The 121,757-nt window shown below is 42.8% G+C and overlaps 1 protein-coding gene across 1 annotated transcript; it reads right to left on the minus strand.

The window, feature by feature from the left end:
- Positions 1–1,057: 1,057 nt before the first annotated feature.
- EHF (ETS homologous factor) lies at positions 1,058–101,795 on the minus strand. Its single transcript, XM_060262662.1, has 9 exons — positions 101,543–101,795; positions 48,595–48,694; positions 33,226–33,471; positions 31,832–31,891; positions 23,900–23,968; positions 23,735–23,803; positions 8,979–9,041; positions 5,708–5,903; positions 1,058–4,467 (listed from the first exon to the last, which is right to left on the minus strand). The coding sequence occupies exons 2-9, from the start codon at positions 48,689–48,691 to the stop codon at positions 4,368–4,370; spliced, it is 900 nt and encodes a 299-aa protein (XP_060118645.1). The 5' UTR covers positions 48,692–48,694; positions 101,543–101,795; the 3' UTR covers positions 1,058–4,367.
- Positions 101,796–121,757: the final 19,962 nt, after the last annotated feature.

Genomic DNA, 121,757 nt, shown 5'->3' on the forward strand with positions numbered 1-121,757 from the left:
GTGTTGGTATTGACCTTTAAAGCCCTTTATGGTCAGGGACCTGCATATCTATGGGACCGCCTTTCTCCGCATATTCCCCAGAGAGCACTGCGTTCAGGGGCAAAAAACCTACTCTCGGTCCCTGGACCAAAAGAAGCCAGGCTATGTGTGACAAGATCTAGGGCTTTCTCGGTGGCAGCACCAGAGCTTTGGAATGCTCTTCCAGAAGCCATACGAGCCCTGCGGGATCTGTCTGCATTCCGCAGGGCCTGTAAGACCGAGTTGTTCAAGCAGGCCTTCGAGGCTTGACGAAGATAGCTGCCACCGGACATCACACAGAACGCCGGTGTTCACAGCTTGGAATTCTAATGCCGCTATAATGTATTCAGCACTATATAATGGTTTTAATAATCTTGAATTGTAATACGTTTTTAAACTGAAAATGTAAATTATGGTTTTATATATTTTATTTGTTTAATTGTCTAGATACTGTGAGCCACCCTGAGTCTGCTTGCGGAGAGGGCGGGATATAAATCAAATGTAATAAATAATAAATAAATAATAGAAAGATCCACTGCTACACTGCAGCTTCCAACCTAAAACTGTATTCCTTTTGGACTTTTACTTTGGATGATGATACTGAGATAGTTTGGTCCATGAGTTATGCCTACTATTTTGGGCTACAAGCATGGAGATTGAAAGTGAGTACACAGGGCATGCTACTCCCTTCCAAATGTTAAATCTGTATGCTTCCTAGCTATTGTCTTTTTCATAATAAGTAAAAGGCATGTGAGGTCAGAAAGGAACACAAACTAGTTCAGCATGTGTTAGGTTGCTCAAACAGGACCCTATGTCTAAAATATAGCCAGATTTCTACTGAGCCTTTCAAAATGTCCTATATGTAGAATTTCCTCAACATACCATATCTCTTGTTTCTTACCCATTATGCTTTGTGGTGTCTATATCACTTCATTCTTGAGCAATTGTTGGGGAGGAGATTCAGATGATTTAAAAAGCACACAAAAACAAACAATTGTTTTAACTGACATTTATAGAACAGAAATACACAGAACCAGTATTTAGAATTCAGTGGCACCTCCACGGTGGTCATTGATTTCAAATATTTATTTATTTAGTGCAGTAGAAAATATCCCACATCATTTTGTATTGTGAAAAAATTAAAACACTAGAGATGAAGGAAGAAGCTGACATTATTCATTCCCCAACAACAAAAAAGCTGACATATAAGCAGCCAGCTCCAAGGAAAAACTCATTAAGGCTGCAATCCTATGTATACTTACCAGGGAGGGAGTTAATTGAAATCAATGTGACTTACTTCTGAGTAAACATGCATAGGCTTGGGTTGTACTGCACATGTTAAAAAAACTGCTGAGTATATTGACATATTTTTGACACCATGATTTTGCTTGCAATTGTATAACTATTTAAATACAGAAAAGTCTTTTATATAGAGAGCTATACATATGAAAAAGTATACTACAATAAAAATCTATACAATCCTACCAGTATATTAAAAAAGACCATTCCATTTTTCAAGCATATTAAAAGAACAATCTCAAAAATGCCTTTACATTTAAACAGTGATCTGATACAAACATTCATGTCTTCATTATAACCTGTTGGTTAGAACTGGTAAGAGATTCACCTTTGGCTGGGACTCTAATGTGCTTGGCAAGACTTGCAGCAGTTAATAAATCTACTGTCTCTGTTTAAGGCAAAGTAAATGTTACTTGTACTTTGTTTCCAAACCCATGGAATTATGAAATCATATGACACTCTCTCTATTTGAAGTGCTTACTTTAATGGGAAGTATCTGAATCTACATTTCTTAGCCTTTGGTTAACAAATAATTCATGAAAGGTTGAAAATGACTCTAAAAGAGAAATTGTTCATTAGATACTAAACATATACATTCTAAAACTATTTTTTCTATACTCTATATGATATACTTGCACATTTATATTTGATTTACACTAGTTCAACTGCCATGGCCTCCCCCAAACAAATAACAATACGATGAGGGTGCAGAAAATTCCTAGGTCCTCTCCCAGGATTTTCTCGGGATAATTATTATTATTTTATATAAAAAAACATACTATTTAAGACTGTATGTTCTTAATGTTCATAAACACTTTGCAATATAGAATCTTTACTGTTCTCCAAAAGAATTGCTGGTGGTAGCATAAGTATTGTAATATTGCCATTTCCCATAGGATTCCACAAAAAGCAACTTTTGCATAATGGTATGGGTAGTTACCACATGATCTGTTTGACCTTGTCTGACAGTAAGTGAAATAGCAGCATCAGTCAATATGGACTACATCCATATTCTCTAAAGCAAAAAAGGTGTGGGTCAAATAAGAGGAAGGACTACAGCTACTCCAGCACTGGGGTAGATCCTAACCCTATTCTCTTACTTTAATGAGCAAAGTCCGAAGCCATCCTTCAGATTAAGGACACTTCTTCAAACTTAAATTGCTGTTATGTTGGTGGAAAAGATCCTTAAGTTGGAGGAAGGCTCCTTAGGATGGAGGAGGGTTCCTGGGAGGATGGCTGGATCCTTAAATACCAATGCAACTGTCAGTCTTCATTTTCTTTATTGTAACATCATTTTAATTATCTTCATGGGCTGATTTATTTTTTTAAAAACACAAATTCCCTTACCCGCTGAGTGTATTTTATTGGTTGGAACAAAACTGGATACATTTATATTGAATAAATGACATATATTATGGAGTAACAATTCCTTTTCAGCATCTCCATACTGGTTACACCCTAGATGTAAGGCAGTGATGAATTGTCCATTATTTATCACTGATATAGAGTTAGATAATCAATTAGATGATATGGAATTCAGAAAGTTATAAATGGAAGGTGGGGTGTAAATTGATGTGGAGGTCAAGGCATATTTAGAGATAAAAGAAAGGTCCAATCTAGAAAGTGATACAAGAAATGACTTGCTTGGAACACTGGATTCTTATGACTTCATCTGTAAATAAGATGAACCTGCCTCCACCCACCTTATGTAAAGTTAAAAAATGTCTAATAACTATAATGGATGGTGACAGCTTTGATAGGAACTGTGCAAGAGAAGGTGTTGCCTCCATTACATGCCCTTTTTTGCCAAGGAAGGGGGTGGGTAGAGGAGTGGTAACTCTGTGTTTATGTTGTACCATTTTAAATTGCCAGTCAGAGTTCACATGGCCTTTCTTTCAAAAATATTTGTATTCTAGCCTAGCTTTCTCTATGGTATGCTAGATTTATATGCGGATTATTTTTTTCCTTCATATATTGCACAGCATTTCATTTCATTATATGAAGCGGTACATTGATTTCTTCGGTGGAAACCACTGTTGCTCATGCTGTTGTCAATATCTTGTTTGTCATATTTGTATCTTGCCCTTTGTTCAAAGGGCTCAGAGTTGCATTTTAGTTTCACAACAATTATGTAGTTGTTAGGCTATGAGATAGTGTACTGATCTTTATAACTCAACAAGGATTTAAAGCTGGACTTTCCACATCCAAACCCTCAATCGCTACTCTCATATGATAGTTACATCATTGATTTCACTAAAAAAGTGACCTTCATTGAGATTTTTGGCACTGTGACTGTCACTGATCTTCTAACACACTGGCAGTGGCCACAGCCTGCAAAACTGTAATAAAGTTTTTATGAAGTATGATTTTAAAAAGCTCTGAAAAAGTCCCTTTCATTTAAGTCATGGGTCCCAACAGGTACATAATATCTTCTTTTATGTGTCTTTCTTTCAGACATCAAAAGCTTCTGTTCATCCCTAAATTGGTGTGTGTGTGTGTGTTGTAATTAAGAAACAGTATAGTACTATGTAGCGAACAGAAGTCACAAATTTCACTTTTTCCTTCCTCAGCTATCTCTGAAAAACAGACTCATCCTTTGAGCTGAGCCAGTCTCTTCAAGCCAGCATTGCAAAGAAATGAAAGAAACATCTTCATTTATCTCATATGCTGAAAACAATAGGCCTTATTGGTAAGATTCTAAGTAAAAAGTAATGCCCTATGATTTCCTCCCATTACATGCATCTCTCACAGCATTGTTATAAATCACATTTCTCCTGGCATAGAAAGTCTTCACAAGAAAAGCACACCAAACACAATCATGCAGTGCTATCATAGGTCACAGAAAACTGTGTACACTTTTCCCCACAGAAGGACATACTTCAAATAAAATAACTGTAACACCAATAAACAAATGTGTTCCTTTCCCCTGCTAGAAGTAGATCTCCCCTCCATTTTTGCACATAAATAAAAGAAAAGAGTCTTTGAAATATTTACATCCACAAGGTATTCTTGTTGGTCATAATGTAGATATTTTTTTTTTAAAGATGTCTCTAGTTCTCATTTTCTCTCCATCCACGGGCATTCTTTCCAAATTTATATACCAGTCTTCGACCATCAACTCGCTCTAGGATTTCTCTTTTGTAATAATATCTGTTAAACAGAAATCATGATGTCAGATGTATAGGAATGATCCAGCTGATTTAAATGAATTCTATACATCCCTCATAGAGACCCCCAATATATTGCATGGCAAGTCAGTATGGTAAGAGTGTCAAAGTAGTATCTGGAAGACCCAGGTTTGAATCCCACTCGTGCCATGGAACCTTGCTGGGTGACCTTTGGCCAGTCGCACTTTCTCAGCCTAACCCACCACATGGGGGTGTTGTGAGGATAAAATGGAGAAGATGAGAATGATGTAAGCCACTTTGGGTTCCCATGGGGAGGTGGGGAAACAGGGTATAAATGAATTAAATAAATAGCAAATACATCATATTGGGGTCACACACATTTATCTAGAACTCTAATCACTGCAAAACCAGTTTTCTAGAGACATTCTACAGTGTAATATAGACTGTAACATCATTGCTCCCACACTGGTGATTCATTAGACTAGTATCAAACAGTTATAGGAGACCTCAAAGACTAGCATTTGAGAGGGCACCATTTTGGGTTGCAGAGGGAAGTAAGAAAGTTACACTCAGCAGGTGGATAACCTTCCATCCACAGAAATGCTTCAGTTGGATCCAGTCCTTAGATTGTGTATCTTCCAATGGATGCCCCAGGTTAGCTTGATCTTATCAGATCTCAGAAGTTACAGGGTTGGCCATGGTTAAGTACTTGGATGGGAGACCACCAAGAAAGTCCAGGGGAGCAAGAAACTCCAGGGTAACCATAAAGACACAGGCAATGGCAATGGCAAACTAGCTCTAAACATCTCTTGCCTTGAAAACCTCATGAGAGGTTGCCATAAGACAGTTGTGACTTGACAGCATTTTACACAAACAATATTATGCCACCTAGGTCTTTTACATGAGGCAGAAAAACTTCAGAGAGATGTGCCACATGGAAATAAACTTTCCCCTCACAGTATTTTGAATTTGCAATATTTGATAGTCCTATGGTTATTATACTTTGGAGGGGGGGGGGTTAATGTAACAAAATCAGGTCTTTTCTTCTGGAAAAAGAGGTGTCAGAACTCTCAAGAGAGAAAAGAAGGAGAAATTCATAGATACCCCTCATGAACTTTTAAACATTTTTTGAGAGTTTTGTTTCTACAAAGAGGTTTCAGAACTCTGTTCCACCATGTTTCCCCAGAAAAAAAAAAACTCTGATCAAAATACACCACACACTGAAGATGTCTAAACAAGTAAATCATTTTTTCTCTTGTTACCTCATGGCACGGCTGAGTTTCTCATAAGTCATGCTGTTATTGTTTTTCTTCTTTCCCCACAGTTGAGCCACTGCCTCTGATTTCAGGAATCTGAAGACACCTTCAGTCCGATCTTCCCATTTTATTAATCCTGGGTTCCTCTCAGGATGCAGGAGAATGTCTCGGATGAATTCCCACAAGTGAGTTCCTCTAGGAGCTAATATAAAATAGTGTTAAAATATAAACTTGAAGAAAAAACATTTCCATATGTGAAGGGAATAATTTTTGTTACTGTTTTAAAAGAATAGTATCTGCACAACTTTTTAGAGATGTCTCTATAAAAGATTGGAAAGAAATTATCTTCCCAGTTTATTGCATAGCATACATTCAACACCAGGTAAAGAATCCAGATAGATTTATTTCATATTATATTATTCATTCCTAATTAATTAATGACTGGATCCCCATTGTGTAATTGAGCTGGAACACAGAAGGGGGGACTTCTTATGACTCAGACCAGGGCTTTTTTTGAACAGGAATGCAGTTTCAGCTGGCTAGTGTGTGGCCTAATATGCAAATGAGTTCCTACTGAGCTTTTTCTGTAAAAAGCCTTGTGTGAAACAATGGTGACACCAGGGGGTGTGTCCTAATATGCAAATGAGTTCCTGCTGGGCTTATTCTACAAAAAAAGCCCTGGCTCAGACCATAGTTGTGAGAAGAGATGGTAACCATACTGAGACCACACTTTCTCCAGTTAAAAATATTCTCCCTCCAGCTGCTTTTACTCATTCGTTTCATTTTTATCCCACTGGCCTCACAGCTCAAGGCAGTGTAATGGATTAGCTTCAGTAAGCCGAAAAATTTGGGTTCTTGTATTGTTTCTCTTTGGGGGGTGTTATTGTTGTTAATAATAATAATAATAATCTGCCCATTTCCCTGTTTGGGGGCTCAGAGCGGAGTACATCAAAACAGAAATAAAATCACAATAAAAATATCATAATAAAACCAATTTCAACATTCAGTGAAGTGCAACAGGATGATTCAGCAAGATGATATGACAGCAAGATGGTATAGCACAAAAAGAGTGCCACCATACAGTACCACAATACAGTAGGGCAGTAGGGGAGTAGGGGAGTAGGGGGGAGGCCAAGCGATCGAATGGATAGATGCCCTCTGCCTCATCCAAAAACCTGGCGGAACAGCTCCATTTTACAGGCCCTATGAAAGGCCAGCAAGACAAGTAGGGCCCAGATCTTCATAGGGAGCTGATTCCACCAGGTCAGGGCCAGGACTGAAAAGGTCCTGGCCCTGGTAGAGGCAAGATGGGCATCTCTTGGGATGGGGACTATCAGAAGATCTTGGGAGGCAGAGCCAAGCAACCTGCAGGACATATATGGGAGGAGACAGTCTCATAGGTATGTTGGTCCCAGGCCGTGCAAGGCTTTGAAAGTCAGAATTAACACCTTGAAACGGATCCAGTACTCCAGTGCAGGCCGTGGAGCACCGGCCATATGCTCACTCGTACAGGTGATGCAGTCAGCATCAGGGTAAAAGCAACTGATGCGAGCATTTTGATCAGAGGAAAATAACAGCCTTACCTTCCACAGCACCATGACCTTGGCTGCTTTTTACAAGGGGATTGTTGTGATTTCATTAAAATGGCTGCAAGATAGCATGTAGTGGCTCCCTGTAATGCTATTAATGACTTTTGAAATAATGGGAAATAAACCCTTGACCACCAAAAGATTTACATTTGGAGGAATCTTGTCTAAGAAGTCACTCCCTTCCTATCAGTATATGAGTGCCACTGAGAGTAAAAGCAAACTCAAACTTATTTATTATATTTCAACTGCTCTTTTCTGCTTTGATGTAAGAAAAAAAGTATAAAACTGAGAGATTATTCAAATAGTAAACTGTAGGAATAACTCTGTGATTGGCAAGATTTCTTTTTCATGAGAAAATAACAACAAATGAACTGGGGTGTACTTTGATAGTCTGGTTTAGGTGGTTAGTCTGCTGGAATATGTTCTAATCCTGATATCACCATAAACCTTGCTGGATGATAGGCTTGCCAACCCCCAGGTCCAGCAGGCGATCCCCTGGTTTTGCAGGCTCCTCCTTGCCACCAGCCAGTTGGCTGGTGGGGGGAAGCCCTGCCCCAACAGCCACCATGTGCCTTTAAACTTTGGCACACTTAAATGAACCTTGCAAACTGCTTGTGTTTTGGACTGTGTGTGTGCCTTTAAATCTCAACTGGAGGAAGCTGCATGGGTGGTGTGAGCAAGCAGGGCCACATGGCTCTTCCTGGTGAGTGTCTGAACTATGTGAGAAAAGAAGATAAGCTAGAACAATCCCTCTGTTTGTTTTGCATTGGTTTCAGAAGTCATGTGTATAGTAAAGTGGAGTTAACTAGAACCTGATTACGGGATGGAGAAAAATTCAACCTACTAGGCTGCTCTCCTTTCATTTTCCTGTTAGTCTGAAGATGTTGGCTGAAATACAGCAGATAGTAACATTCAGCAACTCCTGTGAGTAAATTGCCCCAGTGAGATCACAGAACTGTGTCCTTGCAAACTGTTTCTTTTGGCTGCTTTGTGGGTGTGTGTGTGTTCACTTTCATTTAGTGGAAGTGCAGCTGTTGGGGAATGAAGAAATGAAGGCTGTATTCAGGGGAATTGCACTGCTATATTTTTATTTATTCCAGGGAATGGGAAAGTCTCCTGCCTCCACTTCCAAAGTCCCCAGAGATTTTCTGAGTTGGACCTATCAACCCCTACTGGGTGACCATGGGCCAGTCAACCTTGCTCTCAGTCTAGCATATCCCATAGGACTGTTGTAGAGATACAGTGGGGAAATATATACCCCCCCCCCCATCCCAGTCCTCAGAAGAACTATGAAACAAAATGCAGTAAAAAGTCCTTTTGAATACAGATGATCTAACTCTGGGGTCAAGGGTGCTAAAATTGGCTGGCCAGAGAGTTCTGCATTCAGGTAAATATGACCTAGCCTAGTTCATTAGTTACTTTCTAACTACAATGAAGGGAATGAACATATGTATGCCTAGGACTGAGATCAAGTTGCCCATTCTTCCTAGTATACAATACCTGAACAGCAACAAAATGTAATGGAGAGTAATATAATTTGGGGCATCACTTGAAGGCATGAATTTTACATGAAAAATTTTATGCTGAGTTTCTTTTCTGTTGCAGCCTTTGTGTTCCATTCACTTTTTTTCTGCACTGCTTATAATCAACCCCCTTGCACAGTGGCAAATTCTGTATAGTTTACGTACTGTGCTTCTTGCTGTGGGATTTTGGAAGGTTGTCTTGTGGGTTTTTTACATCTGAAGATTCTTCTGTAACAGAAAAAGGGGTCACCTTACATTAATTCTTGCACTCACGTTCTAGTAACCATTTCAGAAGTGATTTGTATGATATTAAACAGAAGAGAAATTTTGCATGCAAAATAGGATTTTATCAGGCTACAAAAAAAGGATAACTGAAAACTGAAGAACAAACTGATGACCCAGATCAAGTGATCAGATTTCTGTACATCTCTATTGTAGTATATATATATATATATATATATATATATATATATATATATATATATATATATATATGTGTGTGTGTGTGTGTGTGTGTGTGTGTGTGTGTGTGTAGGTAATGGGACAGTCTGCTCCTCCCCTAATATCTGTGTAATTTAGTTTGGTCCTGCTGGGTGGAGCTCTTGTTTCAGTTTCCAGTTCTGTACGTTAGCTGAAAATGTCGGTGGATAGAGTTGTCTCCTTGCAAATAAATGGCTGATGTTTGAGCCAGCCTGTCTCTGCTGAATGGACCTGAGAATGAGTGCCTGAGTGAGTTTTCTAACCTGGGAACCCACAGCTAAAGGGGGACATTACATATTGCACACATACAGGACTCTTTTTTTTTTAGCAGGAATGCACAGGAACGCAGTTCCAGCTGGCTTGGTGTCCGAGGGTGTGACCTAATATTCAAATGAGTTCCCGATGGGCTTTTCCTACCAAAAAAGCCCTGCACACATATACTGATGTGATATCAGGGGGTGTGGCCTAATATGCAAATGAGTTCCTGCCAGGCTTTTTCTGCCCCAAAAGCCCTGCACACATATACTGATGTACCTGAAAAGCCTGAGTATTTATTTAGATTGGAAGGTTTTTTATAAAATAGATTAATGATATTCATGAACAGGCTTACCATATGCTTGCTTCTGGAAGATCTCCTAATGCCCACTGCTGGTCTGATGGGCAGAAGGAGGAAACTGGCCAGTGAAATTGGGGGGTGGGGGGAAGAATCATCAACCCCACGTGATGATGCAGTTTCTGGTGGTAATGCTCTAACCAAAATCCTCTATACTTTCCATAGACAGAGCTTTGGCCAAGTGCTAGAGCATCGCTTCTGTACAATGATGTCACTTCCAGATCATGCCAGATGTGTCATTGTGTAAGGATGATGAACATACCCTCCCCCCATAAGTTCTTGATACGGTCATGTTGGGATCTGATGCAACCACAGAAATGTAAATTTTTTGCTTGTGGGCACATCAATCACTCCTTGTAAACAAAGAGAAACCAAATTCTTCATTGTACATATGAATAGGCTACACTATAAAAATGGTGTTCCAATGTGTCTATCTGCCATTATCCACACAAGCATATCCTACCTGAACTCCCTCCCTACAATTTCCTCTTTCCTTTTCCTGAAGTCCTCTGTAGCATCTCCCTTTTCCCTGCTTCCTTCTCTACTTCTCTTCTACTAGCCAAGTATCTCATCTGCTCCCCTATCCAGCTTTCCCTTCTGTCTTTCCCCTGGCAGCCTCTCCCTGGGAAAATTCTGGCCCAGATTTACAATGCCAGTTTCCAGGCCTAGTTATGCAGCAGGAAAAGCACCAGGAATGGGGAGGGGCACATCACTTTCCCATGTATCCCCCTCCCCATGCTATTTTCTCTTTCCCTTCTAGGTTTGCCAATCCTCAGTTGGGGGCAGAGAATCCCCTGGTTTGGAGGCCTTCCCCCTGCTTCAGGGTTATCAGAAAAAAGGGGATAGGTGGGGTTGAATCGCAATAACCTTGTGAGGTAAGTTAGGCTGAAAGCATATGACTAGCATAAGGTCACTCGGCTTCCATGGCATGGGATTTGAACCTAGGTGTCCTACTTCATGGTCTGGCACTCTAACAATTACATCACACTGGCTTTTTGCAGTGGCTGCTGCTGAACAGTACTTAGCAGCTGGGCCTAAATGATACAAATCTTGTGGCACTGACTGATACTCAGCCTAGCCCCAGTGTGTCCTCCATAAATGGCCAAAACAGCCCTGGAAAGGTTCCTGCCTTTTACCAAGGCTTCAAGGCTAGCAACACTAGGCAGCAACAGCCACTGAGAGGGCATTCTTTTCTAAAAGCTACAGTGTTGCTTCTAGGTTTGCCAATCCCCAGGTGGGGGCAGGGGATCCCCCAGTTTGGAGGCCCTCCCCATGCTTCAGGGTCGTTAGAAAGCGGGGCAAGGGGGAGGGAAATGTCTGCTGGGAACTCTGTTATTCCCTATGGAGATTTATTCCCATAGAAAATAATGGAGAATTGATCCGTGGATATCTGGGGCTCTGGGGGGGCTGTTTTTTGAGGTAGAGGCACCAAATCTTCAGCACAGCATCTAGTGCCTCTCCCCAAAATACCTCCCAAGTTTCAAAACAATTGGACCAGGGGGTCCAATTCTATGAGCCCCAAAAGAAGGCGCCCCTATCCTTCATTACTTCCTATGGAAGGAAGGCATTGAAAAAGTGTGCCGTCCCTTTAAATGTGATGGCCAGAACTCCCTTTGGAGTTCAATTATGCTTGTCACAGCCTTGATCTTGGCTCCACCCCAATGTCTCCTGGCTCCACCCCCAAAGTTTCCTGGCTCCATCCCCAAAGTCCCCAGATATTTCTTAAATTGGATTTGGCAACCCTAGTTGCTTCTATTATTTTAGGGTGGTAGGGTTTTTTACTTTTTAAAAAGACATGATTATTCTGCAGCCCTGGGTCTTTTCATGGCCCCAGTCAGGAAATATCCACAGATAGAGCCACATTGAGAATTAGATATATTGATAAGAAAGGGGGGAAAGAATGCTAGTCCTGCCACACTTAACACAAACTCTTGTATTAGTCCTTTATTTTCCAAAATTTTCTACAGCATATAACCTTTGAGGACTCTCCACCCCTTTGTTTTTATCTTGGAACACATATAATGCATGCTCTATGTAGTGGTATTAGGGTAACGTATACCCACCTGTCAGAACACATAATGATCTGGCAAGCACTGTTTCTGAGAAAATGAAAATGCCAAGTAGTTCTGGGGGGGAAAGCAAATGTTATTACAAAATCTTGGCAGTTATGACTACTTGTTTTCTTGCCAGACTGATACAGTTCAATCCTAGGAAAAGTCACACCCTTCTAAACCCATAGAATTAAATTGGCTCAGAAGGGTGTAACTCTGTTTAGGATTGCTGTGTTAGGGACTTGCTGGTTTTTTTCACCCAATGCAACTCCCTTGGGGGGGGGGGGGAATCCTGTTTCGGAGTACAGTTGCCAATCCCCAGGTAGGGGCAGGGGATCCCCCGGTTTGGAGACCCTTCCCCCGCTTCAGGGTCGTCAGAAAGCAGGGGGAGGGGAGGGAAATGTCTGCTGGGAACTCTATTATTCCCTATGGAGATTTATTCCCTTAGAAAATCATGGAGAATTAATCTGCGGGTATCTGTGGCTCTGGGGGACCCTGCTTTTTGGAGTAGAGGCACCAAATTTTCAGTATATCATCTAGTGCCTCTCCCCAAAATACCCCCCAAGTTTCAAAAAGATTGGACCAGGGGGTCCAATTTTATGAGCCCCAAAAGAAGGTGCCCCTATCCTTCATTATTTCCTTTGGAAGGAAGGAATTGAAAAGGTGTGCAGTCCCTTTAAATGTGATGGCCAGAACTCCCTTTGGAGTTCAATTATGTTTGTCATAGCCTTGATCTTGGCTCCACCCCTAATGTCTCCTGGCTCCACCCCCAAAGTCTCCTGGCTCCACCCCCAAAGTCCGCAGATATTTCTTGAATTGGACTTGGCAACCCTACTTCGGAGTGCTGGTAATTCTAATAAAGATAGAAAATTTCCTCCCATCATTGTTTATCCATTATGCTGAATTCTCACTCCTTTAGAACTAGCAAAAGAGCCATCTGCCTAATCTATAGCTGACAATCAGTTTTCATTTATTTGTGGGATATCCAATTTCCAGGAACCTGTGTTATGTCTGCCCTACAGGATACTGAATACCAAGGAAGCTTAAAGCCCACACACATTTTTCCACCTACATACATGAATAAACAGTCACCACAGCTTGCTTTCTATGCAAATTACTTATTTGCATGTTCAAATGGCTTACAGTAAATGCCAGACTGTGTACAGACTTGCCTGAGGTGTTTTTATTTTATTTTTTAACTTTCATCAGCAGTCCAGGAAACAGGTATAAACAAGAGCAGGCCTCCTTTAGGTCCTGCTGAAAAAAGAAAGCACGTGGATACTTCACTTACATCTGGCGGGGGGAGGGAATCACCTCATTACACCTATACCCTTTTCCTGCATTGCCAAATTCAGAAAACACTATCCTCCTGCATAATTTGCTGATCTTGTGGGTAAGCTATGGAAACTAATTAAGGCTCAAAAATTCTATCCTTATTGAAACAAACTTGTCTTTAAAACCTTACATATTTGAGCATGAGAATCCCAGGAATTCAGTTACTCTTTTCATTTTCTAAGAAAATATACCTTAAAGTTTGAAACAACATCTTTCTTAAGTGTCTGTCATGTGACTCTGAATCTGCCAAAAGCATTTATTTGCTGCTGAGCATTTGCTACTGAATCTTGCCCACCTTCGTAAACAATAGTTTATCACTTCTATGGAGACAGAGACTTATTTTTCTCATGAGGAGTTAGTGAGGGTTTGACAGATGAAGAAACTGCCCATATATCAAAATAGGTGTCTTGCAAAACTTAGGAGGAAAAAAAAGCATAATATTCTTTAAAAATAAGCCACTTCTAATTTTGTTTGTACAACAGACTGTGTCCTTAAGCATGCCACCTTCCCTTCAGGCCCAATAAGTAAGAAAATGAACACATCACAACATGCAGTTTGATTGAGCCTTACTACTGTCAGGATGATTTGAAGAGCTGACAGTCATTTTATGAAAAATATATGGACAGCATATATGTGAATTTTTGGGACTATACCAGCATCTTTAAGAATAACATTGCCCTCTGTTAATTTTTTTTTTTTTTTGTTCCCTGGCTCAATCATCAATCATCCCTAGTCTGAGTCTTGATACCTGAATGTCAGAACTTGTAACTTTATTATTGCTAGCTTAATGTAGAACCAGTATAATTGATGGTTGGCAAGTATGCATAGAGTGGACCTGAGCGTTGAACCAGACCGACCCCATATTGTAACCTTTCTTAACCTGAAGTGTCTGAGGAGTAGTTAACCCTGCCCCGATGGTATCCAAAGTATTTGGGGGCTGTGGACTGAATAATGTTGTATCTCTGTACTTTCTCACACTGACACCCTTTGAAGCCGAATCGTGTGGCCTTCAGAGTAAGGAGGCAATGTCTTTGCTGATAGCACTGGTGGGAAGACAGATGTGCCTGTAACGGTGTGAATTAAAGCTTTGTGGGTTGTTTGTTTTACTATATAAAACTGGGCCAGTGCTGGCTCTCGCCATCACTGTTATCTTGTACCTTGTATCTAACAGTTCTTAGTTCTCTCTAATAAAATCCTAGCTTGGAAACTAAGTATGGGATCTGCCTGGAGTTCTTAAGTTCTGACATTATAACAGTGATCCTATTGTTTTGGAGCTTATCTGAACTGGAAACCCGGCCCGATGGCTGCAAAGGTTCCAGACAACGGAGAGCCCACCACTCCAACGGAGGACCCGCCGCTCGACCCGAAGGTGACGGGGGTGAGGCGCAAGATTAAGGTGCCCGCACCTTTCTCGGTGGACGCGTTCGCCGCACCCCGATCCTGGAGCCCGCGGAAGTCCACAGCGGCGATCGACGCGGCGGAGCAGCGGTACAGAAGTATGCTGGGCGACGGGGCAAGCGGAGACGGAGACGACGACCAGGGCGAAGGTCCAGAACCGCGAGGCGGGGACGACCCGGTCCGGAGCCTCCGCAACGACCTGTTCGACTATGTACGGGAAATTCACAACGACGTACACGCCTCCCGAGTTATGATGGCCGAGGAGATGCAACAGAACCTTGGCGCAATCTACGACCAGCTCCGCACCTTGCAAACGGCGGTCCTGGGGATCCCCGTGGGAGGGCTGCCGCTGGGGCAACCGCCCGTGGCTCCACCGGCCCCGCTGGCTCCCGCGCCGCCGGTGGTGCCCGCTCCAGCCCCACCGGCCCCACAACCTGTGGCGCCTCCGGCCCCGGGGGCCCCCGCGCCGCCGGTCCCAGCGCCCCCGGCGCCGCCAGTTCCGGCGCCCCCGGCGGTCCCCGTGCCCGCACCGCCGGCGCCGCCGGCCCCAGCTGCACCAGCCCTACCGGCCCTGCCGGCCCCGGTGCCCCAACCCGCGGCACCCCCGGCCGCAGGGGGGGGGAGAGAGCTGAAAATTACATTCGACGGGAGCCCAGAAGACGTGGAGTACTTCACCATACAGTGCGACACGTTCTTTACCCACTGGGGTGCGGACTACCCGACCGAAGCCAGCCGGGTGTACCACATTGCGTCCCGACTGAGAGGTCCAGCCCGCAAATGGTACGTCGGGCTGTTCACCGCGAGGAAGCCCGAGCTAGCAACCGTAGCGGGGTTCCTGCACGCAATGCTCCGCCAGTACGGCGACCCGCTCCGCGAGGAGAAAGCCATCGCAGCCCTCCAGCGCATCGAACAAGGCAACCGATCCATTCGCGAGTATGCCACGGAATTCCTGGGCTACTGCGCGGCAGTGAGAGGGTGGAACGAGGTTATGAAGTATACTGCTTTTTGTAACGGGCTGAACCCGAACGTCCTCGACCGCTGCTACAGCCACGGGCGACCCGACACCTTGGTCGGGTGGATCCAGCTAGCCGGAGAGGTCGAGACCAACATCCAGCACGTGGGGCTTCGCCGACAGCAACTGGCGAAGAAGGGGTTGAAATCCACACCCACCAAGGCGGAGGGGCGACGGGCCCCGACAACCTCGACCCCCACCACTGCCCGTAAGTGTTACCGGTGCGGCGACCCGGACCACCTCGCCTCCAACTGCCCAGCCAAAGCGGGGTCCACCCCGCCGACAGCCAGGCCAACCGCATCGGGGCCCAAGAAGAAAAAGAGCAATCGGCCGAAAGAGCCCGGACGGGGCTCCGTCGCCACCACCTTGGCGACTGACGAGGATTTTACCGCCGAACCAGAAACCGTGGAAGAATCGACCGGGGAGTCGGACGACACCGAGTCGGCGGGAAACGACAACGACCTGCTTTAATGGGTGCCGCGAAGCAGGTCCAGCAACAGCCGGCACTCCTCACGGTGAGAGCCACTGGGGGTTTATTGTTTATGGCCGTAACCCTTCTCAACCCGAACCTAAAACGGTTCATGCATGCCCGAGCACTAATCGACTCGGGGTGCAACCGGGACTTAATCACCCCCCGCCTAGTAGAGGCGCTAGGATTAGCCACGTCCCCCCTCCCGCTACCCATGCTTTTCCAGCAGATGGACGGGGGGCCCATGAGGGGAGAGCCGTGTAAGCTAGAAACGCAGGCGGTCCCCGTTGGGACCGAAGAGCATTGGGGGATCGAAACTTTTGTAATTGCCCCCTCTTGCTCGTTTGATGTGGTGATGGGCTCGGGTTGGCTCGCCCGCCACCAGCCAGACATAAGGTGGGAGGAGCAGATCGTCCGATTCCCGGACTGGAGGTGCGAACACCACCATTGGCGCCCCGAATGGGGGCCGCATCCGCCTCCCCGGAATGAGCGAGCCTGCCTCACCCTCGAGGAGGTCGCCTCGATCCCCACGGAATACCGGGACTTAAAACTGGCCTTTAGTGAGAAGGAGGCGGATGAGTTACCACCTCACCGCCCCACGGACTGTGCAATCGAACTGATCCCGGGGCAGCAACTGCCAAAAGCGAAACTGTACTCCATGGGTTGGGCGGAGAAAGCGGAACTCCGCAAATTTTTGGACAAAAACCTGAAGCGTGGGTTCATACGACCGGCAACAGCCCCCCATGCCGCCCCCGTCCTCTTCAGAAAGAAAAAGGATGGGTCGCTTAGACTTTGCACAGATTTTCGCTCGATAAACGGGATTTCGATGTCTAATGCCTACCCGATCCCATTGATTAAGGACCTATTGAATACTGTGGCCACAGGGAAAATATTCACAAAACTCGACCTCCGAGACGCGTACTTCCGAGTCCGCATCAGGGAGGGGGACGAGTGGAAGACCGCGTTCAATACCCCGCTAGGACAATTTGAGTACTTGGTTATGCCTTTCGGGCTACAGGGGGCCCCTGGGGTATTCATGAACTTTATCAACGAGGTTCTGCGAGAGTTCCTGTTTAAGGGGGTGGTGGTGTACCTTGATGACATCATTATCTATTCACCAGATCTCAAGTCCCATGTACCCCTAGTCAGAAAAGTGTTGAGCACCCTGTGCAAGCACAAGTTGTATGCCAAACTATCAAAATGTGAATTTCACAAGACTGAACTTGACTATCTAGGCTTCCGAGTATCGGGGGAAGGGTTGTCAATGGACCCAGCAAAGGTTCAAGCGGTGCTAGACTGGGAGCCCCCACGAACCCGCAAACAGCTCCAAAGTTTTCTCGGGTTCGCAAATTTTTACCGCGACTTCATAAAGGGGTTCGCCACCATCATGTTACCCCTTACGGAGCTCCTTAAAACAAAGGGGAAGGGGGCAGAGGCAAAAAAGCCGGGCGCGCGCCTAACGTGGACGCCCGAGTGTCAAAAAGCCTTTACAGAATTGAAACGCCTCTTCACCTCGGAGCCCGTGTTAGCCCACCCTGACGAGTTAAAACCTTTCGTGGTTCAATGTGATGCTTCCGACGCCGCCGTCGGAGCCATATTAATGCAAAGGGGGGACAACGGGGTTCTGCGCCCCTGCGCCTACATTTCACGAAAGTTCTCGAACGAGCAGAAAAATTGGTCAGTGTGGGACAAGGAGGCTTTTGCAGTCATGTTTGCCTTGAAAACCTGGCGCTCCTGGCTTGAGGGGGCCAGAGTCCCGTTTGAAATCTGGACTGACCACAAAAATCTCGAGGCATTGACCGGGCGCCGCAAAATGACTGCAAAACAAATCCGGTGGGCTGGGTTTTTCGCCAAATTCGACTTTGTACTGAAACACATCCCAGGTACCAAGAATTTCTTGGCGGACGCCCTCTCCCGCCTGCCACAGCACGAGAGCCTCCGCGAGGAGGTGGTGGACTCCCTTATCCCCCCTTCGGTCATCGCGGGGGGGGTCACCACCCGCTCCGGGAAGAGGATCGGCCCCCCGGAGCCGGACCTCTTGTCTCAGTTAGTTGCGGAGACTGCTCGGGAGGCAGACCAACCACCGAACCTCCGTAAAAGCGAGGACGGCCTCCTGTTGCACAACGAAAAGATCTATGTGCCCTCCTCCCTCCGCAAGCAGATTTTAGAGCATTGTCATTCCAGCCGCCTGGCGGGCCATTTCGGCTATGTCAAAACCCTCAACCTCATTACCCGACAGTTTTGGTGGCCTAGGCTCAAAAGAGATGTCTCCGAATTCGTCCTCTCATGTCCCACCTGTCTTATGGCTAAACGAAGAGGGGGTAAGCCTCCCGGCCACCTAGTGCCCCTCCCAACAGCCACCCGGCCTTGGTCGGTAGTGTCTATGGATTTCATTGTGGAGCTCCCGCCGTCGCAGGGCAAAACTGTTGTTTTGGTAGTGGTCGATACGTTCTCCAAACAAGCCCACTTCATCCCCTGCAAGCAGCTCCCCACGGCTAAAAAACTTGCCCAACTTTTCTTTACACACATTGTACGCCTACACTCGTTCCCAGACAAGGTCATTAGCGACCGCGGGACGCAGTTCGTTGCCAACTTCTGGCGGGAGTTTTGCAAGCTTGCGGGTATTGAGCAGGGCCTCAGCTCAGCCTACCACCCCCAGTCGGACGGACAGACGGAGAGGGTTAATAGCCTTCTAGAACAGTACCTCCGCTGTTTCATTAACTTCCAACAGTCCAACTGGGTGGACCTACTCCCATTCGCTGAATACGGCTACAACAACAGCCTTCACAGCTCTACTAAAACCTCTCCTTTCCAAATCATAAATGGCTATGAGGGCAAGCCTTTCCCAACGCTTCCCCTCCCCGCCACCTCCTCAGAACCCACATCGTGCCAACAATGGTGGGAGGGCCTTCGGGAGAGCTGGAAGGGAATTCAGGAGAACCTGGAGGAAGCGAAAAAGGCTTACAAAAAACAATTTGATAAAAAACACTCTCCTGAATGGGAATTGAGAGTGGGAGACACTGTCTTTTTGTCCACAAAAAACCTCCCCCTTCCTCAGCCCTGCCGCAAACTTGCGTTGAAGTTTCTTGGGCCTTTTAGGATCAAACGAGTAATCAATAAAGTGACTGCAGAACTCGAGCTGCCCAAGTCTCTAAGCAAAATCCATCCTGTTTTTCATTGCAGCTTACTCCGGAAAGACCCTGGTGCCACGTCCTTCCATCCCAGGGCTCCGCCGCCCCCTCCGACGACAGTGAGGGGTCAGAGTCACCATGAAGTCCACGAAATCCTGGACTCAAAAGTCAAACGGGGGAAGCTGTATTACTTAATCAGGTGGAAGCACTTCCCCCCGAGCTGTGATGAATGGGTCGAATCTCAGAACGTAGCTGCGCCGCAATTGTTAAAAAAGTTTCACCTGCTGTACCCGCACAAGCCCAAGCCGCCACCCCCCGGGGGAGGGCGCTTAGGGGGGGCAGTATGTCAGAACTTGTAACTTTATTATTGCTAGCTTAATGTAGAACCAGTATAATTGATGGTTGGCAAGTATGCATAGAGTGGACCTGAGCGTTGAACCAGACCGACCCCATATTGTAACCTTTCTTAACCTGAAGTGTCTGAGGAGTAGTTAACCCTGCCCCGATGGTATCCAAAGTATTTGGGGGCTGTGGACTGAATAATGTTGTATCTCTGTACTTTCTCACACTGACACCCTTTGAAGCCGAATCGTGTGGCCTTCAGAGTAAGGAGGCAATGTCTTTGCTGATAGCACTGGTGGGAAGACAGATGTGCCTGTAACGGTGTGAATTAAAGCTTTGTGGGTTGTTTGTTTTACTATATAAAACTGGGCCAGTGCTGGCTCTCGCCATCACTGTTATCTTGTACCTTGTATCTAACAGTTCTTAGTTCTCTCTAATAAAATCCTAGCTTGGAAACTAAGTATGGGATCTGCCTGGAGTTCTTAAGTTCTGACACTGAAACCTTGAAGCCGATAAAATTAAATAATCATGGAATATCCCCATTAATGTTCATATTTTGGAGAGCCAGTTTGGTGTAGTGGTGAAGTGTGTGGACTCTTATCTGGGAGAACTGGGTTTGATTCCCCACTCCTCCACTTGCACCTGCTAGCATGGCCTTGGGTCAGCCATAGCTCTAGCAGAGGTTGTCCTTGAAAGGGCAGCTGCTGTGAGAACATAAGAACATAAGAACATAAGAGAAGCCATGTTAGATCAGGCCAATGGCCCATCCAGTCCAACATTCTGTGTCACACAGCGGCCAAATATATATATATATATATATATATATATATATATATATATATATATATATATATATATATATATATATATATATATATATATATATATATATATATATATACACACACACACACACACACTGTGGCTAATAGCCACTGATGGACCTCTGCTCCATATTTTTATCTAACCCCTTCTTGAAGGTGGCTATGCTTGTGGACGCCACCACCTCCTGTGGCAGTGAATTCCACATGTTAATCACCCTTTGGGTGAAAAAGTACTTCCTTTTATCCGTTTTAACCTGTCTGCTCAGCAATTTCATCGAATGCCCACGAGTTCTTGTATTGTGAGAAAGGGAGAAAAGTACTTCTTTCTCTACTTTCTCCATCCCATGCATTATCTTGTAAACTTCTATCATGTCACCCCTCAGTCGACGTTTCTCCAAGCTAAAGAGCCCTAAGCGTTTCAACCTTTCTTCATAGGGAAGGTGTTCCAGCCCTTTAATCATTTTAGTTGCCCTTTTCTGAACTTTCTCCAATGCTATAATATCCTTTTTGAGGTGCGGCGACCAGAACTGCACACAGTACTCCAAATGAGACCGCACCATCGATTTATACAGAGGCATTATGATACTGGCTGATTTGTTTTCAATTCCCTTCCTAATAATTCCCAGCATGGCGTTGGCCTTTTTTATTGCAAACGCACACTGTCTTGACATTTTCAGTGAATTATCTACCATGACCCCAAGATCTCTCTCTTGGTCTGTCTCTGCCAGTTCACACCCCATCAACTTGTATTTGTAGCTGGGATTCTTGGCCCCAATGTGCATTACTTTGCACTTGGCCACATTGAACCGCATCTGCCACGTTGACGCCCACTCACCCAGCCTCAACAAATCCCTTTGGAGTTCCTCACAATCCTCTCTGGTTCTCACCACCCTGAACAATTTAGTGTCATCCGCAAATTTGGCCACTTCACTGCTCACTCCCAACTCTAAATCATTTATGAACAAGTTAAAGAGGATGGGACCCAGTACCGAGCCCTGCGGCACCCCACTGCTTACCGTCCTCCACTGCGAAGACTGCCCATTTATACTCACTCTCTGCTTCCTATTACTCAGCCAGTTTTTGATCCACAAGAGGACCTGTCCTTTTACTCCATGACTCTCAAGCTTTCTAAGGAGCCTTTGATGAGGAACTTTATCAAAAGCTTTCTGGAAGTCAAGGTAAACAACATCTATCGGGTCTCCTTTGTCCACATGTTTGTTCACCCCCTCAAAGAAATGTAACAGGTTAGTGAGGCAAGATCTTCCCTTGCAGAACCCATGCTGAGTCTTCCTCAATAACCCGTGTTCATCAATGTGCCTACTCATTCTTTCCTTGATAATGGTTTCTACCAACTTTCCCGGTATTGAAGTCAGACTGACTGGCCTGTAATTTCCCGGATCTCCTCTGGAACCCTTTTTAAAGATGGGGGTGACATTTGCTACCTTCCAGTTTTCAGGAACGGAGGCAGATTTCAATGAAAGATTACAGATTTTTGTTAGAAGATCCACAAGTTCAACTTTGAGTTCTTTCAGAACTCTCGGATGTATGCCATCCGGACCCGGTGACTTATTAGTTTTTAATTTGTCTATCAGTTGTAGGACCTCCTCTTTTGTCACCTCAATCTGACTCAGGTCTTTCAACACCCCTTCCAATATTAGTGGTTCTGGGGCGGGCAAACACTTCTCATCTCCCACGGTGAAGACGGAGGCAAAAAATGCATTCAGCTTCTCAGCCATTTCCCCATCCTCCTTCAGTAATCCTTTTACCCCATGGTCATCCAAGGGCCCCACTGCTTCCCTGGCTGGTTTCCTACTTCTAATATATTTGAAGAAATTTTTATTGTTGGTCTTTATGTTTTTTGCAATATGCTCCTCATAGTCCCTTTTTGCCTGCCTGATCACAGTCTTGCATTTGATTTGCCACTGCCTGTGTTCCCTTTTATTAATCTCACTTGGACTGGTTTTCCACTGCTTAAAGGAGTCCTTCTTACCTTTTACAGCTTCCATTACTTTGTTTGTTAACCATGCTGGCCTCTTCTTATACCTGTTTGTGCCTTTCCTAACTTGTGGTATGTATTTTATCTGAGCTTCTAGGATTATAGTTTTAAATAGTCTCCAAGCTTCCCCAAGGGTTTTGACCGTATTTACCTTTCCTTTCAGTTTCCTCCTCACATGCCTCCTCATCTCAGAGAATTTACCCCTTTTAAAGTTAAATGTGGTTGTGGCGGTCTTTTTGGGCAACTCCCTATTTATACAAATGGTGAAATCAATAACATTATGGTCACTGTTCCCAAGCGGCGCAATCACTTTTACGTCTCTCACCAAGTCCTGGGCATTACTTAGGACCAGATCCAGGATCGCCCCACCCCTGGTAGGTTCTGAGACCATCTGCTCCATAGCACAGTCATTGAGAGCATCAAGAAACTCAATCTCTTTCTCTCGACCAGAACACATATTGACCCAATCAATCTGCGGGTAGTTAAAATCACCTATTACGACACAGTTTTTACGTTTAGCCGCTATCTTTAATCCCTCCATCATATTATAATCGTCCTCTCTCTTTTGATTTGGTGGGCGATAACAAACTCCCATAGTTAAATTTCCTTTTGGGCCCTCTATTTCAACCCAAAGCATTTCTAAAAGGGAATCTAATTCTCTGACCTCAGTCTTACTGGACCGTATATCCTCTCTGACATACAGAGCCACCCCACCTCCAACCCTTCCCTCCCTATCCTTCCGATATAACTTATATCCAGGAATCACCGTGTCCCACTGATTCTCCTCATTCCACCAAGTTTCTGAAATTCCCACAATGTCTATGTTTTCTCCCAACACTAAACATTCCAATTCACCAATTTTACTTCGGACACTTCTAGCATTTGCTAGAATGTGAGAGCCCTCTCCAGCCCCACCCACCTCACAGGGTGACTGTTGTGGGGGAGGAAGGTAAAGGAGATTGTGAGCCGCTCTGAGACTCTTCGGCGTGGAGGGCGGGATATAAATCCAATATCATCTTCTTCTATATATATAGAACAATTCTTAAAAATGGAATGGATTTATAAATGGTAGTGAAAAGCATCCATTTGAAAAAGAAAATGACATGATTTGCTTAAGCAACCAATTGTTTCTATCCTGTCTCTCACAAAAGATCCAAGTTGGGTTAAAATAAAAGCAGAGTATTCAGAGGCATTTCTCCCATATCTTGAGCCTGAACCCTGAGCCTGCTTCAGCAGCGAGGGCAGGATATAAATCCAATAAAATTCTTACCAGAAACTTGATGGGGAGAAGTGTTGATTGAAATCTGTGCCCGACAGTAGGCCTTGCTGTCCAGTAATTCTGATGATTCAAAAAGAAAGATTGTAATGTAATGTAATATCTACTTAAAAGGGACCCCAACATTATTTAAAATGTTTCAATGCTTAAGTTAGTTACCTACTGTGCCACCATATCCGTGATCATAGAAATAATTCTCTCCTTTCCATGATGCCATTACAGATGGATCTTAAATCAAAATGGGGGAAAAAACATCAAACATCAGTTTTGGTTTTTAAAAAAGTTCCAGTGAGATTAGCTAATGCATGTTGTTTCTTTGGGGACATTTGAGCTACATATAGTTTCTTGGGATAAACAGTACAAATCTATGCTGGTATCAGTTCGGAGAAAATAAAGCAGTTTAGGAGCAATCCTAAGCAGGTCTAGTTAGAAGTATGTTCCATGTTATTTCAGGGGCTTCCATCCAGGAAAGTCTTCTTAGGATTTCAGCATTCATGGTTCTTTGATGGTCATAAAGCAATAACTAAACTTGATCGGTCTACACAGATAAACTGAGACATTCCTGCTCTCCTCAAGAATTGAGGTAACACATTAGGTAAAATGCCAACAACCCTTTAACCTGGAATTGTTTTTAATTGCTATATTTTAGTTTGTATATTTTCTATTTATTGTATGTTGGAACCTTCTCTGAGCCCCACATTAGAGGGAAATATAGCAACAACAACAATATAACAACAACAATGATCATAACAATAACGACCACCACCTCTCTTTTCTAAAGTCACAGTCAGCAATGGACAGTTTAGCTTTGGATGGCAAATCATCAATAATTCTTTACAAGTCCCATACTGTATCAGCCACCATGCTGAAAGCATCTTTTGCACTACTGTGACAATGCCTATTTCTCAAGTCCATTTTTGTTTGTTTGTTTTTAAGCAGCCAAATGGTTGTGTCTTTGTCCATGGTAACAACAAGGAAAAACATTGTGATAGAAGGGTTAAAAAGGTAAAGGTAGTCCTCTGTGCAAGCACCAGTCGTTTTTGACTCTGGGGTGATGTTGCTTTCACAACGTTTTCACAGCAGACTTTTTACGGGGTGGTTTGCCATTGCTTTCCCCAGTCATCTACACTCCCCCCCCCCCCCCAGCAAGCTGGGTACTCATTTTACTGATCTTGGAAGGATGGAAGGCTGAGTCAACCTGGAGCCAGCTATCTGAACCAGCTTCTGCTGGGATCGAATTCAGGTTGTGAGCAGAGGGCTCCAACTGCCATACTGCAGTTTTACCACTCTGCACCACGGGGCTCTTCGATAGAAGGGTTAGGCACATACCATTCTCTTGAATTCTTCAGAAAGTTATTAACTTTGAATCTTGCCCTTGTATCTTGTAGGATTGGAAGAGGCAAAACATTTTTGAGAAAAATAAAAAGAAACTGAAAGGTTTGTTCCTTGGAACCATAACAAATGTGTCACAGATCTGATTTTCATATGGGTTAGTGTCATAGACAGAGAACTATCATGTCATTTTATACTGCTCTGATTAGACCTCATCTAGAGTATAGTGTTCAGGTTTGGGCACCATAATTTAAGAAGGATATAGGCAAACTGAAATGTGTCCAGAGGAGGGCAATGAAGATGGTGAGGGGTCTGGAGATCATCCTATGGGAAAAGATTGAAGGAGCTAGGTATGCTTAGTCTGGAGAGGAGACAACTGAGAGGTGATATGATCACCAACTTCAAGTACTTAAAGGGTAGTCATCTAGAGGATGGTGTAGAGTTGTTTTCAGTTGCCCGAGAAGGTCAGACCAGAACCAATGGGTTGAAATTAAATCAAAAGAGTTTATGGCTAAACATTAGGAAGAACTTCCTGACAGAGTGGTTCCTCAGTGGAACAGGCTTCCTCGGAAGGTGGTGGGTTCTCCTTCCTTGGAGGTTTTAAAACAGAGGTTAGATGGCCTTCTGACAGCAATGCTGATTCTGTGAATTAGGCAGATCTTGAGAAGGAGGAAAGAAAGGGTCGCATCAGTGCCTAGTTCTCATGGCCCTTTCTTACACACCCAGGGAGATGCTGGTTGCCACTTTGGGATCAGTCAGCAATTTTTCTCCAGGCTAGTTTGACAACGGATCCTGGAGATTTTTGCCATCTTCTGGACACGGAACAGGGGTCACTGGGGATGTATGTATGTGTGTGTGGGGGGGGGGGAGGTATTTATTGGTGATTTTCCTGCTTCATGCAACGGTCACCTCGAGACTGGATTACTGTAATGCCCTCTACATGGGGCTGCCTCTGTGCCGAACCCGGAAGCTGCAACTGGTGCAGAACGCAGCGGCTAGACTGTTGCTGGGACTCCCTAAATGGGAGCACATACAGCCTGGGCTGCGCGAACTGCACTGGCTGCCAGTTACATACCGGGTTCGTTACAAAGTGCTGGTCATTACCTTTAAAGCCCTATATGGTCGAGGACCTGTCTACCTTAGGGACCGTCTCTCCTCATATGAACCCCAGAGAGCACTGAGGTCAGCCGGGAAAAACCTGCTGACTGTCCCCGGACCGAGAGAGGTGAAGCTGCAAAGCACCCGTAACCGGGCCTTCTCCTCTGTAGCCCCGAGCCTATGGAACCAACTTCCAGAGGAAATGCGGGCCCTGCGGGACCTAGAACAGTTCCGCAGGGCCTGCAAGACCTTCCTCTTCAGACTGGCTTTCCCTGATCGAAATGGAAATTACGAAGGAAACCGCCATCAGAAAAAGTAAATGTAGCACTAGCACTTTTAAAAATTAACTTAATTTTAAAGCCTAACCAGATTTTAATTAAATGTTTGATGTTTGATGTAGTTTTATTCACCTGTATAATTTGGCTCTGAGCCATGTTGTTAGCCGCCCTGAGCCTGCTCCGGCGGGGAGGGCGGGATACAAATAAAATTTGTTGTTGTTTGTTGATTGTGCATGGGCTTGCACTAGATGACCCTGGAGGTCCCTTCCAACTCTATGATTCTATGAACTAATCTCTCCTACTTTTTAGGCAACTGCTAGTTTGATTTTTGTTGCTTTTTAAAAATCCAAGGCTAGTTTGGAAATTTGTTGTTGTAGTTTCTTCTTCTTCTTCCATGCGATTGTAGTTGAAAATTACTCACTTTCTAAATCACCATGGTTGGCTGGTTTATGAATCACGACATTTTAGCTGATCTACTTACTAGCTATGTGTTTGGGCATCTAAACTGATGTCCTTACAATAGTACATGCCTTTTTATTGTTTAGACACCTGATCTACTCATTGCTTTTTCTAAAAACAAGCCTCACCCAAATAGGGTTTGGAATAATTTTTGTTTTTGCAGTTCCACACAGTATGTAATCCACTCCAAAAGCAAGCTTACTTAGCAGAGCGGAATCTGTAATGAGTCCCACAGATTCAGGTTAATATATTCTTTCCTAGTGTATACAAAGAGTAATGTCCTACAGAATTTGTCCCATAGGGGTGCAATCCAAACCTTAATGAATTCAATAAACCACTTGCTGATGATTTCAAGGCATATAGCTTGTAACTGATTCAGAATTAAATCAGAAAAACAGCTTGAAATTGCCACTATGTAACTATTTCTGCCTAGATTTTCAAAATCACTATCTTCACTTTGAAATATTGCTATATCAAAGCTGGTAAAAAAACAACCTAACCTTAGAATCCCTTTGTAGAGTTTACTCCAGTCAAGTCCATGGACGTCAGTATGGCCACTGGAATCAGTGGGCTTAGACTGGAGTAATTGCACTGTAAATGAGAGAAAAGAAGATGTTCGGCATTATGTTTCAGAATACAACAATTTTCCTGGAGGTAATGTCAACAATGGCTGATTCTGCACTCACCTTTCTCTGGGGCAGGTTTCTGTTTCTGGGTGGAGCAACTGGTGATTTCGCACCAGTTGCTCCGCACTGGCATTTTGCGCGGGGCAAACCCGTGATTTGCCCTGCCGCAGTGTTTTTTCAGGTTTACACTGCGGTGAGGCAAATTGCGGGTTTGCCCTGTGCAAAATGCCGGTGCAGAGCAACTGGTGCGAAATTGCCAGTTTGCTCTGCCCAGAAATGGAAGCCTGCCCTGAAGAAAGGTGAGTGCAGAATCAGCCAATAACTGTATAGAAAAAGAGTTGATTTTATACTCCACCCTTCACTACCCGGAAGATTCTTAGAGTGCTTATAGTTCCTCTTCCCGCAACTGACACCCTGTGAGGTTGGTGAGGCTGAGAGAGCTCTGAGAAAACTGTGACTGACTCAAGGTCACCCAGTCAGCTTTATGTGGAGGAGTAGGGGTATCTCTTTCATTTAAAAAGCAAGTACTTTATTATTTTATTCTAGATATTATGAATTTCTAAATAAAACAATAACAGATCTTTATGTTAATATTAAATAAATGTTTTGTACTTGATACTTTGAGCTTTATATCTCAAAATCTCAGACAAAACACAACTGGAGCACAATGAGCCATCAGAGGTTTTCACTGAGACATAATGCTTCCTAAATTGGGCTATATAATTAATATTATTAAATAAATAATAATAACTAATTGAATTCTTCAAGCCTGCATGCTCTTACCAGTGCTGTTTAATATTTATCCCACTCACTTGAATGAGATCATTTGGAATGCTGGAGTTGAAGTTGTCCAGTATAACCCCAGTCTCTTAATTGAGTCAGCAAGAGTCTGCTGAACTCCAAGGGCAGCACAATGTCCTTCAAGATCTCTTCCTTTCCATCCAGCATTATCTCTGTCTTTTCAGGGTTTCATTTAAATTTGTTTGCTCTTAGCCAATTTATTATAGCAGCCGAACAGTGAGTTAGAAACTCTACTGCATCACCAAGAAATTTGGATAAGGATAGCTGGAGTAGAGATGGGCTCAAACTGGGACAATGTAGTTTGGTTTGTGGTTTGCGGCATGCTTGGTTTGCAAACCACAAACCGTCATGAACTTTTAAGGGCCAAATGAATCAGTTTGTGAAGTTTGTAGTTCACTAGAACAGTCCCCCTGTGTGCTAGAGACACCAAACCTGCAGAGGATCTCTGGCTGACACACCTCTAAATGCCCTCCAAGTTTGGTGAGAATTGGATTTATTGGATTTATTGGATTTATTTCAGGAGAGCCAGTTTGGTGCAGTGGTTAAGTGTGCGGACTCTTATCTGGGAGAACTGGCTTTGATTCCCCACTCGTCCACTTGCACCTGCTAGCATGGCCTTGGGTCAGCCATAGCTGTGGCAGAGGTTGTCCTTGAAAGGGCAGCTGCTGTGAGAGCCCTCTCCAGCCCCACCCACCTCACAGGGTGTCTGTTGTGGGGGAGGAAGGTAAAGGAGATTGTGAGCTATATATATAAATCCAATATCTTCTTCTTCTTCTTCTTCTTCTTCTTCTTCTTCTTCTTCTTCTTCTTCTTCTTCTTCTTCTTCTTCTTCTTCTTCTTCTTCTTCTTCTTCTTCTCCAGACTTGGAGGGCTGGTAGAGGAGAGTTAGCCAGAGATCCCATGTGAGTTTGGTGTCTCAAGCTTGCACAGGATCCATTCCATATACTCTTGAATGTCCTGAACCTGTGCCTGTCAAAATGACCACCTGTCTTGTGGTCATTTTGACAAGCGTAGTGGTTCAGGATGAATCTCCAGCACTGAAACTAAAACTTTTCCCAACGGCTTGGTACAAAAGATTATGTCAGGGTGTGACTTCTTTCTAAGCTGAGGAACCTGCCTTATGTTTAACATCTGATAGGGCATGTATAGAGGAACTGAGGAATCCCTCTCTCTCTCTCTCTCTCTCTAACCCCTTGCTCATTCTAGTGATATGCTGAAAGTATTTTATTTGTTCCATTCATTTGCTTCATCATTCAGTTAATTCAGTTCAGTTCAGTTTATTATTACAGTCATTGACCAGAACATTTTAGTCATCTAGAACAACCTTAAAAGTACCTTATAAAAAGTCCCACAAAAAATTGCATGTTAAAATTTGATGACTTGAGGGTTATAACAGTAAAAAAAAGAATTTAAAAGATTATTATTCAACCCTTTAAACTATTTTAAAAAGTCATTTTAAAATTTGACCAATTTTGCACTCAGCTTACCCCGCTGTCACGTTCCTCTTCTTCACACAGCGTCCTTCGGATTTCCCACTATCTGCTCTGGAGTTGCAGCAAACATTGCGGTTTTCGCGGGGCAAACGGAAACTGGTTTTTAGCAGTTTCCATTTGCCACATGGAAACTGCAATGTTTCCTGCAGCTCCAGAGCAGATAGTGGGAAATCCTAAGGACACTGCACGGAGAAGAGGAATGTGACAACGGGGTAATATAAGTGCGAAATCGGTCTTTGTTAAAAGATTTACAGTTTGGCCTATTTGTTTTGCTTTTTGCATTGTTTATAAACTTGGGAACAGAACCTAACTACCTGTCTTGTTGTTTGGTGGTTCCTATCTGACAGAAGATAATCTAATTTGAGTTTATTTGATCTGCTGGGGAATCTTTCCAACACCGGGCTAATAATTTCCCTTCGGCTCACCGTATGAAAAGAACAATTAAGAAAAATATATGCTCCAGAGAATCTATTTCAGGCTGGGAACAGGAACAGAGCCTGAGTGCTCTGAGTCCCTTTATACCTCCCCTCTACTACCACAGATGGCAAGGACATACTCCTAGCTAAAGTAAAGGCCCTTCTAGAGTTGTGAGTGTGTGAAGGTGGACATTTTCTTTTTAATAAATGCTTTATAACTTTTGAAGCTGTTAGTGGTTTTCTGTAGCACATATACCTCCATCATCTTGGACATGCTATTTTAAAAGGAGCACCAGGAAGAAGGGGAGGAGCAGCCAGTTGGCAAGTAGCTACTCTCCCAATGGCGCACAATTAGGTAGCAGACCATGTGATAACCAGACACTGGATAGAAGGATACATAGAGGCAAGGCCTCAAAACTGAGAAGGGAAGCTTCCTGGCCCTGTGTATACCGGGAGCATGTTTTAAAATGGACTTGAGGTCTTCCAGGATACCTCCCTTCTGCTGTAGTCACAGGGTAGAGCCACCAGCTGAAGGTTATTAGTCCCTGATGCTAATGAAAGGCTGGTGGTTAGAAAAGGAGAGTCTTTTCTCCTAGTAGTGCTCTTGACTACTGGTTAAGCCAAGGAGTAGCAGTGACCTGAGGGTCAGTTCTGATGACTTTGAAACTCTGGAAGGTGGCTGGACCATTCCAGGAGGGAGTTCCTGAAGGACTCTGGTTGTTGGACTTTTTCCCATTAACCTAAGGGTGAGGCAACAGCACGCTAAAAGTTATTTAGCAAGTTACCTTCCTGCTAAATAAAATTTACTTTGTAAACTTGTTTCTGTGTCAGTGGCTTGCCAGGCATCAGTGCCTATCAGCCCCACTTTAAGAAAAGGCAAAAATCATAGCCAGCTTTGTAGAAACTGGAAATTGTTGAGCCCTTTCAGGGGGAAATTAGGGTGGGCTGGGCCCTATACAAAACCTAGCCTGGTGGCAGCAAATAGCCAACGTGCCCTGGCAATAAGTCTTAGGCTGGCCTCCCATTAGGGAGTGAGAAGGTGGTTCAGGGAACCCCTAGGCACTACACCCTGCCAGTGGGCAATTCCTACAAAGGTCAGGTAGAAGCAAAGGTTGAACACAGAGGGGGGGAAAGCCCCCCCCCACCCTGGTGTTTGGAAAACCCCGAAGAGCACAGTGGAATTGGGCCAGCAGATCCGAACAGGACTGTAAGATTTGTAAAATACCCCCCCCCCCTCATTTTTTAAGATGTGTTAAATCTGCATAGGCTTTGTATGGGGGTGAAAGGTATTTGACACTTTATTTTATGGATGATATATATTTAATAACTACTTTCATGGGCTAGTTAGTATCTAATTTTATGTTATATTTAGATTTCTATGGTTGTAAAGTATTCATTGTTAGCCACCTTGATTTTAAAAATAGTGGGATATAAATTTCTGAAATAAATTTTGATAAATAAAATACAATTTGTTAAACTGTAAATGTGGTTCTCTTCTCCACTCTAAGTAGTCTCATTTTCTTATAGATGAACATTCTCTTTCTTCATTGGTATAGCTTGTCACATCATAATATTTCATGTCACCCACCTGCTTGTTCTGTCTTAACAATGACATTGTGTGATGGGTACATTTCACTTCCACATTGACCTGCAAGAGAATATGCAACATGCAATTCAGTTTACAGAAAGAAGGGGTTTTAAGCAAGCACTCGCCTAGCCAAACCAATGAATAACTGTTGACAAATCATATTCAAATCAATGCCAGGTCTAAAAGAGATATAACAGAATGAAACAGAAAACCGATTGTATGGAGTACAGTTTCTAATTAAAAACATCTTTCCATATTGTTGTTGTTCCTGGCTGCTCAGCATACCCATGTTTATCTTGCAAATACAACTCCTTATCATGTTAAAACATTGCTCAACAAAGCAATTCTGAACACACCAGTGAATGCAATTTTCATATGGAAAACGTTTTTCAACAAAATAATTTATTCTGTTATCAACTATCCCAAGTCGTCATCATTTTCACCAAGAAGAAAATTTCAGTTTTACTAAGGTTATGTAAAAACTTTTGCAAAGTTAGAGGATAATAAAATTGAAATACTCCTATGGCCTCCCAATCAATCATACTTCTAGACATAGAGGAAACTTGCTGGGGGGAGTGAATTCTGGTCTCAGGGGATGTGGCTCCTCCCTTTGTCAGTAATTTGTGTACCCTTTCCTGATAGCATGAGACCAGTGTGGAGGTCTACATTTTACCTAAAATGGCAATGGCAGGAAAAGGATTAACACCTATTCCCAAGAAATAAGAGATCTCCATCAACCACTAGAAGTGGCTGAGGACCTCCTCAAAAAATGGAGAAACTGAGCAAAAATAGTGAAAATCATAATGAATCCCAGAGGATCCACAAAGCCACAAGAATTATTATACTATATCTAAATTTATTTTATTTTAGTTGGTAAAATGGCCATTATGACTGATGGTATGACAATTCCTGTCCATACAAACTACATCATATTAAAGAGGTGATATCTCTGCCTGCCACATGAAAGAGGTGCCATCACATACATACAGGGCTTTTTTTGTAGAAAAAGCCCAGCAGAAACTCATTTGCATATTAGGCCATACCCCTGACACCAAGCCAGCCAGAACTGCTTTCCTGCTCAAAAAAGGCCCTGCGTACCCAACTACTATTTCAGCAGCTCTGAAGACAAGGCTATGAGAAGCAATCACAATTTGATGTTCTCTATGACTGCTTTTGAGATATAATCATGAAATTTATTTCCCCTCACTACTTCTAAATTTCTCAGTTGTAGTACTTTGGTCAATGAAAGCAAACTGGCATTTACACAATGGTGCATCCTGTCCCAAGCCCTGTATATTATTATTATTATTTGTTTATTTCTATTCCGCCCCTTCCCCCTTTTGGGGGGGGGGGCTCAGAGCGGAGTACAACAATATATATTAGGAAGCATTTACCATTCCACTTTAGATGCTGAAGGTTGCTATAAAGAAGCTGTCCAGCTGTGCCCGCAGCCCGAGTGAAATCTTGCAAACTCATATTGCATAAGTGTTCTCCATTGATATCAAACTCCTGGAAAGGAATACAGGAGGCATCCAACTGGTTGGTGTCCAAGAGATGCTGGAGCCATTCCCAGACCTGGTATTTTGTCCAGTATTGAGGGTGTATTTCATGCCACTGAGTTCCAAAAAAACTGCCAGATACTGTAAGAAGAAAAGTTGAGGGGGGGTTCTTCATCACTTGTCACCAATGAAATAGGTTCCCCCCCTCAAAAAATGTGGTAAGATGATATCTGGAACCTATGCCAAGAAACAAATCTATATTCTAAGGGTGAGCATACCTTTCTGAACCTTCTGTCTCCCATCCTGACTAGGGATGGGCACAAACCAGGGAAACGGAGGTTTATTTTGGTTTGTGATGTGGTAGAATGCCCCCCCCCCCCATGCAGGCTAGAGATGCCAAACCTGGAGTAAGTCTCCAGCTGACTCTATGTGCCTCCAACTTTGGTGAAGACTGGATTCGGTGGGGGGGGGGGCTGAGTTATAGCCCCCCCCCCAAAGCAGGTGCCCCCAGGAAAGCTCACAAACCGCAAACTGGGCAATTTTCATAACAAATTTAGGTTCATGATAAGTTTTGTGCCCATCCCTAATCCTGACGACAAACCAGCAATATAAATATACAAAATCTACAGAAAGCATAGATTTTCTTTAAGGAATCAAAGTTTTAGTTACACGGGAAGTACATTTTCCCATTCAAATATAAGCCCTCTGTTGGTCAGTTCTGGTGGGTAAGCTTCTTCCTGATGCTATAATTGAAATGACATATGTGGATCCCAATGAATTGACCACTGTCTCAGCATTAGACTTGTCTCTCCCTTTCTTGTGCCTGGTGACTGTCCATCTTTTTTTATTTTTAAAATCAAAACAAGTGCTTAGCTGTTTATGCTTTTATCAGTCAATTCATTACCTTTTACATTTAAATGCCTAACTGGTTTAAAGTTTGGGGTGATTCCTGGTGACATCATTGTGGAACAGCCGATCAGTACCATGCAAAGCTGACTTCTTCAAACCTGCATAACTGGCTTTATTCACATCCTCATTTTAAAACAACTGTGTGACAAAGTACAAGCTAGGGGAGAGGAGGGTTGTTTTTGATGGTGGTTTTTGGAAAAATAAAGGCAAATGCTTCATTAGAAGTACACAGTTTTAGGTAGCTACACTTTAAAAAAAAAACCAGGAAGTTTCTGTTACTACAAGTCTATACTTTAAAACTGCTGTAGTGTCTCATGGTAGACAGGCTGTGAGAGTTTAAAATTACTTTAAAAGTGAGCTCTTGGGCCAGTTTCTTATGCAACAAAAACAGCAACAAAATTGATCCTATGATCCAGGAGCATAATGTGTTCACAGAGCCAACTCTTCCTGACATTTTGACTCCTACAGCTCCTGTGACCCCTGAATAGCCAATCTTGAGAATCAATTGATCCTCTTGGATAAATGCCTTGTTGTAACATGGGGTGCTGCAATGAGGAGGGAGAAATCAAACAAAATATTTCTTGTGTTAAAGGTAAAAGTAGTCCCCTGTGCAAGCACTAGTTGTTTCCAACTCTGGGGTGAAGTTGCATCATGACATTTTTATGGCAGACTTTTTAATGAGGTGGCTTGCTATTGCCTTCCCCAATCATCTACACTTTACCCCCAGCAAGCTGGGTACTTATTTTACAGGCCTTGGAAGGATGGAAGGCTGGGTCAACTTTGAGCTGGCTACCTGAACCCAGCTTCCACCAGGATCAAACTCGTGCTAACTCTGTCTAATTAATTAAGCCATGCCTAGAAGGATATGCTAGTTTTTATATTCTTAAATAGTCCATAATATAATAAAGTAACTCACAACCATACAAGTCAGAGTTCTCTTTGACTATGATAACAAACTCTGATAGAGTTGCCAGCCCTACCCCCACCCTGGTAACCAGCAGGGGATGTGAGTACAGTTGCCAGATCCAGGTTGGGAAACTCCTGGAGATTTGAGGAAGGAGATTAGGGAGGACAGGAACATCAGCAGGGTACAATGCCATAGAGTCTACCCTCCAAAGCATCCATTTTCTCCAGGGAAACTGATCATTGTAGTGTAGAGATTAGCTGTAATTCCAGGGGTCTCTATGTCCCACCTGGAGACTGGCATTCCTAAACTCTGAAGAGAAGCCATATTAATTTATTATGGAAAAAATAAGCTGGAATCTTATGGTGCCTTAAAGACTAATACATTTTTATTCTAGCACTAGGAATAAGATCTGTTGTGAAGAAAAATACAATGGGCTCTAGAAAGAGATTCTGGGCAAGTGAGCCCCCTTGCTGTCTTCCCACCCACCTAAGTAAAGGCATTTACTCCCGCCTCCCCACACACACACACCTCAAGGGGAGCTGATCTCTGCCATCTGGAGAGTGGTTGTAATTCTGAGTGATCTCCAGCCCTCACCTGGAGATTGGCAACAGTGGTTCCCCAGGAGGAAATGACTGATTTGGAGGGTGGAGTCTATGGAATTATACCTGTCTGAGGTCCCACCCCTCTCCAGGCTCCACCCCTCAAATCTCTAGGAATTTCCTAATCTGGAGTTGGCAAGTGCTAATTCACACTGGCTGTCATAGAGGGGCTGCTGCTGAACAGGAGCAAGCAGCCAGACCTAGTTAAGTCATGCTAATCAGGTGGCATCAAGTCACTCAGAGAGTGCTGCCAGGCCTACGGTAGCCAACCTCCAGGTGGAGCCTGAAGATCTCCTGGGATCATAACTGAACTCCAGACAACAGATCTCTCTTCCCCTGTAGAAAAGAACTGTTTTGGAATGTGGACTCTATGTCATTATATTCAGCTGAGGGCTCTTCCTTTACTGCCTAGCAACAGCCTCTGGCTAGCAGCTTCTGCAGTGGGCCAATCCTCATCTTTCCTGGGGTGAGGTCGAGGGGAGGAGGGAGGGAGGGACAGGAAAGAGGTGCCCACCATGGCCCCTGAGGAAAAGCTTTGTGAGACTGCAGTAGAGTGGCAGCCCTTTCTGAGGCCAGTTGATGGAGAGGACACAGAGAAGCATCAAAGATGTGTCTGTTTCTGAGGTAAGACTGTTTTGATGGTTTGTTCAGTGTTCCTGGGTCTGCAGTAGGCAGGGGACAGGAGAGGCAGTCAGTGGGAACCTAGAGGTGGTGACTGATGCATGATAGGTCAATAGTTCATTGAGTGCACCCGTCAGCCAATGGGAACACTCCATTTGGCCACCACCATTAGGGAATTATTACCTATTATAAGGTTTCATGGACTCGTGTACACTGAGCATCTGATGAAGAGAGTCCACTCCATAAAAATTTACACTAATTTTTTTTTTGGGGGGGGGGGTGTTAAGTGAGTTTTTAAGCTACTACAAAACTCCCGTTTGTTTTTTTCTGGTCATGTGTTAATCCACAGGCAGGATGTTTTCTTCCTGTCCTGCTGTGTATTGGCCTACCCTTCTGGACTACTGTTCAGATTACTGAGAACATATACATAGAAGTTTTTGTACTATCAGTATAAATGCTAGTCATTATCTTGATTACTTAGATTTAACACAAACACTGTTATTAACTATAATCCTTGATAAGATTTGAAGAGCCAGTGCAGTGTAATGGTTAGTGAGTTGAACCACAACCAGGAAAACATAGTTCAAATCCCCATTTGCTATCAAATTCACTAGTTAATTGTGACACAATCACTTCTAGCACATGAGCACATGGAGCTGCCTTATACTGAATCAGATCATTGGTCCAGCAAGGATTGTATTAACTACTCAGACTGGCAGCAGCTCTTCAGGGTCTCAGGCTGAGTTCTTTCACATCACCTGATACTTTTAACTGGAGATGCTGGAGACTGAACCTGCATGGCAAGCAGATGCTCTACCACTGAGCCATAGCCCCTCCTGTGAGGATAAAACTGAAGAAAGGAGATCTATGTATGCTGCTCCAAGATCCTTGGATGAAGAGTAGGATAAAAATACATGATAGAAAAGTGGGGCAGAAATCAATAATATATTAAAATAGCAATTTGCAAATATTAATAGCTCCACATGCTATTGTAGAAGAGAGTATTCACCAATGCAAGCGGAGCAGCACTAGAATAAGGCAGGTTCTGTGCACCCCCTCTCACTGCAGCCTATTGTGACCATATAGTTGTGCTCCTGTAGGAACAGTGTGGAGAGCAAATCAGGAGTCTGCAGCAGCGAGGAGGAATCAGCCAAAATATGAAGAAAAGGCCATCGTTGCCTGGAAAGATGCACAAAAGAGCCAGTTTGGTGTAGCAGCAAGCCTTTGAATTGTCGGCTTGTAGAAAAGCAACTTATTGTGAAATGCAGCCAATATTAGCTAGCAACACGTTGAGAGAACATCTACATCCTTGAACTGACCTTTTTTGGATGAGAACTAGGTCCAACAGAAATGGAAGCATTGGATGCTTAAAAGGAATTTGGACTTTAAAGTTCCATCCATTATTAGAATTTGGATTTTGGCTTCTGTGGACTATTGGTTCTGCCATTTACCTTGAACCTGTTCACATTTGTGAATATTGTATTGTATATTTTTGGAGCATTCCATGTCCTGTAGTCATGTTTGAACATGAATAGAGATGATTGATTATTTGTAATTGAAGTTCTATTTGGAATTCATACAGTTGTTTTTGTATTCCATTGTACTTATACCGTATGACCACTTATGATAATTATATTGCCGATTTTGCGAATTAGGCAGATCATGAGAAGGAGGGCAGGAAGAGTTGCATCCAGTGTTCCCTTTAAGCTGAGTTAATGTGAGCTAGCTCACAATTTTTTAGCCTTCAGCTCACACATTTTTGTCTCAGCTCAGGAAAAATGGCCCCAGAGCAAACTAATCTATGCAGCTCACAACTTTAATGCCAGTAGCTCACAAAGTAGAATTTTTGCTCACAAGACACCAGAGCTTAGAGGGAACATTTGTTGCATCAATGCTTAGTTCCTGTAGCCCTTTCTTACATACCCAGGGAAATGATGATTGACACTTCAGGGTCAGTCAGCAATTTTTCTCCAGGCCAGTTTAGCAAGGGATCCTGGAGGTTTTTGCCATCTTCTGGGCATGGAGCAGGGTTCACTGGGGATGTTTGTGTGTTTGTTGGGGGGGGTGGTATTTGTGAAGTTCCTGCATTGTACAGGGGGTTGGACTAGATGACCCTGGAAGCCAACTCTATTATTTTATTATTCTATGGTTCTATGATTCATTATGGTTAGTCACACTAAAGAGAGAGCCAGTTTGTTGTAGTGGTTAAGTGCACGGACTCTTATCTGGGAGAATTGGGTTTGATTCCCCACTCCTCCACTTGCAGCTGCTGGAATGGCCTTGGGTCAGCCATAGCTCTCACAGGAGTTGTCTTGAAAGGGCAGCTTTCTGTGAGAGCTCTCTCAGCCCCAACTACCTCACAGGGTGTCTGTTGTGGTGGGGGGAGTGGAAGGTAAAAGGAGATTGTGTCCACTCTAAGAGTCTGAGATTCAGAGTATAGGGCAGGATACAAATCCAATATCATCACCTTCTTCTTCTTCCCTACAGAATCTATTACAAGAGGATTTAGGAAGAAGTACTTTTATTTGGATATTGGAGCCAACCAATGTATTGCTTCAAAAAGCTCTTTTGCCCTTGATCTACATGATTTTAGTGGATGGTTTGATCTGGGATTACAAATCCATTTCTATTTAAAGTGTCATGAGCCCTGACAAGGAGGAGCTGGAAGAGTTAACAGACCTGGAAGTGTTGCCAGGCAGTTCTTCAGCTGAACAAACAGCAGCTGGCCCATCAATCACTCTCCAGGCACCAGTGTCAGCTGCTGACAATCAATCTCCTCCAAGTTCTCCTCCTCCCATCTCAAGAGTTCGAAGCAGGCTCCAGAAAGAACTTTCAGAGTGAAGACATGAGGCACGCTAATGCTTCAGGTCTCTCAGCCCTGAGTTCTAGCAGAGTCACTGCCACCCAGGGAGCAGGTTGATTGAGACTCCCATATAGCTTCCACCCAGGACCTGGTAACCTTGTGGAAGCAACAATATTCTATGGCTTGCAGCCACGCTCCTTCCTGATCCTGACCTGCTTGATTTCCTTGGCACTCTGACCTTTTGGCTTTTGGACATGGACTTCTGATTCCGGTTTGTGATTCTGCATAGGTGACTTGGCTCCTGCTTGACTTCCTGGACTTTGACCTTGGACTGGCTTTGGACTCCTGCCTGCCTGCACCCTGATAACATGACATAAAGCTGCAAGCAAGCTCGAGAAGATAAAAGTTTGAGATCCTCCCAAGCAAAATTTCCCTGCTCCTTTAAAAAAAAGACATCTATGGTTGCCAACTTCAGTTGGGAAATTCCTTGAGATTTTGAGAGGTTGGAGTTTCAGATGGGGAAAGAACTCAGCATAGATGTGATGGTACAGTCTGCCCTCCAAAGGTGCCATTTCCTCCAGGGGAACTGAACTCTGTAGTCTTGGGAGCTGTTGTAATTCTGGAGAACACCAGGCTCCACCTGATAGCTGGCAACCCTACAACCTCATACAAATGGAAATAACCATTTTTTCAATGAAACTTCACAAATGAAACTACACAAAATTCATTAGTAAGAGCAAACTTCACCACAAATACCTGCCATAGGTGTGTTAAGGAAAAGAGTTTTGATTTTCTAAAATAATAATTAGTTATTTTAGACTAGCAAATGTTGATTTTGTGAAAAATAGCACCATACAAGTAAATTGTAGGAAGAAATTGATCAATAGTTTTTTTTCAAACAATTTTTATTAGTAACATATGGCAATATATTCAATTTCCTATATCATTAATAACTACTTTTTTTAATCCCATATATTACTTTCTACCTCCCCCTCCCCCCTTTACTTGACCCCCACCGGTGTACTAAATTCAAAACATCATTTTAAAAGGTACCCCTAATTAATAAGAACCAAAGTTCATATCTTCCCCCCACTTATACTTAATCATTATCAAAGATTGTCCAATGTCCTTTTATTTTCCATTATTTTCTATGTATCTTCTGAACTTCTTTCACTCCATCTTAAATCCTTCTAAATCATAGTCTCTTAAAGTTCTTGTTAGCTTTGTCGGTGCGTGTGTGTGCAGAGTGAGAAATGAGATATGTACAATAATGAGCTCCGGTAAGGAAGTGATCCAGACACCTGCACCTAGTATTAAAACAGTGTATTTACAAGCTATATACAAAGTAGTTACTAGTGCAGTGACAAACATCAACCTCAGCGACAAAGTGCTCCGCCAGCATCTATCTCTCCAGTGAGAGGACTATGCACAGGTAATGCAGTCCTTATATATGTACATCAGCCAATCAAGGCAGTCCATAATCTTGCTGACTCCAGCAGGTACTTTCCTCTTGTCCTTAACCAGCCAGAACCGGCTTGCTGACAAGGCCACTGTGACCTGACCTGTCAGTTAGATCTCCTGCTGGCACGTTGCACCTGTCATGCTGTGTAAAGGAGGACTAATATCAACAAGCTTATCCATTTCACTCCATAACTTTAACAATCCAATCCCATTTGTCTCGTATTTTTTCTTGCTTCCACAACTGCACATACAATGTCCTAGCAGCTGAGAGCAAGTATCAGATTAAAGTTCTGTCTTCTTTTGGAAATTTTTCCATTTGTAATCCTAACAGAAAAGTCTCTGCAACTTTGTTAAATTCATATCTCAAGATCTTAGAAATCTCTTGCTGAATCATCTGCCAAAACATTTTAGCTCTTTTACAAGTCCACCACATATGGTAGAAAGAACCTTCATACTTTTTACATTTCCAACATCTGTCTGACATCTTGTTATTCATCTTTGCCAATTTTTTAGGAGTTATATACCATCTGTATATCATTTTAAAACAATTTTCTTTGATATTCTGGCATGTTGAGAGTTTCATAGAGTTCTTCCACAAATATTCCCAAGTTTCCATCTGTATTTCTTTATTTACATTAATTGCCCATTTAATCATTTGAGATTTTACTACTTCATCTTCTGTAGACCATTGTAAAAGTAATTTATATACTTTTGAAATTAATTTATCATTGTCTCCAAGCAGAACTTTTCCCATTTCTGTTTGCTCCTTCCTTATTCCTTCAGTTTTAATATCATTCTCCACCAAGCTCTTTATTTGTTGCATTTGAAACCAATCATATTTATTATTCAACTCTTCAGCAGTTTTCAGTTCTATTTTGCCACTTTGTATTTTTAACAATTGACTATATGACAACTACTTTTCTTCCCCTATCTCAGCTGTTATTTTGATTACATCCGCCGGTACTATCCATAACGGTCTTCTCTCATCTCCATACTTCTTATATTTCATCCATGTACTTAACAAATTATTTCTTATATAATGGTGAGAGAAAAAACCGTCCATCTTCTTTTTTTCATAATACAAATATGCGTGCCAGCCAAATTTATTTCCGTGACCTTCCAACACTAAAAGTTTTCTGTTTAACAGCGTTATCCATTCTTTTATCCACACTAAGCAAACTGCTTCCTGATATAATCTTAGATTCGGTAGTTGAAATCCACCTCTCTCTTTTGCACCTGTAAAAATTTTCATTTTAATCCTTGTATTCTTCTCGACCCACACAAATTCTGAAATTTTTCTTTGCCATTTATCAAATTAAGAACATAAGAACATAAGAGAAGCCATGTTAGATCAGGCCAATGGCCCATCCAGTCCAACATTCTGTGTCACACAGCAGCCATATATATACACACACACACACACACACACACACACACTGTGGCTAATAGCCACTGATGGACCTGTGTTCCATATTTTTATCTAAACCCCTCTTGAAGGTGGCTATGCTTGTGGCCGCCACCACCTCCTGTAGCAGTGAATTCCACATGTTAATCACCCTTTGGGTGAAGAAGTACTTCCTTTTATCCGTTTTAACCTGTCTGCTCAGCAATTTTTTACTAAATTGTTTACTATCCTTCACGATAGGAATAGTTTGAAACAAATGCATTATCCTTGGTAGAATATTCATTTTAATTGCAGCTATTCTACCCAACAATGACAAATTAAGCTTGTTCCATTTTAACATATCTTCATCTATTTTATGCCATAACTTCTCATAATTATTTTTGAACAGATCAATATACTTCATTGTTATCTCCACCCCCAAATATTTTACCTTTGAGATGACTTCGCAGCCCGTTAGTTTCTGCAATTCTTGTTGTTTATTTATCTGCATATTTTTACACAGAATTTTGGATTTTTCTCTATTAATACAAAGTCCCGCCAACTCCCCATATTCTTGTATTTTAGCTAACAACAAAGGTGTAACTTGTATGGGGTTTTCATTTATAAACATTATATCATCAGCAAAAGTTCTGTATTTGTAAGTAAATCCTTTTATTCTTACTCCTTCTATATCTTTTTCTTCTTGGATCTGCATCACTAATATTTCAAGAGTCATTATAAACAACAATGGTGAAAGTGGACAACCTTGTCTAGTACCTTTGCTGATTTTCATATCTCCTGTAAGATCTGCATTTATAAATAACTTTGCGCTTTGTTCAGAATATATTGCTTTTATCATTCTTATAAAGCTTTCTCCAAGCTCCATTTTTTCCATTACTGCAAACATAAAGTCCCAGTTTAAATTGTCAAATGGTTTCTCTGCATCTGCAAAGAATAATGCTACTTCTTTTTCTGGATGTCTTTCATAATATTCTACAATATTTACAACAATTCTAATATTGTCTCTTATTTGCCTTTTGGGTAGAAAACCTGCTTGATCTTCCTTTATAAAATTTATCAAAGGCTGTTTAAGCCGTTCTGCCAGGATTCTTGTATAAATTTTATAGTCGTTATTTAATAGCGAAATTGGTCTATAATTTTTTACATTCGTGACATCTCTATCTTTTTTAGATATCAATGAAATAACAGCTTCCTTCCATGTGTTTGGTATTTTCCCTTTCATTCTTATCGTATTCATCAACTTCTGCAACTTTGGTATTAATTCCTCTTTGAAGATTTTAAAAAAATTTAGTTGTATATCCATCTGGCCCAGGTGCTTTTCCATTTTTCATTGTGTTGATTGCTGCTTCAATTTCTATTTTTTCAATTGGATCATTCAATTTTTTTTTCATATATTCAGTTAAGGGCTCTATTTTTACCTTTTGTAAATATTCATCCATCTTCTCCTTTATTTTAACACCTTTAAATAATTTGGCATAATACTTAAAAATTCTCTTTTATTCCCTCTTGGGTAACCACTTCTCTTCCAGCTACCACAATTTTATTAATAATTTTACTTTCCCTCTTTTTTTTCAATTGCCAAGCCAAATACTTTCCCGGTTTATTTGCTCCCTCAAAGGTTTTCTGCTGCAATCTTTTCAAACTCCATTCCACTTCTTTATTTAACAAATGTCTCATTTGAGTATGTAATATTGTAATTTCCCTTATAATTTTCTTTTTCCCTGGCCTTTTTCTTAACTCCCCTTCTTTTTTCTTTATCTCATTTTGAATGTCCAACATCTGTTTCTCTTTTACTCTTTTGTCCTTATTATTCAAAGTAATCAACATTCCTCTCATTACTGCTTTATAAGCATCCCAGACCATCTGGAAATCTATGTCCTCTTTGTCATTCATTTGGAAAAAGGCTTTAGTTTCATTTTCTAGGTATGTCACTGTTTCTTTATTCTGTAGCAAATCTTCATTCAATCTCCATCTTCTCAACTTCTTGGACAATTTTGTAATCCACATTATTGGGTTATCCACATTATTGGGTTATGGTCAGCCCCAATTTTAGGTAAAATCTCTATTTTCCTTGTTATAAGACCTAAATCTTTAGTTCCCCACAACATGTCAATTCTAGAAAAAGTTTTATGTCTTGCTGAAAAAAAAGTATAGTCCCAAACTTCAGGGTTAAATTTCCTCCATATATCTTCTAGATTTTCTTGTTTAACCAATTCAAAAAAAGACTTTGGTAATTTTCCTTCTTTACTGTTGTTTTTTTTCCCTCCAGACCTGTCCAATGAGTTCTTAACTGTTCCATTAAAATCTCCCATTATCAAAACTTGATCATAGGTCAGTTCATCAAGCTATTGTATAATGTCTTTTAAAAAAGTATCCTTTGCACCATTAGGCACATACAGTCCCAATAGCAAAGTTTTCTTTCCATTTAATATTGTTTCTACTGCTATAAATCTCCCATCTTTATCTTTAAACACTAATTTTGGCTCCAATTCTTGTTTAATATAAAAAAATCATTCCCCTTTTCTTCTGTTCAGCCAATGAAAAAAATTCTAGTCCCAATTGTTTATTCCATAAAAAATTGTAATCCTTTTGTTTAATATGCACTTCTTGTAAGCAAATTATATTACAGTTTTGTTTCTTAATCCAATGAAATGTTGCCCTTCTTTTCTGTGGTGAATTTAGTCCATTTACATTCCAAGACAATAATTTGTAATCCATCATGATGCAAATTCTTTATTTTCTTCATAAAATCTATGCATTTCCTGTGCATTTGTAATTGTGATTCTTTTCCCCTGAAGTTTGAAGCTCAGACCTTCAGGTATTATCCATCTAAATCTTATTCCATTATCTCTTAATTTTTCTGTCAATTTTTATATTTTTTTCTATCATTTATCACTTGCCTTGGCAACTCCTTCATAATTCTTACTCTACTGTCCCCCACTATCAATGTCTTTTCAAAGTTTTTATTCATGATCCTTTCCACCATTTCCTTTGTCATAAATCTTATAACATCTCTTGGTAAGTTATTTTTCTTGGCATAAAGTGAGTTCACTATATGTATATAGTCATACATGTTTTTAGTCTCTTCAGGATCTCCCTCTAAAAATTCTGCAAATATTTTTATTATATATTCTTTTAGATCACCATCTTCCTTTTCAGGTACTCCTCTCATACGTATCTGAGTCTCCATCAGTTTGCAGTTTGCAGTTTGCAGTCATGGATTGTCACTTTTTCTTGCATTTTCAACAAGGTGTAATCATATACTTTCATTCTGCCTTCTACCTCCTGCACTTTCTTAGATGTTTCCTTAGTTTCCTTTCTGAGATCCTCCATATCTTTTTTAATCTCTTAAATAATTTCTTTTTTTGATTCAGTTATCATCTCTCTCATACCTCTCATCATTCTGGCCTCCATTGCTTCTAATTGGTCCTGGGTTGAAGTTGAATCCAGCGAAGACAGAGGTCCTTTGCGTGGGTCACGGCGCTCTGGGAGGGGAAATAGCTCTCCCAACTTTCGACGGCGCACCATTGGAACCAGCGCGCCAGGTAAAAAGTCTGGGTGTTTTACTGGAGCCTTCATTATCAATGGAGGCCCAGATAGCAGCCACTGCCAAGTCAGCATTCTTCCATCTGAAGCGGGCAAGGCAGTTGGCCCCCTTCCTGGAACGCCGCGACCTCGCAAAAGTGATCCATGCAACTGTCACCTCAAGATTGGACTACTGTAATGCCCTCTACTTGGGGCTACCTCTGTGCCGGACCCGGAAGTTACAGCTGGTGCAGAACGCGTCGGCCAGGCTACTATTGGGGCTCTCGAAATGGGAGCACATACGGCCGGGGCTGCGCGGACTGCACTGGCTACCAATTATCTACCGAGTCCAGTACAAAGTGTTGGTTATCACCTTTAAATCCCTATATGGCCGAGGACCAGCCTACCTAAGGGACCGTCTCTCCCCATATGAACCCCAGAGGGCACTGAGGTCAGTGGGTAAAAACGAAATGACCATCCCTGGGCCGAGAGAGGTCAAACTCCAAAACACCAGAGTACGGGCCTTTTCAGTTGCAGCACCTGCACTGTGGAACCAGCTTCCGGAGGAAGTGTGGGCCCTGTGGAACCTCGACCAGTTCCGCAGGGCCTGCAAGACCGCTCTTTTTAGACAAGCCTATAATGACACTGACTGCTGAGTTGCCTGGTACAAAGAACCGCCATCTATAAGATTATCTAAACTGGCAGAACCAGCGCCATAACAGTTTTATTGCTGCCAGATATATATATATATATATATATATATATATATATATATATATATATATATATATATATATATATATATATATATATATATATATATATATATATATATATATTGTAACGTGAATTATGTATTTTAACTTAACTGACTGTTTTTTATATGTTTAATTTTAATTGTTAAATTTAAAGTTTTATTATTTATGTTAATGTGTAAGTTGTTGTTAGCCGCCCTGAGCCGCCTAGGCAGGGAGGGCGGGATAGAAATAAAAGTTATTATTATTATTATTATTATTATTATTATTATTATTATTATGAAGTAGCCCTTGTACAGGGTTGCTTGTGTTCTGACATTTAAAAAACAGCAAAAATTTAGACCTCACCAAATTCAAATTCAACTATCAGATTCAAAAAAATAGGACTTGCCTTTTATAATAAGCCTAATTTCGCCATCCTCCAAGCTCCCAAAGTCAAGATATTTATTTTTAAAGTCTTTAAATGTTTCAAAATGGCGGTCATGACTTTTTGCTGCTCCTTACAGTTTTTTCCCCTTTTAAAAACTTCTAAAGTCCACACACATAATATGTCCAATAATACTTATCTTCTTGTCCTCTTCTAAGTTAATTCCAACAATTTTTAATGTCCCGAACACTTTAAAAACTTTATTTTAATTTTGACCTCTAAGCAATAGCCACCGCTATTTCTCAATGGTGTTATATTCCTAGAGTAGGTTTTCCATCCACTACTTCCTGGTTTACTTGCCACGAAGTCTCATTCACACTAGTAAGGAGATCTCACGATACTTGACGTACTTCCTGTTTTGCTTGAATATGCTGCAGGTCTGTGACGATGGTGCTCTTTTTTCAAAACCGCAAGTAGACCAAACAATAAATTCCTTTCCACTTTTTAGCACTGTCCTTTATATTTACAAAGTCCAAATTTCACCTCTTTTCCCCTTCTTCCAAGCTTTGTAGATTTTCATTTCTCACCTTTTAAATTTACTCCATTAAATTGTAAATAGTCCCAGAGTGAAAGATAGTAATCTGTACCTTCTCTTCCAATTATCTAAGTTTCCACCGTTCTTGTGTAGCTTTAGATGTTTAGCAATGTCAAAGAAGGTTAGGATTCTGTCGAGCTTATGTCAAATAAATGACTCTGAAAACTTCTGCAGATGATGAAAATGCAACTCTTTCCGGAGACCCCTCAAAGCCTCAAAAGAGCTCCCCTCCCCAAGACTACCTTTTAGCCAAGGTAAATCTCCTCAGAGTTTCCTGTGCATATCTTGGACTAATCTCTGACTGAGAAAAGTAGGCAGTAGGCATTAATTTGCCTTCCACTACCCCAAACAGAAGTTCCAGCCTGCTCCCGTTATGAGAAGCAGCTCAGCTCAACATTTTCCTCCCCCGGAAGTTCGAAATTGATCAATAGTGACCAGATTTTAACTCAATGCTGCAAAAATCTTTACAGTTTGGAAAATATTTTTTAAAGACAAATTGAGTACATTTATAGGTTCACAGCCTTCATACTATCACAATTCTAGATGGAGAGATAGATGCAACTGACTTTAATTGCTAATCCTTTAATGAGATGGTCTGTTATGAGGTTTCAATGATCTAACAATCCAGTGAATACTTCATTCAACTGCCAAACTATCTAATTTCTGGAAATAAGCAACTTTCTTATTTTTTAATGCAATGACAATTGACTACAAGAACTGGAATGGAGAGTTTCAAGTTGTAGAGGTGATCTCCCAAATACCAGGGTCAAATTAGAATATGATGTGCATTTGGGTGCAATTTGAGTAATTATTGCTGCTAATAGTATAATTTTTGAAAGCAATTTTATGTAAAAGAGAACTTAAGGGAAACAATGAGGCAGTGGTCTTGAATAGATTCCAGTGAATTACAAGGTTTTATGAATATACTGAATTTCTATTCTATTTATTTATTTATTGTACTTTAGTTATAAATGTACTGGAATTCATAATTCTGTGACATTCTACCAATAATTCCAGAAGAGTAACCATGTTATTTTTGTTGCAACAAAAATAATCTGGAGTCTATTGGCACAATAAATGTTTATACAGTTTTAGTCTAGCATAAACCTTTGTGGAATAGAGTACAGAATCCACCCCATTAAAAAAATGCTGGAATAAAATTTTGAAATATTCAAAGTGCCACTACATTCCTATCTATTTCAACAACAAAGTATAAAACTGATCGGCTGTTTTTCCAAACAGGGTGGGCAAGAGAAATAAATACAACTCCCAAATGTAGACACAGATCAGAGATCACTGTTGGTAAATTCTTCCTACCATTACATGTGGGATATCCATCTGTCCAGGATGGCTGTTCATGGAGAAGACTTGTGACGGAATTAAGACTCATTCTGCCAGTTCCTTCTAAAATCATGATCTGTAAATAAATCAAAGAGCTTACTTAGCTTGCACTTCTTTTTCCAGAAAAGCTGGTAATGTCCAATTAATACTGAAACAAACAATGCAAAATGAGAAGACACAATCCAGGTTAAGAACACGTCATTGCAGCCCCTTTTTGGTTGAAATAAAATCACCTTGTTGCACATGCTTGATTTTCACAAGGCAAGTTTTAACATCACTCATCCATAAAAGAACAATGTGTGATGGAAAATGAAGTGAAATAGAAATGCTTGCTTCCTGAATCTCTAGTGTGTGGAAGTTTTTTACCATACCATACCAAACCTTTAATGGCATAATAGATTCAGATAAAAATACACAGAATATAAAAATTTAAACATTGGAGATAAAATCAAAATGAAACCAAGCTTACAGATGCATTCAAACATGGTCAGAATTAAATTTAAGGATGTCAGCCAGAAATTTTGCCACAGCCTCACTAACCACCCCCTCAGTATCACTCAATAAATAATAACAGGGTGGTAGAATAGACAAATCTGGGGAAAAAGAAAGCTTGCCAAATAAATCTTTGCGGAGGTTGTGGTAAAAAGAACAATCAAGCAATATATGCTGGATTGAGGCAGGAGTATTCGCTCCACAGGAGCAAAGTCTGTCGGCTAAAGGGACTCGCTGATATCTCCCTTGTAAAACTTTGGAGGGAAATGCATTTAGTCTAGCCAACATAAATGCCCTGCGATGACTTGGAGTGGTTAAGTCTGATAATTGGGCATTTTGCCACAGAAAGCATAGAGACCTAAAGAAGCTGGAGAGCAAAAATAAGGGTCAGTTGGCCGTAATTTCGTTTCCTCCGATTCCCACAGTCTCAATTTAATACATCTGAAGATATATGACTCATCAGAGGTAGAAAAATCATCTACCTCTAACCCCAATTGATTGAGTTTGGACAGAAGCACTGCTGTCCAGGATGAAATATATGGGTCTCTTTTCATACAATCAAAAAGGCTGTTGGGATCTGTTCTAAAGTGAATTTTGAGCCAGAATTTAAACACTGCAATCCAGGCTTTTGTCTCCACCAAAGACTGACCCACTTCAGAGCAGAGAGCAAAGTAGGACACACATTTTGGCAAACCAAGAATTTGTCTAAAGAATGAGGCTTGAATGCCCTCCACTTTCCTGGTAAAAGCTGAGATCCATATAGGGATACCATAGAGAGTTTGGGTAAGCGTTTTGGTTTTGAACACTTTAATAGCTGCTGGAACTAATTGGTTGCCCCTTGCAAAGAAAAACTGTTTAATTTGAGCAGCTCAACATTTAGCCAAGTTGACGGTGTTGTTACGATGTGAAACCCAGCTTAACTTGTGATTAAAAGTGATCCCCAAGTATTTAAAAAATTTTGTTTGCTCAACTGTTGAGTTGCCAATAAACCATCTCTGTGGGCGCCAGCAATTTGAAAAGACAACTACTTTAGATTTGGCATAGTTGATAGAAAGTGAATTACAATTACAGTAGTCATAAAAGACATTCAAATACCTTTGCAGGCCCACTCTTGTACAAGAGAGGATGGTAGTGTCATCGGCATAAAGTAATAAGGGGACCGCTCGGCCTGCAAGTTTAGGCAGATGACCGTTAATAAGGTTCAAAAATTGTTCCAGGTCAGTTAAAAATAAATTTAAAAGATGCAGGGCCAGCACGTGGAAGTTTTTTAAAAGTGCATTTTCTCATTATTTCCTTGGATTAGTGTTTTAAATGAAAATGCTAGTTAATTTATTTTCTGTAGTATTTAAAAATCCTAGAACCATACCTTTTAAAACTAATATGGCACATAACAACACTGTTCATTCACATTAGATTATCATGGAATCCTTACTTCTTCAGGGAGAGGGGGACCCAACACAAAAACATTGCAACGTTGGAGTAAACAGCCTTTAAAGAAAGTTCTCAACTGGCATGCTTTCACTTAAAATATTTTATTATCTTTTGGAATGAATAATTATGGTAAACAATATTAATATTATGTCAACATAAAATAATTCAGGCTTCCAAAGATTGTTAAATATTAATGATGAACAAAAAGTAAGCAATGGCTTATTTCCATTAATAAGCCATTTCTGAAGCCCTATTGTCATTTCAAACTGTGCTGGTTTCTTTCCCTGCCTCTTCTCAGTGTGTGCATGTTATCACCCTCTGAATATTTTAAAAATATTCTTATATTAGCACCATAGTTCCCTCTAAACTGTGTGAGGGGGTTCTGGTGCACAGAATTTTAACAGGCAGCTCAAGGATTCTTGCTTCAGATCACAACTCCACTGGAAGCATTGGAGGATGGTGGCACCTCCTTCTGGGGACCATAGAATTGGACTCCCTGGCACAATCTTTTTGAAACTTGGGAAAGTTTAGCCAAGAAGGACCTGGGGAGGTTTGCCAAGAAGTACCTGTCAACCCACTGGATTGTTAACAGATCTTTATGTGATAAAGACCTCTTATCTTTCCATTTTATAGACTTAAATAAAAAGCTTGCATTTACAACTCAATATTTTCAGATTCTCTTGCATTTATGTGTGTGTGCATGCTCTCAGTGCAATCCAGATCTGATGACAATCCAGTGTGCTTGGAGGGGTTACCAGTCCTTCTTGGCTAAAGTTGGAGGTGGGGTGGAGAGTAGGGTTGCTAGCTTCTGGCAGGGAAACCTATGGAGATTTGGGAATGGAGCATCCAGTTACTAAAACAAGTCTGCCTTAAATGGCAGAAAAATTCCTTTAGTAACCAGTTACTATAATGGAATAGATAGGCTATGTGAAAAGGGCCATTATGACAAATGAAGGAGGCAGACAAAAGCAATACAATGTTGAACTGTTTTCTGAACTTTATCAAACCATGTTTTTACCTGGAAGTAAAACTCACTGAACATAGTGGGATTTATTTGTGAGTAGAGATGTACTCTGCAATTCTGCCTGTTAGAATTGTGCTGTAAATTATTCTGCAGTACTCAACATATACTCAACATTTCTGCAGCACTCAACATTTTATCTCAGGCTGCTAAATAGACAGACAGACAGATGGATAGATAGATGATATTTAATTATTGTTATTTTATAACTGTTATATGACATTAGAGATGTACTGGAGTATTGGAGAATTAGACTGCACATTTACTACAGTTCATTAAATTCCTCTGCCAGTCTCATGGAGATGTAAAACACTTAGTTGGCTCAGTCAAACAATACTAAGAGATTACAACAAAACACATCTTCAGGTTTCCCCTCCATTTATTTCTTTTAATTATCAAACCAACTAATTATCAAACCAATTATTATCAAACCAAAGCTCCTGTTCCTCCAGCTCCCTACAGATAGTCTAGAAGTGGTTCTATATATGTTTTCAGTATTTTATATATAATTAGTTGGCTTGGTTAATGTGGAAAATAAAACATATGTAATGTTTTGAGGAACAAATATATAATAAAATAAAATTAATAATAAAATTTTATTTATATCCCGCCCTCCCCACCGAAGCGGGCACAAGTACCTGGTTCAAAAGTATTAGTGGATGGTCTTAATGCTTCAGATCATTAGGCATAAATGCACAAAGCATAACTAAATTGTTCTACAGATGATAAGTTTGATCCAGAAAAAGTTAGTCATGCTTCTTCCAAAGAAACAATGGTGCTTGAGTAAATCATGACTAACTGGTTCTACTGGTTTCAGCTGGGCTTAGCTATGACTGATGTTATGTGGATTAGTGCTGATGCCTACCTTTAAATGGATTGAATGAATTTTCATGATTTTTATATGTAACTCCATTTGAAAGTTTCATGGATTTTCATATGTAGACAAAAACGGACCATCAGAAGGTAGCACAGTAATTCTCCTATTAGTCCACTGGAAAAGAAATTAAGGAAGCTAATCATCTTATCACTGGTAGTGAATGGACAAGTCAGAAGCAATCCACAATACCAGTTTAATCAGGATAACTTCATCAGTTTGCATCTTTCACCATGACCCGTTTTAAAATGAAGTGAGGTGGCCACCCCAGCTAGTGGATTCACCACTACTGCCTCTCCCTCACCCTTGGCTCTGCCATCTTGCACTGCCAATTAGCTGACTGCCCACACCCAGGACCCAGAGCAGCTAATGCAGCTTCCTAACTTGTTTTGCAGGTGTCTTTAAATCAACACAAGAAGTTATTTCAACAAATGCAAGAGTTTGGGAAGCTCAGCTGGGCACATGCAATTTGCCTTCCTGCCTTCAAAGATGCCTAGAGAATAAGGAAGGAAGGCGTGTTAGCTGCTCCACCTCCTAGGCAGGAACAGGGACAGGGAAATGTTGTGGAGTAAGACAGCAATGAGAGGTGATCTAGTACTGTACATGCAGTGACAAGTGGGATTGAGGAGTGGGGGTGGCAAGGAAAGGCAGCTGAAGGCACTGAATGGAGGCCCAGATAGCAGCCACTGCCAAGTCAGCATTCTTCCATCTGAAGCGGGCAAGGCAGTTGGCCTCTTTCCTCGAGCGCCGGGACCTCGCAACAGTGATCCACGCAACGGTCACCTCAAGACTAGACTACTGTAACGCCCTCTACTTGGGGCTACCTCTGTGCCGGACTCGGAGACTGCAGCTAGTGCAGAACGCGGCAGCCAGGCTGTTGTTGGGACTCCCAAAACGGGAGCATATACAGCTGGGGCTGCGTGAACTGCACTGGCTGCCGATTGTATACCGAGTCCAGTACAAAGTGTTGGTCGTTACCTTTAAAGCCTTATATGGCCGAGGACCTGCCTACCTGAGGGACCGTCTTTCCCCATACGAACCCCAGAGAGCACTGAGGTCAGTCGGGAAAAATCTAATGACCATCCCCGGGCCGAAGGAGATTAAATATCAGAGCACCAGAGCACGGGCATTCTCGATTGCGGCTCCTACTCTGTGGAACCGACTCCCCGAGGAGGTGCGGGCCCTGCGGAACCTTGAGCAGTTCCGCAGGGCCTGCAAGACCGTCCTTTTTAAATCTGCACACCCGGACTGTTAGGAAGATCAGAAATTAAGGAGCCGCCAATGCGGTTGAAGAACTATACCGCAGAATAACTGTATTTATTGAACTGGTTTTTAATGTTATTAAGTTTATTGTTGATGTTTTATATTGTTAAACTTGAAGGTTTTATTATTATTATTGTATGTTTTTATAAAATGTTGTTAGCCGCCCTGAGCCTGCTGAGGTGGGGAGGGCGGGATAGAAATAAAATTTATTATTATTATTATTATTATAATATTATTATTATTATTATATTGAGGTGTCACATTGTATTAAGTGGCCATTGTTTTGAAACATCAAAATCAGTAACCTGTGTCCTACAGAGCCCATCTTTACTTGGTCCACACACTGTCTGATAACCAGATAACATGCATAATGAGTGAATTCTAGCCACTTGATTATCAACCACCCCCTCTTTGAAGAGCCCTGGGGGATCCACAGATTTACTTTTATGTAAACACAGAGGTCGTTCTGTAGAAAAATACGTGGTGGAGTTCATCCAGGGATTGTTATGTGGCTGCAATACTATTCAATGATTAAGGAGATGGAATTCTCAGGAGGAGGAGGTGGAACTCTCAGAAAGGTTCAGGAGCTGTGCTCCTGTGAGCTCCCACTGAATCTGAGGCCTGTGTAAACACAAAGTTTGGGTGAAGCAAGTATCATGTTGACTTCTTGTTTTTGAACAGCAGACCATCATGCCAAATCAAAAACTGCTTGGGAACGTGTCATCTGTTTCAAAGCTGGTTTACCATGTGGCATGGAAAACTGCTGTTCAAGACGAATATGTTGAAAGCAGCCTAAAGGATGTGGAACTAGTTGTGTGGTCCCTTCTAGGCTCTGTTATCACCTTCTAGGCTATGATCACTTATATCTGCTGAGTAACACGGGCTACACTAAGAGCAGGTAAGGATCTCCTTTATGACAGAAAAGGGTGTGGACCTGTTTAGACTATTTCACATTTATTGTTCTCCTTGGATTCATCATCTGAGTCTTTGGTTAAATTACAATTCCATTATATTTAGATCCTAGTGCAACATCTGCAGACTCAGTCTGTAAGCCTCTGATTCCCCTACCCTACCAGGAAAGTTATTTATTTACATATGTTATATTCTCCCTCAATTAAATTGACATAGCAACTCACAAATAAATGATCACAGATTTCTCAGAAAAGGAAAATGCAATGTGATATGCTAGCTTGGTGGGAAAATGTCTTGCATGTTTTTATTTTAATAAGCTATGTTATATATATATTTGACGCCCTTATAAATATTTAACCTTATGTCACAGGTTGATAATTTAGAAGGATTTGTTGACTCTAATTTGTTTTTATAGTGTGTGATATGCATTTGCAACATATGCACACCCGTGTACTTATGTTTATTTATAAACATACATGTATCATAAAATAATATGTCATTTCAGTTTTAATTATGACCAGGGCTTTTTTTTTTTTAAAAAGCAGGAATGCACAGGAATGAAGTTCCCGCTGGCTTGGCATCAAGGGGAGTGGCTCAATATGCAAATTAATTCCTGCTGGGCTTTTCCTACAAAAAAACCCTGTGTGAAACAATGGTGACATCAGGAGGTGTGGCCTAATATAAAAATAAGTTCCTGCTGGTTTTTTTCTAGGAAAAAAACCCTGATTATGACAGTATTTCAACATAAACAAATTATTGGAAATTACTGGGAAACCCATAGAAAAACCCTGAAATTAACCCTTTCTGAAAGGCTAGGAAGGAATATCCCAGGAATATTTCTGAGATGATTTAGTTTAAGACATTGTCCGTGTGTTGCATCTGTATGCATTCTGAGACAACTAAACAAGCAAAAGACTTCATAAGTGTTGATTGACTGATCGATCGATTGAGATTTTTATCCCACCCTCCTCCAGCAAGAATCACTTTCCTTCCTGCTTTCCCCCTTCCCTACACCATCTCTGTCCTTCCTCTTTCTTCCCCCTGGCCTTTCCTTTATATTCTCCCTGTTTTCTTCTCTCTCTCTCCGACACCCAACCCCACTCCATCCCACCCACCTACCTACTTTTTTCTCTTCCCTTACACAGTTTTCAGCTTGCCTTGCTTTCTCCTGGTAGCTCCCACAGCCTCTCCCTTTCTCTGCTTTCTTTTTTCCTTCCCTCTCTCCTACCTACATACCTCTACTGTGCCATCTTTTGAGACCTGAATAACATTGTGGCTTGAATCCTAAACCTTGCTTGCATTTGTGTCCTTTTCCATTGCAGGGGAAGTCCTCTGTTGCAGAGTGTGTTCCTCCAGAGATAGGAGCTTCTGTGCACCACAAGCCCAGTTTCTTTCAATAGGCCAGAAAGCACCTAGTGCCAGAGGAACATGATCTGTTGTGGAAAACCACCCTTGCAACAGAACAAACTGAAGCACTAAGCAAGCCGAAGCAAGGCTTAATATTCAAGTCTCTGTAATTTACCTGAGAATATATTGTTTGAGCAAAATATTAATGAATAACTAAAGCTATCAATGTGAAAAGGCTCTCTTTGCTACAATGCTTTCCAAAATTTTATTCCGTACCAGATAACACAAACAGCAGTTAAGAAACAACACATCATGTGTACAACTTGGTGTTCAGCTTTACAAAATCTGCAGTAAATCTAGACACTGTGTTCTAGACATAATCGCCACAGTTGATTATAATCTCTGTTTCATCCATGAAAATTCTTTTTTAAAAGAAGGAACAGTCCACCTTTTGCTTTCTGAGGGATATGGCATGGTGATTATGTAATGGGATAACTAATCCATGTTAAGTGTTTGTATATGCATTTATATATTTCATGTCTTTATTTAGGCTATTTCTATGATACCTTTTCAAGAAACCTGCTTGAGGTAGTTTGGAATTAAAACATGGTAAAAACACCAAACAGATTAAAAATAGTTAAAAATCAAGAACTGTTAACAGAGCATTAAGTAGAACTGAGAACTCCAAAATGTTGATATATTTTCTATTCATTTTTAAATTTGTGCACTATTACCAATAAAGTAAATGGATTCATATATGTAAATCAGTAGTACAATGGAACTGACTGATTATTAGTTCAAAGTCGGAAGAGATGGAGATGAAACAGGTTACACATAAAACTCCGGCTAAGTTACAGCAATGCCTCATGTTGTATTGCTATAATGGCAGGGGGAAAACACAACTACAGAATGTTTTTTTTTTTTTTAATGAACTGCTTTTGTTTTATTTCAATAAATAAATATTGTAGTATCAAAAGCCTTTACAAAATTGATACCATCAGCTTTGGCAGATGCCACTTTTGGTCCAGATCTTGGACCAAATCTTTAACATATCACCCACCCTTGCCAACACACCTGGAAATGAAGACAAAACATGCAAGTGATGGTCAAACTTTAATTAGAAGAAGAAGGTATTGGATTTATATCCCATCCTATACTCTGAATCTCAGAGTCTCAGTGCGGTCACAATCTCCTCTACCTTCCCCCTACCCCCAACAGACACCCTGTGAAGTAGGTGAGGCTGAGAAAGCTTTTACAGCAGTTGCCCTTCTCAGGACAACTCCTGTGAAAGCTATGGCTGACCCAAGGCCATTCCAGCAGGTGCAAGTGGAGGAGTGGGGAATCAAACCCAGTTCTCTCAGATAAGAGTCCACACACTTAGCCACTACACCAAACTGGACAATTTTATTAGCAGCTGATTAGTAGCAACAAAATTCTAAATATGAGCTTCCCTCCACATAAGTTTCTCCTGCCAACTTGAAAAACCTTCAAGTAAGTTTAGAGGTAAACTGTCCTATGCTATGACTTCAAATGTAACCTCATCCTGACTCAAAGCACAGCAAAATGTATTTATTATTTGTTCTTAAAAAAAACAAACCCAGACATCAAATTATTAAGAGGGGCACAGCACAGGGGAGGGATGGTGGCTCAGTTGTAGAGCATCTGCTTGGGAAGCAGAAGGCCCCAGGTTCAATCCCTGGCATCTCCAAAAAAGGGTCCAGGCAAATAGGTGTGAAAGCCTCAGCTTGAGACCCTGGAGAGCCGCTGCCAGTCTGAGAAGACAATACTGACTTTGATGGACCAAAGGTCTGATTAATTATAAGGCAGCTTCATATGTTCATATATGCAACATATCGCAACAGTGATCCATGCAACGGTCACCTCAAGACTGGACTACTGTAATGCCCTCTACTTGGGGCTACCTCTGTGCCGGACTCGGAAGCTGCAGCTGGTGCAGAACGCGTCGGCCAGGCTATTATTGGGGCTCTCAAAATGGGAGCACATACGGCCGGGACTGCGCGAACTGCACTGGCTGCCAATTACCTACCGAGTCCAGTACAAAGTGTTGGTTATTACCTTTAAAGCCCTATATGGCCGAGGACCAGCCTACCTAAGGGACCGTCTCTCCCCATATGAACCCCAGAGGGCACTGAGGTCGATGGGCAAAAATAAATTGACTATCCCTGGGCCGAGAGAGGTCAAACTTCAAAACATCAGAACTCGGGCCTTCTCAGCCGCGGCTCCTGTACTGTGGAATCAGCTTCCGGAGGAAGTGCGGGCCCTGCGGAACCTTGACCAGTTCCGCGGGGCCTGCAAGACCGCTCTTTTTAGACAAGCCTATGCTGATATCTGCTGAGTTGCTAAGAATAAGGAGCCGCCATCTACTATACGACTATGGAACCATCTAAACTGTCAGAACCAGCGCCAAACAAGTTCATTGCTGCCAGATTTATTCTATGTAATGAATCATGTATTTTAATTATTTTAACTTAATTAACTGGTTTTTATGTTTAATTTCTTTAATTGTTAAATTTTAAAGTTTTATCTTTGTTAAAATGTGAAATGTTGTTAGCCGCCCTAAGCCGCCTAGGCGGGGAGGGCGGGATATAAATGTAAATATAAATAAAAAATAAATAAATAAATGTTCATCAGGCCCATCGTCATGCTGAGCAGCCTTAGAATTCAATTCTGTGATTTTGCCAGCCCCAAAAGAGAGGCCCCCATACCATTTGGCCACAGAATTGACAGTCAGGAAACAATGGTTTGGATACCCACTTCATCCCTTTGGTGCCCTAGAGTGCTTACTATGAAATCCTACACTTTTATCCAGAACCTATATCATTCCTGCCTTTAGACAGGGTTAGCTTAGCTTAGCACCCTTTGTGTCACCACCAGCCAACTAAAATGTTCTTCAGGCTCTGCTGCAGATCACCTAGAAAAACAGCGAGTCTGACTCTAATGGACTCGTCGTCTCTAAAGGGGCAGAGAATATGGTTACTCGCCTCTCTGCTTGCTATCAAGTTAAAAGAATAGCAGTCTCAACAATCCCACTGGTGGAAGACAAAACAAACAAACAAACAAAAGTATTAATAAATCAATATTGAATGGTTTTATTTTATTTTACATGGGTTATATTTGAAATACTTCTATACCACTTCTACAAATGCAGGACTTTTTTGAGCAAGAATGAACAGGAACACAGTTCTGGCTGGCTTGGTGTCAGGGGTGTGGCCTAACATGCAAATGAGTTCCTGCAGGGTTTCTTTGTAAAAACAATGATTACATCAGATGGTGTGGCCTAATATGCAAATGAGTACATGCTGGGCTTTTTCTACAAAAAGAGCCCTGTAAAAATGTATTCAAAACGTTGAACAGCACTCTTCAAAATATTCAAAACATTGAACAGTACTAGGGATGGACATGAATTAGCTTACGAAGTAAAGGTCATCATAAATTTTGGCCAGTTTGTGAAGTGATGTTCATGGAAGGATTCCCAGCATGAACATTTCAAGAGCTCTGGTGCTGTTTGGGGCAGTTTGTGAATGGGTACATTTCCAGACAGGCTGTCTCTGCTCAATTAAACTGTTTACAAAACTTCAACGCTATGTTGGGGGGGGGGGCGGGATTCTCCAGCCTTGGAAACATTAGTAGGAGCCCTCCAAAGCGTAACAGGCACTGCTGGCTGCCAATAACAAAGTCCCCACTGTATTCCATGGGATCGGAATGCTACATATAATCTTGGCTCAGCTCCACAGCCTCTCCTCTATCGGTTGTTCTCAGTTATGCAGGGAAGCAGGGAACTTGTTAAAAGCAGTCTAGCAGAGCACATTCCCTCCTATGAACTCCTCTCCCTTGTTGTGGTTTGGTGGTCTTAGGTGGACTCAGGGCTCTGAGCTATCCCGTCTTTCTGCTCATGTTGAGCAGAGGAGTTTAGCTGGTGGGTTCCTCAGCTGAGGACCCACATTTTGATTCTGAACTCCTCTCATTTACCTGTTCTTACTAATTGAAAGGCTGCTTCACTGTATTCCTTCCCATACAGAACAACAGAATTGGCATTTCATGCACATGAATGCTCACACAGCCCTTCTAGTACCTCCTCTTTCCTTGATGCATGACTGCTCAGCTCAGCAGACAATTGTTTAAATTGACAAAATCAATTAGAAATCATATAAATCAATCATAAATAAACACTGCATTTTAACAAAATCCTACTCTTGGTGTGCATCTAAATAGTCCCTAGTGAATAGTAATGCTAATGGTTGTTGATTGATTTGACCTGAATTTGAGCATCTTTGTGCATGTGCTAACCTGTTTGGAAGGCATTCACAAATGTTCAGCCTGAAGCAAATAGACTGGGTGATTAGCTCAGGTCTGATCAATATCTTCAAACAGCGTAAATTCAACAGTCAAATACATTGATTGTGAAATCTGAAGCATCCCTATCTTAAACAATAAGTGCATTTAATTACATAGACTGATTCAGTTCCTAGTATTTTTCAGGGTTAATAGAATGAAAATGTAAATAGAGAATTCACTTGTGGATTTTGATGCATGGGATATAATATTCTGTATGTACAATAATAAAATATTAATCCTCGTGGTGGTCAGTTTGAACCCGTGTATGATTGTAGGATTTTTTTCCCTCCTTTTTGGTCAAAACAGTTATTAAAAATAACAGATTATAATGGCAATCAATGTATCTCAGATAAAAGAAAGAAAAAAGATATGTTCTATAGAAACCTCATATTTGATAGATGTGAAAGAGCAGGGGTCATACTTTGTATTTGAGATGTGAAAATTTGTGTGCATGATTATCTGTTTTCAAATTAGTATAGCTGAGCTCAAGAGCAATGATTTTATATGGCTACTAAACAGAATATGAGATGCATGGAAACATATATATTCTTCTCACCAGAACAAAGTAGGAGTCCGGTAGCACATTTAAGACCATCAAAGTTTTATTCAGAATCTAAGCTTTTGTGTGCATGCACACTTCTTCAGATGAGGAATGTGGTACAGCGAGCAGAGCTACATATAGCTGGTGGGCAGTGGTTTAGAATGCAAAGTGGTACAAAGTTAAAATAAAATAGCAGAATAGCAAAATTAACAAATTGAGAAAACCTTTAATCTGGGTAGCATTAGTGCAGGAAACCAATAAAACAGTAACATGTCAGAATGTGAGAATGTCTGTTCATTATTCTATTGCTAGTAAGCCTGGGCCAAAATGAGGGCATTTTCTCAGAAGTTTTTCCCATCCAACTAATTTACCTTTTAATATGTAACATACATATAAACATCATTCTAGTTTGCCATTAGAAAAAAAAAACATTAAAATATGGTGGAAGATGGGTTTAGTATATGTAATGAGATGAACAGCCAATATCCCTTATCTCATTCTGACATGTTAATGTTTTATTGGTTTCCCACTCTAATGCTACCCAGATCAAAGGTTTTCTCAATTTGTTAATTTTGCTGTTCTGCCATTGAATTTTAACTTTGTTTCACTTTGCATTCTCAACCACTGCCCACAGCTATATGTAGCTCTGCTCACTGTACCTCATGCCTCGTCTGAAGAAGTGTGCATGAGCACAAAAGCTTACATTCTGAATAAAACTTTGTTAGTCTTAAAGGTGCTGCTGGACTCCTACTTTGTTCTATTGCTTCAGACCAACGCAGCTGGATCTATTCTTCTCACCAGGCAGAGAAAGTTTATAAAACAAATAATATTTATTAAATTAATAGTGGTTGATTCTAGAACAATATGCAGTAGGATGCTCTTAGACTGATAGGGCTGCCATTTTCTCACCCTGTTTAGGCAATTACCCATCTCCAGCTTCAAAATTACCAGCCTTAAGCAATTGAGATGAAAAATGGCCACTATTTGGGTGATAATCTGGTTAAATACTATAGAAATTACAAAAAAGAAACAGCACTACCAGCTGGCCTCTCCCATGGCCAGCCCAGCCCAGAGTATGAAGTTGTGGCTTCTGACAAGAGCAATGTGGCCTTGGTGGGGATGTAGTGCCCCATCCAAAGGCACTCTTCACCTTTTCTGGAAAGGATAAACAAGGCAAGGAGGGTGGAATGGGCCAGCTAGGAATGATGGCAAGTACCCACTGCTTGCCCCATGGCTCCTGGTGCCTCAGGCTCTCCCAGAGCCCCCACACACAGCTTGCACAGGTAAGCTGAGATACAGCCAGCCCCACATGCCTTTTGTCTCAAGCTCATGGGGCAGCACACTGCCAACCTGGTCATGGGGCAGAGGTCACCACCTTGCATTTCCCTCTCCCCCATGGGCAAGATTCACCCCTACAACACAGTGCATGGGTTGCCTCTGTTGGCTTGCAGAAGAGATGTCGTTGGGACTTGGGGAATACCACTAGAAAGGAATGTGATCAGAGACCATTTCTCTGAGAATGCCATGACATGTAAAGACAGACTTCAGCTTGGCAACAATAGTAAAGGCTGTTTTGTCTGGAAGAAAAAATACTTCAGGGTATTTAGAATAATAATTGATAACCAAGAGGTAAGAGTGGCCTTGAAGTTCAAAAATGTCAAGCTGCCACTTTGAACCAACGGAGGTCAGGGATTGCATGCACTAGTTTGTTCATGCAGCTAACCAATTCCTGCCAGTCAAGATTTTTACCATGCCTGGTTGCCCGGGGTGGAGTTGTGTGTTGCCAACAGCTTGAGCATCTCCATGCACCCAAGGAGCCAAAGCTGGCTGCAACCTCTCTGAAGATACCAGCTTCTCTATTTTTGTCCCCACTGCCTCTTCCTCTTCCTTCTGCAACCTTTCAGCCTCTTGGGAAGGCCCTTTTATCCACCAGGTAAAAGAGGTGTGCTTTTACTTGGCAAAGAGATGGGGGAGAGGGGATGAAAGCACATTCTGGTATTGATTGTGGACAAGACAAGCTTAGCTTGTCTTTCTTGCATGGGCTGTTTGAGGTGAGAAAGAAAGGAAATCTATCTAGGGGTCCTTTTTGTTTTATTAGGATTTAGATTAAAGAATTTTATAAATCCTTTACTTCTCTCTTTTTTTTGAAGCAAATTGCAAAAACTTGCTCTTTTTGCATACTGCAGTTCTTACAGTCCAAACTGGATCTGCCATCTGAGAAGCCAGAACAACAGACAAGTTGACTGGGGGACAGGAAGGCTAAACCACAAGATCTGGGACTCATGCCAAACTATGACTGGGAAATATGTCACAAGCAATTACTGTTGCATCAACACATTTGTAACTGATTAATTATAATTAATTAATTGCATTGCTCAGGGGAAAGCCTGCTGGAGAAAAAGACCTGAATAGGGGACACAAGGCCCAGAAATAATTGACCACAACCAAATAGGTGAGGATAAGAAAAACTGTCATCTACAAATTGGTTAAGGGATGACAACCCCCACCCCCTGGTACAAGAAGATGCAGAAGGCAGGGCATAAAAGTCTGGGTGTCAGCATTGTTCCCAGGAAGGAATAATGCTGCATAAGCAGAAAGATGGGAGAAGAGATCACTCTATGAGGATGTCACAAGTCCAACTCAGAATAAAATGGTATTTGGACTCTAATCATGTAACACTGAATTGTCAAATATACTGTATTAACTTATTCCATAACACATATACTTCATATCAGAATTCCATGTCTATACATAAGGTACTTCAATAAAGTCAAAAGTCTTAAACCACAAAGAGTGTCCAAAAACATCAAATTAGAGTCCATATTGACGATACCAAAGATACCACAATTCCAAACATAAGAACATAATAGAAGCCAAGTTGGATCAGGTCAATGACCCATCCAGTCCAACACTCTGCGTCACACAGTGGCCAAAAAAACCAATTGCCATCAGGAGGTCCACCAGTGGGGCCAGGACACTGGAAGCCCTCCCACTGTGCCCCCCAAGCACCAAGAATACAGAGATTCACTGCCCCAGACAGAGAGTTCCAACAATAAGCTGTGGCTAATAGCCACTGAAGGACCTCTGCTCCATAGATCCTGATAGTGTTTCCTGTTTCATAGTCAAACTTTCTCAATGGAGAATCACTGCTGTATATCAGGCCCAAGCTGGATGTTCAAGGCCAAAAACTGGAGTCATTCAACACAGAGGACTGATAATCATTCCCACTCTTCTAACAGCTAATGAGCATTCTAATAGTGAGTGAATGTCTTTGGTTGTTTATTTGTGATGTCACAAGTCACCCATGACTGCCCCATGGAGTGATGATATACCCACAAGACCCAGAGAGAAGGGTATAAAGATCAGGACTGCTAGAGGCAGGACAGAAATGTCCTTTGTTAGACTTCTCCAGACTAGCCAGTTCTATTTCTAAACTGGCAAAGCCCTGGGTCACAGTGAGTATATACTAGGAAACTGAGTTGCAATGTGTTGTATTCAATAAAGCTGCAGCTTTGCTTTAATGAACACTGAATCTCTGGCTTCTTTCTCTATTAGTGAACCTGAAGCTCGATAAAATGGACCCAGTGCTACGTTGTTGGAGCTTCAAGAGGAAAGCCTGATCAACTAACCTTTGGATCACCAGTATCCTTAGATTTTATTTTTAAGAGGTGTGTTTGAAGAATCATTATTTTTTCCTCAGGTTAAATATTCTCATAGTCCCTCCCCACTCCCAACTAAACCTCAGTCACCTGCTAGCATTGAGAAATAAAAAAGAAAATTTAGGAAATGGAAGGAGGGCCTTATAACCAAGAATGAATATACACCAATTCCCAGTGCCTGTAGAGAAAGAGACCAATTTCCCATTCACCCTACACCACTCTGACGTTCCTCTTTTCAGCGCGGCGTCTTTCTGATTTCCACTATCTGCCCTGGGGGTTCAGCAAAGATAAGCGTTTTTGCACAGCAAAGAGAAACTGGCTTTTAGTGGTTTCGCTTTGCCACACAAAAATGTCGATGCAAGCTGAAGTCCCAGGGCAGATAGTGGGAAATCGGAAGGACGCCGCGCTGAATGTCAGAGCGGTGTAGAATGAGTGCAAAATTGGTCAAGTTAGGAAAGCTAAAGCTCAATATGAGCTTAGGCTAGCCAAAGATGCTAACAACAATCAAAAAAGAGATTTTTTTTTCTTATGTTCAAAGTAAGAAAATGAGCAAGGGCATAGTAGGCCTGTTGAGAGAGCAGGAAAGTGAAGTTGTAATAGGTGATGAAGATAGGGCAGAATTGCTCAATTCCTACTTTTCCTCGGTATTCTCTTCTGAGGGAAACAGTGCTCAACATGGCAAAAACAAAACATATAATGAGGGTATGGAGTTCCAACCTAGGATCAGCATAGAGGTAGTACATAAGCACCTAGTTTCTTTGAATGAAACTAAGTCCTCAGGGCCAGATGATCTGCATCCAAGGGTACTAAAAGAGCTTGCGGGTGTAATTTCTGAGCCTCTGGCCATTATTTTTGAGAATTCTTGGAGGTGCTGGAATATTGGAGGCAGGTAAATGTTGTTCCCATCTTCAAAAAGGGGGGGGAAAGGAGGATCCGGGTAACTACTGATCCATCAGCTTGACATCTCTACCCGGAAAAGCTTTCGAACAAATCATCAAAATGTCAGTCCTGGAACATTTAGAAATGATGGCTTTGGTTACTAAGAGCCAGCATGGGTTTCTCAAGAACAAGTCATGTCAGACTAACTTGATCTCTTTTTTTGAGAAAGTGACTACCTTGCTGGATCAGGGGAATGCTGTAGACATCATTTATCTTGATTTCAGTAAGGCTTTTGATAAGGTTCCACATACTATCCTTGTTGACAACTTGGTAAAATGTAATTTGGATCCTGTTACCGTTAGGCGGATCTGTAACTGGTTGACAGATCACACTCAAAGAGTGCTTGTGAATGGTTCCTCATCCTCTTGGAGAGGAGTGACAAGTGGAGTGCCTCAAGGATCTGTCCTGGGCCTGTTTGTTCAACATCTTTATAAATGATTTGGATGAAGGAATAGAGGGAATGCCTATTAAATTTGCAGATGATACTAAATTGGGAGGGGTTGCAAATACAGTAGAAGACAGAGACAGGATACAGGATGATCTTGACAGGCTGGAAAACTGGACTGAAATCAATAAAATGAATTTTAACAGGAAGAAATGTAAAGTTCTGCATTTAGGTAGGAAAAATCCAATGCATGGTTATAGGATGGGGGAGACTTGTCTTAGCAGTAGTATGTGTGAAAAGGATCTAGGGGTCTTAGTGAACCATATGCCGAACGTGAGTCAACAGTGTGATGCGGTGGCTAAAAAGGCGAATGCAATTTTGGGCTGTATCAACAGAAGTATTATGTTCAGATCATGTGAAGTAATGGTATTGCTTTATTCTGCTCTGGTAAGACCTCATCTGGAGTATTGTGTTCAGTTTTGAGCACCACATTTTAAGAAGGATATAGACAAGCTTGAATGGGTCCAGAGGAGGGCGATGAAGATGGTGAGGGGTCTGGAGACCTTGTCCTATAGCCTGGAGAGGAGGTGGCTGAGAGATGATACGAACACCGTCTTGAAGTACTTAAAAGCAGGGCTGGATTAACAATTAGGCCAAGTAGGCACTGGCCTATGGGTCCCCACGTTTTTAGGGGTCCCTGGCCAGCTTCCCCCCCCGCCCCCTGGTTTCCCCCCTGCATGCAGCCCTCCCAACCTGCATGTGCAGCCAGCAACGGAGCCGCTCTTTGTCCAACTGGCCTGGTGTGCCTGATGCCTACATCATCACCAAGTTTGCTTCTCTCTGCTTCTCCCTCACAGCTTTGTCAAAGGGGCTTTTGAGAAAGTGCCTGCAGGCTGCAGCAGGGGCCACAGGTGGCGGGGCAGCCGCTCCAACTCTGAGATAATTTGTGAGGGGGGCCCTGAGATTTTGACTGCCTAGGGGGTTCCACAGGGTTCAATCTGGCCCTGCTTAAAAGGCTGTCCTATTGAGGATGGTGTGGAATTGTTTTCTGTGGCCCCAGAAGGTAGACCAGAACTAATGGGTTGAAATAAAATCAGAAGAGTTTCAGGCTTAACATTAGGAAGAACTTCCTGACAGAGCGGTTCCTCAGTGGAACAGGCTTCCTTGGGAGGTGGTGGGTTCTCCTTCTTTGAAGGTTTTTAAACAGAGGCTAGATGGCCATCTGACAGCAATGTTGATCCTGTGAATTTAGGGGGAGGCAGAAGAAGGCCGAGCGCAGAAGAATAGATGCTTTTGAGCTGTGGTGCTGGATAAGAATCTTGAGAGTCCCTTGGACTGCAAGAAGATCAAATCAGTCAGTCCTAATGGAAATCAACTCAGACTGTTCCCTGGAAGGTCAGATGCTGAAGCTGAAGCTCAAATACTTTGGCCAAATGAGAAGGGAGAACTCACTGGAGGAGACTGTGATGCTGGGAAAGATAGAAGGCAAAAGAAGAAGGGGATGGCAAAAGATGAGAGATGGCTGGACAGCATTACTGATGTAACAAACACGAATTTGAGCAGACTACAGAGGATGGTGGAAGAAGAAGAACCTGGTGTGTCTTTGTCCATGGGGTCGCAAAGAGTTGGACTCAAACAACAACATCTGTGAATTTCCTGCTTTGTGCAGGGGTTGGGCTAGATGACCCTGAAGGTACCTTCCAACTCTATGATTCTATGAATGAATGAGGCAAATGCATGTTACCCAGAAACAACTCTAGAACTAACAAGGTAACTCAAACAGAACCTTCCCCAAGTCCCCATACAAACACTTGGGCTGAGAGAGGAGTGAGTCTGTGTGAGGTGAATTTGGTGCTAGAGTAAACCATGTTCCTGCCAATGTTCACTCCTCCATCCCTTTCTTCCAAAGAGAATTAATTATATGCCAAAGACCTATCTTCCCTTTTTGTAACTAAAACAAATAAAATAACTATAATATAGTGGGTTCAAAGCATCGAGGAGACGTTGTAACAGTGATAACAGCTCTTTATTAGAGGCAGCATGGTTGATGGCTGCACTAACAAGTCTGGTGAATGGGCCCATGGGCCAAACCTATATACAACTCCAGGTTCCCATGCAAGCATGCCATTGGTACATTCAAACAGGCAGGGGGCCTGTGATTGGTGTAAGGCAGCAGATATTTGGATCCTACTGTCCATTGTTCCCAGTCCCCAAGCTCTGTTCTCCTGGCTCCAATGAGCCCGGCAGGAATCATCTACTACAAACCATATACATAACAATAACCATAAATCATGTGACACCTGAATATCTAACAGGTTTCTGCCTGAACAAACTTTTGTGAAGTGTCCAATGCTAGAAAAAAAAACTAGCCAACTTGTAAGGTGCTACAAAAATCACGTTCATTTTTATTAGCAACATTATTTACTTCTGTTCTGTATAATGTGTATTTCTATGTACATAGCCAAATCTTTGCATCTCTACTAACTGCCTTTATCACCCTTCACCCTCCCACATACACTTTACTTATAAGTAAATAAGACTTCTTAATAAGTAAAAAAAAAAGACTTCCCACTTTTTTCTCTCTTGCGATCCAAGTCATATTTTGAATAGGGCACCAAAAATCTTGGGCTGGCCCTCTTCAAGGACGTATCTTTCTGCAATTTTCCATTCCTGTTAGAGAGAAATTTCTGGACAGCTGACTTGTAAAAAAATGAATGGATTATCAGTCTTGCTTTCTCTTTATATCAAACATCAGTAAAAAGCAATGTCTACTTATTTGGGAGTGCTGCCACTTCAGTATTTCCTAAAGACCAGCTCTGTATAACTTAAAAGTCTGCACATCTTTCTAAACTATCAGTTAGCCCAGTGACAGCTATTGTATTGTCACTGGGAATTCACAGAGGTATGTTTCTCCTCCTGCCCCAAGAAACAACATTCTACCTGTGCTTGGGCTGTACCAATGGGGCAGGGAATCTTTTTTTCCCCTTTTCTGTTCTTTATTGCTAGCACATTTAACATAAACGTACTTAACATTCATTGCTTTTATATCTTCCTTATAATGGGCTTAGGGATGAGTCTACACTGCTATGTGTGACTGTGGCCTTTGAAGGACACAGTATAATATAAACTTAAAGATATTTTTACTAGTACAGCAATCCAGTTCCAGTGCAAAAAGAGTGCCTATATGCAAATAAGTATTTAGGTGTGAATTAATTATACCTTTGGATATATTTTCAAGGCAGCAGTTAAGTAATGCACTATGGCTAGAGTAACAGCCTTATATTTGCCAAACAGCAAATATAATAAATGGCAATAATGTGAACATACTGGAAAGTGTGAAATCAATGGAGAAATAAAGATCTTCCAGAAGAATATAAATCACAACTGAATAAAAAGTGGGTGTTTCCATCTTTGCATTTCCACACAGGCAGACGCTCTGTTCAATTGGACTATCTGAGAATCTGCTAAATAGTTCATTAAGGAGTAAGGCATAATGTCTGGCCAAAAAGAAAAGTCTTCAAAAGGTTGGAATAGTTAAGGATTTTAAATAATCTGTAAGATCAGGAAAGATGGGGTGCCCAGTCCCGAGAAAGAGGATGTACATTTGTTCTGCATAGGCTTCCCAACCCTCCCGCCCTGGCGGGGGACCCCAGGATTTCCAGCCTCTTCCCCCGCTCCCCAAAAAAACGGAAGCAGGGGGAAACGGTGCCAAGGAGCGGGCGACGCCGCTGCGCAGCTGCCGCCTCTTCTCCGTAGCTGCTCCTCCGAGATGGGCTCAGCCTGAGCCCATCTCGGAGGAGCAGCTATGGAGAAGAGGCAGCAGCGCAGCGGCATCGCCTGCTCCGCTCCCCCTCTGCACCCTGCCCCTCCACTCCCTGCAGAGGCGAAGGCGGCCTGCGTGGGCAAGGGGAGTGTGCTTCGCTTCTCTGCCCGGCCCCTCTGCTGGGCCTATGGCTGTGCGGGCGGCAAGGGGCGTGCTGGGCCGGCCTCGGAGAAGGAGGAGGCGGCGGCGCTGAGTTGAGCCGTGGCGGGAGGAGGAGCAGGCGGCATGGCTGCGGCGGAGGATCCCGCTGTGTGCAGGCCTTCCAAGCCAAGGACTGCCTCGCCTTCCCTGCCAGCTTCTCTCGCTCTCTCCCTCCCGCCCGCCTGTGGGGCCTGCTGAAGAAGGCGGGCCCCCGAAACCCGATTCCTCCTAGCGGGGAGGAGCGGCAGGATTAGCTCATCTCGGCAGCAGAGCAGCAGCTCGTCCACGGGAGCCTGCTTCTCCGCACCTCGTTGCTTCACAGCGCCCCTCTGCTGAGCGCCGGCGGCTGGCAGGCAAGCGAGTGAGCGCAGAGCAATCTTTGGATTGGCCACCTGCTTGTGTTTTCCCCGGCTGGCTCTGATGGCTCTGTGCAATGGAGAATGGCGGGAGGGGAGCTGCGCTGGTAGCCGGAGGGAGAGGCCCTCCTCGCCTTCCCTGCTGGCCGGTAGGATTGCCAATTCCCAGGTGGGGGCAGGGGATTCCCTGGTTTGGAGGCCCTCCCTCCCTTCAGGGTCGTCAGAAAGCGGGGGGAGGGGAGGGAAATGTCTGCTGGGAACTCTGTTGTTCCCTAGGGCTTGTCACAGCCTTGATCTTGGCTCCACCCCTAATGTCTCCTGGCTCCACCCCCAAAGTCTCCTGGCTCCACCCCCAAAGTCCCCAGATATTTCTTGAATTGGACTTGGCAACCCTAGTTCTGCAATCATTTTGATGTATCTAATTAGTTTGTGCTGGGTTGTAAGAGATATTTAGCAGCATACAAAAGAATAAAGATAGTCCTTCATTTGTAAAACTGCAAATCTTTCTCTGTGTGAGGATTTATATTTTTAATGGAAGAAATATTTTAATTATTTCTCAGTAGATGATATGCAGAGGGTTATTCCTCCCCCCATCTATTTAATGCTCCCCAGAAGATATGCTAGTGGTAATAGTCTGTCCATGGAGCCAGTGGGGAAAGATCTTAATTCATGTAAAGGCCACTTGCAAGAAATATTGCTCTTCTTTTCTAAGTGAATATTCAAGTTGGTAAAAAGGCCTGAAGAAAGGATGCAAGGCCAGAAATTTGAATTAGAATTTTGAAAAGAGCAAGTGACCTTATAGGAAGGGGAAGAGTTTGAAGAGTCACCCTTTGACACATAGGTGACATCATAGGATGTGGCATCCCTTGAACATTGACTTAAATATGACATCACATCCTCCCTGAGCCCTGCCCTCCCAAAACTCCACCCTGCCCAGATACCACCCCTACAAACTGCAGGAATTTCCTAAGTCAGACCTGGTAACCCTAGCTATGGAACCATATATCTAAAACACAAAGTGCATGGCCCACATCAACCATGTACAGAGGACTCTACACAACTTTCTACCATCCTCACCTGTTCACTAATTTATGTTAGTGGACAGGTGAGAATGGTAGAAAGTGAATTATGAGAACATCAGAAGGACGTAATTTTGGAAATAAGTTTAAGTAGCAATCAGACAAGAGACACATAACATGAACTGGCTCCTACCAAGACATATAGTTGTCAGAAACAATAAACACTTTGTTCCGTTTGAAAACCTTACTATCTTCAGTGGAAGCAAGAATCTATTTTTATTGTTGTGAGTACTTTTAAAATGTGTCTTGAAGTTAACACTTATAAGAACTATTTGGAAAGCAGTTGAAAATAAAACAGTAGGGTAAATATGTTTTTGTTTTGTTTGGCATTCCCTCTCTAATTCATTAGACCTTCTTGTTTGTGTGCTTATATACACAACTGGTAGTCCTTGGCCCCAAAGAGGTCTGGTTGGTCCTGACCTGGTGGAATGAGCTTCCCGCGGAGATAAGACCCTTTGGGACTTAGCACATTTCTGCAGGGCCTGTATGACAGAACTCTTTCACCAAGTTTTAACTGAGACTCTTGAGTTGAGGCCATGGACACATAATATGATCAGACCCTCCTGCTGTAAACTTGCCATCAACTAATGTTAATTGTAACTGCTGTACAGTTGTCTACATTGCCCAGACCTCCTCATATGATCCATACTATTATGAACAAATTCTGATCTGAAGACTACTGAATGAACTTGGGAGATATTGCCAGTTCATTATTATTGTATATTGCCTACATTTTTATCTTTATGCTTTTATTGTGACACTAACCTGCCTGGAGCCTCCCTTGGCAGGATGGATTGGATAGAAATCCCATAAAATAAATCAACATGTATATGTTTTGTTTTAAATATTTATGCATATTTGCCTCTTAAACACTGTTTTAATGTTATAAAGATTGAAATGTTTTAATGTTTATTGCCTTGGGGACCCTGAGTTGCGTGGAAAGGTGGCTTAGAAATGCTGTAAGTAAATAATACTAATACTATTATATAAATTGAGGCACCCTCATTAAATGTATATATATACACATACAATAGAGCTAGAAGACTAAAATGATGATAAGACTGAATGATAAAGAAAGGTTTAAGAGGACATCTTGATTTACAAAAAAGATGAGAAAGACAGAACATGAGAAAAAGTTCACTAAATTCTAACACTGGGGAGAGAGTGAAAACAGAAAAATTATTACCTTGAAAAACAGAGAAACTTGTGAATATTAAAAATGATTGTCAATAAAGTAAGTCACATTTAATGATGGCCATTGGTTTAGATAACCTTAGAAAAGATTAGAAAAATGTATGTAGGAATGGGCTCCCGTGAAGGCCAAAAGACCAAGCTGCAGGTTTCTAATAATGTACCTACCACAAAACATTCTGTTCCTATTCGTACAAATATCTCAAGACTGTATTAAATTGGAATAAAATATTTACTTGTGCCAGGAACAAGTGCTCTTGACTTGTCTGCCCCTGGACTACCCCTTGAGGGGAAAGCCCCACATTAACCCAGCAATGGAGCAAAGCAACAACACAGCCATGAGGGAGCCTGACTTACTTCAAAGACAGACATGACAACCGTCTGACAACCCCCCTTACCAGATGTGGCAAAAGAGGAACTAGACTTGGTTAGACATGCTAGCAGCTATGACTGGGCAGGCAGGGCTTGATGGTGGAGCAGAATAAAGTTTCAGGCCCTGGAGATGCAGGAGCTCCCCAAAGAGCGAGTTGGCAATCCTGACATGGAGGTAGGAGACACAGGGAGAACTATGCCCAGCTGGAGGGACGGCATCTGATAATATGAAGAGAAGCAGGGCCAACAAGGGCAGGTTGGTACAGGAGGTGGCATGACCAGGGAGGACTATAAAAAGGGGAAGAGCAACCAGGGTCAAAGAGGAGAACTTAGCTAGAGAGAGATAAGGGAGCTGACAGGTTGTGGTGATGAGGGACATGTGAAGTAATTATTCCAAACCCAACAAAGCTGAGACCTCTGAAATCCCCACAAAGTGGGGGCAGGTGGCATAGCAATGATGGTAGAAAGGAGACGGCATTAGCGACAAGGGAGAACTTGATAACTAGACACTAGACACTATATCCTATAATTGTCCCTGCTGGAGCCAAAATTAAAACAATAGGGGAGGGACGGTGGCTCAGTGGTAGAGCATCTGCTTGGTAAGCAGAAGGTCCCAGGTTCAATCCCTGGCATCTCCAAAAAGGGTCAGGCAAGTAGGCGTGAAAATCCTCAACTTGAGACTCTGGAGAGCCGCCGCCAGTCTGAGAAGAGAATACTGACTTTGATGGACCAAGGGTCTTATTCAGTATAAGGCAGCTTCATATGTTCAAAATATCTTCTTTAATCTGTATATCCCCTTGTCATTTTGCTTACTCTGAGAAACTCCAGTGCCTCTACTCTACTCCAGTACCTCTACTCTACTTTATTTTCTTGATAGGATTTCCATAAAAGTAGTTCTGAAACTATACCATAGCTGAGCCTAATAGACCCTAAGTGGCTTCAGGATGCTCTGCAGGATCCAATGCCCCCTTGTGGCTCATGAAATGGCTTTGTGGAAGATTGGCATTGTCAGTTCTCCAAAGCCATCTACGAGATCACTCCCTCCACGCTCTCTGCCTTGTGCCAGGACCTTCGAACTACAGTTGAAACAGTAAAGGAATTGGAAGCCCCTTGCCCATCTTCTGGCCCTTTTTTGGACCATTTTAGCCAACTCTCCCTGGAAGATGTTGACAGGATCCTGGCAGCTGTACAGCCGACCATATGCCTCCTTGACATGTGCTCATCCTGGCTGGACAAGGCCTGTGGGGACTGTGTTCAGAGGACCCTGAAAGAGATTATCAACTTGTCCCTTTTGTCAGGGACTTTACTGGTGGGGTTGAAGGAGGCTGTGATACAGTTATTAAAGAAGCCATCACTGGACCCTGTGGTCCTAGCCAACTACCACAAGTATTGAACTTGCCATTGCTGAGTTGAGAGGGTGATGGCTGAGCAACTTCAGATTTTTCTGGATGAAACATCTATCCTGGACCCATTCCAATCCAATTTCCACACTTGCCATGGGATGGAGACAGTGCTGGTTGCCCTCCTGGATTACCTATAGGGACAGCTGGATCAGGGTGGGTTGGTGTTGCTTTTTGATCTGATGGCAGCGTTTGACATGGTTGATTATGATCTATTGACTCGCCACCTCACTGATGTAGGAGTTAGGGGATTGCCCTACAATGGTTTTCCTCCTTTCTCCCTGGTTGGGGACAGGCAGTGGCACATGGTGAGATGATCTCTCAGCAATATCCACTGGAATCAACTGGATTCCCCTGGAATGTGGAGTGCTGCCAGGGGCAGTATGCTGATGACACCCAGCTCTATCTGTTTATGGACAGCCACCCAGACTCTCCCCAAGAAAATCTGGGCAGGGCTTTAGAAGCCGTGGCTGGGTGGTTGCAACAGAGCTGGCTGAAATGCAATCAATTGAAGATGGAAGTCCTGTGTCTGAGCCAGGGTGGGAAAAGATTGGGAATCAGGCTCCTGGACCTCCATGGGGTGCCACTGGTGCCTGGACCAAGGCTTAGGAGCCTAGGAATGATCCTTGTTGCTTCACTTCCTGTGGAGGCCCAGGTCACCACTGTTGCCAGGTTTGCCTTTTATCATCTTTGACTGGTTCTTTATCTCTCTTCCCAGGACCTTGCCACAGGGACCCATGCAATGGTCACTTCCAGGTTGGATTAGTGTAACTTGCCTTAAGTGGGCTTACCCTAGAACCTGATCCAGAAACTCCAGCTAGTGCAAAATGTGGCGGCTCACCTGCTGACTGCTATGCCTATGTGGTGTGTATTCAGCTGGTGCTTCGCCGGTTGCACTGGCTACCGGATCAGTTTTAAGGTGCTGGTATAACTAAGGGTCTGTCTCTCCCCATATACTCCCTGGAGAGCCTTGCATTCTGCTGGTCAAAATATACTGGTTATCTCTGGCCAGGATGTCCCCTTAGCCTCAACCAGGGCCAGGGCCTTCTCTGTCCTGGCCCTTACCTGGGGGGACATGCTCCTGCCTGACATCAGGGCCCTGAGGAACCTATTGCAATTCCTCAGGGCCTGTAAAACACAGCTGTTCCACCAGACCTTTGTTTGAGGTGGTGGGCACTCAAACATCTGACCGCCCTGCAAAAAGCCACCCTGTCCATCTGCCCATGTGTAGTACTGGTATTACATAAGCTTGGTGTGACTCCTGTTACCATCTGTCCAACGCATTGGGTTATACTGTAATATGTATACTTTGCTATCTTTTACTTGTTTACTTGTTTTAAAGAATCTATTGTGTTAACTGGTTTTAATGTCTATCAAATTCTGATGCTATCCACCCTGAGCCCGCTTGTGGGAAGGGTGGGATATAAATCCAACAAATAAAATAAAAATAAATGTCTACAGTTTGGCAACATTGATTTAAGTTGGTCAGATGGTGTATGTGCCAAGTGAATTGCACAAAAATAGTTTATGCAAGTGGTCTTCTCACATGAGCCGTGTATTTCACATCAGATAAGGATGTACACAAAAGTCTGTGAGCAGGAATTTCAAAATTCACAATTCACTGTATCAAGGAAGCTGTAACTATGAGTGTCCTTATCAGCTATTGTGCAGTTCAAAATAAGCAGGTTTTGACACAGCTGGGGTGGTAGTTAGGACATCTGAACAAGCTCTAAAAGATTTCTTGATGAAGCAATCCAGTGCCAGAAGGCATACTGGACATTTGCTTTCTGAGCTTCCAAAAGATGAAAACACAGCAACTCAAATATCTTCAGTTTCCATACACCACGGTAACTCACACAGCTTGGCAATATTTGGGCTATAAATGCAATATTTTGTGATTTTTATTCTGATGGACATGAAATTTAATAATAATAAGACAGCAAATGAAAAACTGCCATGCTTCTACTTTGCCTGGCCCCCTGCCTTACCAAACCTCTTGCTTATGAATATAAGAAAATGCCTTATATCAAACTCACCTGCTGGCCTATCAAGATCAGTATTGTTGTCTATACCACCAGCATCTATACAGCTAACAATTAAACTTCTTGCATAATTCAAGTTGTTGGTTATTATCTACAAACAGAGTTGTAAAGTTGGGGTAGGAAGGGAGAAATTTTTGGAGGGAAATTTTTTTTCCCTCCAAGATTTTTCAGTGTTTCCAGTGGAAACAATGGGAAATGGGGAACACTGGGGGAGGGGGGAAATCCTATGCATTTTTTTCTTTGATATAGGTAAAATGCTTTTAATTATTTAAGTTTTACTTATTCAAAATGTATAACATAAAATAATGAGAACTCCCCCCACCATGGAATTTTAGGCAGTAGTATTCATATATTTTCTTTTGAAATAATTAAATGGCTTTTAAAGACAACCTTTCCTCAATCAACATGTAGAGGATGAAAAAAAAATAGTTTCTCCCCCAGGTTTTTCTGATGGAAAAAAACCTCAACAATTTCTGGGAGCACTGAAAAATGAATGAATTCTTTTGGAACAGACAGGGTGTTTTAATATAAAGTTTTATTCACTCAGAATGTAAAACATGAAAAAGTCTGAGGACTCTGTTTTTCACTGGAAGCATTAAAATAGTTTGGAAAGTGTAAATGAGTGAAACTTGCTTATATAGCATTGGCCACAGCAGTTTACAGTTATTTCTAACATTAGTATTGGGTACATTTACAGATTTGCTTGTAGAAAACGAAAATGTTTATACTTTTAAATTCCATAAATATGTCAATTAACATGTTAAAGCAGCAAAATCAGTTTAGGTTTAATAGGAAAGTAATTATTGTATATGTTTCAATTTCTCCCCTAACTTGTTTGTTTGTTTCCCTGTGTCCCACAAATTTACATCTCTTAGGCTTGCCAATCCCCAGGTCCTGGCAGGGGATCCCCCAGTTTTGCAGGCTCCTCCCCACCACCAGCCAGCTGACCAGAGAGGGAAAGCCCTGCCCAACAGCCACCATGCACCTTTCCACTTTGGAAGGCTTAGAAGAAGCTTGGAAACTTGGAAGGTATGTGTGCCTTTAAATCTCAGTAGGACAAAGGCTAAATGGGGGTGGGGTGAGCCAGCAGAGCCATGTGGCTGTTTCCTGCACAAAGCTGTGAGAAAGGAAGAGAAGCCAGGACAGTCCCTCCATTTGTTTTACATTCCTTTCAGAAGTTGTTTGCATAGTAAAATAGAAAATAAAGAGTAAATTAGAACCTTTCATTTCCTTTGTTAGTCTGAAGAAGTTGGTGTAAATACAGCAGATGGTTACATTCAGCAACTTCTGTGAGTAGTAAATTGCCCCAGTGAGATCACAAAAGTGTGTGCTTGCAAACTACATTTATTTTGGCTGCTTTGTGAGTGTATGGGGGGGATGGTCACTTTCATTTAGTGGAAGTGCAGCTAGCTGCTGGGGAACGAGGAATGAAGACTGTATTTAGGGAACTGCACTGCTATATTTTTATTTTTATTTATAGGGAATGGTAAAGTCTCTTGGCTGCACCCCCAGAGTCCCCAGGTATTTTCTGAGTTGGACCTGGCAACTCTAACATCTCTATCTGTAAAGTTTTAAACAACCTTTAAATGACTGCCTATCCTCACATAAACCATTAATTAAATCAGCATCTAAGCCCTTTCTTTGTGCGCCTCTTCAACTCTGTAGAGCCTCAACTGTGGAACTTCCTTTTCACAGAAATTTGCTAGGTTGGTTTGTTGGTTGCCTTCTTAAATATTTTGGCATCTCACAAAAACTCTCCCTTAAATAGATTTAAAAATAATTAATTCAACATAAAAACTCAATCCTCTAAAAAAGAAGAAAATATATAAGGAATCAGCTTGAACAAAACCCTAAAATTTCCATTATATAAAACAACATCAACCAGATGTTCTGTCACATGAGAATGATTTCCAAGCCCTTACAAAGGCTGGTAGGGACAAAACCCTTTTCACCTAGACAAGGAACCCATTCTAAAAAATGAAAGTGGAGACAGAGAAGGTTCTTGAAAGTACTGATGCCAAATTAGCCTCCTGTGGCTATGCTGTGCCAAGGATCCTGCAAAAAAGTAGCCTGGTTCTTAGACTGTGTTGCACAGTGCCAGTCTGGGCTCCTTCAGCCCAGGCCCTCTGTCATCTTTCATGGTGTCTACAAAGAGTTTTTTAAAAGTAGGTGGGACTAGGGTTCCCATGCCAGGTCAAAGAAGCCTTTTCTGGACATCTCTGGAATTCTCCTTCCTGAATACTTTCTAGCCTTAAACCCTCCAAATCTCTGTTCCCTGCTTGGAGAAAGGGAATGAGTTTGACCAACTCATTATCTCTCCTGCTAGATATATTATCATTTGTATGAAGGTGAGTTGAGGTATGTCTGGGAAGCCCTTGCACAGGCACCCACTCATGCATCCAAAGAAGAAAAAAAACATTTTAAAATGCACAGAGGAGGCTCATGCTCAGTGCAAACCGCCCAGGAGAAAATGCATTTCTTCACAAAAACCATAGAGCTCCCAGCAGTTCTTAGAGCTACCTGCCATCACATTCAGCTTTTCCCAGCAAGTGACATCATGTGAGCAATGCTGCTGTTCCCTGCCCCCCACTGCTGCTGCAACTTGGAATTGTAGAAACAAAAAGCAAAAAGCCTCCATATAACAAAGCCAATCAATAAATATATTATTATTTGTACAGAAAATCCAAAAATAGTCAAATCCACAATATCTTCTATACAAAATTGTGCACAGAAAAATATATATACCATTGATGTAACCAGGAACAGAGAATCCATGCAAATCCAAATCCTTAATCCTTGAAACTAATCAATAATTATATTACAAATAAATCTATTCCATCCATTTGTTAACTAATTAATATTATGGGAAAGTCAGAGGGCAAGTCCAGCCTTGCATACAAGTATTAGGATGAACCCAAAGCCTGCCTGGTGTTACTTATAGCTCACTGGTATCCTGACTGCAGTACCAGCATGTTATGTATTGAACATAAGTTACCCGGCTGCATGGTGATCGCTACTGAAGGCGACCCCCTGGGTCCCCGGATGGAGCTCGCCATTCGCCCCGCCCATCAAGATCTGTGGCGGGAAGTTTGACCGACCAGGATTGGCCTGGTCGGATGAGGGGGCTGTTCCGGGTACTGTATATAAGCGGGGCCCGGCCTGTGTGTTCCCTCTCTTGTAATGTGCTACTAAATAAAGTATGTTGCTTTCAAACTGTCTCGGTTCTCAGTACATTACACAGCACTTCCACAGCCCAAGAGGAAAGCAGGATTTCAGCCCAAGGAAACAAGATGCCCAGCTTTCTTCTTTTCCTTTTGTTGAGCTTTTGTTCTTGACTGATAGAGTGTGTGTGTGGAGGAGCACAACTGCTGGAGACAGCCTGAATTCATAAGACAACATTTAATCAAGAAAAAGAAAACATTAAAGACATGGCTTCTCTATGCTAAAAAGTCACCCATTTTACTTTTTTAAATGGCTGTAACAAGAGCTTGAGCAACAAATGTGACTGAAATTTGGCAAGATTATATTACTTTCTCAGTGTCATATTATGGACGGATTGGGAAAATTTGTCTAGATTTTATGAAGAATGCATTTTTAGTCATTATAATGGAAGAATGCTGCTGAAGTGAAATTCCTTCAAATGTCTAGCCATAACCATGTGTGCATAATTTCTTCCAACTGAGTGTAATAGGACATTAATCTGATTCTAGGCTTTGGCTCATACAAGTGCATGGGGGGAGGCATTTGTGAGTTTCCTGTATTGTGCAGGGGTTGGACTAGATGACCCTGTAGGCCCCTTCCATGATTCTAAGTATATGGAGCAAAAATTTTGTTAGACATTACGTTGCCACAAGGATCTTTATCATTTTCCTCTGTAAAAGAAGCCCCATAAACATATACACAAAGATGACCTGAACATGAAACCATGGGTGGCTTTCTCACACAACAGAAGATTTGCCTCCTCTTCAGCTCAACAAGGACAAGGATACATCTCCCACTCTAAAATGTTTCTCCTCTATTACTGCTACAGGGAATAGCTCCTCCCACTGTAAATGGGAACTGCTGCTCAAAAATACAATGGACCATTTATATATCAAAGCACTGGAAGCTGTCAAGGTAAAACATACCATAAATAGAGCTGTTAATTCGGTTGTTGGCATGACTTTCCGTTATCTTCTCAATACCTTCCAGAGGGTATTAGCCCTACCTTTTCATTTGAGTTGGCAGTATGGTTATTTTTTTTTTAATTGCACCTGCTGTTCAATTCCGATAACACTCAGGCCAAGTTTTAATATACTGGAATATTAGCAAAGAATGCATCTGTCTCAACAGCCTGAGCTAGTTAGATGCTAGAATGTTTCTAATGACTTTTCTTGGAAATGTGGGGTTTAACTGGTCAGCATGAATAGGCACTGCTTTTTACAAAGCCTAGTTACACAACGGCTCACTGAAAATGAGTTCCAACAGATGATATTTGAGGCTGTACTTTTGTTTTACCCACAGGTAAAATAGCACATCTGGATTAGAGAATACAGTCTGGTAAATAGTCCTGTTAGAAGTAGTTGTGTGCTTGAAGTGTGAAAGAGTGTAAGAAAGAATAACAGTATATATTATGGTAAATGTGCAGTCCCAAGCAGTGCTCCATTTGTGAATGGAAGAAAGCACACACACACTTTCTTTGTTCTGGTGTCTTTGAACAACAATAAAGCAAAGACTCTTGAGGGAAATTGCTAGAGGTGGCTGTAGCTGAAGAACAGGGACTTGCAAAGCATTCTACATTTCAAACACAGGCTACCACAGCAATTTGCAAACAATGCCAAAAAGCACCCATCAGTCATAATTAAGAATCTCGTCTAGGCATCACTAGGTAGCAAACAGCAGGTACCAGCAAAGAATGCCACTCACACAATAGGAAGAGTTTTAGACTGAGGTCAGCAATTGGAACTAACAGGCTCTGTATAAATACAAAATTGCCCTTGCTGAACTTATTTGAAACCATGCCTTTTGCATTTGCCTCTCATATTCCTCAATATGGGGAACATCAAAGGGGGGATATGTTTTTGAGAGTGTGACAGAATAGCACATAAAACCCTTCAGTCATTTTTAAACTAAGAAAAATAATAATAGAAAAACTGGATAATATATGAATAATGAATAAACCATGAATAAACTGAATAAGTACAAACATCCTTTGGCTGTCCCATTTTGGGAACAAAGCAAGTCATTTACAGGATGGGCATGATGTCATCTTGATGCTCCTGTTTACTGTGGGGAATTCTTGCTGCCCATGTGGGAGGAAATCCCCATTTGGAAACAGCCATTGTGAGATTTATCAATGCTGCCCTGGAGTTTCAAAATGGCTGCTTCCAAATGAGGATTTTTCTCCACATGGGGAGAAAGAATCCCCATAGTAAACAGGAGCATCCAGATGACAATGTGCCCAATCCATAAATAGGCAGAGCTGCATTAAGGAAAGGGAAATGGAGGGGAAGGCAAGTTTGTGGGCGGTGTAAGTGGGGGGAGGCAACATCGCAGATGCAATGTGTGCATAATTGCAATGGAGCAAAGGAAGAGGAGCAGCGGGTTTGGCAGCAGTTTAGACTGGAGCTAGACTGGGGCATGTGAATGCTGTTTCAGCTCAGTCATCAGCTGCTGAAGCACATTTCCATGTTCTATGAATGTACTATTGGTTTGAGACTTGTTGCCACCTGTTTTTACTCCCTCATCACACTGGCAGAGCTACAATGGATGGTAGACTCTTTTAATACCCAAAAGATATATATTAATTTTGATACAAGGCAACAGTTCTAATTAATACTGCCTCTATATCAATATAAAGTCGGCTATTTGGATTTATCAAAATTCTCTGAAGTACACCACACAAATGAAATTGATTCATTTGGATCACTTTATGCTGTTGTGTAATAAAAAGTTATTAAGAAAATTTTGCAGATATAATTATGCTGAGTGAGATTTTCTAACCTGATTTTACCAAGTTTTTATATGAAATGAGAGAGTAATTGCACTGTGCAATTACAATATGTTATAAAATAGTTACTTAATCCAAGTTGGAAGCAATTAAAATGCAAAGTTGCATCTAATGACAGAAAAATCAATTTTACATTTAGTAGTAGTTATCCAAGTGTCATTTGGTATATCACCTTTTTCTGATTGCATTCTTGATTAGGAACATAAGAGCCATGATCTAAAGTACACTGCCTGTACATAGCTATAATAAGAATATAAATTTTTCTCTACAGTTTACAGAACAGCACAAATTTCCAGACACACACTTGATCAACATTCTATTCAGATCCCTTGCTTACTGAGAACCTTAATAGTTTATTTCAACATATTTTAAACATTTTAATGCTGCCTTTCCACCTGATTAAGATCCCCGAGGTGGTGAACATGAAAATATTAAATCATCTGGACATTAAAATAGCATTTAAAATTATGAAATTGTTGAATAAAAATACAACAGCAAAACCACAGAGAAGGGTCAATAACTATCACTGGGTGTATGCCAAGTGAAACAAAAAGTCTTCACCAGCTGGTAGAAAACCCCAATAAAGAGATACAGCTGAATCTCCCTGGTAGACAGTTCCAAAGTTCTGGTGCCATAACAGAGAAGGCCCTGTCTCAGGCTGCACCCATCTAGTCTCAGATGATGAGGACACCGGAAGCCAGGGTCTCTGAAGATGACCGGAGTGGACAGCAAGGTTCATATGGTCCTTAAGGTGTTGGTCCCAAGCAGGGTTGCCAGCTGGCTGGTGGGAGGAAACTCCCCACTCCAACAGCAACATCACTAGAAATAAATGCAATATGCCCATGCTACCTGAAAGTGATGTAGGTACGTCAGTGATGTTAGGGGATGACACTCTGGTTTTGGGGCAAAGCTCTATCATTTGAGGTTGATTTTAACATAAAGTTTTGCTCAAAAACCAGAGTGTCACATCCAACATCATCAGTGTTTCTATGCCACTTCTGGGTGACATGGACACATAATGCAACATCACTTATAGTAATGTGGGGATGTCACGTGAGGATACTCCTGGCTCTTATAATGTCCCCCTGCCTGCCATCATCTTTGAGGGACCTGGCAACCCTAGCCCCAAGCCACACATGGTATTAAAAATCAATACCAGAATTTTAAATTGAGTTTGTAGGCCAATTGGAGCCAGTGTAGATGGAACAAGACTGGAATGATATGGCCCCTATAACCCACTCCAGTCAAGACTCTGGCCACAACAGAGTTATAGTTACCAATAAGAGGTATGACCAGTCTCCTAACCCAATGCTGTTATGAGTCCCAAGGAAGCTACTACACAGGAAACAAAAAGTTAACACTTTCCCATATATTGAACTCCCCCCCCCCCCTCCAATGCATTCCAAATTTGACTTTTTTGTTTCATCAAACAGCAGAACTCAGTGCCATATTATGTTCTAAGTGGTTTGTCATGTAGCATAAAGGGCTTCTATTTAAGGAACACAAATCAAAGCCCTCCTGGGCATGGGAACCAGTTGTATGGCTCTTTGAATCATACACACACACAGTTTTTATGTACTTAAAAGGCACTTTTTTGCAACACCAACATAAGTTATCTCTGAATATGGTGGTTCTTATTGGAATTAATTCCACAAATTATTAAGGTGTTATGATGTTTATGTGTTTGTTCACTGCTGCTCAAATGATCTCATTTTAGTATTTTGAGAGAGGGAAGGGGAAAGAGAGACGCTGGTTTCAAATTTTAAATAATATGTGGAAATACAGGAAGCATTACTGAGTCATGCTTCCTGCATTCAGGAATATCATTAATATCTGAAGTGGGGAGTTATGCCTCTCAGTTACAGAGAACAACATGTGCCCTCAATATAGATATCACATGCAATGAAAAAAAGAGTGAGTCTTGACTTTGGATGCACAAATACAGAAAATACTCCATCCACACTTCCTGTATCTGCGCATATCACTAATTTCTGAAGTTGCTCTAAGGCCTTACCAGACACAACATTTTCCATGTGTACTGTCCCAAGTCCTGGATGGCCTAGGCAAGCCTGATCTTGTCAGATCTTATAAGTTACACAGGCTCAAAACATAAGTTTTTGAGAATGTTTTTCTCACTGCATTTTTCACTGCCATAATTTAAATCAATTCTCAGTGTGACTACAAGGTCCATTCCTCAGTAGTTGAAGTCAATTCAGATCCTATCAGCATTCATGTGAATTATTGATTCTTATTCCTTTTCTTTGTGCTCTGACTGGGGCCATCTCCAATGTCTTAATGGATTTACTACAAAAGGACATGAAAATACTTGTGGGGAAAGGGAAATCCAGTCAATCCACTAGCCCCCATTTCCTCCTCTCTTGTTCTCCCACACTCGTTTGTCACTTCTTTATTTCTAGGGATGGGCATGAATCATCTCACAAAGTAAAGTTTGTGTCAAATTTGGCCAGTTTGTGTTATCCAAAGTCAAGTTTATGGCAGGTCATCCAGTACGAACTTTCAACAAACTTTCAAACCTCACCAAAGTTCATGATGGATGACCTGCCACAACCTTGACTTAGTTTGTGCTCATCCCTAGAAATAAAGAAAAAGAAGAAATAAAGAAAAAGAAGAAAAACTTCATGGTAAGTTTGAGGCCTGAAAAAGAGAAACAGTGGGAAGAGTCACTGAATGGGTGGCACTTGGTTTACTCCTTTCTCCCTCAGCTCTGAGTTTCTAGCATCCACTCTCTTTTGCTGTCAGCCCTTGGAAGTTCAGGAGTGTATAGAATGGATCTTGTTCAAGCTACAGACATCAAACTTGGAGGGCATGTAGAGGAGCATTTGGGGGACATTTCCTGTGATTTCAATATCTCTAGCTTGTACAGGATCCATTCTAAATACACTCCAGGACCTCCTGAATGTAAGCCTGTCAAAATGACCGCAGCATTCATTTTGATAGGTCTGGGAGTGCATAAAATAGATCCTGTGCAAACTAAAGACACCAAACTCACAGAGGATCTCTGGATGACTCTCTTCTACCTGCCCTCCAAATCTGGGGAAGATTGGATTTATGGGGTCCAAGACCCAACCCCCCAAAGAAGGTGCCCCAGAAGTGATTTCTCCCTCCCCTCCAACCCACGCATCTTCACTTTATCTCTCCTATCCACTTCTCTGTTCACCTGTCAGTTACTCCTTACTTTAAAAAAAGATAGGCAGTTTAATGTCAATGGTTTATTTATTTATTTTACTTTTTTATATCCTGCCTTTCTGCCCTATTGGGAAACCAAAGTGGTTTACACCCATTCTCTTCTCCATTTCATCCTCACAACAACTCTGTGAAGTAGGTTAGGTTGGGAATGTGTGGCTGGCCCCAGGACACCCAGGAAGCTTCCATGGCAGATTGAGGATCCAGACCCAGCTATCTAGATCCTAGTTCCCTACACAGCACATTTACTTCATTTATAACCCACTTCTCTCTCATAGCAGCTTATAATATCCCCCCCTCTATTTTATCCCCCAAACAACCCTGGTTAAAATTCCTAGTCTCAAGGAGAAAATAAGAGACAAAAAATCAGGCCAATGCTGAAGGTACAAAATGAAGTTATATATATATATATATATATATATATATATATATATATATATATATATATATATATATATATATATATATATATATATATATATATATATATATATATATATATATATATATATATATATATATTAGTTAAAATTCTCCAAATTCCCAAATTTTGGGAATTTAATGAGTAATAAAACATATATTTAACTTCATTTTGAACCATCAGTCCTGGCTTTATTTATCAATCCCACATTTATCAGATGGGGTGTAAATAAATTAAATAAATAATTAAATAATTAAAACTCAAGGAAGTTGTGTTATAGGATTTCACAAGGCAAACAGCAAGTATGTTATAATCACCATTATCTAATCTTAAACTGGTTGCTCCTATGAGGACAATGAAATCTGCAAAAAAGGCAAACCATAAACAATGTTGGAGTTTCTACATGGTTTGCGGGGCTCCCCAGGGATACAGAAAAATATGGCTTTGTAAGGTAACTCAAAGAAGATAAGGGTGGGGGGAACCAGTCCTGGTGAGGACTGAAAACTCTCCAGAAGGGATGGAAAAGCTGTATGTTACTTAAAGGGGAAAATCCCTTTGAACTTAGAGAACCATGGAAGGAAGGATAAAGGGTAAAATATTTACAAATTGTCTCCTTCTCCTGATAAGGATTGGTAAAACGGAAATTATTAGAGAGTTATGCCACTAATTAAGAGACATTATTTCCAGCAAACCTTTTCCTGCTTATTACCAGAGATACGTTTAACTCAGGTGTTCTATATTCCACCTAAAGTCCAGAATTTAATTATACAACAACCTCATTACTGTAGCAACAAGCCATAGTTCAAATGAAATTTGTGTCAATTATAATATTTATATGTATTTTCATAATCTTTATTCTATTTGGCTTTAGCAGAAATGTCCTCCCTCCTCTGCGACAAAACCAATATTTTAAAAACTTTTTGCAGCAACTGTGGTGTTTCCCCTTCATCTTTCATTGATACAGTATTAGACACTGCCCAAATTGCTTTAGTGCAATGCAAATTGTATATATCCTCAATTGCACACTTTAGTATACAGTATCTAAATGTACAGCAAATGTACTGATTAAGGGGGGGATGATGTAATTGTGCTGTTGATGAATTTCAGATTTTCAATCAAAACACTTTGCATTTTGTCTTAAATATTTGCTAATAATAAATTCAAAAAAATTAAAATCCCATTGACCAAGTCTACTGCTATGTAACCTGAGTACAGTGAATATGAGTAATTACAGTGAAGTGAATATAAGTAATGAGTACAATGATTCACAGTACAATGAATATGAGTAATAAGAAGCTACAGGTATCAAGGATTTTAACATTGGAGTTTTGTGATTAATATTGTCTCAGCTTTATGTGTTGTATAGTTCTTTCACAAAATACTGTCTCAAAAATAATATATTGCTTTTTCAATTTTTTAAAAATTAGGGTATTCTGTAATACAGATGTTTCCGTTCCGTCCTTTATACACTGTGACAGCATTAAATTCCTTGAAGCTGTTTTCAGCTCCATGTCAATGAAATCCTACATAAATAGCATTCTTGCTGAACCAAACTTCTATTAGGTAGATATTCAGGGTGTATTTTAAACTACATGGAGGCTTACACTGCATATTTTCACTATCACCTGAAATTAATGTTTTAGTTGCAACTGAAAATGTACAATGCAATCCTCCATGTAGTCTAAAACAAACTCTAAATATCTACTTAATTGAAGTTTGGTTCAGCAGGAGTGCTGTTATGTAGGATTTCATTGATGTGGAGCGGAAGGCAATGTCAAGGAATTTAATGTTGTGATAAGTACACAGAGAAGACAAATAAACTTATGGAATTCCCAACACAGGAGGTATGTATGAATCAGTGGTACGTTTGCTGACCAATACTATAAGTAAAACATGCCTGAGACCACTGAAAAACAATGGGTTTAAACATGCCTAAAGTTCTATAGGATTGGAGCTAAGGATGGGCATGAACTGGGAAAGCATGGTTTGGTTTGTGGTTCATGCTGCACACAGTTCATGAACCATGGACTTTCATGAACTTTTTGATGCTAGGCAAACCTGGGCCACTGACAGTTCTCCAAAGACAGATTTGTAATGACAGAAAGGCAGACATAACAAGAGACTTTTGACAGGGGCTCCCCCAAATAATCCCATGACAACAGCTTGGCAGATACCCCAATTCCATCAGACAAGCAACGGAAGTGTGCCCAGTGCCCAAAACTCTCAAAGCCCCGCCCCCCAAGAGCTGACACAATCTGTGTCCTTGGAAGAAAAGAAACATCTGTCAATGTTGGACTGTGTCACATGCAGGTGACGAGGGAGGGCCTCTACAGGCTGCCACCTGTCTGGGATGGGTGGTTGGAGCTACCCAATGCCTCTATCTTCCTTCTAAGCAAGTACTTTTTACTCATGACCAAAGAGATGTAGGACCCAGGCAGTATAACAACAATATGTTTATTGGAAGTGCTCAAGAACAAACAAGTGGGTTGTAAAATTATTAGCGTTAGTGCAATAGTGGAAAAGCAGTAAAGGTGGTACAAAGAAAATAAAAGCCCTGACACAACTAACTAAACATTTCCTCCTGATTTCAAACCAACTCACTCCTCTTTGGATGAGGGAACACTCCTGCTGCAGCCTCTTTCCAGCTCAGCCTTTCCAGAGAGAACACTCCTCTCTCTCTAGCTAGTCTTTTTATTCTGTCCTCCTTTTATTCTCTAATGCACCCCTCTATCTTCATTGGACAAGTTTTCCATCAAAAATTTCTGCCCACGAAATCAGAGGGACAGAAGGAATCCTGGGAAATGTAGGCCTGGTTGCTACTCTAATACAGGCTTCCCTGGAGCCAGCAGGTTGCACAAGGCCTAGGATCATGACAGACTGCTTGGGCCACCCACAGTTCTCCAATGGCAGATTTGAAAGGACAGAAAGCAGATCATAGAATCACAGAGTTGAAAGGAGTCATACAGGCCATCTAATCCAAGTTCAATGCAGGATCAGCCTAAAGCATCCTTACAGAATCATAGACAAGACTTCCTATATGACAAGTAGCCCCAAATTGCAATGGAAGCTCCCCAAAGTAACCCCACAACAGGTTGGTGGGCACCCTAGCCTCACCAGACAAGCAAGGGAAGTGGCCCCAGTGCCCTCCCTCTCCAATGGGCTGACACAACTTATGGTGAATTCTTCTACTCTGCAGAGAAAGAAAGGAAGACTCAGCATGGGTTCTGTAAGGGAAGATCTTGTCTCACTAACATGTTAGAGTTCTTTGAGGGGGTGAAAACATGTGGACAAATGGGACCTAATAGATGTTGTTTACCTTAACTTGCAGAAAGCTTCTGATAAAGTTTCTCATCCAAGGCTTCTTAGTAAGCTCAAGAGTCATTGGGTGAAAGGACAAGTCCTCTTGTGGAACAAAAACTGGCTAATTAATAGGAAACAGAGTGTGAGTATAAATGGGCAATTTTCGGAGTGGAGGGTGGCAAGCAGTGGGGTGCCACGGGGCTCAGTACTGGGTTCAATGCTTTTTAATTTGTTCATTAATGATTTGGAGTTGAGAGTAAGCAGTAAAGTGACTAAGCTTGCAGATGACACAAAATCATTCAGGTGGTGAGAACCCGAGAGGATTGTGAGGCACCCCAAAGGGATCTGTTGAGGCTGGGTGAGTGGGCATCAATGTGGCATATAAGGTTCAACGTGACCAAGTGCAAAGCAATGTACATTGGGGTCAAAAAACCTAACTATAAATACAAGCTGATGGGGTATGAACTGGCAGAGACTGATCAAGAGAGAGATCTTGGGGTTGTGGTAGATAACTCACTGAAAATGTTGAGACAGTGTGTGACTGCTACGCTGGGAATTATTAGGAAGGGAATTGAAAACAAATCAGCCAGTATCATAATGCCCCTGTATAAATCAATGGTGCGGCCTCATTTGGAGTTCTGTGTACAATTCTGGTCACCACACATTAAAAAGATACTATAGCATTGAAAAAAGTGCAGAAAAGGAAAGCTAGAATGATTAAAGGGTTGGAACACTTTCCCTATGAGGAAAGGTTAAAATGCTTGCGGCTTTTTAGCTTGGAGAAATTCTGACTGAGGGGTGATATGATAGAGGTATACAAGATTATGCATGGGATAAAGACAGAGAAAGAAGTACTTTTCTCCCTTTCTCACAATACAAGAACTCGGGGGCACTCAGTGAAATTGCTGAGCAGTCAGGTTAGAATGGATAAAAGGAAGTAGTTCTTCACCCAAAGGATGATAAACACATGGGATTCACTGCCAGAGGGGGTGGGGGTGGCTACAAGCATAGACCGCTTCAAGAGGGGATTGGATAAACATATGGAGCAGAGGTCCATCAGTGGCTATTAGTCACAGCTTATTGTTGGGACTCTGTCTTGGGCAGTGATGCTCTATATTCTTGGTGCTTGGGGAGGGCTTTTAGTGTCTTGGCCCCACTGATGGATCTCCTGCTGGCACCTGGAGTTTTTGGCCACTGTGTGACACAGAGTGTTGAACTGGATGGGCCATTGGCCTGATTCAACATGGCTTCTCTTATGTTCTTAAAAAGAAACACCTGTTGGGGTCAGACTGGCTGGGCCCCTTACAATTCTCTAAATGCAGATTTGGAAGGACAGAAAGGCAGACATGACAAGACTTCTGACAACTCTATGACAGCTTGGTGAGCACTCCAACCACAATCAAGACAAGCATGCATAGTGCCCACAATTCCCAAAGTGCCCCCCTAGGCTGACACACTATGGTGTATCCATCTTCTCTGCACAGGAAACACCTGTTGGGCTGGCTAGGCCACCAACAATTCTCCAAATGCAATGGTAGATATGACAGGGGCTCCCTAAACATTGTCTCCATCAAGATGTGGTCCTTGCTCAAGACTTCTCACACAGCATCAAGTCTGCCCATCTCCTGTGCGAGAGGGAGGGAGAGGGGATTGAGGAACTCCACCTATGCCATGATTGTGCATTTGGTAGAGCAGTAGAGCACAGCAGAGGATGTCATCTCCTCCATTACCATTCTGCACAGGGAAGAGTCCCTGCATCAGCTCCAATGACTAGATGACACTCTCCCAAATGCTGCATGTCCTTAAGACCTTTCAGGACACCACCAACTTGCTCTGCATCCATAGAGTCAGCCTGGGGCAAGTCATCCTTCTTATTTGAGGGCTGGACCAGGCATTGGCCTCTGCAGCGGAGGTGGCTTTTCTCCCATGGGTCAGGGTCTTGGCAGGGAGGCTGCAGGTGGGCATCACCACCCGATATCATCCTCTCTGCAAGAAAGGGAAATACAAGCTGGCCTGCATAGATTGTGACACCTGGATTAAAGTCAGCATTGCTCTCTGGAATGCAGAACTCTTGCAATGGAAGCATAAACTCTTCAAAGACTGTGGAGGCTGCAAGTAAACAGACGTGGCAAGAAGGAATAGCGGGTGGAAGAAGCTAGGGAGGAGCTGCAGCCCAGCAACTCTGCCACAAAGAGCCCAACCAGGGGGAAGCCCCATGACCAGTGTTCCCTCTAAGCTGAGTGTGAGCTAGCTCACAAATCTTTAGCCTCCAGCTCACACATTTTTGTCTTAGTTCAGGAAGGATGACCCCAGAGTACACTAATTTATGCAGCAGCTCACAGCTTTCATTCCAGTAGCTCACAACTTTAATGTCAGTAGCTCACAAAATAGAATTTTTGCTCACAAGACTCTGCAGCTTAGAGGGAACATTGCCCATGACTGGTTGTCAGTAGTGAACTGGGAGGTCAGCAGTGGCAGGGATGCTAGGTATGCAATGGCAGAGGATTTGGCAGAAGTGATGGTAATTGAGTGCCTCACCAAGTCCTCTGAGACCACCGATGCTGATCCCCTGGAGTACTAGTCACACAAGGCTGTTGGCCAGAGCCCAACTCTTACGTGGTCATGACACCCAAACACCAGCAGGGGAGAGAAGTTCACAATCAGGATGGTATAAAATGTGGGTCTTCACTCAGCCAAGGCACCCAGTAGCTAAGCCTACCACTCTTTGTGAGCAGAGAGACAGGGTGGCAAAGAGCCCTGAGTCCACCTAACATCCAAATCCAGAAGGCAGATCAGTTAATTAGAAGCAGGGCTTTTTTTTTTAGCAGGAATGCACAGGAATGCAGTTCCAGCTGGTTTGGCATTAGGGCCTAATATGCAAATGAGTTCTTGCTGGGGGGGGGGGGGTTTACAGCAAAAGCCCTGATTAGGAGGGTATAAAACATAGCTTCTCCCTCAGTCAAGGCATCTAATAGCTAAGCCTCTGCTTGGCATGAGCAGAGAGACACAATGGCAAAGAGCCTTGAGTCCACCTAACACTCAAACCTCAGAGACATCACAATCAAAATGTGGGTCCTCACTCAGCCAAGCCACCCAGTAGCTAAGGCCCTCTGCTCAGCATGAGCAGAGAGGTGGGATGATTTAGAGAGCCCTAAATCCACTTAACATCCAAACCCCAGCAGGGAGACCAGTTCACATTCAGGAGGGAATAAATGAATGTGCTCTGCTAGTCGGCTTTTACTAAGTTCCCTAAATCTCTGCAAACAGCCAACAAACAAAAGGGTGTGGAGTTGAGCTGGGTTGATGCATAGCTTTCTGACGCCATAGAGCAGAATGCGCGCTCTATTATTGGCAGCCAGCAGTGCCTATTAAGCTTTGGAGGGCTTCTATTGGTGTTTCGAAGGCTGGCAAATTCTGCCCCCCGTTGCCATGGAGTTTTGTAAACAGTTTAACAGTGTGGAGACAATCTATCTGGAAATGTGTCCATTCACAGACCTCCACAAACAGCACCAAAGCTTGTGGGATGTTTGTACCAGGTGCCCTTTCACAAACATCACTAAATGAACTATGAACCAGCCAAAATTTGTGATGAACTTTAGTTTATGAGTCAGTTCATGCTCATCACTAATTGCAGCCTAATATATATTTCATTCTTATGCCGCTTGCTGGGACATAAGATCTCAGCCTTCCAGAGGCGATAAAAAAGTGATCCTAGTCAATCTTTGAAAGCACTCCCCAATTGCAAGTTATTCTATGGTAGAAGCATTACTATGCCATCCTAAACAGTGTTACACCCTTTCAAGTCCATTGAAGCCAATGGAGATTAGAAGGGTGCAACTCTACTTAGGATAGCACTGCTAATATAGTATCCTTCCCCTTGAGGATATCAATATGTTTTCAAGTCTTATTTATTTGGTACCCTCTCAACTGAGGGATGCCACAGAGAAAAATACCCACTTCATGTAGACTTGCTAGAGCAGTCATATCACTATCAAAATGGTGGCTATGTATTATGCACTCAATATGTATTGTGTCAAATTTGTGAAGAATGAAATCTGTGGTCCTTAATCTGGACTGGATTTAGGACTCAGGGCTATGGGTTAAATGAAAGAAAGAAGTAGCTGAAGATAAACTATTTAACATAGAGCATTTTATAGCCATCAAACAAATATACCCAACAGGTTACAAGTCAATGAACTCTGAGACTACAAGAAGTTTATATCCATATATACTGTGTGCAGAAGGCTTTTTATTTGTTTTTAAGCACAGTTGTCAACAACAAAGCTGGTATTAGCATTGTTTTGAGACTGACTGTAGGGTTTCACCTTCTGCATGTTTAATTTGCTTTATCTTGTTTACTTTCTGCCTTCAAAGACTGACTGCAGAAGCTGACTACTTGCTGAAAATCTATGCTATCCTGGAACTAGAGACATAATGCCTCAGATGATGATGATAATGATGATGGCTTGAATTCAGCAAGAGCTCACAGGAGCACAGCTCCTGAATCTCCAGCCAGGGTCTTCATGATCCCGGGGCATATGCAAATGAGATATGCTACTGAGCTCCTGCACCTTTTTTTCTACAAAACAAATGATGATGATGATGATGATGATGATGATGATGATGATGATGATGATGATGATGATGATGATGATGATGATGATGATAACTGATACATGGAACTCCTGTGGGTGTATCTTCCATTTAAAGAGAGAGGGCAGTTCAGAATGTTCAAAGGGAAACTCATACACTACTTCTGAAACAAAGACACTCTTCAGGAAAATTCTATATCCCCCTTCAAGAGATGACTATTGATTAGAGCTCAGTGCTACAGCACAAGAGCTACAGGCACTTAAACCATATTTGTTTCTATGAAATTTAAACTTGCATAATTGGGTGAAGGAATGGAGCTTTACAAAGCTATCATAAATGTGCTTGCTCGAAAGAAAATTAACTGAATGCAATGCTTCCTAAATTGCAACTTAATCTTTTTTAATTTGCCCTGACCTCAAACATTCAGCCCACATATGTCAACGGTACCTCAATGGGTAAAGATTTGGATGTGGGAAACCCAGGCTGAAATCCTTGCCCATCTATGGATTACAAAGCAATCTTGAGCTGCTTCTTTCCTTCCGACCCACAAAGCCCTCAAGCTCCCAGGAAGAAGGATCCGATAAAAAATATAATAATCATCAACATACCTAACTTTCAACATGGCCCCCAGCCAGAAATCCAGGTCATTCACAGACATGACAGGTCTTTCTAAAACCTGAGAAAAAGGTGTGAATGAACAAAGAAATCTGAAATCTTAAACAAATATTGGGGAGTTAAACCCCTCAAAATGATAGAGCTGCTCCTGTAGTGACCCTGTAGTGGCCATTGCTAGGCAACCTCAGTGGTGTTGCTAGCTTTCCAGCCTGGGTTTCTATCAGTAAAAGACTGGAGGCCTTTCCCTTTCTAGGGATAATCTGGACTTTAAGCAAAGTCCCATCAGGGCCAGAGCCACCAGCAATCACCAAGCAGCTTCATACCACATGATTTATCCAGGCCAAGCTGCTTGCTGTTGTTCAACAGCAGCCACCCCACAAAAGCCACTGTGGTATAAAGGTCAGAGTTTCAGACTAGGATCTGGTTCAAATCACCCATGCTGCCATGGAAGCTCACAGGGTGGCCTTGGGCCAATTACACATTTTCAGCCTAACCCACCTCACAGGGTTGTTGTGAGGATAAAATTGAGGAAAGGAGAATGTTGTAACTGCTCTGGGTTCCCATCAGGGGAAACACAGGTATAAATGAAGTAAATAAATAATAAATATAACAACATGGGAGGCAGATAAAAACTAGGTCTGTGGGTGGATGGTGCAAAGGACAGAAGGAAGCAGATAAAGGGGAAGATATGGAGCTACCACAGAGGGTGAAATAACATAGGTAGGAAGATACAGGGGAAAGTAAAGTGCTCCCCTCTAGTTATTGCAGCTGCCCCACTGTGCAACTGGGCCAAGGCTGGCAGTCAGGCTAGCACCTCACAACTGGGCTAGACTTTTCCAGGTAGAGGCTGCCAAGGGGAGGGAAGCAGGAAAAATTGAAGATGGGGGGAAGGTAAAAGTGGGTTGGCTATGGGGAAGGAAAGAAAGGAGGCAGGAAAAGAGAAGAGCCTATAGAGGCTTTATGGGTAGGGAAAAAGAAAATAGTGGGAGAGAGAATAATGAGATGCCCTCAGCAACTCCTTTTGCCCCCCCCCCCATTTGGTATTATAACTAATTATGAATCAAAGCATAGAGATTGGATCAAAAAACCTGCATAATGGTGACAGACAGACAGAGGGAGATTTTTCTACAAACCTGAAGGAAGTCCCAGACTTACAGAAAACACTAGGGGAAATGGGGATTAAAACTTCTCACAAGAATAAAAACAGCACCTATAGCTTTAAGGGAAAAAATGTCTGCTGAGCATTCAGTGGCCATTTGGGTGGATGCTAGAAACCCACAATAATATTTCCAAACTTTCCAAGCCTTTGTTTCAGTAAAGCAAAGCTGTGGAGGAAGGGAACAAGGGAGGACAAAATGGCCCTGGAAAAGGACCCACCCTCTGTCATTTCCCTTGATAAAGGAAGACAGGCTGGGTCTGGCCCCAGTATGTAGGGATGCCAACCTCCAGGTGGGACCCGGAGACTCCCATAATTACACACTTCATCTCCCAACTACAGAAATATGGTCCCCTAGATAAAATAGATGCTTTGGAAGATGGACTCTATGGCACTGGACCCCTCTGAGGCCACTGTTCTCCCCAGGCTCCATCCTCAAATCTCCAGGGGTTCCCCAACCTGGACCTGGACACTATATTTCCCTTCCAATCCCCACCAGTAGCCAGGGGTGACCTGGCAACGCTATCCAACAGCATCTTGTAACTCATACAACTTGCCTGGGTAACTTTTGTAACCAGGCCAGATTTTGTTCCAATGAGACAACTCCTAGAGAGATTGAAGGAGGGAAAGTTAACCTCATGGCTAAAGATAGGTTGGCTGATTGGTGGGAAGGAGAGAAGGAAGCTGGAAAATATTAGAGGCTATGTGGGCTGCCACAGGAAGGAAAGAGAAAATAGTGGGGTAGAAGATACAGGGGGGAATGAGATGCCCACTGCAAGTGCTTGCAGTTTCCCCTGCTTGTAAATAAATAATGCCAGACTCATCACTGGCCACTAAATGCTTGCTCAGTTGCATGGTGCATTTCAGCTTTTGTCGGTCCTTTGGAAGAAATGGGTTCCAAGGTTGCATCAGCTACTGAGACTCATCCCCTCACTGGCCCCCTTGACACACATACATAACAGAGTGGATCTACTAGCAACTGCATATGAAAACAGAGGTCAAGTCCAATGTAGGCACATTGATGAACACGAGTTATTGAGGAAGACTCAGCATGGGTTCTGTAAGGGAAGATCTTGCCTCCCTAACCTGTTACATTTCTTTGAGAGGGTGAACAAACATGTAGACAAAGGAGACTCGATAGATATTGTTTACCTTGACTTCCAGAAAGCTTTTGATAAAGTTCCTCATCAAAGGCTCCTTAGAAAGCTCGAGAATCATGGAGTAAAAGGACAGGTCCTCTTGTGGATCAAAAACTGGCTAATTAATAGGAAGCAGAGAGTGAGTATAAATGGGCAGTCTTCGCAGTGGAGGACGGTAAGCAGTGGAGTGCCGCAAGGCTCAGTACTGGGTCCCATGCTCTTTAACTTGTTCATAAATGATTTGTAGTTGAGAGTAAGCAGTGAAGTAGCCAGGTTTGAGGATGACACTAAATTGTTCAGGGTGGTAAGAACCAGAGAGGATTGTGAGGAACTCCAAAGGGATCTGTTGAGGCTGGGTGAGTGGGCGTCAACGTGGCAGATGAGGTTCAATGTGGCCAAGTGCAAAGCAATGCACATTGGGGTCAAGAATCCCAGCTGCAAATACAAGTTGATGGGGTGTGAACTGGCAGAGACTGACCAAAAGAGAGATCTTGGGGTCGTGGTAGATAATTCACTGAAAATGTCAAGACAGTGTGCGATTGCAATAAAAAAGGCCAACACCATGCTGGGAATTATTAGGAAGGGAATTGAAAAGAAATCAGCCAGTATCATAATGCCCCTGTATAAATTCATGGTGCGGTCTCATTTGGAATATTGTGTGCAATTCTGGTCACCGCACCTCAAAAAGGATATTATAGCACTGGAAAAAGTGCAGAAAAGGGCAACTAGAATGATTGCAGGTTTGGAACACTTTCCCTATGAAGAAAGGTTAAAACGCTTGGGGCTCTTTAGCTTGGAGAAACGTCGACTGCGGGGTGACATGATAGAGGTTTACAAGATTATGCATGGGATGGAGAAGGTAGAGAAAGAAGTACTTTTCTCCCTTTCTCACAATACAAGAACTCATGGGCATTCAATGAAATTGCTGAGCAGTCAGGTTAGAACGGATAAAAGGAAGTACTTCTTCACCCAAAGGGTGATTAACGTGGAATTCACTGCCACAGGAGGTGGTGGTGGCTACAAGCATAGCCAGCTTCAAAAGGGGGTTATATATATATATATATAAGAGTGTGTGTGTGTGTGTTTTGGCCACTGTGTGATACAGAGTGTTGGACTGAATGGGCCATTGGCCTGATCCAACATGGCTTCTCTTATGTTCTTAATGGCACCTTTAAGACCAACAAAGTTTTATTCAAGGTATAAGTTTTTATGTGCACACACACTTCTTCAGATACAATGAAACAGAAGTTACCAGTCCATACATATAAGTAGTGGGTGAGCACTATATTAGCATACAACAAATATATCAAAATTGGAGATTGATATATGTATTTGATATGTGTCCCGCCCAGCCCGGGCGAGGACTGCACAAGGGGGACCCCCCGCCGCCTGCCAGCCACTCCCGGCCCCTGTCGCCGCCCCGAGAGCCTCCCACACCTTTCCAAGTTCCCGCGGTGGCCCCACCCCTCACCTGAGCTGACGGGGCGCCAACAGCCGCCTGAACGACTCCCCTCAGCCAATGAGCCCGTCTCCGGGTCCGAGGAGCCTGGCCAGAGCGAGACGTCGGGGAGCAGGAGAGAGAAGCTGAGCCCAGCGCTGGGCAGAGAGGAGGAGAGCCGCCTGACCCGCGGCGGCGAGAGATGCCACACCCCAGCATGCTGCAGAGGTCCGGGACGCCCAAGGCACGCCCAGGCAGCCCAGCCCCGGCTCGCCTCTCCCGGGCGTCTGGGGCTTTGAAGGGGGGGAGGAGCCAGAGAGGGGTAGAACCCAGGAAGGGGGAGGTTTGGGACGGGGGGATAAAGGAAGGGAAGGCAGGAGGTCAGGGAGGAAGCTGGCCGGTGCTTATTGAGGCTGCCTCGTGAGAGAGAGGGACAGGAGCCGCAGCACAGCCAGGAGGGGAACGGGGGCCTGTGGTGAAGTAACCCGGCTCCCACCCCCTGTTTCTGAGACCTCCGGGGAATGCCCCAGAGTGCCCGGGAGGGGCGACGGCGGCACCGGGAGACCGGGAGGGGTGCCCAGGGCGCGACAATATATAAATTGATATAGTTACTTCCTTCATTATGTTTCCCCCTGAATTAAATTCAAACAAATGGCAACCATGTAGACTAAGCTTGTTATTCTTTGAATCTTCATTATGTTGTACGCTAATTTGCTCACCCTCTACCTATATGCATGGAATGGTAACTTCCAGTCCATGCATATAGGTAGCTGAAGAAGCACATGAAAGCTTATATTTTGAATTAAAGTTTGTTGGTCTTAAAGGTTCCACTGGACTCTAACTTTGTTCTGCTGCTTCAGACCAATACAGCTACCAGGGCTGGCCCTAGACTGTCTGGCACCCTAGGCAAGGCTAACTTCTGGCATCCCGCCCCCCCCACACACATTGATAATTTTACCAAGTCACATGAGGGGCGCCCAATTCGGTACCCCCAGAAGGCCCACACTCTAGGCAATCACCTAGTTTGCCTAGTGGCAAGGCCGGCCCTGATGTCTACCTACCCACCTGAATCTGTGTGAGAAAACATCAGAGATGTAAACAGCACTAATCATACAAATGATCAGAACTACTGGAAAAGCGCATATAATCCCCCCTCACTAGATAGTAATATTCATATATTCGCACTCCATGCCCAGCAGTAAGGGATACAACTAAAGGAAGCAATTCATGTCTGAGTTGCTGTGTGAGAAAGACTGTGAAAGGGGACATGCATAAAGTAATCACTTATGGATGACTGCAAAGAAAATAAAATAATTCAGTGGGTAACAACAACAACACATTTATAGCTTTAACGCAGCCAAGTACAAGGTGGATATCCATGTATATATTCACTGGAAATGACAAAAGCTAAAATAAATTTTACCATTTATACCTACAAGTTTGACTCTCTTATATTTCTCAGTTGACTTCTGCCACTTGCACATAGACTCTTACAAAAGACCCACAATGACCTTAAGATTATAGTCACGAGACATGACCATTTTCTTTAGTATGGCAAAATATCTGTCGACCATACTCTCTGTGGCACTATTGCATATGTGGTGTGAATTCACATCTCAGTGTAAGCTGTACCTAGGCTTTTTCCTCCCTGTTCTTAAAAATTATACATGCGCTATATTCAATTTTTGGAAGCAATTACATATTTGTAATTAAATGTGATTTAAATGTATTATTAATAAGGGCTGTCTGTTGAACCCAAATATGTTGAACATCTGTACTGATAGCAGCATTTCATCCTGAAAACATTTTTCTTCATTTTTTTAACTTTTCAAATCTTCATGAGGATACAACAGGGGAAAAGGAAGTATGTACCCTATGAGACTGAAAGAATTGCAACCCATTAATAATAAAATTATTCCACCTGTATTAATTTCATCTTTTTTGCATCTAGATGTGTAAAGTGCAAACATAAATCCTCAAAAAGTTTGATATTCAAAATTCCCCAAACCAACAATAAGCTATACAATGTTATTTTCCTTTAGAAAACAATTACCATCAGTCTGAATTATAGTGCAAGCGATTCTGTTCCCCTTAATTTAATTTCTTTTCTAGGAGCAACAAACATTCCTTAGTTTATGCTCCTTGATTCAAACTAATTCTTAAATAATCAAGGCATGCAAAGAGACTGTGAACCAGGGCCAGTCTTAAAGTTAAAATTAAATGTTAAAATATTGATCAGTTCTATACACCAATTATACACAAAAATCATGTCTTCAAAACATTCACCACCCCTGTCTAACCTTCGCGACCATAAAAGCAAAAATAAATAAAATTGTACATATAAAAGCACATTGTTTAAACCATAAGACCACTGACTATTATTACTATTTAAACTAACTAATAATAGTGTATTTAAATATCTAAATTTCTCAAATAATTAATGCAATTTTCTATTGAAAATCATAAGGGACAATAGAAAATAATATTATTCTTATAAGCAAACTTTTGATTAATTTATGACTTGTTCTAGAGTTATTCTAGCTAATAGTCAGCAGAAATGGCAACCCAAACATTTCCAGATTCAGATTCTGCAACCACTTTTTATTATCCATTTCTAAAATGTCTTAAACGTTACAGAAACTGAATCTCTGGATCAACTCCACAAGGAGAACCTTGGGACTCAGTAATGATATGCAATGTTAGTAACTCCTGATGCTGTAGTTTGATGATAGATAGATAGATAGGTAGGTAGTTCACTGTAGAAAAACCTGAAAATTGAAATCAGGAGCCTAATTCAGAACTGCCAAATGGCAGTGTAATAACGTGAGAAAAGTCTCCTTCATTACTAGAACAACAAAAACAACAACAAAAGTGTATTTGAGAATTATCACTGTTCAGCAGGCCTTTGGCATGATCATGGAACTGTCATTTAAAAGTCTTTAAGAATTAGTAACTGCTTGAAATATTTTCCAAAGTAGCAAGAAGAAAGAATTAGGATACCCAATCCTAAATTAAAAGATGTGTAAAAACCAGCACTGAGCATTTGGCATTTTCCCCCAACAGTATTTTATTCTGTCTTGTTGTTAAGGCTAAATGCACATTGATCAGTAAATGCAGAGAGCAGACATTATGTTTATTCAGAAGGCGCAAGTTCATACCATCATTTAATAATTTTTTTAAAAAAGATAGCTGTTACAGTTTCCTATCAGTAGCACTGCAATCTTGCACACAGTTTGGATAGTTAAAACACTTTTCAAATATGATTTGAGCCGCCAGTGTGCAGGACTGCCTCCTCAAAAGCTCTGGATCAAAAGATTGCATTTTCAAAGCCAGGCTGAGACGTCAACATTACATCCAAATCTAGTTCATACTTGTGCAACTCTACTTTTTCCCTCTCAGAACTTTAAAACAAATAGAGAAGTCCACAGAGATAAAAAGCCCTTACCTCATTAAGCTTATGGTTCTGTTGGGGAAATCCTTTAGTAGAAGCAGTGAAAAGTCTAAACAGATTCTGCCAGATGTTAGGTAAACGTTGGTGGCAGGCTATCACTTCAAAAAACCTCAGAGCAATGAAGATATAAATGGATGTGATATTAATTTTAAAACATTTCTTAGAATGTTTAGCTAGCCAATTGTGGGAATCCTTAGGTCACTTCCTGTTATTCTGATTGGATCTGCTAAAATTAAACTTCAAAAAACCCCACAGGGACAGCAAACATTTGCATACAGCCAACTCACACCTTCGCACACAAACAAAACAAGTCTAACCAGGTTGCACTTGTGTCCCAAGAACAAAAGAGAAAGAGCCTTGTTAATGGATGAGGCATTGGTTTCTCAAATAGTGGGTTTTTAAAAAGCTAAAAAAGACCCTCCCACTTTATAAAAGGCAGGTTATTTCAGGTAGTTAATAAAATATAATTAGGAGATAAATAAACTGAAGAAATGAGGCCGTCATTTCAGACAGCTGAAATAAGGGGGGAGGGGGAGAATTAAACCAGAAAACAAACTGCATGGAACAGTTTACACTGGCAACAAGCCGGAGCAAACGTCCCAGAGCTAAAGGATTCTTTTTCTCCTCCAGAGTTTTCATTTACCATCCCTGAACAAAATCAGATGGTGCACTTGTCAGATAATTTGTGTCTGTACCTATCCCTTCCCTTCACAAAATATAGCAGAATAAAAACTTGGCATAAATTGAAGATGGCATACCTCCATAAGGAGTGATTATGGTCATTTCACAAAGAGCCAACAGAATGTGTGAACTTGGCTCACCTTGTTCACCACACTACCTTTCAATTTCCAGCAAATACATGCTGTTAATTTAGGGTGCTGCAGGATCTATTCATATGCCACAGGAAATGACACTAGAAGTGCAATCCTGAGCAGGGTTACACCCTTCTAAACTCAGTGACTTCAATGGATTTAGAAGTGTCACTATGCTGAGGACAACACTGTACAACATAAGTTTTCCAAATTGTGCTCATAAAAGATGATCCACAAGAATGAGAGAGAGGCAGGTGCTGCACACAGCTGGCTCTTATAGTTAGGGTTGTCAGGTCCAATTCAAGAAATATGTGGGGACTTTGGGAGTGGAGTCAGGAGGCATTGGGGTGGAGCCAGGAGCAAGGTTGTGACAAGCATAATTGAACTCCAGAGTTCTGGCCATCACATTTAAAGGGACCACACACTTTTTAAATGCCTTCCCTCCATTGGAAATAATTCAGGACAGGATAATGGAGTGTCCAGCAGACATTTCCCTCCCCCCCCCTGCTTTCTGATGACCCTGAAGTGGGGAGAGGGCCTCTAAACCAGGGGATCTCCTGCCCACACCTGGGGATTAGCAAACACTAGAAATAAACCACTGTGTTTTTATGTTGCAAATAAATGCTTAAGGAATTTCTTTCATAATGATGCAATTATATTATTATCATCACAAGCCAAAATTCATTAAATGTCCATAGAAAAATCAAAAAGTTATTTCACACCACTCTTGTAAGGTAATCAGAATGATTTTGATCAGAATCAAAATCAGAATGTTATTTCACATCACTCTTGTAAGGTAGTACTTTACAGTCCACTGTCTCAGTTCTCCTTTGCTTGAAAGACGTAGACAGCACCACGCTTGTATATGATTCCTCCTATGGGTAGCCGACCAAAGTCTGACAGGTGTGGCGGCTACACAGGTCCTAGGTTTAGTTCTGTGTTTCGTTCACCTTCCACTGGCTGGTTTCTTTTAGCTTTGGAACCTGTGCTAAAGGCATTTGCTAACACATTACAATACAATACAATGTTACTTTGCAGCTTGCATGAATGGGAGCCAGTGGAAGGTGAACGAAACACAGAATTGAACCTAAGTTTGTGATGATAATAATATAATTGCATCATTATGAAAGAAATTGCTTAAGCATTTATTTGCAACATAAAAACGCAGTGGTTTATTTCTAGTGTTTGCTAATCAGTACACTGCAGTTTCTGGTTTGCCCACACCTGGGGATTGGCAACCCTACTTATAGTATAGCTGCCATCTTGGTAGTGATACTCTATTACTGCAGGCATAACCAGGGGAAACTCCTCCGGTCAGCCGGGCAAGTGGTATGCGGCCTGGGTGCTCTCTGGCCTCTTCCTCCTCAAAAGACTCCCAGGTCAGTGGAGCCACTGGGCCACATGCCCTGCCCTTGCCAACTGGGGGAAGCTCCTCTGATCAGCTGGGGCAAGCGGCTCCAGGCCCAGAAACTCTCTGATCTCCTCCCCCCCAAAAAAGACTCCCAGGCTGGTGGAGCCTTTTGGGGGGAGGCCGGAGAGTACCTGGGCCTTGTGCTGCTTGCCCCAGCTGACCATGAGAGCTTCACCCATCAGCAAGGGCAGGCTGCACAGCCTGGCAGCTAGAGTTGCCAGTCCCCAGGTGGGGTGGGAGAAAGCTGAAGCTCCATGGAACCAACCCTCACAAAAATTCTAAAAAATGTTCCTTCAGTTAAATTTTATAATGAATTCAATTACAAATATTCTAAAGAAAGCTGCAAAACATTTTAAAGAAAGCCACAAGAAGGATTCCCTGGATGATATGTATCCAAAGGAACAATCAAAGCAGAGTCTTAGAAAATCCTCATAAAGTGCGTATTCTTCAGGTGTGCAGAAAGCATGCAATATTCCAATGCGCAACTATGCATGATTCATCCTTGTGCGAAGGACCAGTACTCCAGTTCCCCGTTTCACAAATGCTTTTTCCACATTAGTGCTTCACATTTCAGGATAAGGCAAAAACACTTCAAGGCACCTTGCAAAACTCAAGTGCAGCCATTCAAATTCTTGCCTTATCCTGAAAGAATAAGAATTTGAACTTCCACAGAGCTTCAGCTTTTCCCTGCTTCATCTTATCCGTGGTTTCTTTTGGGTTCCTCAATCCCCAGGTGGGGGCAGGGAATTCCCCGGTTTGGAGGCCCTCCCCCCATTTCAGGGTCATCAGAAAGCGGGGGGAAGGGGAATGTCTGCTGGGCACTCCATTATTCCCTATGGAGACCAATTCCCATAGGACATAATGGAGAATTGATCTGCGGGTATCTGGGGCTCCAAATTTGCAGCATAACATCCAATGCCTCTCTTCAAAGCACTCACCAAGTTTCAAAAGGATTGGACCAGGGGGTCCAATTCTATGAGCCTCAAAAGAAGGTGCCCCTATCCTTCATTATTTCAAATGGAGTGAAAGCATTTAAAAGGAGTGCGGTCCCTTTAAATGTGATGGCCAGTACTCCCTTTGGAGTTCAATTGTGCTTGTCACAACCTTCCTCCTGGCTCCACCCCGAAAGTCCCCAGGTATTTCTTGAATTGAACCTAGCAACCCTACAGGCAGCTCCTTTTGGAGCTGCCAACTCCTGATAGCTCTAGCAAGATTAGCTTTCTCTGTTTTGCTTGACCAACCATTTATGTGTGCTTGCATATATTTCATTGCCCCTTGCTTTTTCAAGCAACTTGAGGATGCTTGCTTGATGTCCAATTGATTTAAAAACGCTCTTGAAATGCCCTGGCTTTGTTATGAAATTTTACCAACAGGTGCAGAACAACAACCTGGTAAATGGAGAGTTCTTTCCCTTGGCCAAAATTTTCTCCATTGCTCAATAGCCAAAAGTACTTGCCAGCTGTAAGTCTACTTTTTTGAAGTTTATAAAGTTGTGGTAGCTGAAAAACAGCAACCCTTGCTCTGGGGTGCTATCTAACAAGAATATGACATCACTATACACGTCATGTCCAGGGATGTCCCTTTCAGGTCAAAGGTCAGGTGATGGCATTTCCTAAGCTCTACCCCTTCCAATGATGTCACATCTATCCCCTAATCCCCACCCCTTGCTGTGATGTCACTTTCAGGCCACTCCTCCAAACCCATCTCTCACATTGGAGCTCTTGAGCATCTGGCATTTAGTATATGTGGCTCTTTCATGAAGCAAGTTTGGCCATTCCTGTTCTGGAGCATCCTGCCTTGTGCAACTTTTCAATATGGGAGTCTGCCTCTCTTAGATGCATGCTTTGTTACAGATAGTTCATCCTGCCTTCCTGTTTTCCCTGTATATAGCTCATAAAGGCAGCAGTGCCATACTGCACAGAGGTAGTTGGCAATCCAGTTCAGCATGCTTCTTCACTATTTGCTGTTCAGTAAAGCCTGGGGTGTTGACAATAGTCCCTGTCTGTTTGCTTGTGCTTGGATTGGATTAGCTCCATGTCCCCCCCTCTGTCCCATCCATCTATGACTTCCCCTTAGTGCTGCCCCTTTGGACACCCAAGAAGGTCAGCTCTGACTCAGAGATGCCCATGCTGAGGTTGTTCACTCAGTCAGGTTGTTCACTCATGCCCATGCTGTGATTATTCACTAGACTTTGGTTTTCTCTGGCCAAATGTGACTGGGGGTGATGTCAGGGCTGCAGTGGCGTGCCTAGTACCTGCTGGCATTCCCTCCCCCTTAAGCTCAGTGATTAGGATATTAGTCTTGGGGGAGGGTGGCTGTAATTTCAAGGCCAGTCTCTTTTTTTGTACTCCTGTTTTTATTTATTCAGGGGAAGGGGATGGTTGCATGGGGGCAGCGGGTTGGCCATCCTGGCTGCCTCACAGGTGCCCTTCTGCTGTGGACTGGGGAAGGGGCTGCTCAGGCCACACTTCTCCCCTGCCTGCTGATTCCAGGAGGTGGGGTGGGGTGGGGTGACCAGATCAACAGTTGGAGATAGGCTATGACTGATTCCCCAGTAGGCTTGTTCCAGTGTCGGAGCTCTTTTTCCCCCCAGTGCTTCCTTCTGATTTTGTACAAGCTGCCTCCAGTGCCAGATTAAACCCTTTGGAGGCCCCTAGGAAATCAAAATCTTGGGGGCTCCCTTACAAATCATCTCAGAGTCAGAGCACCTGCCCCACCACCCATGGCTTCTGCTGCAACCTGCAGGCACCTTCTTAAAAGCCCCTTTGACAAAGCTGTGGGGGTGAGGCAGAGGCAAACTTGGCAACAAGTCAGGCAAAGAGCAGCTCAGTTGCTGGGTGCCCATGCAGGCTGGGAGGGCTGCAAGTGGGGGGGGGGATGGGGGGGAGCCAGCCTGCGACCCCTAAAGACATGGGGCCCCATAGGTCAGTGCCTACTTGGCCTAATTCTTAATCTGGCCCTGGCTGCTGTGAGGCTGCAACTTGCCTCGCCTCTTTCCCATGGCAAGCAAGATCCTCTGAAAACCAGTTTCTGCTTGCTATAGGAAAAAGCCGAGGCAAGTCGCAGCTCCACAGCAGCTTGTGGAAAATTGGACGGAAGCGTCAGGGGGAAAAGAGCTCCGATGCCAGAATAAGCCTAGTGGGGAATCGATCTATGTCTCTGTGCCACTCACAGGTCCATCATTAGCTGCTGCTGTCTGCTCAGTGGCTGTTGCTATGGTATGGGTTGCTATAGCTTCCAGCATGCTTGCTATGCCAGTGTGCCTTGCAAAAGGCCATGCACTGCTGTTTCCCTCTGTAGAAAGTCCACAGTGAACAGACTAGGACTGCCACAATTGCATCAGCAGCTGTCCACCTCAGAAGCCCTCGAGATTGCTCTGTCCATATACTATCTTTTTTGTAATCTTCACAATAACCTTGTAAGGTAGCAAAGAACCTGACCTGGGTTAGCCCAATCTTGTCAGATCTCAGAAGCTAAGCAGGGTTGACCCTGGTTGGTATTTAGATGTGAGACTGTTCAAGAAAGTCAAGGATCGCTATGCAGAAGAAGGCAATAGCAAATTACCTCTATTAATCTCTTGCCTTGAAAACCCTATGGGGTCTCACTCACGCACATACAGCAAAGAAATCTCAGAGAGAGAGAATATAAGACATCTTATCTGGTTCAACATCCTGTTTCCAAGGCACAGTGGCCAGCCAAATGCCTTTGGGAAGCTCATTAAAAGAACATGAGCAGCTTCCCCTGCTGTTGCCTCTAAGCACCTGGTATTCAGAAGCTCACTGCCTTTGAGCATGGGAAGATTCATTTAGCCATTATGGCAACAGGTGTTGATAGGCCTGTTCACCAGTTTGTCTCTTCTCCTTTTAAAGTCATCTGTGCTAGTAGCCATTACTACATCCTGTGGTTAATTATGTGTGAAGAAGGACTTCATTCTGGATGATCTGAATGGCCTTTCCACTAATTTCAAGGGTGATACCACATTCAAAACAGTAACCATGATCTTTCTCCACTTTTGCATGATCCTGTATTACCAATCTTTTGTCTAAACTAAAACTCTCTGATTTTTTTACCTAATGCAACATGGGGAAGTTTCTCCAACCACGTCATTGTTTTGGTTGCCCTTTTCTGAACTTTTTCCTGTGCTACAATATTTTTGAGATGTTGTAAATGGAGCTATACATACTATTCCCAATCCTATACACTACTGAAAGGGTATTACAATACTGGTTCTTTTATTTTCAGTCCCTAGAATAATTTTTTTCATCACTGCTGCATTTGGGTGGGGGAATATTCATTGAGCTATCCACAATAGACCAAACTGTGTACATGTTAAATTCTGATTCTTCTAGCTTTGTTGTGCATCACTGTATACTTAACATCTTCACTTAATTTAAATTTGCCTTGTACTTAACATTCATCAGCACAGATAGATCATTTTTGGTTTTTACCATTCTGAATAACTTGGTATCATCTGCAAAAATTACACAACTCACCTATGATTCCAAATAATTGAAGAACAGGTTTAATAGTAGGTGTGTATATTTGGAAATTCAAGCTGGGTTTTGGAGAGGTAGAGGAACTAGAGATCAAATTGCCAACATTCGCTGGATTATGGGGAAAGCACAGGAATATCAGAAAAATGTCTATTTCTGCTTCATTGACTACACAAAAGCCTTTGATTGTGTGGATCACAACAAACTGTGGCAAGTCCTTAAAGAAATGGGAGTACCAACCCACTTCACATGTCTCCTGAGAAACCTGTATAACGGTCAAGAAGCAACAGTCAGAATGGGATATGGAACAACTGATTGGTTTAGAATAGGAAATGGAGTTCAACAAGGATGTCTATTGTCACCTTGCTTATTTAATTTATATGCAGAGTACATCATATGGAATGCCAGCCTGGATGAAGCACAAACCGGAATTAAGATTGCTGGGAAAAACATCAACAACCTCAGATATGCAGATGATACCACTCTAATGGCGGAAAGTGAGAAGGATCTAAAGAACCTCTTGTTGAGGGTGAAAGAGAGCACAAAAGTAGGCTTGAAACTCAACATAAAAAAAACTAAGATCATGGCATCCGGCCCCATCACACCTTGGCAGATAGAAGGGGAAGACATGGAAATCGTGACAGACTTCTGGGATCCAAAATCACTGCAGATGGTGACTGTAGCCATGAAATTAAAAGACGTTTGCTGCTTGGATGGATAGCTATGGCGAACCTAAGCAGTATAATGTAAAGTAGAGACATCACCCTGCCAACAAAAGTCTGTATAGTCAAAGCTATGGTATTCCCAGTAGTAATGTATGGCTGTGAGAGCTGGACCATAAGGAAGGCCGAGCACAGAAGAATAGATGCTTTTGAGCTGTGGTGCTGGAGAAGAATCTTGAGAGTCCCTTGGACTGCAAGAAGACCAAATCAGTCAGTCCTAAGGGAAATCAACCCAGACTGTTCCCTGGAAGGTCAGATGCTGAAGCTGAAGCTCAAATACTTTGGCCACCAAATGAGAAGGGAGTACTCACTGGAGAAGATCCTGATGCTGGGAAAGACAAAAGGAAAAAGAAGAAGGGGATGGCAAAAGATGAGAGATGGCTGGACAGTGTTGCTGATGTAACCAACACAAATTTGAGCAGACTTCAGAGGATGGTAGAAGACAGGAGGGCCTGGCGTGACTTTGTCCATGGGGTTGCAAAGAGTCGGACTCGACTGTGCGACTGAACAACAACAAATATTTGGAAATAATCTAATCATAATCAAAACTGAAACCTTTATTTTAATATCTTCATTGTTCTGAATCTGACTGCTAAAAACAGCAATGATAATCCCCAGGAATCTTCAGAAATCATCAAAATAATCTTGCTGTCCACTTTTCACAGGAAAGTGTGGCATGGGAGGGACAGCCACCAACTTGGCATGCATCTTGTTTGCCTATTCTGAACAGACGTTTTTGTTTGTTTGTTTTGTGACTGTTTCAATAACTCATCTATCTGTTTGAGGTTGTTTGGCAAATTGTTTCATTATATTCTTTACCATGTAGTAGAGCACAATTGGATTTTTATGCATACACATTTTCACGCAGCCCAGCTGAGGTCTACTACCCCCCCCCCCTCCTTGCTGCATAACTGCTTTGCTCAGCTGACGATTGTTTAAATAGATAATTATATCACTCAGAACCAGTGTCAGTTTGGGGAATATCTGGAGATTTGGGGGATAGAAGCTGAGGAGGGTGTGGTTTGGGATGGGAGTGACTGGAGTGTGGTATAATGCTACAGAGCTCACCTTCCAAAGTGGCCTTTTTCTCCAAGTGAACTGATCTCTGCTGCCTGGGGAAGCCCTGTGTGCCATAGAGTTTCTACCTGAATGCTAGAGTGTCCTGTGTGCAATGTGCCTAACATAATGATGTCACTTCTGGGTGACAACATTGTGTCGGGTACATTAGGCGTCAGGTACATTAGGCGTTTTTGGGGGGGCAAGGATCCCCCTGCTGGCCATCTCCATGCCAGCAGGCAGGAGGTCCCCGAACTGGGGAAAAACCCACCCCCAGCGGGAGTCTGGGAACCCTAGCAGGAGATCTTCAACTACCACCCGGAGGTTGATATATAACTTAGAAGACTCTGTGAGAGCTTTAGCTAATACATATACTGAAAACAAAGTTTTAAACCACAGTATTTTTCACATATTAATTTGTAATTATCTTACAGTCCATTTTACAATATACAATGTTTTTCTTCGTTTGTAGGACTTCCTGAGGTCCAATGCAGGTGCAGGACAAATATAAGTATGGAGCCGTGCTTCATCCTTGGAGATAGACAGAGCAGTGCCAAATTGAAACTGTATCCCTTGGTGAGCTGCCTGAAGAAGGATTCACTCTGAAAGTGGACAGAAGCAGCAGTCCAGTTGCAGCCGCACCACTTTGGGAACTGCAATCACACCTGCATTGGACTTCAGGAAGTCCTACAAATGAAGAAAAAATATTGTATATTGTAAAATGGACTGTAAAATAATTCCAAATTAATATGTGAAAAATATTGTGGTTTAAAACTTTGTTTTCAATATATGTATTAGTTAAAGCTCTCACAGAGTGTTCTAAGTTATATACCTTACTCATACCCATGAGCTCTCTGGTTTCACACCACCTGGAGGTTGGCAAGCCTAACACAATATAAATCTGTCATCAACAAATTCAATAAAATCTTACCCTTTACTGTTTATCTAAGTAGTCCTTAGTGATGCTAATGGCAGATGGTCAGTTTGAATAGTTTGTGCATGTACTGTTTTGGAAAAAAAAAACATTGCAAACTGTGCCAGGCATTCACAGTTGCTCAGCATGAACCAAACAGACCAAGTAATCATGCCTGAGTGCCACCTTTGAACAGAGTGCGACAGTTGAATGTATTTGTGATGAAATTTGCAGCATCTTTACATATGATTAAGTAACCCCACTTTCTGAGAATGAAGGTGGTTGCTTGGTTTCCTTATATAAATTAACCAGCATTCTTGCAACATTCTAAAGTATTGTTATCCATTCATCTGAACAACCTGATGTTAAGTCGCCATAGTAGAAAATCAGAAAAACTTCAGGACACCAAGTGTTCCTAGTTCAGCAGAAATTACAGTATAATGACCAAAAGGTTCTTCCAATGCAGAAGCAATTTTTGTACCAGCCAAAGGCTCCATGTGCCAGAGGAAAATGACACTAGCAGAATGTATCAGTGAGATCAAACTGTAAGAGTTTTAAATGAGAATTTAATAACCAAATGTGTATGTAATTTATTTAAAAATATATTGATATAACAAATTAGCAATGACAGTATTTTTACATCTGACTAGACACCTGCCCTGATAGGCTGTACTACAAGATGCAGTGTAACACATAAAGATTATACAAATGAAAGAGGCATGGTTTTGGAATGGTTGAAATCTGCATGAATGCATGTGTTGTATGTGTATCTGTTGGTAGCTAAGGAGGTTACAGGACATAATACCCTGTAAGGAGCATATGTATCTGCCCTGTATTTCCTAGCACCTAGGAAGATATGCTTTCATACTTTTACGTACTTGTTTGGCTTACTATAGCTTAAGATTCAAATGTAGTGATCAAATTGAACTATTTGAACTCCACTGCAAGCAATTTTTAAAAAAACATTCCTTGGAATTTTAGAGCCATTAATCATAAACCTGACATTTGCATATTAATACCACTGTACTTTGTGTTAATATTAAAGATAGGACGAACTGGTTCCAAAGTATTTGCTTGTGGTAGCTGTAGACAAAGGTGTGTTCACAAGTGTGGCAAGAGCTGAACATTCAGAGTCCAAAGGTATTGCCTGAAAAAGGTAGGAGAGTAAGAGGCACGTATGACTTTGCTAATTACAAAGGAGAGGACTTTTAATTTGCAGATGCTTTTTTCATCTGCTGTTTCAATATTTGTGAATACGTGCATTTGAATGTACAAGCTTTTATTTGCATTATAATAAAAGTGCAGTCATACTGAAAGTAAATGCTGTTAGTGACTGCTGTGGCTATTTTTTTCTATTACTGTTATTTTATTCCATCCTATATTTTCTGAGCCTTTCTAACAAGGGTCACCTTACAATACTAGATGAAACAGCAAGAAAGGCAGCAAAGAAATATTACTTCTCTGCTACTATTGCATCAGCTAGTTCACAAGCACCCCAATTAGCATGGTATCTGCTGTCTCCTAAATCTAAGCCTTTTTTGTCACAGGAACAGACAATTAGTTGTGACACTATAAGTTTTTTGTAGATGAGATATTAAGAATATGCTCTGATCTAGATGCCAGTTGTAACATAGCCATCTGGTCTATTTATGGAACACTTATAACTAATAAACTATCTGGTCTATTTATGGAACACTTTGACCCAGTCTCTAAAACAGATGCTGACTAGTAGGGATGGGCACAGACCAGAAAATGGCAGTTCAGTTTGTGAACCGAACCAGACTGGTCTCTGAACCAGTTCGCAAACCGAACCACAGCCTAGTTCACTAACCATTCCAGTTCATAAAAAAGCCCCCCACTGGGCCTCAAGGCTCCAAAATGGCAGGGTGTTTCCAGATCACTCTCCTCAATGTCTGCACCAAGTTTAGTCCACATTGGACTTCACTCAATGCAATGCTTTTCAATGGGATGTCACCTTTGCTGGTTCAAGAGTAACAAAAAATTACCTGGGTGAGCTAGAGACCTTCAACTCATACAGCTCCTCTCTGTGGTGACTCTCCACATGTCCCACATGTTACATGCATGCCAGATTTGGGGGATTCAAATAGCAGACTACCAAACAAGGTGCCTCCAGGAAACTGTTTTTGGGAGAGCTGTCCAGCGCCAGTTTGAGACACTACAATGTGGACCTGGTTAAGCTACAGGCATCAAACTCCCAGAGTACCTCCCCAGGGATCACCCACATGATTGCAGATGGCTGTGTCTTCCTGGGACCAGCCACCCAAACCTGGTGACATGATGACTGATTGGGGCCAAACCTCCCATTCTACTTGGGAAAGTGACAGGGACAACAAAGCCTGACTACCGGGACTCACTGCACAGCTGTGGGAGGGGGCACCAGTGGACTAGCTGAGGGAGTGTGTAGGTCCCTCTATTGGGGGGACCCATACCCAATCAACCAGACTCCCATTGTGGTGGAAAGACTCCCAAGCCCCACTGATGAGATGGAATGCTGATCTACAACAACAGTACTGTCAATGAGACCAAACATGCATGGATGTTGTCAGGCTGGAGGCCAACAGTCTTTGGAGAAAAGATTGAAGGGTAAGGTGAGGCATTTGTGGCTCAGACTCAGACTGGAAGAGGGGAAGGGTGAGCAGGTGATGGTCTTGAGGTGCACAGCTTTCATGCATTCCAGCAGGCTCTTTGACACAGGGCCCACTGACCCAGTAGCATAGTCTGACTTCCTTGTTATGGTGGCCTTGCAGCTGGGGTGGAGGGTGTGTGCTACTGGGAGGGGTACCTGGGGTGATTACAGATGCTGATTACAATGCCTGGGATCATCAGAAGTCTTGCAGATGACCAGAACATGAATGATAGAGGGGCGTTTTCCAACGCCTCTGAAAGAGGCCTTGGTCCGCCCCCTCTTGAAAAAATCAACAGCAGACCCGGCCGAATTGGCGAACTATCGACCGGTGTCTAACTTACCATTTTTAGGTAAAATCATCGAGTGGCGTTGCAGCTACAGAGATTTCTAGGTAAAATCATCGGGCAGTGGCGTTGCAGCTACAGAGATTTCTAGATGACGCTTCTATCCTAGACCCGTGCCAGTCTGGCTTCCGACCGGGCCACGGGACGGAGACGGTCTTGGTCGCCTTGGCAGATGACCTGCAACGGCAACTGGATCGAGGCGGTGTAGCAGTGCTGATGTTATTAGATCTGTCGGCTGCATTTGATACGGTCGACCATCGGCTACTGATCCACCGCCTCGCCGACATTGGGGTTAAGGGGTCTGCTTTACAATGGCTCTCCTCTTTCCTCATGGGTCGGGGACAAAGGGTGGCGATCGGGGGTGAACGATCCCAGAGGCGCACACTAGATTGTGGGGTGCCTCAGGGAGCAGTCCTCTCCCCGATGTTATTCAACATCTATATGCGCCCCCTTGCCCAGATTGCCAGGAGGTTTGGGCTGGGCTGCCACCAATATGCGGATGACACCCAGCTCTATCTGCTAATGGACGGCCGGCCCGCCTCCCCCCCGGAAGACCTGGATCGGGCGTTACAGGCTATCGCAACGTGGCTTAGACTGAGTGGGCTGAAGCTGAATCCGGCAAAGACAGAGGTTCTCTGTGTGGGTCGCGGCGCTCCAGGGAGGGAAATATCCCTCCCGACCTTCGATGGTGTGCAGCTAAAGGCGGCGCAGCAGGTGAAGAGTCTGGGTGTTTTACTGGAGCCTTCATTATCAATGGAGGCCCAGATAACAGCCACTGCCAAGTCAGCTTTCTTCCATCTGAGGCGGGCAAAGCAGTTGGCCCCTTTCCTGGAGCGTCGGGACCTAGCAACGGTGATCCATGCGACGGTCACCTCACGATTGGACTACTGTAACGCCCTCTACATGGGGCTGCCTCTGTGCCGGACCCGGAAGTTACAGCTAGTGCAGAACGCGGCGGCCAGGCTGTTACTTGGTCTCCCAAGATGGGAACATGTGCGGCCGGGGCTACGCGAACTGCACTGGTTACCGATTGTATACCAGGTCCAGTACAAAGTGCTGGTTATCACCTTTAAAGCCCTATATGGCCGAGGACCAGCCTACCTGAGGGACCGTCTCTCCCCGTATGAACCCCAGAGAGCACTGAGGTCAGTAGGAAAGAACAGACTGACTACCCCTGGGCCAAGACAAATTAAACTACAGAATACTCGCTCTCGGGCCTTTTCGGCCGCAGCCCCACATCTCTGGAACCAACTCCCAGAGGAGGTGCGGGCCCTGCGGAACCTTGATCAGTTCCGCAGGGCCTGCAAGACCACCCTTTTTAAATTAGCTTATGAATAACTGAAAATCCGCCATCAGCATCAACTAGAAGAGTGTCAAGGATAGCGTCATAAAATGTTTTAGTTAATTGTTTTAATTCAGGCTTTTAAGGTTAGTTTAATGTTAATTTAATGTTTCTAGTGTAACTGTTTTATTGTTGGTGCACCATTGGTCACCGTATTGTTAGCCGCCCTGAGCCTGCTTCGGCGGGGGAGGGCGGGGTACAAATAAAATTTATTATTATTATTATTATTATTATTATTATTATTATTATTATTATATGAAGCACGTCCAACAAACTTGTTCTCTGGTGTTTCTGTTTCATTTACCCTGGGCAGCAACTGCAATAAGAGGGGGGATGAGAGATGGCATCCATCAATGTTCATTTTCAGTTTTGGGGGCTTCCCATGGTGGAGAATGGGCAAAGACGTAGAGGACAAAGGTTGCTTCTGACAAGTGTCTTTTTCCAGGATGACCGCTGCATGGTGCATCCAAAGATGGCATCGTTCACATCCATCAAGGTTTACTTTTGAGTTTTTTGGGGGGTTCCTGGGGTGGAAAATATCTCTGCTTAAGATAACTGCTGCATGGAGCATCCAAAGATGGAGAGGGCATCACTCACATCCATCAGTGTTTATTTTTAAGGGTGTTTTTTTTTTGGGGGGGGGGTTTCCTGGAGTGGAGGGAGCATGCAGAGAAGTTGAGGAAAATAGTCACAGCAGACAAACATGGTTTTGGGTTGCCTGATTGAGGGAGCATGCTAAGAGGGGAAGATCAGTGGTCATGTACAGCAGTCAGCTTTGAGGGATCCTGGGTGGGAAAAGCACAGAGGGAGAGGATAGTTGTCACACATGACAGGTTTCCTTTGGGGTTCCTTGTGGGAATTCAAGAGGAGGATTGTGGTCCCAATGGTTCTTTGGGGTGATGTTGACATAATGGGTGTTGGCTGTGGGGCAAGCCCAACACCTCCTGACAGATGCAGCCCTCTTCCCACCCAAGTGCCAAAGAAACACCCTGCAGGCAGCATGCCTGGATCACCCAGAGAGGAAGAGAAGGAAAGGGGGGGACACAAGGAAGGAAGAATGAAGACCACAGACTTACTCCACCCCATCCAGAGCAGGGTAGCCCAGCATTGATAGACTGACCTTCAAAAAGGACAGCTCATCCACTCTGGCTGGGTCAAGGTGGGCTCAATGTGAGCAGAGGATGTCTCCCAGATGTGAAAATACTCTCTCACTCTAGACACTAGTTGGAGGGCAGGAGAGCAGATTGATGACCACACTGGCAAGATCAGGCCATATAATGGCTTTGCGCACCCGGTACTCAAGTGGGTCCGAGTTGGCGGGCTCAGGAGGCTCAGCCAGGAACTTACAAACCATCACATCAGCAGAATCCTCTGCCACTGCATCTCTGGCACCCACACCAGTGCTCTGTACCTCCCACCTCACAGCAGACAACCAGAACTCCTGATTCTCGTTCCCACATCTCCTCACCACCTCTGCCTCCCCTGCTGTGTCCCCCTCTTTGTCCTCCTGCTGCCTCCCTTCCTCCTCATCCTCATCCTCTGCACCCTCCTCCTCCTCAGCATCTCCCACCTTCCTCTGTTGTCTCCAGCCCAAGTGACAGCTTTGGAACTGCCACACCTGGTTGCACAGTTCATGCTTCTATTGATGAAGCTGCATATTTTGGAGGGCAATGCTTCCTTTGATACGGGGGTCACACATGGATGCCAGCTTGAACTCCCACACTTCAAATAGTGGATGCAAGCACTCCTTAATGCCTTTTCATAACCTGTCGACCAGGGCCCTCACTCGGTGAAGAACCTCGGTTCCTTCAGGGCCTGGCTGCAGCACAGACTCCATTGCCTGATCTAACCCACAAATGAGGGGGATGACTTGCCCCAGGCTGGCTGTGTGGGCACAGAGCACATTGGTGGTGTCCAGAAACAGTTTCAGGACATGCACCATCTGGGAGAGGGTGAGCCAGTTATTGGAGCTGATACTCAGCTCGCCCTCCCCCTGCTGGATGGACACAGAGGACAGGACATCCTGCACCATGCTCTTTTGCTCCACCAAACGGGTAATTATGGCATAGGTGGAGTTCCACTAGGTGCCAGTGTCCTGGAGGAGGACACGTTCTGTCTCATCCACATCACCCTGCCTCTCTTAGCCCTGAGGCTTCTCAAGAAGTGCGCTGCCAAGTGCCAACAGTTTTCCAGTAGGGACTTGATCTCAGAGGCTCCCACCCCAACCCCAACATTGCTTCCCAGCCCCAGGGCATCCCTCACCACCAGGTGAAGCTTGTGTGCCATACAGTCAATGTTTTTGAGTTTGGCTTCTTTGGCAGCCTTACACGTTTGGGCCACCATCTGTGACCAGAAAACCATGGGTGATCCCTTTCTCTCCAAACCACTCCCTCAGGCTACTTTGAAGGGTTGCTGCGATATTCACTGCTGTGTGCTCCACATCCATACCCTGAGCATGGAGGAGCATTGCCTTGTAGCCTGTGGAGAAACGCCATTTTAGTCAGTGGTGGTGCTTCATTTGGCAGGGGTCAGTAAATCCCTCAGCAAGCTTTGTAGCCTTCCCCTCACTCCCCCCCTCCCTTCCAGAGCCAAACCAACAACGCTAGGGGGAAAATCTCCTAGAGAGGCAGGAAGTGCTGTTGTTCCTTGCATGTGTTAGGCAGGAAGAGAAGGCAGATTTTGAACTGGGGCTCGAGCGAGCATGTGGTGAGCAATGGAGGCTCCTGCCTGGGAGGGCCCAGGCAGGCAGACTAAGTAAGTAATTCACAAGACAGGGCAAGTTTAGATCAGGGCCAGCCGGATGCGTTTATAATAAACTTTTCTTTGTTATGCTGTTTGCTGTGCTGTGCTGTGCTAATTTTGTAAATGCAACTGTTTTTGTTTTGTTTTTCTTTCCCTATTGTTTTCTCTTTTAAATAAATGTTTTTTTTTTCTGTTTTAAATACTGGCAGTCAATCTCTGTACCACATAGATCCCCAGACCGCTTTAGACCACGCTGTTTTATAACGGGGGCCCCAGGTGAAGGGGGGGAAGGCATGCAGTTGGAGAAGGTGCCAATCCTCCAGGGGTGCCCCAAAGAAGCGCTGAGGTCTCTGTGAAACCCAAGTGCAGGGTGGCAGAGGACCTTGAGGCCTGGCCTCACAGCTGGAGAGGGGGATTGGGAGTCCTGTTCCTCTCAATCTGAACCCCGGGACTGAGCAGGTGGTGGCAGCGAGCCCAAGGGGCAGGAGGAGAAATAGCTCCCTCCAGGAGTTGGCGACTCAATAGGGAGCTGACGGGACCGGGTCTGAAGGCAGAATCGGGCCGGTTCCGCCACATAGCCAAATGGAAGCGTGCCTGTCCCTGCTTGGGGTGTGGCTCCCTGGCCACACTGGAACTCCTTCAGTTGCCACCAGTGTGTGGTAAAGGAAAAGTAGCCATGGTGGTGGCTGTTCCAAAGGTCCGCCGTCAGGTGGACAGTTTGCCCTCGTGCCTTGGCTTGCTCTGCTTTAACTGGACGCACTGCGAAACAATACATCAAGATCCCCCGAGCCAAGCCAGGCAGAAAACTCAGAGACTTCCTGGTTTGAACATATGACTTTCGAACCAAGCTGCCTGAGCCTGGAGCAAGGTAAAGTTCAGGACAGATTTTAGTTTGGTGCGGGTCTGTGCCCATCCCTACTGACTAGGTCCAATGATCCCTGAAGACTATTAATTGTGCCCTGGATTTTTGTCCATCCTGGTTTCTAAAATCATCTAAGTCAGGGGGTGTCAAAATTATGCCCATGGGATGCAATCGGCCCACCTAGGGCTTTAATCAGGCCTATGGATCCTTTCTCCCCCTCCTATTCCTCCTGTTCTCCCCCTTTGAAGTTCTGAGGCTGCCAGCTCCTTTTGCCTTGTCTTTGTCTGCTTCAGCAGGAAGTTACTCTGGAAGTAGTCTATCTGGGCCCAGAGACCTTAATGGAAAATTCATTCCATGTTTTCCTTGCAACTTGGTCTGTGCTGCGATGTGTTTCAATGGAGAAGAGCTCAAGTAGTTTCACTTCACAGCATTTGTATGGCCAGTTGAAGCTGTTGCTTGATTGAGTGGTCTCCTTTCAAATAAAGAGTTGATGATTTGAGCCAACTTGTTTGGGAAGAGTATCTAGATGTATGGAAAAGCATGTATTAGGACACAAGGATCAATGGAGATAGCCTAGTTATTGGCTCATCACAGCTTGCTATAATAAAATACTTTAGCTTGAGCCTTAAGCAGAAGCTGAAAAATAGGTGCAAAAATAACTGCAATGCAAGAGGAGAATAAACAGGAACAGAGAAGTTAACACAAACGAAACCAGCAGCGGTTAGGGTAAAACGCCGGTGAATCACAGATGGTGATGGTTTGTGGTTAGGGTTCCACAATAAAAGACGGTTGAATATAGTACTGAAGGTCTTCAGTATTTTAATGTCATCAGGTTAGTATTTTAATGTCATCAGTTTCTTAAAATATAATGCCTATGCAAATGTAGATAGTATATAGGGCCTGCGTGCCCCAATGTTCTTTGCTCAGATGCCCATCCTGGTCTGAGCCCGCACGTGTGTATCAAATAAAGCTTGGCCGTTTTCCTGATTTCGCCTCAAGCCTCTTTGTCATAGCACCTGCTTTAATTGACAGAGCGGGCTCTTCCTGCTACATAATTCTGGTGCCGTGACTCGGATGTGCTGGGGCTTTGGAGCCCCGGCTGCTTAGCCCGGCCAGGGATGGCTGTTGGCGGGGAGGCTCAGACCATGGTAGGAGCTCCCGGCCTTCTTTTTGGCTGACCGTCCTCTGCCCGTCCTGTCTCCAGTCGACCTCTGCCGTGGCCTAACCGGACCTGAACAGGCGACAGGAACCAGCTTTAATTTGGAAGACTCCGGAATGTAAGTATAGGACCTTGTGCACAAAGTAGTAGGAGCCCCCTCCATAGCGAGATTGTGTGGCGTAGGCCCATCTCGGAGGGTGGGCATTGTGGTAGAAGCCCCTCCATATGAGACTGCGTGGCATGGGCCCCGTCTCGGAGGGAAGGCGCGACTGATCACCGCGCAGCAGCACCCGCAGAACCCTGCAGAGTGGGAAGAAAGGGACCCTCATAGAACCCTGCTTAACAGGGAAGGGAGGGAGTGCCGCTTCCGTTTGGGAAGAAAGGGACCCTCAGGAGGGAGTGCCGCTTCCAACTGCAGCCTTCTAACTGTGTCTGCATAAGAGGGACAAGTTGGTTGTGCCCTCAGGAGGGACAGGTTGCTGTGCCCTCCACCCGCAGCCCTTTATCAGAGGGCTGCGTGAGAGAAAACAAATAAAAAAAAAGTCAAGAAACATTTGAGGAACATATTTGTCTGGACTGTGTGTGGTGTGTGAATGAGACGGTACTTGGTATCGAAGCGAAAGAGATCTGCCAGTAGCCCGGTTCCTGCTCACGAGAAAGTGAGAAAAGTGATTGAACAGGATCCCATATATGTGACCCCCTCCCTGTTCTTGTGTTTTTAGTTGTCTGTTTGTCTGGGGAGATATACTGTGTAAACATCTAAAGACACGGGGCCCATATGTGTTCACTTTCTCCGGCCTGGTGGGACTGGTGCCTTAGTGATTCTGATTGTTGTAATCTTGAGGACCCGGGCTGGTGGGGCCCGGACGACACCTTTTGGTTTGTGATCAGCCCTTGGGTGGAACGGCTAATTTTCTGTTGGCAACAAACGATCTGTAAAAGTCATGCAATTCAATTATGGAAAGGGGCTTGTAACGGCACCATGGCCTGGTTAATAAAGCGCCGAACCACAACTTCTACTGGGAAGCAGGGCGGTAATTGGGCCCGGTGGTATTTCCTGAGAGAGAGACCGGGCGCCCCCATTTGTGTTTGGAAGATTGCACGCCAGACCGCCGCCCCAATTATTACAGGCGACACAGAGATTTGGGCCCAGCAAATTGCCCAGCAAGAACCCCCTGTGCTGACAACCTTCCACTCACTGTGCTGTGATCGGTGCGAGGAAGATACCAGCTCCTTCCTTAGCCCGTCCCCCATCAGTCCGTCCCCCCAGCCTTAGACGCGGCTGCTGCTCTTGAGTGGTGGGCCGACGCTTTCAACCAGGGGTGGGACCCTTTTGATACGCAAGTAGCTATCAACCTGTACCTTGGTGATACAGATGCATGAATCCCCCCCCCAGATTTTTGGTCAGAGGATCGGCCCTATTGGAGCCCCGGTCAGAGGTTTCATAAGTTGGTTGGCCCCTGGGTTTACACCCACGGCGCGCTGACCCTCTGTTGGTACGACTCATTGTGCCGTAACCACAACATATGATTGTGGAAAGGGGAACACCAGGGGACAGCGGCAGGGGAAGACTAGAGGTGCAAAAAAGGGTTGGGGACCTAATTGGGCACGGTGGTACCTCCTGAGGAAAACGGAAAAGGGCCCCTTGCTTGTTTGGAAGATTAAAAATAAGACCGCCCTCCCTGTTTGGCCCACTACTGAGGGCT

This window comes from Heteronotia binoei, chromosome 21 (genome assembly GCF_032191835.1).
Source record: "Heteronotia binoei isolate CCM8104 ecotype False Entrance Well chromosome 21, APGP_CSIRO_Hbin_v1, whole genome shotgun sequence".
Taxonomy (NCBI): Eukaryota; Metazoa; Chordata; class Lepidosauria; order Squamata; family Gekkonidae; genus Heteronotia; species Heteronotia binoei.

Coding starts and splice junctions, on each gene's coding strand:
- EHF (XM_060262662.1), bottom strand. CDS start 48,691: ATGATTTTAGAAGGAACTGGCAGAATGAGTCTTAATTCCGTCACAAGT. Junction 23,804..23,899: donor CGGATATGGTGGCACAGTAG/GTAACTAACTTA, acceptor TTGAATCATCAG/AATTACTGGACAGCAAGGCC. Junction 9,042..23,734: donor TTCTCCCCATCAAGTTTCTG/GTAAGAATTTTA, acceptor TTTCTGTTACAG/AAGAATCTTCAGATGTAAAA.